Below are 124,584 nucleotides of genomic sequence, written 5' to 3'. Positions count from 1 at the left end.
TGGCCATTCTCCTTATATTGAAATCTCCCTCTGATATGGGGGATGCTTGGCTTGTGACTTATAATTTGTGATTATGCTCAAACTTTTCTATAATTTAGCAGGTAGTGATATAATTTTTCAACTGTTTTCTCTTTTGGAACTAAATATCTAAACTTTAGAAATGCTGTTAATTTTAAATAAATCAGTCCCCAAGTAGTATGGTTAATTTTTTTCTACTGTAGTTTTATGCAGTGTGTGTGTGTGTGTGTGTGTGTGTGTGTGTGTGTGTGTGTGTGTTAAAAGACAGAAAGGAAAGGAAGAGATAATGATAAGATCCCAAGCCAGAGAAGTAGGCCATTGGGGACCTGAGGGCCCTCCCTGCTATAAGGACTTACATAGCATTCTTAAAGCACTGGGGAATAACAGAAAGGTTTTAAAGACTTGGTTCTCAGAAAGATCTCTCCAAGTAGCAGTGATGAATGATGCCAACTTCTGCAGGACACCCTGACCACCAGGGTCAGAACAAACATAGTGTCAGTCTGACCTCATGGAGTTCCAGTTCATACTTGTGAGGTCAGCCTGCTCTCGATCCCCCCACTTCACATTGATCTTCTCTTCCTGAGCACTTGCCCTGTGGACTTCAGGCTACAGGATCAGATAGAGGCAGCCTTACAGAATCCTGTTTATCCAGCTGCCACAATAAGGGGTGTATCATTGCCTAAGCCAATCGCATCTAATACCTCCTCTGATTGACTCCTGATACAGTCCTGAGGGAGGGAGACCTGTTGGAGGTGGTGCAGCTGCAGAGACAGAAGTGACAGAGAGGAAGGGGTGGATCTAAGATGTAGAAAAGAAAGATCTGATGACTCATCAGGAATGGCAGTGAGGAAGAGGGCCAGATCCAGAATATCCCAGGAGGCTTTAGGCTCTATGACTGGGCTGCAGAGCTGAGCTGCTATCAAAGGAATGGAGCCAATTTGGGAAGGGAGGAGATGGAGAACCGAGTTTGGGACTGTTAAATTTGAAAGGTTGACAGATCTGTAAGTGGAAATTTATGCTGGAATTATGGACCTGAAGCTTAAAGGGGATGAGTAGATCAACATCAATACCACATGGAGGCTAAGACCACGACAGTGATGAGCTCACTCTGGGAGGCAGGTAAGGTAATAAGATAACTATCAAGGTAAAACTCTGAAAAAAAATTAATATTTAAGGGACAAGCAGCGGAAAAATGAGCTTAAAAAAAACATTAAAAAAAGGCAGAGATTGAAAGGCTACACAGGAGAAAGTCAGGTTTCATGGATGAGAAAGGATTGAATTAAAAAAGGAAAGGAGTGTTAGATGAACCCAGAACTTGAACAAAGATAAAAAGCTAAACATGTGTCTATTGGCTTCAGCACCCCAGAGGTCCCAGGTGGCCTTTGTTAAAAATAGTTTCGGTGGAGCAGTGGAGATAAAAACCAAATTGCACTTAAAGGAAAAAGGAGACCACTTAGGTTAAGGCCAGGTTGAAAGAGTGCAAAATTTATAGTTTTGAAATTAGAGTGAAATAAACATAATACCATACCAAATGACATGATGTAATGAATCCTAGTATGAATTAAGCCTGATAGTATTTTCCATCCTCATTTCTGAACATGGTAAGGGCTGTGGCTAGTGAGCCCATTCAATAAAAAATAAAAAAAAAATTAACTCCATTGATATAGTTTGTCCTAACTTCTGTAATCTTAGCTGTGTACGTATAAGAAAATAACAAAAAAATAAATATATTTTTATTGATTTCAGAGAGGAAGGGAGAGGGAGAGAGATAGAAACATCTATAATAATAAAAGCATAATATGCTAATTAGACCAGACAGTTGAACAACCTTCCGAACATGGATGTTCTTCTGGACAAAGTCATGACAGGCTGAGGCAGCGGGTACTGAGGCAGAGGTGGTTAAGGGAGATGAAGCAGGCAGGCAGAGTGATTAGGGATTATCAGGCAGGGAGGGAGGCCAGTGGTTAGAAGCCTGCGGTTCTGGATTTTGAGAGGGATGTCTGACTGCCAGTTTAGGTCCGATCCCACAGGAATCGGCAGTCAGACATCCCCTGAGGGGCCCCAGATTGTGATAGGGTGCAGGCCGGCCAGGCTGAGCCTCCTAACCACAACCCCATGCACGAATATTGTGCACTGGGCCTCTATTCAATGATGAGAATCATCCATCAGCTGCCTATTGCATGCCCCCTAGTGGAAGCCATACTAGTTAGGGAAGATGAGTGAGTGGGGTAGGGTGGGGCAACAGCTTGAGAAAAGAGGAAAATATCTAATCTAAGCTAGAGAGAAGGAAGCAACAACTGGCGACTTTGGAGAGTTACTGGAGGAGAGTGGAGGGAAGTTTTACTTGGAAACACTTTATTTGGAAACTGGGAGTTTCAGTCAATTGAGAGTCAAGATGTAAGAGTGTGATCAAGGACTTGAGAAAAGCAAATGTGTGGATAAGCCATTGTATGTAATGGGAAATAAAGTAAAAATGAGGAGTATGAGGGTAGGTAACCTCATGGTCCCATCTAAGGATAGAAAACAACATTTGTCAGGGTATCAATATACTTGCTAAAGGAAGCCCTTCAATTGGACAGGGCAGGCTATAAACAGGAATGGAAAGGTCCACCTGGAGTTGGGCACTGGAAAAGCATGTGGTACAGAGGACAGAGGTAGAGAATGCTTGTGTGATTATCAATGAAATCACTGACTGAGGCCTGGGGCTCACAAATAAGGAGGTGAAACCAGGAGGGGTCTGACAGGTGGACTAATACATAAAAATAGAGAGGATGAAGCTCTGAGTGAGGCCGAACAACCAGTTTAACCTGATCCAGGGTAACTGAGAGGTGGATGAAAAGGTGAATAAGGGCAGAGCAAAGGTGCATTCATCATCAGGATGAAGTCAACTGCTCTGTGAAGGTGTGACAATGGGAACAAGGGGTGGCAGAAACAGTAGAGGAGGCAATGTGGGGGAGAGAGATTGGGAGGGGGACCATGAGGTGTTGAAGTTGGCTGAGGCTAGAGAGGAGAGACACTAAAGCTATTGGTGAATGTGGGGTAGTCCCTGAGGCTGTCAAAGTCTTAATGATAAGATGGAAATGGACGTCCCAATTGAAGAAGAAAATGAACATTTTAGGGATGGTGATAAAATATCTTAAAAGTCAATGCAGAGATAGGAGTTGTGTCAACACTAGCAAAATTTAACAAAAAGGGATTATTTGGGAAATTAATTTTATATTATCCTAATATCCATCAACTATTGGAGGAGGAGGAGGAGGAGGAGGAGGAAAAGGAGAAAAAGGAGGAAAAGGAGGAAAAGGAGGAGAACGGGAAAAAGAATGAGGAGGAGGAGGAGGAGGAGGAGGAGGAGGGGAGGGAAGATATGATATCTTTTGAATCTCTGGATCTAGATGGGCCTTAGGTAGGACTCCTCCATTTGAATTCTCAGTACATATTATCCTTTTTACTAAGCTACTTTGGGTAGAGAATCTATCACTCACTCTTCATGGAAAATATTGTGACTAATACTCCCTTACAGCCAAACCTGTGTGTACAAGGTTGGACAGAAGGTGAGTCCCTTTTAGCACTAGTTGAAATGGGACTCTTCAAGATCTAAGTCAAGCTCCAGTGAAGAATTAGAATTCTTAGCAGAGTTGCTCAAATCTCATTCCAGTTCTTCACTAAATATCTCTCCTGGCATCTTGCCCCATCATTTCCTTTATTTCTTCTCCCACCTATTTCTATATTTTGCCCTAAATAGTCTCAAAACTTTGTTTAAAATAAGTCTTTTTTCCACCCAATTATCCTTTTAAATTAGATCTTATTTCTCCCACCCTTTGCCATCAAACTACTTGAAAGAGAATATATATGCCCCTCCATGTCCTTATCATAGACATACCACCAATCAACCCTCTGCAACTAGACTTTTACACCCATCCTACTAGTAAAACTGCATTTGCCAGTGGTTACCATGACCTCCAAGAAGGTCAACTACCCATGGCCTTTTCTCAGTTCCCATTTCATTGATCTTTTTGCAGCATTTAATCCAGATGACCATTCTGTCCTTGTCTTCCTTGACTGCTAAGATACCTAGTGTTTTTCCCACCTTCCTGGCCATTCCTTCTGGAATATTGGCAACACCTCTAGGCAAGAGTGATAAGGTGAGGGTCAATGTTTGATTCAGTCTTCTTGGTTCAAGTGAAGCTACTAACTGGTTGTTAGTCCTGCCCTTTAAAATTCCATATGAAAGGGCCCATCTTTTAGGTCACTCAGAAAAAAATGAAATTGTCTAGGCACCATTCTATAATGGGAATTGTTTATACCTTTATGTTATCCAACTACTTTAATGGTGCGTACAAATGTCCACTGAATTTATCTGTCCACATACCCCTTATCTAGTCATACTATAAATAAAGCTTTCACTTAAAGCCTTAAAAGAGATTGGTTGGAAAGACCAATCCTGCATCATAACATGAAGTGTGTACGGTACAATCAACAGTAATCTTAAAAGTAAATAATAAGCAGTGTAATTAAATTTCATGCCTGTGTTAATTGTCAATCTCGCCTTACCTGGGTATTGGGGAAAACAATGGTTGGTTTGTCTATACAAAGTTAAGGCACTTGGTCTTTGTTTAGCCATATTTTTTTTACCTTTATGAAATGAAAATAATTATTTTCTCATAAGGAAATGGGAATATCTTATGGTATTTTAGCAGATTCTAGTTTCACTTTTTCCTGTCTTTAGTAATACAGCATATTTTTGTTCTATTTTGTCTCTATTTTTATTTTGCTTTTGCTTAGGGACACTTGTAGAGTGGATGTTGGGAAGACAGCCCACACACATGAGCTTAGAAAAAATAGGCAATAATTATGACTACATTTCTGCTTAGAACCTTCTTTATTCAGGAAGATACTTCTGACACTTTTATTAACAAGCAAATATAAGTTTGGCAAGAGCACCTCTGAAAGTCACTGTTACAATTGTTTTTGTGAGGTCAAAGAAGGCAGAGAACATAATGGTGGTGGCTTAGTATCAGAACAATGATAAGTTGCTAGCCTTATGCCTTTCATCAAACATAACCATCGTACCCTTTGCTTCTGTTTTCTGAAGAAGGAAGAGAATTGGAATTCAAGACTTGATATTAATCTAGACCACATGTAATAGCACTTGCCTTGGTAGCAGACAAGGCCCCTACCCTTACTCAAACTTGGACAAAATGGTAGCTATGTTCTCTCTGCCAGTCTTCTCATCTAGACCTTGAAGTGTCTGTATCTCCCGGGGCAAGGGTGGACCACTGGACCGGCAGCAACAGGCACGCTAGGCTGCACCACACTGGGTGCTTTCCCTGCTTCTCCTGAGGCAGACTCCACTGAGGCTGTACCCATGAGGAAGTAGCGAAGGTCATGGTGTGCCCGGTTCGCCGGCAGGGGTGGCAGGGGTCCCAATGCCTCAGGAGCTGCGAGCAGGGTAGCTGGAGGAGGTGAAGCCACAGGGCTGTTGTCTGGTTGAGTCTGTGGTAATATAGGCAGGAGAGAGAACCATTGCATTGGTTATCTATCTTTCTCCTCCCAGATAAGGCCACCCAGGCTTTTGTGTGGAACCACACCCAATTCTTTCTCAGCAAAAATTTCAATTTACATGGAATATGGCAGAAAAGAACTAGGTGTAAAGGATTATAAGAGATGGGTAATTGGTATATGGTAGCCCCTTCTCACCAATTGTCTTGGGAATAGTGGACTTAGACATGTCCCATGAGCAAAAGCACCCCACCTGATGGCTAATCTTCACCAGCAGTGTCACCCTCTTTGTCATCTACACCTGTAACCACTGGGAGCTGCTGGGAAGATCTAGTCACCTAGTCTCTGCAACTCAGAAAACCTCTCCCACCCCACAAATAAAAAGTGGCCTTGTCAAATGCCTACTAGGACAGTTCTACCCTATAGGTACCAGTTCTTGGGCTGGGAAGGAATGGATAAAATACCCTTCCATTTGGTGATTGTTCCACATACCCCAGTGCTATTTATCAATGTGGGTCAGGGCAGCAAATTCCCTGTAATTACTAACACACTACATAAATGTCAAGGGGACATGATGGCAAATGTAACCATGACTCCCTTACCTGTGGTGGGAACACTGTACAGGTCACTGAAACTTTTTCCTGACGAGGGATCTCAGTGACTGTCCCCTTACAGAAACCATATTGCTGCCACAGAAAGATAGGAGTTATTAGAACTAGTTCAATAGTAGATTTCTCCCCCAGTTTCATTGATAAACATGTCAAAGGAAAGAAAACAAATCCTTGAATTCTTAATTTCTTTTTTAAAAAACACATACAGTTTTCTAAAGTTTACAGTTTCTGCTTACATAAGATATCCTATCTAATAAAAGGGTAATATATAAATTGACCATCACTACAACACACAAGATGACCACCCCACGTAATCAAAGATGGCCACCCCTATGTGGATACAAGATGGCCACCACAAGATGGTCCTAAGGGGTCCAGGTCTGTAGGGGAGGGCAGTTGGGGGGATCAGGCCTGAAGGGAAAGGCAGTTGGGGGGTACTAGGCCTGCAGGGGAGGGCAGTTTGGAGAACCAAGTCTGCAGGGGAGGGCAGTAGTGGGCAACCAGGCCAGCAGGGGAAGGCAGTTAGAGATGACCAGGACTATAGGGGAGGGCAGTCAGCGGTAACCAGGTTGGCAGGGAAGGGCAGTTAGGGATGACTGGGCCAGCAGGGTAAGACAGTTAGAGGTAACCAGGCTGGCAGGGAAAGACAGTTAGGGGCGATCAGGCCATCAGGAGAGGGCAGTTAAGGGAGGCCAGGCTGGCGGCAGGGGAGGGGGGTGCAGTTAGGGGCAATCAGGTTGACAGGGGAGCAGTTAGGGATCAATCAGGCTTGCAGGAGAGTGGTTAGGGGGTGATCAAACTAGCAGACAGAAGCAGTTAGGGGCAATCAGGCAGGCAAGCAGGTAAGCAATTGGGAGCCAGCAGTACTGGATTCTGAGAAGGATTGGGCCTACACATGCAGTCGAACATTCCTTGAGGTGTCTCAGATTGGAGAGGGTGCAGGCTGGCCTGAGGGACATACACCTTGCCTCTCCATGCACGAATTTCATGCACCAGGTCTCTAGTATAACATATAATTCTGTATAAAATGCAAAAAATACAGAAACACTTTGAGTGTAGAAGAAATCCCCCATAACCCCTCAGGAGCATTTTCATTAATGTCTATGTATTTTTCTATTTTAAAATAATGATTGAATATCATTTAAAAATTTGGGTCATTGTAACTATAACATTTGATACTATGTGTTTTCACTTACTATAATATGAGAGCATTTTCTTATGTCATTCATTATTTCTTGAAAACATAATTTTTAGTATCTGTATAATTTTCTATTTACTGATGTGCCATTATTTTACTCAGTCACTCTCCCCTGTTAGACATTTCAAATCTTCTATGGGTCATTATGTATGGATGGTAAATTATCTTTACAGATATATATTAATTATGGAACTAATTTATTTTAATTAATTAATGTATTTTTCAAATTGTATTTTTAATTACAGTTTATATTCAATATTATTTTTTGTATTAGTTTCATGTGTATATAGATATAGTTCTGTCAAACATCTCCAATGTTCTCATTAGGCAAAATTCCTAGAAGTGGACTTTATTGGCCCAATGACTTGAAAGATTTAATACTAGGGGTATGTCTAGAAAAATCTATATTCCACAGTCCCAACAATCAGACATGATTTGGCTTAGTTAGAAACAATCTCTGTCATTTTCCTAACACCAGGGACCTTCAGCAGGTGAAATGATGTGAGGACAGTTCTTAAAGCGAGGAGGTGACACCTCAGAAGAAGGCTGGCAGCACCCAGCCCCACAGGGAGTGGGTATTTTGCACTGTGATCCCCTTTCCACAGCCCTGAGATTAACTTCCTTAGCTTGCTCTAAGGATGCTCTGTTCTACAACCAACTTTTCCATCCCCAGGGCCTGGCCCACTTACCTTTTCTGCCAGTAAGTTACATTTGGTTGGGTCTGTGACCTCTTGAGCAGCACAGTCAGTGGCAGCCATTGCAAACTCCACATAGGTCGTACGTGATAAATACTGATGAGAGAAATGAAAATGCTCATGAGATCACATGACTTGACATGAAAAAGGCAGGGAAAGAGAGGCTGGAGAGAAGTAGCAAGGGCCCTGTCAGTGCACACTCCAGAGAGCACTTTTCACACAAACCACGGTTAGTGGCCAGAAAAGATGGTCCAATGGGGTGTAGAGGGCAGTTATTGTGGCTTCATGTTCTCCAATGTTAAATACAGAGTTTGGGAGCAGGTCTCCCCTGAAAGAGGTTTAAGGATCCACTGCCCATCATTCAGGGCAGAGTGAGTTTGCAAATAGGAAGCAGGAACCCAGTGGCCAACCTTACAATGAGCTGGGTGAGAACCCTGCCTCCCGCACCCCAGCCCTCCCTCTTGGGCTGCACTTTGAGACCCGAGGTTCAGGTAATTCCAAAATAGAGCGGGAAAGTAAAGAAATAGATTGATTCCTCTCCCATCAACTGTAGAGAGCAGGATCAAATGGAAAAAAATAGAAATGAAAGTATAGAAGATACTTATACTTTTCTTTTTTTAATAGTTCTTATGGAACATAGAGACACAATAATAAAATTCCTGATATTTGGTATAGTCTGGGGGTGAGGGTCCCCGCCCCCCCATGAATCACATATTCTGGTAATAGATTTCCAAATATGCCATGGCTGGTATTCAGAAAACCAGTTTCCTTAAATATTAGAATTCTGTTGCATTCAAATGTGCTAAATTATCCACAGTATAATCAGATTTTGTCAGTGATTCAAAAGGCATTTTAGGATCCCAGCATTATACACCTATCTGTGTAAGTAGGTCCACGCCTTTATAAATATCAGTTAGGAGGGTGCTGCAGAGGGTCAGTGAGGATGGGTGATAAAGATGGGAGACCCATGAATTTCCCGTGGGTGCTTCTGAACAAAGTGGGAACTCCCACCCACTGAACCAATAGCCACAGGGTTAACAAGAGTTGAGAAACTGTGGACTGAAAGCGTCTGGCTGTTTTATGTTAGAGAGACACTGAGATCCTGATGACACTCAGGGTCTCCATATTCTCCAGGACTCTTTTCCCCATCCTTCTTGCCTTCCTGTTGCTGCCCCTGCACCTGCTCTGCCCCTCACCATGTGCATTCCCGAAGTGCCACCAAACTGCTCAGTTTATCAAACAGTCTCAGTCTTACCCCAATGTTAGCCCGGGTAAGTTCCACAAGCTGGAAATAGGAGCCATTAGTTTGAGTGTTGAAAGCTTTCAGAGCAGCGTCTGCAGCATGCACCACCTTGGTGTGATTAAGCGGGGCCAGCACGGGGCAGTCTGGGCACATCTTTTTCAAGTCCTCTCTGGAGTCTATGCACAGAGAGAAGGATCAGGGAGGGTTGTTATTCTCCAGGGCATTCACCCCAGCTCTTAGAAAAGGCTAAGACAGGACCCAAGTGGCTTTCGGCGTTTTCTCTGCTTCTTTAGAAAAACAAAAAACAAAAAAATCTTTATTGTTGAAAGTATTACAGATGTCCCATTGATACCTCCCTTCCCTGACTCCCCCCAAGGCCTTCGCTGCACTATTGCCTGTGTCCATGGGTTATGCATATAAGAGCTATGGTTAATCTTCTCCCATCCTCACCCTCACCCCCCAAACCCACCCACCTCCACCTTCCCTCTGAGATTTGACGGTCTGTTCCATGCTTCTATGTCTCTGGACCTATTTTGTTCATCAGTTCATTTTGTTCATTAGATTTCACATATGAGAGACATCATGTGATCCTTGTCTTTGATAATTTATTTCGCTTATTTTACATTATCCCTGCTTCTTACTAAATCTTCAGGTGGCTCCTGCCATGCTGACATTTCTGCAGGAGCCCCTCTCATCAAGGGGCAACTTTCACCTCCAACGAGAATAGCTCCCTAAAACAGTTTTACAAACCCAGAACCCAGGAAGTATGGCTTCTCCTTTTCCTCACCAACAAAGTGGCTAGAACATTGATAACAATGCAGGTTCCTTCCTCGCTCTCTCTACAAGGTCAAAGTAAGAAGAATCATCTCTACCTGGACTGGAATCACATTTTACGGACAATACAGTAAACTGGCCGGCCTGTTTCAGCACACGGAAATCACAGTCTCCTTCCACAGCCTAGAGAAATAAACCCACAGTGAGGGCCTGGGAGGAGGGCTGGCCTTTCACTTCTCATCCAGGGAGGAGTTGGTCCCTCAGGCATGGTTGTCAAAGGTGGGCCTCACAGAATCACCTTTTTTGGTGGGGAGGGGAGAGGATGCATATTGACACATTACACTCTCTGTTTGCAAGGAGGGCTGCAATAAGAAAGTTGAACTGTTGCAAAAATTAGCCCCAGGGAAGGAGGCTTCAAATGGCAATTTTAGAAACTGCACACTGGCTAACCATGAGGGCAGGCTGGGCAGCTGGATAAAGAGGCTTGATCTATACAGAACCATGGTGGAACTGGTTGGGCCACTATCCGAAATCACCCGAAGAGGGCCACTCACGTGCTCCACCAGTGGCCGCACAGAGCAGTTGGCTGCGGGGGTGGGGTCCAGTGCATGGCAGGTGGTTTCCAGCGTGTCTAGTTCCATCTCAAACACCTCTCCAAAGGGCCGCTGTGGAGACACAGATTGAAGAAGTGAGCAACGTATTGCCCTGCTCCTGATGATCAGGCCAAAGGGTGAGCCCCCTTTGGGCTTGAACCCACCACCTGTTGGAGAGGTGAGGAAAGTCATTCCTACTGTGTGCAACTCCATCCAGCGCTGAGCTGCCCGTGGGTGAAACCACATGCGGGCTTCCTGGTTCTCCTCCTCTATTGGCTGGGCAGGTGCTTAAGGGTGTTTACAGGAAGAAGGGGGAGGGGGCATGGGCTTGGACAGGTGATGGAATCACAGGAATCACTTTGAGCTCTGTTTGGAAGCTAAAAGTGAAAGCTGGCACATATTTAATTTTTAAAATTTCGCCCTTCAAACAATGCTTTTAAAAAGTCAGGTTTGGATTTTTCCTCAGTGAAGCAGTAACGTAAGATGCTGGAGGATGATATCTTGCTGTCTCCATCCCTCCCTTTACTTCTTTTTGCCTTTCCTCTCTTTCCTTCCTTCCCCGTTTTCTTTTTCTTCCTAAAGGACAAGTCCTTGGCTTTTGTCTTGGGCTTGTAAATGACAGATGCAAAGTTGCGCCCCTCTATTGCCCCCTGCTGGTGGTGAGGGGGAAGAGGAGCTCCTCTGACAGAGGAGGCAGTGTAGTGTGTAAGTCACTAGCATAAATCAGGAGTTGTGGAGGAGGCAGTGATAGGAGAGCTATAACTCGTTGAAATTGTTCTTGCCAGTTCACCTGTTTCTGTATCCTTTCTTCAAAGCCTGCAAAATCAAGAAAGTATGAATATGCCTTTTTTTTTTTTTTATTTCACCCCAGTTCTTCTTGCCTCTTATTGCCTCTGTTCTCTCTTACTCGCTAGTACCTGAAGCCTCAGAATCTCCTCCATGGGAGAAAACTGTGTTTTATGATAAGCAGATGTGCCCAAGTTAACTTCCTGAAAACATCCAGATGTGCAGGCGGTAGGAGTCGCACACTTCTGGGTTTCTCAAGGAAAATGACTCCCAAGCTCTGCCTTTAAAGAAAACCACAACGTCTATTCATTAACTTTTCCTCACAGATGCATGTTGTGTGCTATTCCCTCTGAATTGATCAGTTTCCTCTGTACATCAGTATGTTTGCAGAGCTCCTAGAATCCATCTGTGACAATCCTGATTTTAGATATTTTGTCCCAGAAGTTAGTCGGTTTAGAAATCTTGATGTTTACCTTCTTTCCCTTTCTAGATTCTAAAACTCTTGTGGGAACTATGTCTTTTCTTACCTTTGTATTGGGTTGAACCATTAAAAAGCCAATATTTGGCCCTAGCCAGTTTGGCTCAGTGGATAGAGCATCAGCCTGTAGACCAAAGGGTCCTGGGTGTGATTCCAGTAAGGAGTAAGGGGCATATACCTCAGTTGCAGGCTCCTCCCTGGCCTGGGCCCTGGTCAGGGTGCATGCAGGAGGCAACCAATTGATCTATTTATCTCACATCACTGTATCTCTCTGTCTTTCCCTCTCTCTTCCACTCTCCCTAAAAGTCAATGGAAAATATCCTTGAGTAAGGATTAACAAAAAAGCCAATATTTGATTGTTCTTAATATACAAAAATGGCAATTTTTGTATGGTTCAACCTAATATAGCACCTGACACTAGTTCTTGCCCACAGAAGAATTGTACTCAACCTTTGCTAAAAGAATTATTCCTCATCAGATAAACAATCTAATTTCAAAATAGTCAAGAGACAGATGCCTCTCCCCACTTCTCCAGTTCTCTCAATTGATGCCCAATCCATGTTTTCTAGCTTTGACCTTTATTGTCGCTGACTGCATTGGTTTCTTGCCCAGCATGTGAGGACGTAATTCTCCTTCATGCCAGCTCCTCTCTGGAATGTGGAATCTGGGAGGTAGCTTGTGTGGATGAAGGAACACAGGTCTGGAAATGAATCCCAGATCAATGCTTACTAATTATATGCCCTTGGGGGGTAGGAGCCCTAATTTGTCAGATCCTTGCTTTCCTCTTATGTAAGACAAAGACAATACCTATCACACCGGACTAGGGGCGAGGGATGGAAGGAGTAAGCAGATAATATATGTGAAAGGGCCTGGCATATAATAGGTAAGTTGTCAAATGCGAGTTTCATTCACCCTGTCTTCATCCAGAAATAACTGAAGCAAAGAACAGTAAGTGATTTCCAGTCAGTGGTAATTTGGCAACTCGAACTCAGTCTCTTGCACCCTGGGTTTTCTAACAAACCACTTTCTACCTTTGAACTTCAAATTATCCTTTTCTTCTCCTATAAATCTCCCCTACCCCCCAACCTTTTCCTTGCCAAGAACCATGACTACAGAAGAGGATGTGTCCTTTCTTGCCCTGCACCTGCCCCCTCCCTCCCTCTGGGGAAGAAATCAGAGTCTACCTCCTCTGCACTTTCCTTTTTGCTGGGAGATGTGATCTTCTGAGACACCCAGTTAAGCTCCACAAACAGGTTCTTTCAGCTCATACGAAGGAGGTTTACTTACCCGAGGCCACACCTTCACTTTTTCAATCCTGTTCAAGGCGTGCTTGTAGCCCCGAAAAAGGTTCTTGTTGAGGTAGTCCATGGCCACCATGGCTGCTTGCTCTGATTCTGGGTCATCACAGTTCACCTCTCTATAAAGCAGACCTATCATAGGCGGCGAGACGGCATGGCAGCCCCAGAGCTGAGCTAAGCAAAAGACCAGGATGAGGGACTTCATGGCTGCTCCAGAGAGGCCCTGGCAGGTGGACAGGTGCTGGAGGCTTCAGAAGAAACCCAGGTGCTCTCTGGGAAAGGTAGACCAGTGGAGGGGCCACGGGCTTTATTTATCTGTCAAAGCCTCCCAGAGGAATTGCATAAGGACGTGGGATGATTTTTGTTGTGGTTCCAAGAAAATTCCTGCAAACATCAGCCCTGGAAAAACAAACAGGTTAGGACATTGCTGGCCCCAAGAAACCTGCCAAATCAATGCTTCTGGGGATGGGGCGGTGGTGGCATGAGAACATGGGAACAACAGCAAAGAGAGGAGGCTGGGGGGATGTGGTGTGCATGGAGGTGAGGGGAGCTGGCACAATCCTGGAGTACTGTGGGTTTGGCAACAGAGGAAGTGTCTTCTATTATGATTTGAGCACACACGGGGGTCTGTGAGGAGGGATGTGCAGCAATTTGATGAAACCCTCTAATGTTAGGGAGTGTTATCTCTTCTAGAAGGATTCTACAGGGAGGACAAGGCCCACAGATATAGCAAGGGGTGCATCTAGAGTAAGAAGGAGGAGCAATGGGAGATGCCAAGATGTTAGGTAAGAACCTTGGAGGCAAGAAGGAAAGAATGAAGATGCTTCTGCCTAAAGTGGGGATTGGGGAGGAGGGGATTTCCATAGCAGAGCAGGAGAGGGCCAGGAGCAGCAGAGCAAGATGGAGTTCCATATTTCCTCATCCTCTTATCTACAGACCTCATTGCCAGGGCCCTGGAGGTGACAGCACATACATCCCTGACCTCCTGGGTGGCTGAGTGTGATTGGCACCAGTGGCCCTGTGTGCCCTGCAACCCAAGGTCCCACAAGTGCATAAATGCAGCAGAGGAAGCTCTGGGCTAGCAGCCACTCACTTGGCAAAGCTCTGGTTTTGAGTCCCCCACTACAGGCTGAGACACTGCAGGGGCCTCCAAAATGTCCTTTGAAGGCTTAGGAGAGTTTAAGTCTTTCTGGGCCACAGTAAGCTTAGGGCCACGCTGTTGGCTCCATTTTAAGAGGCCCTAAACAAAACCAGGTGTAATTTTCAAGGAGGTGAGAAGGATAGCAGGAGCCTTGGAAAATATCGTGAAGACCTGGCATGGTTCAGCCTGGAACATGAAAGCCCTAACACAGAGACCAATGTGTTCTTCAAACAGTTAGAGGTCATCCTTGTGTGTGGGTGGATTTGTTCTGTTGTTTGCTATTGCTTCAGAGAAAAAAACTTGGTTTTGGAAAAAGATGGGGTCGTCTACAGGGAACCTCACTAATATTGATTTGCTGGGGGAGGGAAGCAGACAAGGGGGGAATGTGATGAGGCATAGAAAGTAGCTAGAAGGACGTTGCACATTTACTCACAGTTGCTCCTACACTAACACAGAATCTCAATGACAGAAGTTCAGAGATGTGGTCAGGCCTCCGGGTTCTCTTTGAGAGGGAGATCCTGGCTCTTACAGACACAAAACCAGCTCTGGCCAAGATGATTCTCAAAACCAGGGGTGACTTTCCAATAGCCTTTGCCCCATTTTCTGCAGGGTCTTAACTCATAAGCAACTGTTTGTGGATACGATGTATTTTTTTTTTCTTCTTCTTGTTTTAAAATACAAAATATGGACATTAGTAAAAAAAAATCTGAAAATAACAAAAATATATGCAGTGAGTGAATATTTCATGTCATAAGCTCAGGTGTGTAAAATATAACTTTATTTTTCCACCATACAATTGAGTTTTTGACGCTGATCTCTCTTGTGAAAGTGTAATTGCTTCCATGTAACCTGTTCTCCCAGACACTTGAGTTGAAACCCAGTCCCAAGGATTGCTTGCCTCTCATGCTTCTCTCCCCTATGAGGTTCAAAGCAAGTCTGAAGTGGAGAGGGGACAACTTATACAAATACCACTCTAGCCAAGGGCAGAGAAAGGTGTTCTCTTGCCTAGTTAGGCTGCAAAGGCCTTAGTCATCTGTCCTTAGTCACATCCGCTTGGCATGTCCATTTGTTCTTAGTGCATCTGTCCTTGGTCACACCCACCTGGCATGTCCACCCAGGAGTTCAGGTCCTCTTGCCCCATCTAGTTCCTAGAAAAAAAGTCCTCGTGCATCCCAATCAGGAGTCCCCTTATCTCAGGACCCTTTCTAGACTACAGGCCTTCTCTCATCTACTAGTAAGTGCTACTCCCTCCTTAAACCTTAAACTTGGGAACATTTAGCTGCTGTGCCCACCTACGATGTGGGCATGTCATAAAGCTGCCTTCAAGCCCATCTGTCTAGACACCTCCTGCAGTCATGGCCCACCACTGCTTTGATGCCACCTGCTACTCAGCAAGCTTCTCCCTATGGTGTGATGTCTCCCTGTGCTGAGTGTCCCTTTACCTCCCCCATCCTGTGGTGAGGCCCCAGCCCCCTCTGCTCTGGGATTCCACACTGTTCTTGGGGTGGTTCTATTGCCATCCCAACCTGAGGGTGGGGAGAGGAAGTTAAGTCCTATTTGATCATCCTTTCTGACGACTTATGTATTGTACTAGGATCATTTATTTTGGAATCTTTGCTCTTGGATCGTCCATGAGTGACAATTTCTAAAGCACTAGGTATTGTCCTCTTTTGCTGATGCCATGAAAACAAAAAGCAAGCTATAAATCACCTATTATTCTATCACCTATAAACAGAAAAACAAACTCATCCACAATTTCATCACCAGAGATAAACAGGCTTTATGGTTTGAGGGCATTTTCATTTTTTCTTTTTCCTTTGTGAGGGGTTATTTTAATGGAATTTAAATCATATTGTATTTACAACTTGAGTTTCTCCTTTTTTGTTTAATATTATAACTGTGTTCGACTTGAAAACATGCTTATAATGACTGTCTGTGGTTGTACTGTGTGTATCATTATATATTTAACTAGTCTCTTACTGTTGGACATTTAGTTCGTTATTAAGCAATCACTATCATATTCAAAAGCTTCAATTACAATACTTTCTTTTGCCCCTTTGGGAATCTTTGGCTTTCTAGTTATTCTTTCAGGATAGATTCTTATTAGTGAAATAATTTTTTTCAAATGATTTGAATATTTTAAAGCTCTTAATTTCTCTGGCCAAACTGCCTATCAGAAGGCTATGCTAGTGATAGCCTTGCCATTAAACTGGTGTGCTACGAATATCCAGTCAGATGTTTTCCATTTCCCTCTGCTACTGTTTCCATCCTGACTTTTGTGGGAACTTAGATATAGGGAAGCATCCAAACTCTTTTAAAATGGGATTTGTTAATATCTTTGGATTTATCCCAAATACCACATAGTCTAATTCTTATAAACTGAAATAACTTTGGTGTCAAGCTAAATAAAATGGTCCCTCATTTAAATTTTTTTTCAGTTTCCTTAGAAAGAAATGTTACCATTTACTTACTGACAGTGAAGAAGAGTATCCTATATAATAAAAGGCTAATATGCAAATTGTCCCCTGGACCAGGAGTTGGACTGGGAGTTCAACCAGAAGGTGGGGTCGGCCAGCCAACTGCCCACGGTGACCTCCCTCCCAGCCAGCCCAACCAGATAGGCTCTAATCCGGGTGGGCTGGCCAGATCCCACCCATGCACAAATTTGTGCATCAGGCCTCTAGTAGATAATATTTTGGTATGTTTCCCAAAAGAGCTGTAGCAAAGAGTGCCAGGGGAAGCTAGAGGTACCAATTCCAAACTTGGACAGATTTTTCACCTGCCAAATGCCTAGATAATACACTCATGAGTGCTCCATTCTCTTCTCCTCTCTCTTTCCTCCCCCAGCTCCAGTTCCTTTACATGCCAGTAGCAGATAGGCATTTACTTCTCTTTCTGGTCATTTGTTTCATTATGATAATTACTTATTGGTGCAATTTTCTATATGTTCTACCTCACAGTATTAAAATAATACTCTTCCCAACCATACTAACTGTGTCTGATAGAGTATGGAGGATATCAGGGGCTTTGAGAGCAGGTTGAAGAGAGCAGGCCCAAGGTCTAAAAAGCAGAAAAGAATCAACTGCCTCCAGGAGGGTAGAGCAGAGTGCTGGGTGGCACTTGCTGGGCGGAACCCCAGGTGTGTGCTGATGGTGGAGATCTCAAGATGGCAGCTGTGGTTGCACCAGGTCTCTGAATCTGTCGGTAGAGCTCTTCACTAGGCGAGCAATGCATCCAAACTGTTCCCAGGCAGCATTCAGCATGTGTGCTTGCCAGTCAGGAGGCAGGACAGGAAGGGTCTTGGGAAGCTTGGAGTCAGAGTAGCTGAGGTAGTTTCTGCTGAGGACGTGCCAGTGGAAATGGGTCTCCAGGCATAGAATAGGTCTAGAACAGGGTGAGAATCACTCCAAGCAGCGAGGACTGAGGAGAGAGCTAGAACCTCTACTCTCACAAAACAGGACATGGACAAGTGCATGTCAGCAAAAGCCAGAGGAACAATTGGTTTTTGCAAAGAGGAAGTGGCAGTGGTTGGTATTTAAACCATTGGGACAGATTCCTGGCTCTGCCCGTTCTGGTGTTTAAAGGGCCTAGGTCCTGAGAGGCCAAGGATTAATTCCTGGTAAGTGTGGTATTTCTTCATGTGTATGGGCATTTATAAAACACCTACTATCCGTGATGTTGGGTGCCTGAATGCAGAGAAGACACCTTTCTCTGTGAAAGAACTCATCTTGACTCATCTGGTCGAGTGACATTGAATTAGCCAAGAACTATAAATTATACAAAATTTTAATATTTGTCCTGTGGAGAATGACTGGGATTTATTTCTCCAGTGTAAAGCATCACTTAATGGAATGTAGGTTACCCTTGTCTGAAGACCTGTCAGATTTCCCGAGAAGGTAACTTAGCACCAACTGCGCTGATCTAATTCGGAAGAGCCCTTTGTATTCAATGCCAATGCACTAAAGTTGGGAGATGCAAGCCAAAGCATATTGTGGTAAAAATTATTAAAGCACAGTGACCAGAGGTGACTACTCTCTTTCTCTGGGTGGAGAAAGGGCTCTGCAAGCTTTCCCCCAATCCTGCTCTCATAGCCATGACTTAGCTCTGAAAATCCAAACTCTGAAAAGATATACATTTGAGGGGATAAACTGGGAAAAGTAGGGCCTGGACTAGGGTGGGGCAAGGGAAAGGGTGAAGGAGCTACATGTAAGGAGGTGCTCATTCTCAGGGTAGCACCTCCTTAAATGCTGTGCCTTTGGCCTCGTTTTTGCCGCACCCTAGTCCCAGCCTGGGGAAGAGACATAATCTAAACCCAGAATAGAAACAAGTTTGTACTTTACCAAATCTTTCTACTCTTTCAAGGAAAGTTTTTTTTAACTCATTTGCATTGATCCTATGTGTGAAATTGGCCTCAAGAACACAGCGATCCTTGCGGTAGGCTTTTCATTATCACATAAGAAACTATGGGAAAACTTCCATTGTCTTTTTTTTTTTTTTAACTTCAAACTATATACTGTTTAGTGCAGCTTTGACACCCACTCAAATGTCTCTCAAAAGAAAGAATCCTTTTAGGGTTAAAGAAAATATGGGGAGATTTGAGTTTTTTGGAACTGGAATGGCTTCTCAGGAAAACATCATTATCACAGTTCATGGTGATACCTTATTCTGTAACAGGCATTGCACTTTAATCCTCACAACTCCACAGGAGCTGTACTGTTCTCATTCTCTGTTCTTTGTGGAAGAAGAAGAAGCAGAGGCTGAGAGGTTCTGCAACTTGACCATATCACATTGAGGAAGAGCCTGGATTTAGCCCAATTACTTTATCTCTGTTTGCCCCAAACCAAAGGAATATAGGGCCCAAAGAAAGTTGAGGAGTCTGACTGCTGGACACTGCCTAAAAGGGAACAAATGGTTATTATTAATAATAGGAAAAATAGCTGTATTTGAAGAAAAGTTTGAAAAAAAAGGAAAAAGAAAAATGAATTGCATTTGGTTAACAATTAAAAAAAATTTTTTTTAATTGTTTACTCACATAATTTCAATCAACAGAAAATATCTGGAGATCAATATTGCAGAAGAGACCTTTACCCATTGACTTTAGTGAGAACTCGGCTGATGTTGAAATGATTTCTGCTTTGTGTTTAGAAGGTAAATAAAAGGTAAATGATTACATTATTTCTGGTTAAATGTTTTTCAGAGGAATGCTAGTCAATGAGAAAATCACACCTATCTCTCCGGCTGGTTTCTGCTATTAACTTTTGATACCTTCAAAACCAGGTTAGTGGCACACTTCAGACAAGAAGGAAGATGAGAGTTGTACCCAGCATCTTTTAAGGAGCCCACAGTGTGCGTGCTGGGACCTTGGTCACAGAGATGTTCAGAAGAGCTGTGGCCTTACCATCCAAGGGTTGTCTGGTTATAAATGAGGCCACTGGGGACAAATAATACAATCTTCTCTGCAGTGGCTTCATTGTCTCCAGTGTAACTTCTTGCACCTTAGTAAATTGGACACTTCTTTACCAATCATGTAGATAACTGGGGTTGGAATGGGTCCTTTCATAGTGAGTCAGTATTGTAGATTATGTAGATCCATTTATTGACTTGTATTGATTATTCTCTGGACACACATTAATTAACTTCTTACAATTTTGCTAGGTGCTAAGAATTCCACAGGTGGAAGGTACAACTCTTGTCTTCCAGATGCTCCCTGCTGGGTCTGGCTCCTTAGCACTATGCTTAACTTTTGTATAAACTGAGCACACAAGTATAAACTGTGGTTTCTGCCTGCAGATTGCATTAAATCCAGAGAAACAGAATCCCTGCTTCCTGCCCAGCATAGACTGAGACCCATACACAATCACTGAGGGGCTCTATGCCAGTCCTCTACTCAACTTGGAGCCCCCCTCTAGTGTCTGGTGTCTGCTCGAGGACATTCAGATACAGGAATCTGTCCACCACCTTGGCAATCCATTCTATTGTGAATCACTCTCATAACTAGAAAGTAACTAGTTTCCTCCATATTGAGTCAACATCTGCCCATCTTGTAACCTCACCAATGGAACCAGAGTGTCCAGAAAGGACAACACAGAGTAAATCAATTTACTGCTGTATGTTGGGCTTTAGAGACCTCCGTGTTATATTCTGCTAACCTCTTCCAACCTCCATTAATTCTGTACCTTGAATTACTCTCAGGTGACTTAGTTTTTAGACCACCTCGTCATCTTATTACATAGACCAGTTTGGCACTAGTGGTTTAAAAATAGGATGAATCATCTTGTGATTAGGAATCAAATGAATTGCATAGCTATTGGAGTGTGTGTTCAAGCGAAGGACAATTCAACAATTTTAGGAAAGGAGGTAGGTCTCTAGGACAAGAGACTTTCTCCTGGTTTTTGGAAATTTATCTGGACACTTAAAATTATTAACAATGAAACCAACCAACAGAGAGGCCATTCTTCTCCATAGATTGCCTTGATTGTACTTCTTAAATATTGAGGTGGAACATATATGAGGCAAGACCTGTAAAAAGGCACCATGTCTTCACTCATCTTGAATTCAGCAAGGCTCTCAGCTGGTGGCATTTCTTCCCTTCTTGTTGTCTGACCTGTAGAAAATCCTTAGGGCTGTGAAAAGTCTTTGCTTCTGGTGTTCTTGTTAGGACATTAGAAGGTGGCAAATTGAAATTGAGAAGGTGCTGTTCATAGGGTCAGGGCTGGTAATGTGGGCAACTTTCTGTGCTAAGGTTGCGCAATAAATAGGCAGCCAAATAATTTGGTGCATTAAGCAACAATTGAACCTCCAGGACTCATATTCTAATGGAGACTGAGGCAGTGGAGAATGAAAATGCAGGAAAATAAGAGGAGTAAGATGGAGAAGGGCCAGAGGTTCTGCATTTGGTTAACAATTTTTAAAAAATTGCATTTGGTTAACAATTAAAAAAATTTAAAAAAATGTTTACCCACATAATTTCAATCAGCAGAAAATATCTGGAGATCAATATTGCAGAAGAGACCTTTACCCGTTGACTTTAGTGAGAACTCGGTGGGGGACAAGGGTGTGGGAGCAGCTTAGCTTGTTTAAAAGCCTCACATTTAGATTCATGATAGACCATGGTGCCACTCTTTACTGTGTGACCTAACTAGAGATTTAATCTTGCTAAGCCTTAGTTTCTTCATCTGTTAAATATAGGCGGCAGAACCTGGCTAGTAAAGTGGGAGGATTTAATGAAATAACAGTTGTTTTGCTCAGAATACAGTGAGCATACAGTTAGCCATCAGCAAATAGGAGTTCTTAATATCCCAATAATACATTAGTACTGAAAGCACAAAGAAGTGCCATGGTGAATACACCATGACTAAGATATGGTCTTTGCCTTCAATTAACCTATTTTGACAATATAGCCCAGTAGCTAAGAGTAATGGCTTCTAAACTCTGTCATTTTGTCAAGTTATTTTTTAAAACCTCTCTGAGTTGTTTTACTCATCTGTAGAAGACATAATATTAGCAGTGCTTACTTTAAGAACATTAAATGAGATACTGTGTTTCCCCGAAAATAAGACATCCTCCGAAAATAAGACCTAGCACATGGAAAGATAAGACATCCCCTGAAAATAAGACCTAGCGCAACTTTGGGAGAAAAAATTAATATAAGACACTGTCTTATTTTCGGGGAAATATTTATCCTTAAATTTCCAAAAACAGGGTAGTATACTTAACATTCTTTTTTTAATTTTTTAAAACTTTTATTCTTTATTGATTAAGGTATTACATATGTGTCCTTTCTTACCAGTTCCTCCCCCACCCCCCTCCCACTCGTGCCCTCACACCCTGGTGCCTGTGTCCATTAGTTAGGCTTATATGCATGCATACAAGTCCTTTGGTTGATCTCTCCTCCTTACCCCTATTCCCCTCACCCTCTCTTCCCCCACCCCACCCCCCATCCCTGCCACATTCCCTCTGAGGTTTGACAGTCTGATGGATGCTTTTCTGTTTCTGGATCTGTTTTTGTTCATCAGTTTGTGTTGTTCATTACATTCCACAAATGAGTGCGATCATGTGACATTTATTTTTCTCTGACAGGCTTATTTCACTTAGCATAATGCTTTCCAGTTCCATCCATGCTGTTGCAAATGGTAAGAATTTCTTCTTTTTTACCACAGCATAGTATTCACAGTTTTGGGGTTTTTTTTTTGTTTTGTTTTGTTTTTGTTTGTTTGTTTTTTTAAATGTTTTTAGCCCTAACCAGTTTGGCTCAGTGGATAAAGTGTTGGCCTGTGGACTGAAGGGTCCCGAGTTCAATTCCAGGCAAAGACATGTACCTTGGTTGCGGGCATATCCCCAGTATGAGGTATGCAGGAGGCATCTGATCGATGTTTCTCTCTCATGGTGTTTCTAACTCTCTATCCCTCTCCCTTCCTCTCTGTAAAAAATCAATAAAATATATATTTTAAAGTGTTTTTATTTTTAATGTCTTTGATTAAGGTATTATATATTTATCCTTATCCCCCTATACCCCTCCAACTCCCCTACTCATGTCCTTACCACCCTGTTGTCTGTGTCCATTTGTTAGACTTATATACATGCATACAAGTCCTTTGTACCACAGTTTTTTAATCCACTCTTCTGCTGATGAGCACTTAGGCTGTTTCCAAATCTTAGCTATGGTAAATTGTACTGCTATGAACATAACCTTTCTGAGTAGTGTTTCTAGTGTCATGGGATATATTCCTAGAAGTGGGATCACTGGCTCAAATGGGAGTTCCAATTTTAGTTTTTTGAGGAAACTCCATTGTTTAGTTTCTTTAAGAAACTCCAAGTCTGCATTCCCACCAATAGTGGACAGGGTTCCTTTTTCTCCACATCCTCACCAGCACTTGTCATTTGTTGATTTGTTGATGATGCCATTCTGACAGGTGTTAGAGGGTACTGCTTTGTCATTTTGATTTGCATCTCTTGGATGATTAGTGACTTTGAGCATGTTTTCATATCTCTCTTGGCCTTCCGTATGTCCTCTTTTGAAAAGTATCTAGGTACCTTGCCCATTATTTGATGGGGTTGTTTATCTTACTTTTATTAAGCTGTATGAGTTCCCTGTAAATGTTGGAGATTAAACCCTTATTGGTGATAACATTGGCAAATATGTTCTCCCATGCAGTGGGCTTTCTTGTTTTTTGTTTTGTTTTGTTTTGTTTGAGAGTTTCTTTTGCTGTATAGAAGCTTTATATTTTGGTATAGTCCCATTTGTTTATTTTCCCTTCAGTTTCCATTGTCCTAGGAGCTCTATTGGTAAAAATATTGCTTTGGCATATGTCTGATATTTTGCTGCCTGTGGATTCCTCTAGTATTTTCATGGTTTTCCCATCTTATGTTTAACTCATTGATCCATTTTGAGTTTATTTTTGTGTATAGTGTAAGCTGGTGATCTTGTTTTATTTTTTGCACATATCGATATCTGTCCAATTTTCCTAACACCATTTATTAAAGAGACTGTCTTGACTCCATTGTATGTTCATGCCTCCTTTGTCAAATATTAATCGAGAAGATTGGTTTGGATCAATTTCTTGGTTATCTATTCTATTCCATTGATCTATATGTCTGTTCTTGTGTCAGTACCAGGATGTTTTGAGAACAAGAGTTCCTTTTTTTTTTTATAGCAGCATAGTATTCCATTGTGTAGATGTACCACAGTTTTTTATTCCATTCATCTGCTGATTGGCACTTAGGCTGTCCTTAATGTTTTTATTTTTTATTTTTTCTAAATATTTTATTTTATTTTATTATTTTTATTTATCTTTTTAAATATATTTTATTGATTTTTCACATAGAGGAAGAGAGAGGGATAGAGAGTTAGAAACATTGATGAGAGAGAATCATCAATCAGCTGCCTCTTGCACACCAAGGTACATGCCCCCGACCAGAATCGAACCTGGGACCTTTCAGTCTGCAGGCCGACGCTCTATCCACTGAGCCAAACCGATTTCAGCGGCTGTCCTTAATGTTTTTAAAACAAACACCCCTGCATCTTCATTTTGCATTGAAACCATGAAATCATGCAGCACTCTGTTAGTCATCTGCGGTACACAAGAGGAACCACATGCTACAGGCCTTCATGGAAGAAGGGGAGAAGTATTCCCAGCTGAGGGTGGGCAGGGGAGAGGGAAGAAGGTGTCATAGATGAAGATGCATTTTTAATTTTCCCCTGAAGAATGGCAAGATTTAGACAGGTATACATAAGAGTATAGCTTTCTGGTTGGAAGGGATAATTGGTGAAGAATCATGGACTGTATTCAGGGAATGGGAAGAAATTCTTATAAATGAGGAGCTCTGTTCCTGAGCAACTCACAAGGGCTGTTCCAGGGCAGTGCCAAGCTCAGCTGACCTTTTAGGGACAGTCTTCTCAAGGCCTTTCATAGTCCTTTCCTCCAAGTGCAATTCTCCTAGATGCCTATCCAACTAATAAATTAAATTTAGCCATGTTATTCATAGAAACTGCAAAGTGAGACAAGGGCAGGGGCAGGGAGATGCAGCTTTAACAAAGAATCAAATAGAAAATTTCAATTGAAAAGCATGGATATTTAAATAAAAATGAAAATACTTAAAGAGGTCAAATAATAGATCAAATACTGAACAAGAAAACATTCAATCATGAATCCCATAGTCTAATTTGCTCTCTCTCTCTCTCTTTCTCTCTCTTTACCTCATCTTTTATAATGCTAGTTCCATTGGAGGTATTTGCACAGCAAATCATGGTGGAGGCCAATAAATTTTTTACAATTTAAGAATTGTAGAATGCCAATCAGGATCTATATCCAGTCCTCTGCTTACTACCCCACATTGCCATGGCCCCCACTGCACTACACAGTGGTGGGTTTCCCCCAGCAGGAGTGGTCCATAAAACAGTGCAAGCTTTGGCACTTATAAAATTATCTGTAGTCATACCCTATTGACTCAGATGAGCGACAATAAAAGTAAAAGGCCACTTTTCATCATCTCACAATCTCTGTTCTCAACCTTATTTTCCTAACATTTGTGTTTAAGTTTACTTCTATTAACAACATGGATCGTGAACATTTTGTTTATATTGACTTGCATAAACATGAAACTTGCCACTGGATCAGCATGCTCTGGCTTTTCCAGTGTAAATGCCCCATGGCTTCTTCAAGTTGGAGTTCTCTCACCTGAATCAAATGGGACAGTGGCATAGCTAGCAAGTCCTGTGTCATCTCAGAGCCTCAGCAACTTCCTGGGATGGGTTTCTGCATGTCTGCAGGCTAGTGGGACGGATCACCAGGACAGACCTGCAGGAGTGGTGGGGAGCCTTCTGGGGCAGAATCCACCTTCTTTGGATAGAGCCAGGACCCACAGGCCCGCCTGGTACTAAAGCCTCCTCTGTGGTCGAGGAAACCACAAAACAGTGTCTGTCACTCAGATTTTTCTCCTGGCTTGGCTCTGCCTTGAACTTGTGACCTGAGTCCTGTTGTGAGAACTAAAGAGGGTCTGTCAGGAGGGACCTTAGGAAGTTTCTGTTCTGATGCCATTGACAGCCTCTAACACACAAGAGCAAAGAGACCTTCTCCCAAGATCTGCACAGAACTCAGTATGGCCCTGGGTGTGCCATGGTATCAGCGGGTCAGGAGAGGACAGTGTCCAGCAGTCAGGGTGATGCCAGGCCAAGGCTCAGGCAGCAGTTGCCAGGGCCAGGCAGCCATGCCCAGGAAGCCAGTGGTGCCCACAGAAGATAGTGGTGCTCTCATGGTCCCTGTGCCATTTGATTGCTGTTAGAAAACAATGTCAACTTAGTGTAAATAGGTAAACACAGTGTATTTTTGAGAAGTGATCAGAGATATGACATTTAACCAAAAGAAATGTGGGAACATCACATTTAGAAAGAAATAGGAAATGATAACCCAGGAAAGCTTAAAGCATCAGAGGCCATATATAGTCAGGTTAATGTAGAGAAAGGGAATGGCAGCATTATCTCTTTGTAAAAAATCCAAAACTAACAGTTCAAGGTTTATTTACTTTCTGATGTAATGAAATGTAAGTTCAAAGTCAGTTTGTTAATTCTAAATCTCCTGTCCATGAGCTCACAGATAAGCCTATGGAACCAGAGAGACGCTGACCAGAGAGCCTGAGGCAGGAGGGGCACAGGGTGACCTAGAGTGGATACCTGTGGGGTGTAGGCCCCAATTCCCATTAGCACTTGCCTTTGTGATATGAATGATGAATGTTTCCTCGGACTAACATGAAATGCTGCCTGAACGCCACGTTGTGATGCATCAGCTGCTCTCTCCCCACCCTAGGCAGGTTACCCTGAGCCTCACCGCTGAGTAGGAATCTAACCCACCTCTAAGCCACAGGTCCTCCTCTGCTCTGTCACTCTGATGGCATCGCCTAACTCTGACGCCAGTTTTCCTGCTGTAGTGAGGGGAACAGCTGTAACCCCAGGAGGAGAGCTTTCTCTCCCTCCTCTCTCTCTTTATCTCCTTCACACACACCTCTTTCACTTATTGGGGGTGCAGAAGGGTAAAGCAGAAGGGTGACTCTGGATATAGGGTCACAGTCATGGCTATCAGATCTTAGTTTTTTGGAACTATCTCAACTGCTTAATTTTTTCCGCCATCAGTTAAGATAATTTGCTAAATATTTACATTTCCTATGGTTCTACACTTTCCATTCAGATAAATTCATGAACCAGAAAGAAGTTTCTGCTATGCTGCAGCTCTCCTGCTTTAGCTGGTAACGGCCTAGCGCTGTGCCGTGTATAGGAGAGGGACACAATAACAATCCAAAGAAGGTGTGTGAAGGTGGAGGGAGAAGATGATGGAGGTCATGCGCCAGGAGTGGAGGAAAGGGCTTAACACTGGACCCAGCACATCATTAGGAAGGGTCTTCTCATGACCAAGAAACGTCTTCAGCAAACACTGGACCAGCGATGACATCCCCTCCTTCTTAGATCTCCCAGTTGATTGGAAAGTTCCCCATGAGCTCTGTGATGGGAAGGAGTCAGAGCGTAGGGGTCAGTGGGGAACAAGCCAGGGGCTGAGCTCTGGGTATCCTTGGTCCCCCAGGGCCTCCAAACTTCATGAACATAGCGGCTACTTAAGAAATGTGTAATAAATCAATAAAGTATTTTATTTTCCTCTTCTATTTCCTTTTGAAGAAGTCTGCAGTTGTTCCTAATTGTCTTTATACCAAAATGCAGCTTGTAATGTCTTCCACAGCTGAGCTGAGCTCTCCTCTTGCTGTAATCTTGCCCACTTCCTTTCTGCACCAGAGACTGTGGGCTTTTCCGAGAGTGCAGAGTGCCTGCCTGAATCATGAGGGGAGGGGCAGGCATGAGTGGCCAATCCGTAAGTGGGAGTTAAAATGACTCTAGAACTAACTGGAAACAGGGCAGTGACAGTTCCATACATGACTCTTTAAACAACCACAGGCTCTTCCCCTCCATGGTAAACATCGCCCTCTCATGGAAATAAAGAAACATCCTACAAAAATTTTCCTTGGAGGTGCTCAACTTTCCCTCTGGAATGTTTTTGCAATTGGAGGCTGAAAGCTCAGCTGTGATGGGACTCTGACACCAACCAGCTGGCTGTTGCCTGCCCTCAGTAGTCAGATGGCTGGAATTCTGAAATGGAATAATATCACTGACACAGGAACAATCAATGCATTGTGTTATGGAAAATGAAAACCCTTAATGTTTCTTTTTAATCTTTATTGTTGAAAATATTACATAGGTCCTCCCTCCGCCACCTCCATTAACCTCTTCCAGCCCACTCCCGTCCCCCCCATTCCCCCCCAGGTCCTCACCATCCCACTGTCATATATGCATACAGGTTCATTGGTTGATCTCTTCCCACCCACCCTCCCCTGGTGTTTCTTTAAAAAGATGGCTGGCCGATACCAGTTTGGCTCAGCGGTGGAGCATCGGTCTGCGGACTGAAAGGTCCCAGGTTCGATTCTGGCCAGGGGCATGTACATTGGTTGCGGGCACATCCCCGATAGGGAGTGTGCAAGAGGCAGCTGGTCGATGTTTCTCTCTCCTCTCATCAATGTTTCTGGCTCTCTATCTCTCTCCCTTCCTCTCTGTAAGAAAATCAATAAAATACATTTAAAAAAAAAAAAAAAAGATGGCTGGCTGAAGACTCACAAAACAAATAATCACACAACAAACAAAAACAAAGAGAAATAAAAAGAGATTCAAACAAACAAAGGTAGGAGAATTATGCCAACATACAATCAGAAAAAAAAAAATCATTTAAAAGGTATTTTTAAAAGACTTTAAGCCCAGAACCAGGTAAGTAGCCTATATTCTTAGTATGAGTGGATAGTTATTCATTAAAATAAATAAAATACTGAAATGAAAGATAATTCTATAAGTTTACATTTTACTCATATCATCAGTACATGTAATAATTCCCATAATCTTCTATATAAAAGGTGCATATACAACTTTTACCAAAACACAAATTCTCCCTGTTCACCTACATAAATGTCCAGAAGGAAATGCTGCTTCTAACACATGCCAATCTGTGAACCAGCTTGGAAGGAACACCTGGGCTGACTTGCCCCTGCACACACTCGGCCCATAATAGTTGCACCGAAGCCTTTACCCTCTCATTGTTCATGCATACTTCCCATGGACTCCTCTTCCGTGAAACATTCTCAGAATTAGGCCATCGCTCTGCACTTGCCCTTGACAACTATAAATGACATGAGCTGTAGGGGTTTCCATGCAAGAGGCCTCTTCGATGTGGATCTTAGGGTGACCAACTGTCCTGGTTTCTCTACGGGTTTCCAGGATGTGGGGCTTCCACTACTAACACTGGAAACAAACAAGTCCCAAGCCATCAGGGGTGAGTTGGGACCCCCAGTTCTGGGAGTGTTCATACCAAAACGGGGAGATGGACAATTTTTCTAAAAAGGTAAGAGCATGACAGCCCCATTAGGCATCACTTGTAAGCACCTAAATGTGAAAGTGCTGATTCCTGGAACCTAGTAAGGGCTCAGTAAGACTAAGTTATGTTGACATATTTCATTTCCTAACAGAATATTGTATAACTGGATTTCAGCAAGCACCTCAGCATACATATCTGTGTAGGCACAATAAAGTAATATGGCTAGATTAAAAAAAAAAATAGTTCTTTCCATGGAGGTTGATATGACTTTGCCCTGGAGATAGGCTTTTAGTGGCAAAATCCAAGAGTTGGCTTTCAACTCTTTGACCAGCACTTTTATTCATTGTATTGATGAAAATCTTGATGTCTCAGCCAATTGAGAGGGTAGATCAAATCAAGTGGAGAAGCACAGACAAAATATTGGCTGATTGAGTAGGGATCCCAAAACATCTCAATGGTCTGGACCATTGGACTAAAATGAATGATAGGTAATTGAATAGGGACTTCATCCCAGTCCCAGTCCATCTCTCCCATGTTGAGGAGTGACTTCCAGGTGCTTAGCCACATTTAAAAAAAACAAAAACAAGAACAAAAAAGATTCAGGTGAATTTTAATAATGTACCCTACTATAATACTAGTGTCCTGATGCACTAATTAATGTATATTGAAAGGAAATTAACTAGAAGAAATATTTTAATATCACTATTCAAATCTTGCTAATGAAGAAAAAATAGGAATCTACCCAGTCTATCTACCTACTCCAGGACTTCTGTGAGGATCAAATGAGATAAGGCACGGGAAAATACTTCACAAACATTTGGTAAACTGTAAAATGTTTGCACCTGGCTATAAAGCCAGTAGGGTTCCTGGGCTGAAGAAACTGCAAGAAGGCTAGTCACTAGGGAGAGGAAGCCAGACATTGCTACTTGTCATTACCCAGTGCCCATAGCAACTGTTTCTGGCCTGGGCTGTGGGTTGCATTTTGCGCCATGGGGTCTTGGCAGCATTGGCTGTGATTTGATGGGGTATTGCTTCAGGGTGGTGATGGGGCCTGTGTCCCACTTGGGAGAAGCAGTGTTGGTTTGTCAGTGCCAGGTGCATGGTGCCATTTATTTATTTATTTGTTTATTTATTCATTTATAAATATGTTTTTATTGATTTTCCACAGAGAGGAAGGAAGAGAGATAGAGAGCCAGAAGCATCGATGAGAGAGAAACATTGACCAGCTGCCTCCTGCACATCCCTCACCGGGGATGAGCCCGCAACTTTTCAGTCGGCAGACCATGCTCTATCCACTGAGCCAAACTGGTTTTGGCCCATTTTCATTTCTAATAGCAACCAATGCAACTTTTGAAATTGGTTTTAAGTTTCCATATTGTTTCCTTTTCAAAAAACAGTAATTTCTAAGCACCAACACCCAACCAGGATTTAGGAACCTGGCAATCTAACCAATAGTAAGTCCAACTGAGGACTAGGAAGTAAACAAATCAAATGAGTAGCACAAATGCATTAGAAATGCACAGAAGTTCAGGTTAAAATATATCACCCTTTATTATTCCCATTTCCCAGGTGTCACAGAGATTGAGTCTGATTCCAGGCCAACCCTTCTGCTTAATTACTTCTCTCACTGGAATGACATTTTTCCCTTCAGGACTAAAGATACTATTATCTATTCTCTCACCATCATCATCTAAAATCCTGTTTACACAGAATTTATTTTTTCTAAGTAGAAAAAATAGAAGTCATGAAATCACAACAGTGGAGAGAGTACATTCTATGGAGCAGACTGCCTGGGTTCAAATACTGGCACCACTGTTTGAAAACTATTTCCTCAATTGTAAATTGAGGATAACAGTCCCTCTTCCATAGATATGAGCTCATCCATATAAAGCACTTGAACAGAATTGGCCCAGAGTGAGTGCTCAGTATTTTTTTTTTTTTTAACTGAGAAAAGAACAGGTTTTCACAGTCCTTCACTTGAAAACTGTAACACAGAAGCTTCTGGCTTGAAGAGGACTTTCCTATTGACTGTTCCACCCTCCCGAGCCCAGGAGGCCCTGCTGCAACGTTCCTCAACATTCCTGGACAGGTGGGTATCTGTGGTCTATGTAGTAGGGGGCTTGCTGCCTCAGGGACCACCACTTCATTTTTGACAGCAATAACTTCTGGGGATGTAGTTGTACCACAGTGCAACGAGCTTGGTCTTTGGAGTTTGGTTTTATGATCTTTCCATCATCTCCATCAGCACCATGTTACTATGGTTTTCTTTACTACAAGAAAATCTATGGAACTTCGATACAAATCCTTCCACATTACAATGTGCTTCAGAGAAAGCACTCAGGGTGAACTGAAGCTTGGAGTTAATGAGATATTTTTATAACTCATTAAATCATGGCAGCCTGCAGCATTAATAAACAGGAGTGACAAAGCTTCATTAACATCTTATTTATAGCAAGAGTATTATCTCTATGGGGTCTTTCTAGCAAGACTAGTAACACTAGCTTATTATATGACTGACTTGCAAAAATCCTAGGAAAAAAGGAGATTAGCAAGTGCAAGTAATGGTCAAGAGCTCTCCTGGGCAAAAATATGTATGAGAAATGTAGATGATTATTTCTATGAAATACTCAACTAGGGCTACTCAGTACATAATGAATAGTAAATGTACAAAAATTCCACTAACTTACATATGTATTTATCAGAGGCCTGGTGCACAAAATTTGTGCATTGGTAGGGTTCCTAGGCCTGGGTGGCAATCAGATTTGATCAATCAAGTTCGATAGGGGCCTTCCAGCTGCCAGCCGGGTCCTCCCTTCACTCGGCGCTGCCCCCTGGTGGTCAGCACATGTCAGAGAGAGCGATCAAACTGGTCAAACTCCCAAGGGAAGCACTTTACATATTAGGCTTTTATATAAATGTGGTTTCATATCATTTTTAAGGTAAAATTTTCAGTATTTAAGTAAGCCTTTTAATTTTGATCATTTTCTCCACAAGTGAAAACAGAGTTGAATCAATCAAGTCCAAAGAGTGATTGATGTTAGATGTGTACTGCTTTTTACCTTATTCTTAACTTCTCTAAAGTGATTAAATTCCCTTTTTTTCCCCACCCTTTCCACTCATCTTTGTAAAACAGAGACAAAATGCAATGAAAAGACATTGGCTGCCCCACAGCCAAAGGTGGGAGGCTGCTGGAACTACACTGACGGCTCAAAGGCAGCTCCACTCATTGCAACAGAAATCCTTCAATGGCATTGAAACACCTGAGCCAAGGAGTCACAACAGTAGATGCAAAGTAGAGTATGACATGACTGTGTAATGCAAATAAGTGAAGGGGATCAAGTATCATCTGAAGTAGGTACCGAGGGAGAGGATGGTGCAATTTGCAATTCCCCTTAACATTCATTTTCTAGAGCCGGTGGTAATCCTAGTTCTTAACACAAACCAAAGGCTTTTTAATCCTCAGGTCAACTGAGATCCCATTTTTTTTTCACCCTTTCCATTCACTGTTGTAAAAGAGGCAAAATGTAATGAAAAGGCATTGGCTGCCCCACAGCCAAAGGTGAGAGGCTGCTGGAACTACACTGAGATCAATATATGAAAGTGCCTTCTAAATAGAAAAGTATTCATATCAGATTGTATTATTCCCACATTAAGTGAGGAAGTATACCTTCTCAAGGACAATGAGATCTTTGTGTAACCTTGATTCACCTACCCTAATCTCTAACCTATTATTCAGTTTCTTCAAACTCCTAGAAGATGGGTATTAATCACTGTTTGCAGGTTTATGCACCCAGCTTGCTTGACTGGAGGATAGCCCAACACACAGGCACCAAGAAGGGGAACTGGCAGATGAAGGGAAAATGACCAAAATGGAGATGGAAAAGACAATAGCATAGCCAAACCAACAAGAGACAGGAGTCAAGAAAAATTTACAACAAAATGTATTTAAAAACAGACTTCTCCAGTTGGTATTTTCAATGAAACAGCTACCAATTAACTCCAACCCTTTATATTGTTTCTTTTGCTCCTGGAGTCCTGTTGCAGCTTTAATTCTTGAAACTTGGGTGGCAGCACCAGACATTAAATCCCCAAAGGGAGAGGTATTATTAAACCTTTTGCTGGTCATTCTTTTCTGAACAAAAATAACAGATTCCTAAGCCTTCTTATTCATTTCATGATGATCATTAGAAGACAAAAAATTAAACCAAACTTGCATATTGAAAACAAAAACAAACTCAAAAAAAATCTCGCAGATAATAAATATCGCTGATTCACTTATTTTAAACAAAGTCCAATTTTATTCACATTTAATATCCTTGCAGTCCATTGTATACCTTCTGCACTGATCCCTGTTTCAGTAGCTGTTTGATACCTGAAGAATGAAGAATGAAGAAATAGCTTCATTAATAAAAATGTATCTTCCCTGGAGTATAAAGAGCATGTTTCATGTGGAGGCTCACAACGGGCCTTATGACCACCATGATGTGAATTAAACTAATAACCACAATGTCCAACTTCATCACATGTGGATCCCTGCACACATGCATGTGTACATCAAGATGATTCCTTATCTTTGTCTTTCAAACATATACTAAACACATCCCACAAAACCCTATAAGAAAAGGCAAATAAAATAGAATATCTCTTCAGTTATCTTCCATTCCTTCATTTTTGTCCTCCTTCAGTTTTGATCTTTCACCTTCTTCCTTTTATTTAGGACCCACCAACAAGGCCCTCTTCTCAACCAGTCATCACATACATCACCCCTAAGCCTCTAATCCACATCTCTTTTAACAGTTTGGTCCTGCTCACTTGTTTTAAGGGATTCTATTTCACAACCCCACATCCAAACAACCTATCACTCCCCAGGTTTCAAAGCCCAGCTTACATGGCCTTTGGTAACCCTGATACAGAAGAATCTATACTAATAAAAGGATAATATGCAAGGTCAGGTACAACCTCCTGTGTAACAACACATCAGCAGGAGGCTGCATGTACAGCAGGCGCAGGTGGGCGGGGACTAGCAGCAATGGGGATGGGGGTGGGGCCTGGCTGAAGTCTCCTTGTGGACCAGCCCAGTGTGGGCCAGTAGAAGCTTCCACTGCGAGGCCTGGGGGTCCCTCAGCTCCACGCCGCAAGGCCTGGGGATCTTGCGGCTCCATGCATGGCGCAGATTTGGGACCCCTGGCTCCGGCCTATCTTTTTGGGGCAATCCATTGAGGAGCCCCAGATGGGTGGGTGGGGCCTACCTCTTTGGGGTGATGGATTGCAGGGCTCCCACACTGTGACAGGGCTCAGGCCAGCTGGGAGAGGCCCAACCCCCGAGTGCACAAATTTTGTGCATGGGGCCATTAATTATTAATATTGCTTTTACAGAAAGGCATATTCATTCCTAGTCTTGTGTTCTCTAGTATTAATGGTTGATGTCTGATGTCACTGGAGATTTTTGTCTTATTGACTATCTTCTTTAACCATCTTATTCTCATACCCTTTACCACATACAAACACAGTCTTACACATTACACCCCTCACCTTCTCTTGCTTCCTCTGTTAACTGTTCTTTAGGAAAATCCACATCAAAAGTGATTATCAAAGAGCCCTTGATGTTGTTGTTGTCAAAGTTGGGGAGCCCTTCCCCTTTCTTCCATAACTTGGCTCCTGGTCTGGTGATCTTATCCCGGGAAATGTGTACCTGGAAATCAAAAGCTAATGAACCAGAGTAGGACTGGTAGTCCTGAAGTACAGCATTACTTCTCATGATCACAAGTGCTCAAAGCTCATGTCACACCTCAGAAGAGGCAGAAAGGATGAGGGGTCAGGGAAACTCATTAGGACACTAGAAGCCAAAGAAAGAGAAAGCTTTCCAAAGAAAAAGAAAAACCAAACACAAACAACAAAGTAATAAGGCTCTGCCCATAGACAATATAAGGATAAGACTAACATAGTTGTGCAATCAACTGAGGAGCTGAAATGTCCAAATGTTGGGCAGTAGAGTGAGGACAGGATGGGGCACAAGGACTAAAAAGTCCCCGTGGTCTTAAATGATCAAAGTGGCTGACAAATCTCAAAACCACCTACATGAAAGCTTTAAGAGGACAGGCAGGAAGTAGGAAAATTGGTTTGTTTACCTTGTGACCATCCAAGTGAGTAATATCCATATCAAAGCCCACCAGAGACTCAACTAGTGAGATTGTCACATTTGTATATAAATCATCTCCTCTCCTTTCAAATATTGGGTGCCTAGAAACAAAATAAGGTAAAAATCACTGACTTTAATCTTTCTTTGGGAAGAATTCAAAAAGTTTCTAGAGCATTTTGAAAAATGATGAATATCACTCATTTATTTATTTTTTATTTTATTTTATTTTTTTAAATATATATTTTATTAATTTTTCACAGAGAGGAAGAGAGAGGGATAGAATTAGAAACATCGATGAAAGCAAATCATCGATCAGCTGCCTCTTGCACACCCCCTACTGGGGATGTGCCCACAACCAAGGTACATGCCCTTGACCGTAATCGAGCCCGGGACCCTTCAGTCCCCAAGCCGATGCTCTATCCACTGAGCCAAACCGGTTTCGGCTGAATATCACTCATTTAAACAATAAGCCTTTATTAGATACTCTTTTGTGTGTAGTATTAATCTATGAAGGTATGTAAAATTTATTGAACCCTACTCTCTTTTTTAAAATTTTTATTTTATTGATTTTTTACAGAGAGGAAGAGAGAGTTAGAAACATCGATGAGAGAGAGTCACCAATCAGCTGCCTCTTGCATACCCCCTACTGGGGATGTGCCCGCAACCAAGGCACATGCCCTTTGACCGGAATCGAACCTGGGACCTTTCAGTCCGCAGGCCGACGCTCTATCCACTAAGCTGAACCCTACTCTTAAGGAGCTTACAATCAGTAGAAGCCAATGGATGTAAATAAAAGTATAAGTAGAGTATGGAAAAGGAGAGAAAGACAATTTCTAGCAGTGGGGGCAGGGAGTTGGGCATCAGGAATGAGTCTGGAGAGGTTTCCAGAGCTGGGCTCCCAAGGCCAGGTCAGCCCTAGGAATGCAGAGAAGGTGGGCAAGAGGGAGGGTGAGGATAGGGCAAGAGGGAATTTTGGGAAATATAAGGACTTGACACCAGGTTTATTTCGGGAAAAGTACATGTTCCAATTTCTCTGGGAAGTGATGAGAAAAACGGAGAGAGGGAGAGGTCTTAGCTGGTTTGACTCAGTGGATAGTGTCAGCCTGTGGACTGAAGGTTGGGGGTTTTATTCCAGTCAAGGGCATATGCCTGGGGTTGTGAGCTCAATACCTAGTAGAGGGTGTGCAGGAGGCAGCCAATCAATGATTCTCTCTCATCATTGATGTTTCTATCTCTCTTTCCTTCACCCTTCCTCTCTGAAATCAATATGTGTGTGTATACATACATATGTATATGTATACACACACACACACACACACACACACACACATAAAGACAAGGGGAGAAAAGAAGCTGGGAAAAAGATCGAGGAGATTCAAGAGTGCTGTGGCCTTGCCAGTATGGCTCAATGGTTGAGCACTGATCCAGGAATCAAGAGCTCCTAGTGTGATTCCAGGTAGGGGCACATGCCTGGGTTGTGGTCTCAATCCCCAGTAAGGGGTGTGCAGAGGCAGCGAATCCATAATGTTCCTCTCTTATTGATGTTTCTCTCTATCCCTTTCCCTTCCTCTAAAAATCAGTAAAAAAATAAAAATTAAAAAAAATAAAAAAATTTTTTAAAGGGTGCTATGAGGGAAAAGCCCTAGGAGGTGGGTGCCCATTTCTCCATATTTGTGGGAACCTTGTTTCAAAGAATCGTTAGAAGCAAAGGAATCACTGTTTTCCAAAATGGTAACAGGAGAGAAATAATAAGATTATGTAAAGGAAGAGCTTTTGGATGGGGCCTTTGATCAGTTACACCTCGAGTCTCCTCCACTTCCCATTCTAGTCTGCTTCTCTTTAACAACTCCTTACTTGTCTTATTAATAATTTTCTTCTAACACCTTCTGAATTTGTAGGCTCTGAGTAAATATATAACAAGGTCAAATCCTAGGCCTCAACCCAAAATCTTCGGTATTGTTGTAGAGTCACAAGTAATCATTGAGGGTGTAACAGACATTTAACAGAGGAAAAAGTCTGGAAGTGCCCTGGCAACTACCCATATTTCTGTAATCTGATGCACCTGAAAAGCAGGCACTGAACGGAAAGCCTCTAAAATTAGACTACTTACTTGACAACTTTGATTCTGAACCGTAAGTCTCCTGGTTCTCCGTCCACATGAGGCTCACCTGGTCAGAAAAGATTGGAGCCAAATGTGAGCGGCACAGGTCTGACACTGCAAATCTATTTAAAACCTCTACCTAGGTGTCGACTATCAAATCTATCTGTGAGAGCAGTGTCTCAACCTGGTTATACCAAGTTTCAAATAATTAGTCAAGATCACTTGGACCTCAGGCACAGCAATACTAGTAGATAACGACCTATTTCCTAAACAGCCAATGATTCATTGATTTCTTGAACTTGGAAGTCTTAAAGTTTTTTTTCCTTTTAGAGTTTTAAATTTAACCCCAAAGGTAAGGTCTCCGAGTACCTTAATGCCAACTAAAGTTACGTATCTTCTTTTGTTGCTGAGTTAAAATTAATCCGTTAAGATCTGAGCACCCTAAAGTTTGATATAATTTAGGCTACTTGATAGTAACTTTTGCATACGATATTCAAAGGGTAAACAATAATGCTAAGACTTACAGTGTCCAACCATGATGGTCACAACAGGCTTTCTGTACCCTAAACTCACTGAAGAGTGGGAGAAATAATATGTGCATTTACTATGTGGCCATTAAGAATATGGAGTGAGGTGAGAATGGGAGACACAAGCAAATAGAGCATAAAGTCATGATAATAAAGCACCAACACGAATATTTTACCTTCTCCAATAAAGGGATACTCCATGGCGTCTCTCACTCCAGGCTCTATTTCTACCTCCAGTGTTCGTTCTTCATTCACTAGTCTGAAACAAAAAGAATTTAAAATGAAAGAAAGAAAATAAAATACAAGTCAAACCCACAGTACAAATAATGAAAGTTTTATCTATTCTAGCTTTTTCTTGGAAGACTATCCTGTATCTCTAATTGAGAAGGCCAGCTGACATCTATTTTTATCCACTTGCCAAAACAGGAAAAAGCTACCACTCTATAGTAGACAATCCCTGCAACTGCAGTGGACTGATTACTCTGAACTGCGTGATCCATCACAGAGAAAACTACTCCCACTTACATACATTTGAATCTGGAAGGGTAGGGTCATGCTATTAGGAATCCAGCAGGAGAGTTTATCCTGTCTGAGTTTTTTCCTGATCCCACAAACAGCTGACCTAGTTCTGATATACCCAATTTAAGGTTCTATTAAATAGTTGTATTTATAACACAATCAGCAAATAGCACTTCTCTAATCTGAAATGTCTGCTAGACAAATAATATTGCTCTAATATTCCAAGTAGGAAAAAAACGAAACATCAAACATTTATCAGGCATATTCAGAAATGCAGGCCACTGCTCATTAGTTCCGAAACATAAAGGAAGATATTTAAAAGAAACACTTTTGGGAAAAATTAAAATGTACAATTTCTTTGTTCTACCCACTGGCAGAACACAAGAGAGAGAAGAGTGAAGGCAGGGAGAGAAAAAAAATCTAGGAATGGACCATTAGCATTTTATTAGACAAGATGATTAAAGTGTCTCTTGGTAGAACAAATGTCACTTACTTGACATTAGGGCACTCATCGCAGACCACCTCTTGGGTCATCTGGAAGCGCCCTGGGCCCAGCTGGGTGGTCCGCATCTCTTGCCGACAGTTGCATTTTCGCTTGCCAGGAGCCTGTCTTGCCACAGGTTTGTTTCTAACTACCTAAGAAGTGCATAAACAATATTAGCTTCTCTCTCACATGGAACAGACTTTGCAGAGAGAGCCCTGGCCAGTTCAGGAACCTGATTTACATGGAAAAGACTTTGGTTTCCTGAACTGGTCAGGGCTCTCTCTGCACATGTGCCAAAGCTGGAACTTCCCCTTCTCCGGTAGCTATCCCTCAGGGAGGCCTGAGCTGAGAGAAGTATATTTCAGGAGTTACAAATGAACAAACAGTAATGAAACATTCAGATATTTAAATGACTCACATTCTAAAGTTGGAGAAGAGGCCCTAGCCGGTTTGGCTCAGTGGATAGAGCATCGGACTGCGGACTCAAGGGTCCCAGGTTCGTTCTGGTCAAGGGCATGTACCATGGTTGCGGTCACAACCCCAGTGGGAGGTGTGCAGGAGGCAGCTGATCAATGTTTCTCTCTCATCGATGTTTCTGACTATCTCTCTCCCTTCCTCTCTGTAAAAAAAAAAAAAAAAAAAAAAAAAAAAAATCAATAAAATATAAATAAAAAATAAAATAAAATAAAGTATGCCAAAACCGGTTTGGCTCAATGGATAGAGCATCGGCTTGGGGACTGAAGGGTTCCGGGTTCGATTCTGGTCAAGAGCATGTACCTTGGTTGCGGGCATATCCCCGGTAGGGGGTGTGCAGGAGGCAGCTGATCGATGACTCTCTCATCGATGTTTCTAACTCTCTATCTCTCTCTCTTCCGCTATGTACAAAATCAATAAAATATAAAAATAAAAATAAAAAAATAAAGTTGGAGAAAAGGAAGTAAGTAAGAACAGCCCTGGCTGATTTGGATCAATGGTTAGAGCATTGGCCTGAGGACTAAAGGGTCTCAGGTCTGATTTCCAAAGGCAGGTACAGTGGTTGTGGTTCAGCCCTATCCTTGGTTAAGAGTGCATGCAATCAATTGATGTGTTCTCACATCGATGTTTCTCTTTCTCTCCTCCCTCACCACAACCCCCAACCCCTGCTTCTTCCTCCCTCTCTTCCATTCTCTTTAAAAATCAATGAATAAAAGATACTCTGGTGAGGAGAAAGAAAGGAAAAGAAAGAAAAGAAAAGAAAGAAAAGAAAAGAAAGAAAAGAAAGAAAGAAGGGAGGGAGGGAGGGTAAAGAAAGAAAGGAGGGAGGGAGAGAGGGAGAGAGGGAGGGAGGGAGGGAGGGAGGAGAGGAGAGAGAGAGAGAGAGAGAGAGAGAAAGAAAGAGAACAGAAAAATAATGTGTAACATATCAGCATTTATAAGCCACAATTAAATACTGCTGAGTTAAAATAGTTCACAGAATTACTATCTCATAGAAATCTGAGCTGTGTAAAGCATACCCCTGAAGAACAGCCATAGCCTTGAAGAACTGGTACATGGCTACCACCAGAGGATTAGCTCTGATTAACTTAATGAAAACAATTCCTTATTTCAGGCAACTCAGTCTAGGGCTGCTTCCAGTGCTATTTCAATTCAGATACTTTAACACAAAAGATACAATAATCACCTCTTTGTACTTGATTGCAATCAAACATTCTGATCCTCTAAATTACATGGAACCTAATTTAAATGGAAAAATGTACTCTTGCTTTTACCTATTTAGTCAAACACCTAATCACAAAGCACATGCTCACGCAGCAGGTGACACAAATGCTTGGAGGAAAATCCCTGAAAGTCCGGGTCAACAGAATAAATAACAGTAATAGTAATTAGAGCAAATACTTTACAGCACTTACTATATGTGAAGCAATGCTCTAACTGCTTTTACATAGAGGAACTCATTTAATCCTCACAACAGCCTCCTGAGTAGGTATTATTATTATTTCTATTTTACAAAGGAAGTGATGAAAGAACACAAAGGTTCAGTAACATAACCAAGGTCACATAACTAACTCATGGCAGAGTTAAGATTCTAAACCAGGCAACCTAGCTCCAAAGCTAGGTTTTGGAGGATTTTTAATCTCCATGTTTTTAACCACTATGTTCTCTCAAAATAATTTCTTGCCGGGATCAGTTTGGCTCAGTGGTAGAGCGTCGGCCTGCGGACTGAAAGGTCCCGGGTTCGATTCCGGTCAAGGGCATGTACCTTGGTTGCGGGCACATCCCCAGTGGGGGGGTGTGCAAGAGGCAGCTGGTCGATGTTTCTCTCTCATCGACGTTTCTAACTCTCTCTCACTCTCAATTCCTCTCTGGGTAAAATCAATAAAATATATTTAAAAAAATAAAAAAATAAAAAATAATTTCTTTTAAAAAAAAAATTCACACCCTAGCTGGTTTGGCTCAGTGGATACATAGCATCAGCCCATGAACTGAAGGATCCCAGGTTTGATTCTGGTCAAGGGCACATGCCTGGCTTGTGGGCTCGATCCCCCGTGTGGGGGGTGCTGGAGGCAGCAGATCAATGACTCTCTCTCATCATTCATGTTTGCCTCTCCCTTCCTCTCTGAAATCAATTAAAAAATATTTTTTAAAGTATTATAAAAAAAAAAAGAATTCACTATTGGGTCATTTATTTTTTATTTATTTATTTTTAGAGAATTTTCACTTTCTTTTTTATTTTATTTTATTGATTTTTTACAGAGAGGAAGGAAGATAAGAGAGCTAGAAACGTCGATGAGAGAGAAACATCAACCAGCTGCCTCTTGCACAACCCCTACTAGGGATTTGCTCGCAACCAATGTACATGCCCTTGACCGGAATCGAACCTGGGACCTTTCAGTCCCCAGACCGATGCTCTACCACTGAGCCAAACCGGTTTGGACACTATTGGGTCATTTAAATAGGATGGCCACTTACATTCTTCATAGTAATTACATTACCAAGAATTACTTTAAAATACACTAACTGCAAAAAGTGATGTACTCTGTATTAGCTATGACTAGACAACAGGACTGGAAGGGAACATAGGAGTTAACTAGGCTCACTTCTTTTCTCCCACCTGAACAAACCATCCTGTTTCAGAAGGAGAGATGACCCACATATTTTAATTCCCTTTTCTCCCATTCTTCAGACTGAACAACAGTACTACAAGCCAGTTGCATCTTCTGTAATGCTTAGTCCTCTTCTTTCAACTATTCAGAGCAAAACCCACAACTAAGAACATGCTTCCTGTCAAGATGGCACATATGCATAAATACTGCTATCTCCTCCAAAATCACCATGTGAAACTATAATAAAACATGAATTCCAGTCTTGGCTGGTGACTCAATAGGTTAGAGTGCTGTCCCATGCATTGAAGGGCTGCAGGTTCAATTCCTGGTCAGGGGCATATACCCAGGTTGTGGGTTCAATCCCAGGTCGGGGCACATTGTATCGAAGGTAATCAATCGATGCCTCTGTCTCTGTCTTTGTCTCTGTCTCTCTCTCTTGCAAAACAAACAGAAAACCCAACAAATATATGAATTTCAGGAAACAATAATAATACAAAATATGTGAGAAAACTCCAGAGATAGAATGCTTCTATGAACTGGTATGTATAAGGATAACAGGAGCTATCAGGGCATTTAGAGACTGTTGAAGTTCTTCCTTCTTGACCTGCCTTAGGACAGGCCCTCTCCTCCCCAGGAAACAGGAGAACCCAGACATCAAACAAAAACTCCAAGAAAACAAAACACAGGTAAAATCACTAGATAAGTGCTTGCCCTAATATGCTATATAAGGGAAAAGAGGTATTGATACCCATAGGGGGCATATGAGCTCAAAAGCTAAAACAACTAGAGACCTGAGGACTCCAACTATCTACCACACCCCCCAAAAAAATAACAAACTGGATAGCACATGTACTTTAAACAAATCTATTAGAGAAGACAGCCTAAGAAGCTAATACAAGCATAATAATACTTGAGATGAAGAAAGACATTATAAAAATGAAAGAGTAAGAAAAAAGTGTAAGCATCTATCTATAGTAATAAAAACGTAATATGCTAATTAAACCAGATAGCCAAACAAACTTCCATGTCATTCTGGACAAAGTTGTGGCAGCAGGGGCCAAGGCAGAGGCTGTTAGGGGCGATCAGGCAGGCAGAAGTGTTGGGGGCGGTCAGGCAGGCATGCAGTGATTAGGGTCGATCAGGCAGGCAGGCTGGCGAGCAGTTAGGAGACAGTGGTCCCAGATTGCAAGAAGGATGTTCGACTGCTGGTTTAGGCACGATCCCTGTGGGGTTGGGCCTAAACTGGCAGTCGGACACACCCTGAGGGGTCCTGGATTTCAAGAGGGTACAGGCCATGCTGAGGGACTCGGCCCCCCCCATGTACAAATTTCGTGCACCGGGTTCTAGTAATATATAATAAAAAGGTGATATGCAAATTGACTCTCATGCCCTCACAAAGATGGCTGCCTATGACCAGGCCTGCAGGGAGGTTAATGAGGGACGACCAAATGACTGAACAAACAGGCTGTGTGGAGTGACCAGGTTGGCAGTGAGGTGAGGGATGACCAAACGATTGAACAGCAGACTGCATGGGGTGATCAGGCCGTCAAGGGGGCTGTGAAGTGCGACCAGGCCAGCAGAGGGGGAAGTAAGAGGCAATGATTATGATTAATGCAACTCTACATATCTAGTCACTCTCCCATCCCCTAAAAGACAGAGAAGGTGCCCAGAAACCCTTTGGTTTTAGTCAAAAGAATATGTTTTGTGAGTCAATGTGAATACCCATATTATTTGAACTTACTTCCACAAAATTTCCTGCATATACTTCTTCCAAAGTGACTTCTAGATCTACAATAATATCACTTCCCCTGGGAATATTTCTGTCTTGCTGACGAGGGGTTCCTCCAAACATGAAACCAAAATCTCCAAAGAAGCTGTAGATAAGTGTAAAGTTAACAGAAAAAGAAATCAGAGTTCATGTCTTACAATGATTCAGTTTTCTTCATATTCATAAAATATTGTGTCCTATCAACATATTGTATAAAACTAAAAGGTGTTTTAAATACTGGTACTTTGGAGTCACACATTATATACAATTTTTAATTTATACAATATCAACTATATTGCCCACCACAAAAAAAATTACTTTTTAATATAGTATTGTCCAGACATATAGTATAATGCAAATATATAGTTATACAAATGAATTCAGTTGGGCTTAATCAATGAAATAATGTTTCAATATTGAAGAATATCAAGATATAATGGGCTTATTGAGAAAGGGTATACAATATATATAAACCAGGTACTAATGAACTTAATGGCAATTCTGCACATTTGTAATGTTCACTTTATATGCTTTTTAGAAACTAACTTTTGTGAAAGCAACTGATCTGTACAAATATCTTGAGTATATAATGAAATAAACAGAAAAACCATCAGCCTTATGGAAGTTCTGATCTCTATAAGACCAACATCAGTTTTTGTAACAGAAGATCACTTGGAGATCAATACAAACAATGACCTTCAACTGTGTAGGTGTGCTCATCTTAATGTTAATTTCTGGTATTATTAAGCCTCAGATGTTAGCACTGTGACGATGACAACTATGTAACTCCCCCCTGCCAACCAGTCTTGGTGAATGGATTATTGAATCTTAAATAAAAGATGAGAGGGTTTGGGAAGTGGGGATGGAGAGGTACAAACAAACTTTTTCTGCCTTGGTATCCCTAGGGATCACTTCTAACAGCCAAGAGGAATGGGACATTTCCCCTAGCAGACTAAACCCACGTCAACCCCTGGGGAAGAAAAGGATTTCCTAACCACATTACTCACACATTTTCACAAGTCCTAAAAATCTACTGTCACCCCAAACACTACTGTATAAGATAATGACTTTTACTTATTTTTGAGAAGGGTTCACAAAACCCTTTGAGAATCTGAAGGAAACAATAAACCCTCTCCCCATAGAAATGCATATTCAAACATTTTTTGTTCATAACTTGACTTGAAATCCTAGGTTAACATCATCAACAAAGAGGGGTTCAGCTATTGGGAAGGAAAGGTGTTTACTATTCCAACCACTTAGCATTTCCAGAAAGCCACCTCACAGCAGGAGATAAAGAGCCTCTACCCGGATTCCTTCCCTAAATGCTGGATATTGTCACTCATGTTGACAGGGTGAAAGAGAAGTAACTGTAGGTATGGAATTTCTCTCTCTCTCTCTTCCTCTCTGTTACAATAATAACGTTGCCAGTTAAATGATTTGCAAATGACAGCAAGGAGATGAGGACAAACTGGTTTCCAACGTTTATGTGTCCCTCCAACACTGTCAGGGTTGATTTGACAGATACAGTTGGCTAGATGGACAGCCCTTTCAGTGCCACCTATCTTTTCTGGAGCTTTGTGAAAATGCAAGAGGACATTCTCACAGGGAGATGATGTTTGACCTTTTGGTCAAGGATCAGTTGAGTTAAACTCTTCATTAAAAGCTTCTAAACAAGGTAGGAAGGATAATTCTTTCATAATCACTAAGTGATCCGTTCTCTGACACTACTACTTTGCATATGGATAAATTACATACTGTGAAAAAATGTCTCCATGGGAGCTCTGATGACCCTCTTTTAATCCCTCTTCTCCGTAAGTATCATACTGTTTCCGTTTCTCACTATCTGACAGAACCTGGGAACAAAAAAGATCATGAGTTGGTAATGTTCAGATAAGGTGCATTCATATTTATGGTTTTTCAAAACTCTAATACTGTATCTAAGATTTTAGTGAATGTAGTTTTTAATCATATATAGTATTAAGGCATGTTTATAAAGTTTTCTTCAGTAGACTAAATTATATGATGCATCGCTCATTTTGTAACTTCCAGATTGCTAAATTCATGTTTGTTTTTTGTTGTTGTTTTACAGGATTGTTGAGTGAATGCCTGAGGAGGGGGCATGTGTCTAAAAAAAGTGCTGAAAGAGTGGCTCAGAGGCAAAGAATTTGGAAGTGGGGTGGCTGAGGGAAGTAAGCTGGGTTGTTTCAACCATCTCTGACTCTCATTAGTGCCAAAAACAGTAAATTAGGACAACCTTAAAACTTGCTAAGCCCTACATGTCTATAGCAAATCTCTCCCCTGACCACACACATTAAGAGATTGGCAAATCAAGGGAATAAAATGATAGACTCTCCCAAAAGGCCTAAACTGCTATATTTTCACATTTACTTTCCATTTTGGGGGGTATATCGAAATCCATTTATGGAAGAATGCTGTCTGCTATGTATACATTTAAGTTCATAACTTCCTTTCTGCAGAGTAAAAAAGGGCACTGCTCTGTGAAGGTTGCTCAAGGTCAATTTCACAGCTTGAAAAGACTCTCCATAGAGTTTCAAAGTTTTTAAAAAACTACATGCACGGTTAAAGGTATATGCTTTCTCATTGGGTCCACTCCACACATGATACCAAGGAAAGTAAAAACAAAATAAGCTTCTGTACTCTTCAGAATTTTTATTCCAAAATAAGCTTCCTATCTATTTAGAGCAATCTGAAGTACCTGTACACATGCACCTTTGAAAATTAAATAAGTGAATACCCTTTCTCTGATATTTTAAACTCATACTTAAACAGCAAGTGAAGGAGAAAATTATTGCAAACTCATACTTGTGTTGACTCAGAAGAGGTTTGGAGTACATGGGAAAATTGACTCAGCAAAAGAAAAGGAATCTGATTTCCATATGTAAACAGGACACACCTTTGGCTCAAAGCCTAAATGATGTGCAAGAGGCCCAGCAAACATCTACTAACATTTAAGATATATTTAGAAGAGTGAAAAGAATTTGAATGTATGTGAAAGTGAGCATTCTTAAAAGTAAAGACAAATGGGTTAGTCCAGGGCAGAGATCCTCAAACTTTTTAAAGTGGGGGCCAGATCACGGTCCCTCAGAGAGCTGGAGGGCTGGACTATATGAACTACTAATTCCTACTGTAACACCTCGGCTGCGCTCACTGCCCAAAAAACCTGGCGGGCCGGATCAGACTCCTCTGCGGGGCCGTAGTTTGAAGACGCCTGGTCCAGGGTGACTAGAGTATTTGACTAAAGTCATTATGATAGACCAGGTGAGGGGAAGGGATGTTTTGGTAAATATCAAAAAAAAAAAAAGTAGCTACATTGGAGAAGAAATTGGCAGAGTTAACTTAAAAACACACACCAAAAACCCAAATCTATTATTATTATGCAATTTGGATTTATACTTTCAAGTCTACTTTTCTGATGTCTTGAAAAAGAAATGAGCACTACAATTGGATCTATAAGAAACAGCATTTCAAACACCCCAAAGACTGTATTTTAATCAGTTTCTTTTTGGACATCAAAGGCTTCTGAAATAACTCCCTAAAAACTACTCTTAAAGTTACCTATTACCATTACTTACTGTTTTATGTCTAAGAAATGCAATTTAATTCTATGATCTTGGAAACTATCTTATTTCTAACAGAAATAAAAAAGGTTAGTTGATTGGCCAATCAAACCACAAAGTGTCAACCAATTCAAATGTAGTAGTCCTAGCTCAGTGAAGACAGATTTGTGTTACAAAAGACTCTTTAACCTTACAACTCTAATTTATTTAAGAAACAAAAGCAATCAAGTAAATGAGACAAAAAAAAAAAAATGAACTTGTGATTTATAAAGGCTCTTAAGAGTTAAATGAACTGCAATCTCATGAATGGACCTGCCCAGATTATGGCTAAAGAACATGGAAGATTCTTTAAAGAGCATGGTAAGTTCATTTTTGAGTATTGGGTTCCTAGCAAACAATGGGAATATTCATGGGAAATATAGTGTAAAAATATGGACTTCACATTTTTGACAAGAGACAAAATGTTACACCAACCCTCTCAAGTTTATTTGAGAGCCTGAAGTTAGAGATTTCAGTCCCATAGAATCCCTGAAGGTTCCTAGAGAAGAATGGGGGAACCCCTTAGTTCTAGGCTTTACCTGGGTATAAGTCTCTATTTTAGTTCAATCACTTCTTTAATCTAGGAAGCCTTGGGATCCCTTCCTTTTGGTTTTTCCACTACTAACATACTTTTCATATTTGTTTTTAGTCTTCTAACCATTCAGAGATGCAACTTGAATTCAAAATTTTTAGCTCCTTGATGTTTGGAGTTAAATTTTTTTTTCCTGTGCCCTTTTAGAAATGAAAATTGTGACTATGACTAGAGTTGATAACACTCTATTGTATAATTGAAATATGCTAAGAAAGCAGAACTGAAATATTTTCACAAAAAACGATAAATATGTGAGGTGATGGATGTGTTAACTAGATGGGTGGAATCTTTTCACAATGTATACATATATCAAATCATTATGATGGCCCTAGCCAGTTTGGCTCGGTGGATAGTGTTGGCCTGCATACTGAAGGGTCCTGGGTTCAATTCTGGTCAAGGGCACATACCTTGTACCTTGGTTGCACATTCCTCCCTGGTCTGGACCTTGGTCAGGGCATGTACAGGAAGCAACCAATTTATGTGTTTCTCTCACATCGATATTTCAATCTGTCTTTCCCTCTCTTCCCACTCTCTCTAAAAATCAATTAAATTATCCTCGGGTGAGGATTAGAAACAAAATCATTATGATGAACACTGTAAATATATTACAATTTTACTTGTCAATTACATCTCAATAAAGCTGGGGGAAAAAGTAAAACCACAGATCGATTATTCTATTTTTAGAGGAAAGATGAATTGCAACACATACAAAATACCTAACTCCTATATTAACAGACTAGAGGCCCAAAGATTTGTGCAAGAATGGGCCTTCTTTCCCCTGGCTGCCAGCAGTGCCTTCACTCAAGACAGAGTCACCTTTCTGCCTTCCCACACTGCCCCCAGCCACTGAGCCTGTGTATGCAAATTAAGCCACCATCTTTGTTGGGTTAATTTGCAAACTCACTCCTGATTGGCTGGTGGGCATCTCGAAAGTATAGAAATTTGCATCTTTCTCTTTCATTAGTGTAAATGAAAGATTATCTGTAAATTTTTTTCACCATAGTGTTGAAAGGTTCTGTATATAAGTTTTTTAAAATAGTAAATGATTTATTATACATTCGGTAAATATTCCTCACTATTGTTAAAAATGAAAATAGGAATAAGAATGTGTCCAGTTCTACTATATTTTCATAGTGTCCTAGTGAAGGGTGAATAAGATAGGACACTGAAAGTGTCTTGACTTCTAGATTAGAGGTTGCAAATTCAAACCATAGATGTTTTGTTTGAAACGTATGAATAAAATTTTTTAAATTGAATTAATTACCAACATTTTACAATCAGGAGAATTTACTTTATACATCTGGATTTCCACTTTTCTTAAAACATGAAATTATGTGGTAGCAGTGTTTGCATTTATAAATGGCAAAAACTGAATAGGACTGAATATTAGCTGGTCCCTTGAAATGCAGCAAGGCAGCTTCAGTTTGTCACAGTTCTGCTCAATCCCTATAGATTTCTAATTTTGGAGGCAGAATACCCACTGTGATGCTTTATCTTATAACTGCTCTGTATACTACTTATCTAGTCCATATAGGCATGTGGATTTGTGATCTTCATTTAGATTGTTTGTTTCTAGCTCCAGCTCCCAAACTGATTCATTGGTTGCTTGGTGATTAATCTATTCATTCACTCATCAATCTAACTTTTATTTCAATCATCAATCATCTTTTTCAACATTACTCTCCTTACTAAAACAAATATTAATATAAAAAGGGCAGGAAGTGACACTTATAAACATTAAAGTACAACATAACATCAAATACTACTTTTACTTTTATTTATAGCTTATTTTTAAAAAGAAATGGCTTGAAGAAGAGTATTTCCTGTATTTATACAGTTTTTTCTGTATCTTAAGTATAGAATGTTGCTAATGTCCATATGCAAGGTTTTATTAATACATTACCCTTTTTCCTGACTCACCTCATAAGCAGCACCCAGATCCTGGAATTTCTCCTGAGCTCGTGGGTCATCAGGGTTCCGGTCAGGATGAAGCTGCAGGGCCAGTTTCCTGTAGGCCTTTTTAATATCCTTTATAGAGGCACTGCGAGGCACCCCCAAGATCTTATAGAAATCTCTCCTGGGGAGTGGGTAGAGGATACTTCATTACAGAGTTATGTAGTACATTTTTAAAAGTGACATGTGATACATACACACACAAAATAATAACTAAAAAGAGAACACACCAGAATTTGTAATGAGTTTTATATATTGAAGTAATCACAGCGAGAGGCTATCTACTTTTGAGCATTGCTATAATTATTCAAACTATCTGTGGCATTCTTCTCTTAGAACTACTGTCAGTCAAGAAAACCATGTTTTTACTTTATATTTACATGTTATTGTCAACCAATAACCTTTTCCTGTTATTGACTTCAAAAGACATTTGACTGTTTCTGAAGATCAAATAACAATCTCAATGGATGATCTTCTTTACTCAAAATTACTGCATCACATAAATGCTCCAACTAACAATAGAACTGTAAGAATGCTAAAGATGAAGTGACTGAAGTTAACTTCAGAGGTTAATATACAGGTTAAGCCAAAGCCCAAATAAGAAAAGAAAATAACACCCGTTTAGATGTACGAGTTGTGGTGCTTTTTGCTGAAAGAGAAAATAACAATCTTGCAGTCATTGCTAAAAGTTATATTAGTTAGTCTAAATCAAGTCTTAATTATAGACAGTTTCTAAACCTCATATGCAGGATATTATAAGTCACAGCAGCTGAAAAATATGCATGGCATGAGCTGGGTATCAAGATAAGGTAGAGATCCAAAGGAGATATATGTACTACTATATGTAGTACTTTAAACAATAAAGAAAATTTTTTTTAAAGGTAAGTTAGAGATCCACAGACCTCTTTGCAAGATACTATGCTGGAACCAACTAATTACAAAGAAAATCTTTGCAAGAAGGGCCAATGGGAAGATAGATAAAACTATAATAAACTTTCAGAGCAGGGAATGTAGCCAGCCCATAGAAGACATCAATAAATATCCACTGAATGAGCTTGGTCGGCTTGGCTCAGTGGTTGAGCATCAACTTATGAACCAGGAGGTTACGGTTTGGTTCCCGGTCAGGGGAAACCCCAGTATGGGGGCTGATGAGTGAGTCTCTCTTATTGTTACTGTTTCTATCTCTCTCTCCTTCTCTCTTCTTCTCTGAAATCAAAAAAATAAATTTTTTTTTTATTCACTGAATGAAATGAATAAATAAGCATGCTCACAAAAATCAATTTGTTTAGCCAGACTCACTTTAGCCACCAGAGGTTATTCTGAAAATGCATTCTGTCAGCAAAGCAGATGAGAAAGTGGTTCACAATGGACACACTAATGTAGCAGTGATGGTATATTTTATAATGTAGTGGGGGGAAACATGCATTGGGGTACCAAGATTCAGGTGCTCTATAACAGAAGATCTGACTTAGGGTGGTGGGCACACAATGCAATATACAGATGATGTGCCATTGAGTTGTATACTTGAAACTTATGTAACCTTAATAACCAACGTCACCCCAATAACTTTAATTTAAAAATAAAAACGATTTCATAAGCTTTTAGTCACACTTCAGGAAAATCATTTAACATCGTTTTGAAAATGATCACCCATAAAGGGTTCCGTGAGGATTAATTAGGTGCTTTATCTTTGGCCCCAAAAATCTGCAAAAACTTTATATATCTTGAGATAAGAACTAACTAAATAAAAAGAAAGGTTCACTAAAATTAATAACAAAAGAGTTAACTGGATAAAGAATAAAACTTAGCATATACTTAATATAAAAACGGTTAAATAACAGCTCAGGAAAATATAGGGAAAAGAGAGCCAGCATAATTCAGCACCAGTATCACAGTGCCCAAGAGACTCCTTTATGAAAGCCTGAAGTAGAAAGCTACAGTATTAAGTATTTATACTGATTCCTTGTTTAAATACCTTAGTATACTTTAGTGCTTTACTAGTAAATATAAAAAGTACTAACAAAAACAATAAAGTATTTCCTAGGAATTAAATTCTTTTAAAATTTAAGATGTTTTATAAGAAAAAAAATGACAAAGTTTAAGTATATATGCACGGGGCAGAAGCCTTTAAGAGAATAACAAGCACTTACATTTTAAAGCTTTGCTAGGTAGGACTTGCTCCATTTAGAGCAACCTATTAATTGACAGAATCTAAGGCCTTTCTATTCCCCACATTCTAAAATATAAGCCTGGCATATAGTATCCTGTGGTCAGCAGGCATATAGGATCACGGATCTTAAAGGCTGGAAGGATCCTCAAGAGTTTAGGTGGTCCTACTCCCTTCCTACAGGAGGCACATTAGTTCCTCAACTTACGAATGTGAATTCAGGTGGTGGTTCCTTCAAGGTCACATAGTTTCTACGTGGGGTGTGGGTGGGGAGGCTAGGATCCTGGTCTACTACCTGCGGTAGTAGCGGGAAATATTCTTCCCATCCATAATACCATTCAACTTCTCAAAGATGTACCATGGAGAGAGACAATGAGGCCAGACGACAGCTGAGGCTCAACATCTCAAGAAGCGGTACAAGGACTTCCCAAAGGGTCTGCAACTCAACTGAACTTCCTTCAGTCCCAGCATGGCTTCCTTAACTGTTCGGCGAACTTCCTCACTCAGCCTGGCACTGACCCACCGCCCACCTGAATGTCTGCTCCCCCAGTGGCTCACGGCAGGCTCCTCTTCTCCAGCTCAACAGCCCCCGGGGCCCCGTGTCGTGTTTGGCATCCAACTCCCACCCCTCCGAACAAGTCCGGTTCTCCAGGGCCTTGGGATCTCAGCCCCTCTCACTCGTGTCATCCATGGCTCTCCTCTCCACCCTTACCAGCCTTACCAGCCTGGTCCACACGAGCCATTCCTCCGCCCCACTGTCTCGCCACAGCAATGCCCTCCCTCCTCGTCCTTCCAGCTTGGTCCCAGCCAAGACTGACTGACCCAGGGGCCCCCATGCCACGCGGGTTACCCGTTCCTCACCCGGCGATCACGGTCCCGATGAGGTACAGCAGCAACAGGCAGAAGGTGCCCAGGTTTTGCGGGGCCATGGTTTCTCCGTGCCGGCCTCGGTGCCGGCCCCTGTCCAACACGCTCCTCACTGCCTCCTCCTCCTCCTCCGGCGCCGCGTCGGCGGCTCGCCAGCCCACCGGGCCCTGAAAGGCCGCCTCACGCCGGGGTCTCGTGCGGGGGCCCGGAGCGACGCAAGCAAGCCGGCCCCCCTCTCTCCGGCCAGTCCACTTCCAGGGAGTCCCGTGTCCGGGGCGAGAGAAGCCCCCCAGCAGAGGAGAGCCAATCGCTGCCCCGGACATCACACGCGGCCGGCTCGGCGCAGCCAATCAGCGCGGTACACTTCACCTCCGAGGCGGCGCGGGCGGCCAATTGGAAGAGGAGACGTCAGAGAGTCGCGCCGCCGCCGGAATCCGCACTGCCCCGACTCCCTGCGAGTCGTGGAAAACTACGTAAAAGGGCGGTAGAGAAATGCATGCCAAAACAGCATTTCTAAGGTATAAGGCGTTCCCCCGCCCGCCTCCTCTGACTTTCTACCAATCACGAGTGTTTTCCTCCAGCTCTGACCAATGGCGGGAGGAAAGTTTGAGTCGGTGACCAGTCCTGGAATTTCATTCATATGGAACTACTCGCTGGATGCAGGGGCGGGGGGGACCTGTGCGTTGTGGGCGGTTGTGGGCGGGGAACAATCACTCCAAGCCCGTGGTCCTGCAAACGTCTAGTTTAGCAGATCTTGTTTATTTTTTTAAAATATATTTTATTGATTTTTTACAGAGAGGAAGGGAGAGAGATAAAGAGCTAGAAATGTCCATGAGAGAGAAACATCGACCAGCTGCCTCTTGCACACCCCCTACCAGGGATGTGCCCGCAACCAACGTACATGCCCTTGACCGGAATCAAATCTGGGACCTTTCAGTCCGCAGACCGACGCTCTACCACTGAGCCAAACCGGTTTTGGCTATTTTATTGATTTTTTACAGAAAGGAAGAGAGAGGGATAGAGAGTTAGAAACATCAATGAGAGAGAAACATCAATCAGCTGCCTCCTGCACCACTACCTCCACCCTACCCCCACTGGGGATGTGCCCGCAACCAATGTACATGCCCTTGACCGGAATCTAACCTGGGACCCTTCAGTCTGCAGGCCTGCACTTTACCCACTGAGCCAAACCGGTTTCGGCAGGATATCTTATTTTGCCTTCTCCTGACAGCCCAGGAGAAAATGGTCTTGGTTTCACTGAGAAGTGGCCGTGCAGGCAGACAGACTGAACTTAGGATTCAACGTCCACTACAATTTAGCGGTGAGAAACGCACACCCCTCACCCGCCAGTCTGAGCTGAAGCTTGATTATTGACATCTCTTTACCAACAGTATTGTGACATTTTAATAGTAGAGAATCTTTAACCCATCTAGCACAACGTCTGGCACATAGTAACCAGGCACTCAGTGAATAACAATTATTTGTTATCATAACTGATCCCACCTACCCATACTCCTGCCTACTTCTCACTCCTCTCAGTAAATGCAGCACCTAATTGTTCAGTACAAAACTCTGTGTTCCTTTATTCCTGTGTTGTATTCCCTATACAGATGTTTACCTTTAAACTATAACTCAAATCTCTCCACTGCCTCTCTGGGCTAAGTCACATCATCCCTCACCTGGCCAGTGCCTCCTAATTAGTCTGGGGCGTCCACTCTTAATATTTCTTTTCCCTCCTGCCCACTCCACTGCTCCGATTTCTTACAAACATACCAGATCAGATCATTCCCCTGTTCAGAGGTCCCAAATCGCTTTTCATTGCACTTAGAATACAATTCCAACTCGTTATGGTAAATTATGAAACCTTATATGTCTCAATAATGCTGGAAAAATTTTTTTCAAAAAAAAACCAAAACCCTATTATGATCTGTGTACCCTCACTCTATACTCCTTATCATGTTCCAGCAAAACTGGTTTCCTTTCCCTTTTTTGAATACACCAAGCTCATTCCTGTTCTTTATGCCTGAAACCCTCTTTCCTAAGATCCTAATATGGGTGACTCCCTTTTAAACACAGATTTTCTTAATATGTATTATCTATTATCCCTATTAAAGTATGCACTCCAAGAAAACAAGGACCTTAACTGTTTTGTTCACTACTATAATCCCAATGCCTAGCACTGTGCCAGACACACAGTGATGCTCAACAAATAATTGCTGTTGCAGAAAACAAAGGCCTAGAGAGAATTGCTCAAGGCACTGAGCTACTAGTGGTGCAACCTGCTCTTTACTCCTGAATCACACAGAGTTTAGAGAAAGATAAGGTTATGCCTTCAGGAAGATGCCTTCTAGGGGAGAAAAGCTACACAAAAGAGGAACTAAATGCATTTTTTTTAACCATTGTATCTTCCACACCTAGAGAGACCATAAAAGAACTACGAAAGTAGAAAATGGCTAAAAATCATGAAATGGAGGTTTAAAAGGAGGAGTGATGTCTACTGCTGGGTGGAGTCCCAAAAAGCTTCATGAAGGCCTGGGTTTGTATCTTGGCTCGAGTCTTGTGTGATCTTAGGGATGTATTACTGTCACTCCTCTACTCCCTAGTTTTCTCGTCAATAAAACAAATGTACTTAACCAAAGAATTCTATGGGGAAATCTAGATAATACACATAAAGGTGCTTTACACAGTGGCCACCTAGAGTAAGCACTCTAACATGTAAGCTGTCATTCTCGTTGTTGTTATTACTGATCAAAGTGTGTCCTTCTCGTTGTTATTATTATTGATCTATAGATTTCCAGCAGCTATTGCCTGCCCACAGTTCTGTGAAGCAACAGAAAACTTCCTAGTCCCCTGAGTGGAAAGACTCGATCACACGAAGCGGCCGCGTAGGGCTCCAGGCCCCAGCATCCAGGAGGCTCACTAGCCTCCGCCAAATTGTCCTGACCGCTGAGAAGTGGTCGGCCGCTCTAGCCATACGGTCCTCCAGTTCTCGGTGGTGAGAGGCCTCGCGCGTGCGCGGTGTGTGCGACGGCGCTGGCGGCGCGGGCGAGGGGCGGGCCGGTCGGCGAGCGGGCGCGGCGGCGGCGGCGCACCGAGGTGCGGCGGGGCGGAGCAGAACCCGCCAGTGCAGGTAACGGCGGCTGGATCGGCGCCGGGGAGGGAGTGGGGGTCTGTTAGGCTTCAGGCCCCAAATAGGGGGACTGCCTTCGCACTCACCAGGTCTCGGTCGCCTGCGGACCCGATCCACAGGGTCTTCTCTGCCCTAAAGTGAGGTTAGAGCGCTCGGGCGGCCCGCGCAGCTTCCAACCCCGGACGGCATCCGAGGTGACTGGGAAGCCTCTGGAGGACCGCCCGGGACCACCCTCTGATCCCCCTCCCAACCCCCACCCTCGAAAAAAACCCTAATCCCAACTACCCCGGGGGCAATTTAGGTTTGTCGGCGGCTCTTACACGCCGAGATGCTGGGACCTGGGGTCAGACCCGCCGCTTTCTGGTACCGAGAAACCTTTCCACTCGGGACGAGGACGTTCGCTGTTGCCCACGGAGCTGAGGGCAGGTCATAGCTGCTGGAAAAGTCAGCACGCTCTGATCAGTCATAACAATGATAATGACAGTTTTATGTTTATGAATGTAGCCCTCTCGAATCCCGGACTTCTATAGAAGAAGGTTCATCTGCAGGATCTGCACACTTGAGACACAGGAGTCAGAACCTCACCGAGCAGCTTTGTCTCCATTCTGAGGTGGGGGAGGGCGACTATCTTCCTCATGTAACTTTAATGGTCTGGTTTTGTTCAGAACTACGCCAGACCATTCTCATCTTGGAAAACAGCTGCCATTTACCCTCTCACGCCCGCCCTTTGGGTCCAGCTCCTATGTTCCTGCACTTGGAACATGGCTTTCTCTGGCCTCACATCTAAAGCCATTCATTCCGGTATTTTCTCTTCTGGCTCCGTTTCTATTCGTCAGAGCTTTCCTCAAAACTAGGTTCTTAAAGTACAACTGTAAGCAACACAGTTCTCCGGTCAGACAGACTTGAGTTGTAATCAGGACTGTGCCAGTTTAAGTATGTGACTTTGGATAAATCCCGTAACTTTGCTAAGCCTTTTTTTTTTTTTTTTTTTTTTTTGTTATCTAAAAATGGGATAACCATACGAATCTTCAAATGGTTGTGAAGATGAAAACAGGTGAAGTGGGAAAATATTTAGCATGCTAGCTGGCACGTACGGTAGTAAGCAATCAATTGATGTCAATTATTTTTGAACAGGTAATTTCCCAAAGAAGCACAATTTTCTTAGAATCAAATGCAAGTTATAATAATAACAAAACTTTTTTCATCAGTTACATAAGGAAGGTTTTTTGATGTTACTTAGTGCAAAGACTACTCTGAAGGGAATACCGCGGGCCAAGAGAGGGTCCAACTTGATATAATCATTTAGGAAAGCAATGAAACTACATGTCAGGAGCCTCAGAAATGTCAGTTACTTCGTTTCACAAATGCACATGGGAAAATTTGGGGGGGGGGAACTAATTCTAATGCAGAAAGGTAGTATTGTAGCATTATTTATGGTAGTGAACATATTTAAACTTTTTATAATGGGGTTTTTTAACATTACAATAGGTTAGGAAATGGCCCCCTTGTGCTCATGACCCATCTTTAACAGAGATCAATATTTTGTTTATCTTGTTTTTGTGAAAAGTTTTAAATGTCTAAAAACAGAAGAATAAGCTGGGGTACATTTATGTAGAGTGTTATGAAGCTTTTAAAATAATCGGGAATTAGGTAGATGGTGTTATCACAACTATAAAAATTCAAAATTAACATCCAGTCTAGAAAAACAGAAAAGTGAGTACAGAAAAATATTAACTAGTTTCTGTTTGGTGGTGGGACTGTGGTTATTTTCTCCTTTTCTATTTTTAGAGACTTTATAAATAGTTTATAAAAGTCATATATTGTTATAACAAAGAAACAACAAACAAAATCTAAAAATATTGCACCTGAACATGTTAGGTTATGCCTTATACCGAGAATAGCTTTAACTCTCCTTGATCTATTTTAGCAACCTACATTTACATGAGCATTCTTGTGTGCCATCATGTATTGGTGCTTTATATTGAGCTTATATACGGGCAGCTAACACATTCACATCTTTAAACAACCATCCTTATGTATAAGTGAAGTTTTTTGTTTTGTTTTTTTAATATATTTTATTGATTTTGTACAGAGAGGAAGGGAGAGAGATAGAGAGCCAGAAACATCGATGAGAGAGAGAGTCATCGATCAGCTGCCTCTTGCACATCCCCTACTGGGGATATGCCCGCAACCAAGGTACATGCCCTTGACTTGAATCGAACCCGGGTCCCTTCAGTCCCCAAGCCAACGCTCTATCCATTGAGCCAAACCGGTCTCGGCTGACTCTGAAGTTTTATTCCCTTAATTTTAACTAATGTTCCTCTTCAGGTAGAGCAAGATTTCTTGTGATAGGATGACTCTTTTTCTCATTCCTTCTTTTCTTCCAACTCATACCTTATGCATTTATACAGTCTTCCTAAAACAACCACTTGGAACAATTCAAATAAAACAATTTTGTTTTATCACAAAATTTTTCTTGTTAAAATAGGTTGTAATGAGAACTGAAATAAATCCATTCTGTTCTTGATCTAGATCTGCTTTTTAAAATGATAGAGTACATTTGAAAACAGTTCAGGAGAGGGGTCACCTTAGAAAAAAAAAATGTATATGGAGTTTTGTTTCAAGTCAATTTGTGAAGAAATTTTGTTTCCTAGGTATGCAAAGAAGACTTGTTACACAAATGTCCTTAGAGATAATATGGATCAGTCCAGAATTCTCCTCTGGGTGAAAGCAGAACCCTTTATAGTGGGTGCCTTACAGGTCCCCCCTCCATCCAAGTTCAGTCTTCACTACCTCAGGAAGATATCAACCTATGTGCGAACCCGGGCCACAGAGGGAGCGTACCCACGCCTGTACTGGTCAACCTGGAGGCACATTGCATGTGGGAAGCTGCAGTTGGCTAAGGATCTGGCGTGGCTTTACTTTGAAATATTTGATAGTCTTGCAGTGAAGACAGCGGAAGAGCGCCTGGAATGGTCTGAGATTCTGTCCAACTGCACATCTGAGGATGAAGTCGAAAGGCAGAGAAATCAGGTATGGCTTTATATGTATGTGTAATTACTTTGGAAAATAAACTTTTTAACTTTTAAAGTATCTTATTTTAAAATGTTTAATGTATATACTAGCTGTATAGCATGTGGGGTTTTTTTTTAGGTCAATGACCATTATAATCCCTTTGTGTTTTTGAAGTTTTTAAAAACCAATTTGGCAGTACTTAATGAATTAGTCATTAGTTAGCCATCCTTATTTACCTGCTTCCAAAGCAATGTTACAGGAACTCTGTAATTGAAGGAGGGAAATATTTTTATTGACTTGAAAAGGTGGCCCGGTTGGTGTGGCTCAGTGACTGAGCATCAGTCAGCCCATGAACCAGGAGGTCATAGTTCGATTCCCGGTCACAGCCTGGGTGGAGGCTCTATCCCCAGCGTGGAGTGTGCAGGAGGAGGCAGCTGATCAGTGATTCTCTGTCATCATTGATGTTTCTATCTCTCTTCACCCCTCCTCTCTGAAATCAATAGAAACATCTTTAAAAAAAAAACAAAACACAACTATTTTGAGGTTAATGAGTGCTTATGAACCACTGATATGAACCACTTGACTTTTAAAGTGATCATCTGCTATGTGCTGGAATTCAGTGATTAGAACAGCATCTATGCTTTCATGGCTTCATGGAGCTCATGGACTTAGTAGGGAAAGCTGGTATGTAAAAAGGTGCTATTTAATGGTGTAAAATGTACAATAATTAAAAGCATACATAACATACAGAAATAGAATAGAGAAGAGAATGATTGATTCTGATGATCAGGAAGGGCTTCACAGAGAAAGTATATTAATCAGAATGGACTAGTTACAGTAGCAAGCAATCCAGCGTTTCAGTGGCTTGCACAATAACAGTTTATCATTTATGCAACACAGCATCTCTAGGCTTTCGTTGTCCAAGCAATGACTCAGGGACCCAGGCTGCTTCTGTCTTTTGGAGCCATTATTTTATTAGTCAGCTTTGGTGTAGTTAAAAACAAACAAGCAAAAATGGCATTCTAGTGGCTTACAGTAACAAAGGGTGTTTTTTTGTTTTTTTTTTCCTTGCTTATTTTACATGTAGACTACATCTTAGGTATGGCTCTCTTCCAGGCTGTGGCTTGGCTCTCTGTTCTTATTGAGGACCCACACTAAAAAAATAGCTTCTGGATAGCTCTTTTATTGTGACAGAGGGAAGAGCAACAAAGGAGGGAACTCATGTGTAACATACACTATGACCACTTTCATTCCATTGGCTAAAGTTTTGTCTTATGTCCATTCCTAAAATCAACAAAGGGGCAAAGTAAACTACTTCACCGGAAGGAAAATCCCATGGTTATAAACCTCGAGAAGGATAGGGTAGTGAACAGTTGCAAACATAATGCAATTTGCCACATCCTTCCCCAGTGGGACATCACAGTCTTTCTCTTCTATTTTTACTTTTTTTGGGGGGGAGAGTTTTAGGGGTGCTTGAAAGTAGACTGGAAAATGCCATCTAATTATGTGCCCAAGAAGAAAAGAAAAAGTATTTATTTAGCATCTAGCCAGTCTTTGTCACATAGGATAATATATAAGCAAGGTTTTGAGGATTGAAAAAAAGTTTGGCAAGCAACCAAGAGGGAAAGGGCATTACGATTATTAATTAATCAAACATTTACTGAGTGCCTACTATATGCTAGCCCTGTTAGAGGATACTGTAGAGAGAGAGATGAACAAAAACTCCAATTATTTTGAGTGTTTACTATGTGCAACGTTCTATTCTTATAGCAATATAAAAATGAGAAAGAGAAGGTTCTTGTAGTCCTCCTCAGGTATATGAAAGAATAATGACAATATAATAAATAGTTAATGGAAGTATATATAAAGTTAGGGAATTATGCTGATTTTAAAAAGCCAGTCCCTCGTGTGTACATACTATATGATTCTGTTTTTATAATATTCTTGAAATGACAATATTATAGAGATAGAGAACAAATAAGTGGTTGTTAGGGATTAAGGAAGTGGGGGTGAGAGTGGGAGAGTAGTGAGTATTGCTATAAAAGAACAACATGTGGGATTCTGCATTGGTGGAAATATTCTGTATCTTGACTATCAATGTTAATATCCTAGTTGTAATAATTTTTCTGTAGTTTTGCAAGATGGGAAACTGGGAGAAGTGTACATGGGATTTATCTTTGAGTTCTTACAACTGTATGTGAATCTACAGATATCTCATATAATTTAATTAGGAAAATAAAAACTGTTTGCCCTGGCCGGTGGTGCAAAGTGGTTAGTGTCACCATGCACCTAAGGGGCTCCGTCAGGGGCACATACGTGGGTTGCAGGTTTGCTTCTGGGTCCAGGTTTGTGTGGGAGGCAACCAGTCAATGTGTCTCTCTCACATCAATTTTTCTTCAGTTCCTTAGCAATAGCAGTTTTTAGCCAGGTTGGAATCAGGGTAAACATAAGTATTTTTAGCCAGGTGTATTACTGTATTTTTTTGCCTCTCCTGCATGTGTATGGAAATGCATATATGAGGATAATCATGAGCTTCAAAAGCTGAGTTTCAAACCACATTCTTCAAATAAGAAATCACTTATAAACATCTATCAGACCAGCTCTGGTTGCTTTTTTAAGTCAAGCAAACATCCCTTTAAGAATTTGATGAAACACCTGAGGCCTGCTACCTACAATACGTACATGCACAAAAAGATTACATACAATTCTAGTTATTGCACTGATATCCTAAACTTTCTTAATAAGTCTGTATGTGAGACTTAGGTTAACTAACCTCTGTGTCTTCCTTTGTTTTATCTGTCAATCTATTTATTCATTTTTGCTAAGGTGCTTTTTAACTTTTTAACTGTAATTTTAAACTTCTGCAATAATATGCTTTTTAAAAGTATCTACTTCATTCTTCTTCATAAGTTTTGGGAGAGAATATCTGGCCATAGATGCTACACAGCTTTCCAAGGTGACTCCAGTTTAATTAGATTAAGAAACTGCACATCTGTATATGAGAGACATACATAGCAAATGCTAGCAATGTTTCTACATTTGTCTTCCTAGGATCAGCAAACTGTTGTGGATTTTTTTTTACTATGTCTGTTTAGTTGTAAACCTAGTAATTGATACAGTTTTAGGACCTGTGCTAATCATTTATTTTTTTTCTTGGACAGCTCTCAGTGGACACCCTACAATTTCTGCTCTTCTTATACATACAACAGTTAAATAAAGTCTCCCTAAGGACATCTTTGATTGGAGAAGAATGGCCTAGTTCCAGAAACAGATCTCAATCTCCTGACCTGACTGAAAAATCCAGTTGTCATAATAAGGTACTATTTAATTTTGGTGTCTTTCTCTGTAAGAGAAATTGTTTGCTTTCATTAAAAATTATGTTGTGATTACTTATAAAAACCATTGATTTTCTGGTTTGTTTTGTTTTGCTTTGCTTTTCACTTTTTTTCCAAATAATAAAACAAAATCAAGGTGTGCAATCTTAAAATAGACAAGTGACTTCAGTTCCTTCATTGACACAAAATCACGTTTTTCAGACATATCATTCATCGTACTCTTATTAGCATTCCCATTTTTGAAAATGTTAATGAATTTGAATTTGCTCATTTGACTAAGAATAAATAAAAAGATGGAGTGTTTACATAGTCTTTTGAAATCTGAAAAATTTTCTAAAAATGTTTAGGTAACATGCTTAAGTATACTTAAGCTCAGCATGCTTAAGTAATTATTTGTGATGTGATATTCTAGAAGTTAAATTTAACCAATTAACTTCCAGGATATTTTGAATTTAATTAAAAAAAGATCTGCCACTTGCATTTTTAGACACTTGTGGCGTACAAATGGTTAACTGTCTCACATTGTGAATTTTAGAAAATCTTATTTCTTCTTTCTGTTTTTATTAAAAAAAATTTTTATCTGTTTATGTAAAAGTATTTTTTAAAACCTTAAGTGAAACCCTAACCGGTTTGGCTCAGTGGATAGAACGTCAGCTTGTAGACTGAAAGGTCCCAGGTTCAATTCCAGTCAAGGGCATGTACCTTGGTTGCAGGCACATTCCCATTAGGGGGTGTGCAGGAGGCAACTGATCAATGTTTCTCTCTCATCAATGTTTCTAACTCTCTATCCCTCTCCCTTCCTCTGGCACAAAAAAAAGTCAATAAAATATATTAAAAAACAAACAAACAAAAAGACCAACTTTAAGTGTAGATCTCAATATTTTTATCGTGTGCAAGCTCATTAATCTCCTTTTTCAAAGAAATCTGTTCACCCTTATATTTCATGATGGTATTGCCTCCTAGTTCTGCTTCTGCTTCTTCTCACTTTTTCATGAGCTGCTTTCCCTCTGGCCCTTACAAGCCATTGTTGCTTAGGATTCTGCAAATTTTGTCTTCTCATTTGACACAATTATTCAGCATAATTCTTTTTCTTCCCATGACTTCCTATATCTCAGTGGTCCTAAGTTTTTCTCCATTCTAGACTTCTCTCTTGACATAAGATGCCCTATTTCTACTTTAAACTTAGATTGTGCAAGTCCAGACGCATTAGAGATGCCAGCCATTGCCTGCTATTTCCACACCAGGCAGATCATAGTTCCTGCTGAATGAGCACTATTTAGAGGTGGTGTTTTGAACTAAGTAGCCTCCATTACTAGTAAAATCTGGTTCTGCCAATTAATATCACATGATTTTAGGCAATTCAGTTAATTTTTCTAGGCTTCTCTTTTCCAAGTGGGGATGATAAAGCCTATTTCTTAAAGGCTGTGAGAATTCAGTAATATATTAGCTTGAGACTTATTGTGCACCAGTAAGTGGTGGTTCTAGTTTGTGCTATAGTGTGACCTCTCCCAACAATTGATTAGACCAGGTATGGACACCTGACTAGAGTAGCCAATTCATTGGTATGTATTTAAAATTGGTCTGATTTGAAATGATGACCTGGCCTAATCAGTATTCCCAGGAACCAAAGAAAACAAGTTGGTGATGGGTGCTTCAGTTGACAGCTCATGTGGCATTGGGACCAGAATAGTCATTAAATTCATGCTTGTCCTGAAGTTATGAGGGATTAGAAACTCTGAGGTAATCAGAAGAAAAGAAGAGAATAGAACAGACATGCAGAGTGACGCTGGCCCCTGAGAAAGAACCAGATTCAAGATGGCTTTCCAGTTACAGTTTGGATGAGAACTAGCTGTATGTAGTTTTGGAGATGATTGTGTGTCCCTACAGTACAATCACCCTTTACATGAATTAATTTGTATTCCCCATGCAGGTGAAAGTCCACCCATGTTCTCTCTCTCATCACCCATACCTCGTTAGTTATCGTCTTACTGATTGTGCCTCCAAATAACTGTTTAAAAGTCTGTCCCTTTTCTTCCTTTTATATAGGCCTTAATGCTCTTTTGCTGGAGGGCCTTAATTTCTATAATAAGTTCCTACTTTGTCACCTTGCTGTTAGTCTATAGTCCACCCACTATACTGGAATTTCTCAAATGCAGAAGGATTATATCTCACTTCTATACAAATTTCATCAGTGAATTCTCATTATCATTGGCATTTCATATTGTACTCTATGGAACCACCACTGTGCCTGCTATCGGGGAGGGGAATGCAACAAAAGGGAGGAAGAACAGGTGAGGCTGTGGATAGCCCTGCTTAGATATTTCCTTTGGCATCCAAATGAGAGTTTATGAAAAAGAAAAAAGAAAAAAAGGTATAGCTATTGAGACAATAGGTTTAAGTCCCTGGCACACAAAATAAAGCCCAGATATCTTAATGTTTTATACAACGCTTTTCATGATTGGTCTTGGCTAGTATTTTAATTTTTTTTTTTAACCTGTCACTTCCCAGCATGCTTTCTTCACCCAGAATTTCCAGTTCTTTGAACACAGCAGGTAATTTTACTTCTATAGGCCTTGGCATATGCTGTTTCCTGTGCTCCAGTGCCTTTTTTCCTTGTCTGTTTGCCTAACAACATCAATCAAGAAGCAATTCACATTGCAACCACTATGATTTTTTATCCCCAAGTGGAATTCATTTTTCTCATACTCATAGAATATCTTTACAGATCTTTGCTACAGGTCTTATCTCATTGTGTTACGATTATTTTTTATATTGTCTTTTCACTCATAGACTCTTGAGTTCCTTGAGAGTAGGAACTATGTCTTATTTAGTTTTTATAATTCATCACTTAACACTACTTGTATCACACACAAAAAAAATTTGTCAAATGAGTAAGCCACCTCATTGGGACATCTGCTAACTCAAAGCTTATTCCTGAAGTTATAGCCTCTCAATTTAGTTATTGTAAGATTATTGCCTTGTTTCATCCAGTGGAATTTAAAATATTTTATAATTTGAGTAGGTAACTGAAGAAATCCAATGCTTCATTAAATGGATGTTCAAGGAGGTTATTTTTATGTTTGATCTGAAACTTATTTGCTAGCTGTGTGACCTTGGGTGAGTTTTTTAACATTTAAAAAAATTTTTCATTGGTCTTAGAAAGAGGAAGGGAGGGAGAGAAACATTGATGTGAGAGAGAAACATGGATTGCTTGCCTCTCACATGTGCCTAAACTGGAGATAGAACTTTTTTTTTAATATATTTTATTGATTTTGCACAGAGAGGAAGGGAAAAAGATAGTTAGAAACCGATGAGAGTCATCGACCAGCTGCCTCTTGCACACCCCCTAGTGGGGATATCCGGCAATCAAGGTACATGCCCTTGACCGGAATCGAACCCGGGACCTTTCAGTCTCCAAGCCGATGCTCTATCCATTGAGCCAAACCGGTTTTGGCTGGAGATAGAACTCTTAACCTAGGTATAAGCCTGACTGGAATTGAACTTCCCACCTTTTGGTATATGGGGTATATGGCTCCAGCCAACTGAGCCATACCAGCCAGGAATTTTTAACTTTTCTATATCTCTATTTCCTCATCTGTAAAATGAGCTTTTTTAAGATTGTTGTTAGGATTAAATATGTTAAATTTTGTGTGACACTTAGTGCTTGGCACACACTAAAGATTAACTATTAGTATTTTGAATTGGATAAGGTAGAGAAAGAATCTATATACCTATCACATACACACACAAAGTCTTATAAGGTTTATTTGGCACCTTAAATTCTTTGTTGGGGATGAGGCAAAGTATAAATATGAAATAACTAAAGTATAAAAGTTTCAGGTCTTAATAGAATCTCTTTATTCTGTTAAGTGTTGTTGTTTTTTTAATGTTTTTTAGAACTGGAATGATTATAGTCACCAAACGTTTGTCTATGATCATCTGTCAGATCTCCTTGAGCTGCTTTTAGATCCAGAACAACTCACTGCATCGTCTCATTCGACTAATACTAGTCTAGTCTCTAGAGAAGCTGTGGTGGCACTCAGCTTTCTTATTGAAGGTGCAGTGAGGAGAACCAGGAAGATATACCCACTTCATGAGCTTGCACTGTGGCAACCACTACATGCAGAAAGTGGCTTCTCAAAGATTTCTAAGACCTTTTCTTTTCATAAGTTGGAAGCCTGGTTGAGAGCCTGTTTGACTGGGAATCCATTTGGTACCTCTGCTTGCCTCAAGTCTGGAAAGAAATTGGCTTGGGCTCACCAAGGTATTTAATACTTTATATTAAATTTGAATGACAACTTAGAGGACTTAGGATTTTCTGATGTATTAATGATCACACATCTGTAGAAAACCTAAAAAATATTGCTACTATAAAAGTGAAAAGAAGAACATTTTTCTTCTCAATATATGTCTTTTTCTCTCAAGGCAGCAATAGTCTCACAGGTTTTATTAGTCCAGGTCATTTTGACTTCAGTTAACAGAAACTCCAACTTCAGTTAGTCCTCTTTTTGCTCTGCTTTTCTCTTTTCGATTCTTTCTTCCTCTCATTCTCATAGGCTTATTTGCTTCAGGTCTTCCTATTATGGCAGAATTTGGCCATTCTGCAGTTATACAACCTCAGATCCTTTTTAGCTCTACAAACACAAGCAGACTAGATATCTCTAAATAGGAAATTTAAATTTATCATAGAGAGAATCTAGCTTTGGTTGCATCCATTATCTATTTTCAATAGTCCAGCTATGGTTAAAGGAATAGGTTCAGGTGCCCTGTGACTTCTTGGGGCCCAGGTATAAGTTTTAAGAGAAGAAAGTGGCTATATTCAGGCAAATGTCAGACAAAATAATTGGGGGGGAAAACCACCTAGAATATCCTTTCATAATCTCTGAATTTTAAAGATAAAGAGAAAATAGGTTCTGTGCAAGAAAATGTAAGAAAAAAATCAGTTTTGTTTCAAATTTTTATAATGCAAGAAATGGTTGATCAACAACTACAGAACCTGGAGCAAAAACAGTGATCTAAGAATTCTATATTCAACTGAGCTATTGCTTTAGTATGAGATCAAAGTCTCTCAGATATGTAAGTTTCCCATAAATACATAGGAGATATTACATAATTCTTAATGTTGATGAAAGAATATAGGTACAAATAAATTTTTAAATGTTATAGTAGGGGCTAGTAGAAAAAAAGGATATCTAACCTCTTAGGATTATACTAAAACTAGAGGCCTAGCGCACAAAATTCGTGCACTGGGGGTGGGGGTCCCTCAGCCCAGCCTGCACCCTCTTGCAGTCCAGGATCCCTCCCTCCTTACTGCTCCTTACCACTCAGCTCACTGCTCCTTAGTGTTGCTGCGGAGGCAGGAAAGGCTCCTGCCACTGCCACTGCACTCAGTGCTGACTGAGCAGCACTCCCCTTATGGGAGCACACTGACCACCAGGGAGCAGCTCCTGCATTGAGTGTCAACCCCCTGGTGGTCAGTGTGCATCATAGCAACCAGTTGTTCTGGCTGTTGCACCATATGGCCACTTAGGCTTTTATTATAGAGACTAGTGGCCCGGTGCATGAAATTCGTGTACAGGAGGGATGTCCCTCAGCTTGGCCTGCACCCTCTCCAATCTGGGACCCCTCAAAGGAGGTCCTACTGTTGGTTTACAGGGATTGGGCCTAAATCAGCAGTCAGACAACCCTCTCACAATCCAGGACTGCTGACTCCAGCCATGCACCTGCCTGCCTGCCTGTCTGCCTGCCTGATTGCCCCAATCACTCTGCCTGCTGGCCTGCTCACCCCAAATGCCCCCCTGACAGCCTGATCACCCTCAGTCGCCCCCCCTGCTGGCCTTTTTTGCCCTCAACTTCCCTCCCCACTGGCCTGCTCACCCCCAACTCCCCCCCTGCTGGCCTCCTCACTCCAAACTGCCCCCCACAGCTGTTCTGATCACTTCCAACTGACCCCCACTGATGGCCTACTCACCCCCAACTTGCCCCCCTGCTTGTCTGTTTACCCCCAATGGCCCTGCTGTCCCATCCTGGCCTGATCACCCCCCAGCGACCCAAGGTCCCAGCCCCTCCTGGTTTTCTTTTCTTTTTTCTTTTTTTTTTTTCAGCACCTCCTTGAGTGGAGGCTAGGGCCAGCAGGAAGCAAGTATCTAGGATTTATTTATCTTCTGTAATTGAAACTTTGTAGACTTGAGTGGAGGTCAGGGGCAGCCAGGGTGTATGGAAAGCTTGGCTTCCTCCATCGCAGGGGGCAACCCAAGCCTCCTGCTGGCTCCAGCTCCATGGCTGCTGCCATTTTTGTTGGGATTTATTTATCTCCTATAATTGAAACTTTGTAGTCTTGAGCAGAGGCCAGAGCTGGCCAGGGTGGGTGGCAAACTTGGCTTCCTTCATTGCTGGGACAACCCAAGCCTCCTACTTGCTCCAGCTCCATGGCCAGCTGCCATCTTGATTGGGTTAATTTGCATACTCACTCCAGATTGGCTGGTGGGTGTGGCTTGGTGTAGCGGAGTGATGGTTAATTTTGCATGTTCCTCCTTTATTAGTGTAAATATTAACAATGGTACATGTAGATTAACAAGTAATTTTTATCTTTTTTTGCCACTTGTACTTAAAATTTTTCTACAACCATGTATTTTTTTTTTAATTTAATATAAGGTAATAAGAATTATTTTAAAAGACAAAGAATAATATACTTCACATTTAGTCAATATTCTTTACAAGGGTGTCCTGATGGCTTTCAGGGAAGTGCTGTCTAAAAAGTCAATCCCATAATAGGAGGACAACCTGCACAGATTTTTTTGAGTGTCAGTTTGTTCAAGGCACTGTGTTTGAGAGGAAGATATGTTTTCAGTATGATTTTGGGAGTAAAGATATAAACCAAAAAAGAATTCATGGAATGATATGGTAAATAACTTGGGAGAGGTTCAGTATTAGTGTTATGGCAATTGAAAGAGATTATTTAAGGGTAGGGATGATAAATTAAGTTCTTTTAAAGAAGAAGATATTTGAGTTGGCTCAGCTCTCCAAAGCTACTTACTAGTATATGACCTTAGACACATTACTTAATTTGAAAGGTAGACATGAAAAATATCTTAGCTCTATCCAGGCAATCTTGAATGGATTATAAGTTTTAAAATTCCTTATAAAAATTTAAATACTGAAAACATACAGAAAAGTGCCGAGAATAGTACAGCTAACACCTTTTTACCCAATACTCAGATGTAACATTTTAAAAATCTTATATGTATCTAATTTTAGACATATACACATGTAGAAATGTGTGACAACATATGGTTGATACTTTTCTTTCATTTGAAACTATCTCATTTATATTTTTCTTAAATAGTTGAAGGGGCGACCAAAAGAGCCAAGATTGCTTGTAATACTCATGTAGCCCCTAGGATGCATCGCATGGTGGTGATGAGCCAGGTTTATAAGCAGACACTGGCCAAGAGCTCAGATACTCTGGTGGAGGCACACGTAAAGATTCATCGTTGCAACGAATCTTTTATATATCTGCTCTCTCCCTTACGGTAAGCACAGTCTTGATAGTATTTTGATATTTTGACATTTTCTTTGGACTAGAATTGAACTCTTGTTTTACCATCAGAGAATAATTTTGTATTCAAATATTTTTTTATCTTATTCCCATTCACAGGAATTTACCTCGGTTGTTTTGTTTTGTTTTGTTTTTTCAGGTCTGTGACAATTGAGAAATGCAGAAATAGTACCTTTGTCCTCGGCCCTGTACAGACTGCTCTTCACCTCCACAGCTGTGACAACATTAAAGTCATTGCTGTTTGTCATCGTTTGTCCATGTCTTCCACAACAGGCTGCATCTTTCACATTTTGACACCTACACGCCCACTTATTCTCTCTGGGAACCACAAAGTAACTTTTGCCCCTTTTCACACCCATTACCCAATGCTGGAGGACCATATGGCCAAAACTGGCCTTGCTACAGTGCCTAACTATTGGGACAATCCAATGATTGTGTGCAAAGAGAACAGAGACACAAGTGTCTTCCGACTCTTACCACCTTGTGAATTCTATGTATTTATTATTCCCTTTGAAATGGAAGGGGACACAACAGAGATACCTGGGGGTCTTCCATCTTCATATCAGAAAGCACTGGTCCATAGAGAACAGAAAATACATATCTGGCAGAAAACTGTGAAGGAGGCTCGTCTGACAAAGTAAGTATTTTCTAGAAGTAATAATTTGTCTTTTATGTAAAATTCCATGGAAAGCAAATTAATCTGCATGTATTTATAGCTGTGCTAAAATAATAAAAATATTAAATATGTCTTTAGTTAAAGCTTGTATTTTCAAGTCAGTATTTCAGGTACAGTTTGGAGAGATGAGAGTGAATGGATACTCAAGTATTAGACTTCCCTTTTCAAAGAAGCTTAAGTATAATTGGCAGATATAAAACTTAAATGAATGAAAGATCATATATAGCATATGCCACATAATCCTATACTTAAATGGATTAGTTTTAGTTTTTAATTTACTCTTTTGCCCTATGATGGTGGTTCTCAAGCTTGGACATGCATCAGAATCATTCAAGGGCTTGTTAAAAATGCATATTTCCTGGTTCCACCATACTGCAGACTTATTCCTTATATAGTCCATGGACTAATGCCAGTTTTTAAAATTTTTTTCCCTAATCCATGCTTTCTCTCTCTCCCTTTCTCTCCCTCTAGAATCAATAAAAAACAAACATATCCTCAGGTGAGGATTGGAAAAAAAAGTTTTGATCCAGTCACAGGATTTTCTGGATTCATTCTTATGGCTTTGTTCTCATCATGTGGATTAGGGAAAGAAATACAGGGTGGAGCAAAAGTAGGTTTACAGTTTTTATGGAATATAATACAATAATGAATAAATAATAATACAAGAATAAATTGTTTTGCATACTCACAACTGTAACCCTACTTTGCCCCACCCTGAATTTATCTATACAAAGTTGCTACACGCCAAAAAATATAAAGATCACTAATAGAACTCATGCTTTACCTGGGAATTCATTGTGATAATGCTGCTATCTTTTGCAAACATTCCATCTGGTTTGCATCATAAATTGAGCCACCAAGATAATATTACAAACTAGGCAGTCTCATATCATAGAATAATGATGGCCATAATAGCAGGTTATATGTATAGAGCACTTACTGTGTAACAAGTGCTATTTTAAGCACCTTCTATGTATTAACTCATTTATTCTTTATAACAATACTTTATTGCAGAAAAAGAAACTGAGAAACAAAGATTTAGTAATTTACCCAAATAGCATTCTCAGTACTCTCCATTCCCTTACTCTTCTGTATATTTATTGAAGGCATTTACAACTAAGTTCATAATCATATATTTATTTTATATATTACCTGTCTTCCCTAGTAAAATATACATCCATAAAGCACATAGACTACACAGATCACATTGTGAATGGCGCCCTCTGGAGTCGTGTAGTACAGCAGCCTTGTCTCCTCTCCTTTGCACATTTATCCCCATGAGTCAGAACACTACACAGCATTACTTGGTCCTCAGTAAATATCTGAGTAAATAACCATAGTAGGACAAAGTATGTAATTATTGATAACTTTTTAAAAAATATATTTTATTGATTTTGTACAGAGAGGAAGGGAGAGGGATATAGAGCTAGAAACATTGATGAGAGAGAAACATTGACCAGCTGCATCTTGCACACACACACACCACCACCACCACCCCCCCACCACTTTCCACTGGGGATGTGCCCGCAACTAAGGTACATGCCCTTGACCTGAATCAAACCTGGGACCTTTCAGTCCACAGGCCGACTCTATCCAATGAGCCAAACGGTTTTGGCTATTGATAACACTTTATAAGGAGGGCATTGTATTTGACTAAATTTATTTTGTGGGGTCGTGGTCTAATATACAGAACTGAACAGAACATTTATTTGGAGAGAACAAATGGGTAACCAGAAATAATTTACAATTTATTCCATTAATGTGTTTTCTAATCACTTGGAGTAAAATTAATGTGACTTAGTGTTTTTACATTCTTTTTGTTCTCAACTTCAATTTTAGGGATCAAAGGAAACAGTTCCAGGTGCTTGTGGAGAATAAGTTTTATGAGTGGTTGATTAATACAGGACATCTCCAACAGCTGGACAGCCTTGTGCCCCCTGCAGCAGGTTCCAAACAAGCAGCAGGATAAGACTCCTACATCAAAACACTGGTAGGCATTTATAATACAGACCACTTAAAACAAATTACTTTGGGAAAATATTGTAAGCACACACCAAAAAACAAACAAACAAAAAAACTGCACAAAATATTGCTACCAACTGTTGCCAAAATTTTCCCACTACTCCTTTACATACCCATGTTTGCCACAGTTTATAGTGAGAAGACCAACAAAATATTTAGGTGGAGCCTATTGAATTATGGGCAAAGATAACAGCCAAGTTTTATCTTTTTTTGCCTCTTGCCTGATAAAATTTGTGTTGTACAAAGATATTGCTTTCCCCATACATAGCTTTAGGAATTTTATTCCACCTTCATAATATATCTTTCCTCTTCTCATCACTCCACACACAAACTGATTAATTAGGTGGCTTTTGTTCATTGCACATGAGCTTTAGTAAGTTACCAGAATTAATCCAAATAAGATTTGAATTCTGAACTCTAGGATTCAGTGGAGGAGAAGATGGATAGAAACAAATTTAATGGAAATTATTTAATTCAAATTTGTAGTATTCTTTTTATAGACATTGGTATACTTTGCCATTTTAAAGATTGACAATAGAAAAACAAAGGACATAAATAGGTAGAAAAAATACAAAACACAAAGGTGCTCATTTTCACTTAAAATTAAAGAAATATAGGATACTATTTTTCATCTATCAAATTGGCAAAGATAAAAAACTGATGGTATGCAACACTGGGGAGACATTTCACTTACCACTGGGAAAGTATAAATTTGTGCAACCTCTTTGGAGGATAGTTTGGCAAAATCAAAATAAAAAATCCGCGTATTTTTGACTTAGTAATTTCACTTTTTAGATTTATCTTATAAATACACATGTATGGAAAGATCTCTGTAAAAAACATGTTCACTGCAGCATTGTTTAAAATAGCTATAGACTGGAAACAATCCACATGCTTCTCAATAGAGGACTGATGCCTAATGAACTGGTACATTCATGTCATGGAGTGCTCTTTGAAAAGGATTAGGAATATCTGAATATACTGATTTTGAATGATCACTGAGCCAGGAATGGGAGGTGTAGGATGAATGTGTGTGTAAAATGTTTTCTTGTGTGTTTGAAAAAAGGAAAAGATTATCACACGTATTTATATGCTAATTATATGCCTTCAAATTTCTAAAAGATAATAAATTATTAACAGTAGTTGTCTGAGAAATAAGACTGGGTGTCTAGAGTGGGAAAACATTTAAAATTTTTTATTAAACTATAATTCACTTACGTAAAAATTACCTTTTTTTTAAATTGAAGCATCGGAGTCCAATTTTATTTTATTATTTTTTAAAAATATATATTTTATTGATTTTTTTACAGAGAGGAAGAGAGAGGGACAGAGAGTTAGAAACATTGATGAGAGAGAGAGAATCATCGATCAGCTGCCTGTTGCACACTCCCTACTGGGGATGTGCCCACAACCAAGGTACATGCCCTTGACCGGAATCAAACCCGGGACCCTTCAATCCGCAGGCTGACGCTCTATCCACTGAGCCAAACCGGTTTCGGCAAAATCACCTTTCTAAAGTGAAAAATTCAGCAGCTTTTATTATATTCACAAGTTTGTACAACCATCACCTTTAACAAATCCAGAACATTTCCATCACCCTAAAAATAAATCCCATACACATAGACAAGTTACTCCTTATTCCTCCAACTGTGGATATCTTCTCTTCCCCCAGTATTTGACAGCCATTAGTATTTCTTAATTTGTCAACTTTGGACATTTGTTATAAATGAAATCATATAACATGTGGCCTTTATAACTGGTGTTTTTCACTTAGCATAACGTTTTCAAGGTTTATCCATATAGCATGTCATTCCTTTTTATGACTGGATAATACTCCATTATATGGATTATACCACACTTTGTTTATCTGTTCATCAGTCGATGGACATTTGAGTTGTTTCACTTTTTAGCTGTTATGAATAATGCTGCTGTGAACTGTGTATAAGTTTTAGTACAGAAATATTTTTATTTTTCTTGGTAGTATATACCTAGGAGTGGAAGGTCATATGTTTAACTTTTGACTTACTGCTCAACTGTTTTCTAAAACTGTGCTAATTCTTTATTGTTTACTTTATATATTGTTTGCATTTTTAAAAGTTATTTTTATTAAAAAGGAATTTTATAATATTTAGTTAGTAAATGCTAAGATTGAGAATTGGAAATCTGCCTGGCTGGTGTGGCTCAGTGGTTAAGCATTAGTCCATGAAACAAGAGGTCACTGGTTCGATTCCCAGTCAGGGTACATGTCCTGGTTGTGGGCTCCATCCCCTGTAGGGAGCTTGCAGGAGGCCAATCAATGAAGTTTCTCTCTATTCCTAAAAATTAAACACACACACACACATACACACACAAAGAATTGGAAATCTGATGGGATCCCAAGGGGTCCTTAGTGCTGCCACGGAAGCAAGAGAGTCTCCCACCATCACTACTGCGCTTGTCAGCCTTGAGCCTGGCTTCTGGCTGATTGGCACTTCCACAGGGGACGCTCCTGTGTTGAGCGTTTGCCCCCTGGTGGTCAGTGCATTTCATAGTGACCCATTGTTCTGCAGTTTGGTCAATTAGCATATTAGCTTTTATTATATAGGACGAGAAATATAACAGGGTATAATTTCAGTTTAAACTAATCCCCATAACTTGCTAGTAATTTTTAATGTTTATATATGCATTTTTTTTATTATGAACTAATGTGTTCCTTAGAGAAAAAGGAATATAATTATCTTTAAACTTTATGTATTTTATTACTCCTAATTAACCTCAGACTTTGAAAATATATGTGATTTTATAATTACAAGATTTTTTTTTTCCTAATCATTTTCAGAAAGGCAATAGAAAATGCAGTTAATTTTAATTTTTCTTTTATCTTCAGGGCCCTGGAAACATGAATGGAAGCTATTCATTGGAAAGGTGCTCTTGCTACTTGAAATGACTTTGGGGCATTCTCTCCCTTGATTTCTATTCTTTATTCATTTATTACCATTTCAGTTGAATTTTAGGTAAAATGACTACATATATTATAAATGTACTGTTTATAGACCATCAGTAGATTCATCATTGTGATGCCAAAATGAAAAGTTGATGAAGTCAGTCCATTGTATGTATGTTCATATTACAGTGATTGAATGTAGATTTAAAAGTTAATTTCACATTTTAATTTGTCTGATAAAAGGGTTTCATCCTTTCTGGTTGAAGAGTTCTATAGTTCTTTGTAACTATTTAAGAGGAAATAGCTACTTTCTTAAAAAATAATTGGAAAGAAAGTATGATTGTTGGTATATAAATATAGCAGAGATAGTTTTATACAAAACCATTTTAGTCCTTAAAGTATGAAACTTAATGAAACTGTAAAGCCTTTATTTTTCATTTTTTGCTTCAGATTTTCAATAAACAAAGCTCTAAAAAGTAATTTTCTCCTTTTGATAAAAAGTTAAGCTTTACTTTTAACTCTTGAAAAGGTTCCCATTGTTATTCTATGATGTTATATCAAAATAAAGTTTACATTTGACTGGGAAAGCTGTGTTCTTTAAGATAATGTAAAACAATTATCAAATTAGTAAAATGAATCTAGTTGCTGATAAATGTTGTTTTATCTGCTCATTGACTATTTAATTAGTAATTATATCAAAAAAGGGCTTTATCTTTTATTTCTAAAATTAAAATTAAAACTCAGACTATTAATTCTAATTGAAGTTTTCATAGTTTTTATTTTAAGGTAAAATGTAAGCAAGCAGAGTGTTATCAAATAAACACTGGAGTAATAGAAGTGTGTTTTGTAAATTGCTATGGTTAATAAAATTAATGGTATTAATTTCTTTAAAGTTTATAAAAGTCTCAAAACTACACATATAATTTAATATTTTGTTTCTCATATCAAGGCACATCTATCATTTTCTGAATTGACTATAATGTATCTTGGGGCATCTCATTTATAAAAATATTTGTTGGATACTTGATTAGTAGAAAAATGAGGAAGTTGGACTTTTGAGAAAAATATACTTGACCAGGAAAAGTAAAATTGAGGTGGTTTTTTTTTTTGTGTGGTGTGCTCTTTTTTAGCATATATAAGATGTAATCTCATTCTTAAAGTCAGAGGTATATTAAATGCTAACATGTTCTCTAAACAAGTCCCAGTATGATATTGCAGAGAAATGCCACCTGGCTTAGCTAAACCTTTGCAAATTTAAGAGTCCCTGTAGTAGCTTTATGTGTCAGGCTATGTATGTAGCACCCTTTCTTATGGATTAGAATTTTGTGTGTGTGTGTGTGTGTGTGTGTGTGTGTGTACACGTATGTGGTTAAAAGATTTCCAACTTAACAGTTGTAAGAATTTGAATTCCTACATATTTTTTTGTCTAGATTTACCAAGTGTTAACATTTTGCAACATTCACTTTACTACTCTTTATATAGTATTACTAGAGGCCTAGGGCACGAAATTCGTACACAGGTGGGATCCTAAGGCCTGGCCAGCAATCAGGGCCATTCGGGGCTTTTCTTTATTCTGCACCATCCCTTGGTGGATAGCGCACATTATAGTGAGTGATAGAATTTCCAATCTCCCAGTCGAACTCCCACAGGGACATTTTGCATATTAGTCTTTTATGTATATAGATTACTTTGTTTTGCTCAATGATTTGAGAGTAGATTGCAGACATTTTGGGCCTTTATGCCTAAATACATTAGCATCTACTTAATAAAAAAAAACAGACATTCTCTTACCTAGCTAGTCATAGTACAATGATTAAATTTCAGAAGTTTAACATTAGTACTATCTAATTTACAGTTTATATTAAAATTTATCTAATTTACAGTTTATATTAAAATTTTTGCTAATTGTTACAAAGATGTCCTTTGTTGTGATTTTTTTATTCAAACACAAGATCATGCATTGCTTTTAAGCTATGTAAATTTTGTTGTTTTGCAACATACCACTTCTGTTCAGAAATAGAGTTTATCCTTCTGACTCATCTCCTGCAAGTTCTACTGAAGAAAAAAAAAATATTTAGGATTTCAAGATGGCTGCTTTTAGAAAACCAAATTTACCGAGTAAGAGGACCATTTTTATTTTTTATTCTAAAAACTTTGGCTGAGTTTTGGTGTCTTGACTCAGCAAAGTCTGTTTTTCATCAAGGCTTGGTAAGCATGAAAGTGGGTACTGAAGCTTTCCTTTATTTCATAATCCCAATTGTTTTTCTAGAAACCATCAATAGTTTCTGAATGACTGACTCAATTTTTGGATTCTATTCTCATGACCAAGCAAATGTTTGACTTGAAACCAACCTAGTATAAATGTCTCTGTGCCTCTAATTCTGAATCTATTCCTGGATTTCTGCGCTAGAGAAACACATCAAAAAATGTCTAAAACTGGAACAAAGGTAAGTAAATGGTTGTGCTGATTTTTAGCCTAACTGCTTTCTTTTTACCTAATGATACATTGAAAAAAAAACATGTAGAAAACTTTAGCTACTTTCCCTGCAGGTGAGTATGATAGTGTTTAGAAGGTTGGGATAGGAAGAGAAGATTAAGAAATACTATATTTTCTACTCTAGCAGAATTATCAGTTTGTTAAGGGGTTATCAGTATGTGTGGTGCTATGTTGAATACTGTACAAGTATACGATATGTGATTACTATCTTCCAGCAACTAATATTCCATGAACTTCCACAGGAATAGGAATGCTGATCAGAGGATTATGTGAAGTAGAAAACTTTTGGTATTTAATGGAAATTTTGTTTTTTGAAATTTAGGCTCAACCATTAATATTTTAGAAGGTCAAGGTGGATGAAACAATCAAGAGAATTAAATCCTACATATCCTCTTCATTCAAGCAGTTACTCTTACCCTTTGCCCCAAATAAAGAGGTTATTAACTTAAGAAATTGCCTTTAAATATGTGATTTACAATTGTTGAACTGGCTATTTGATCCCGAGGTAGGGCTTAGGGAATGAGGGAATGTTCCTTCATTCTCTTTTTAGCTCTTCCACTACCAGCGTCTAAAGCAAAGCCATTGGTTCCTGATTTGTTCTCCTTCCCTCTGATTTTTTACTTGGAAAATTTTCAAACCCATTGCATCATTTTAGAGAACACCTATTAATGTGTTCTAGAACTGGTTAGTGCCTGATAATTTTCCTTTTGGAAAACAGAATAATCATACTTGTTATTCAGAAGGAGAAAAATGAGAGAGTGTCTCTAGTTCTCTGAATTTCTTGATAATATGCCAAGCACATCCCACTGAGAATGTGCAGTCCTAGAGAGATATCCATGTACCTTAAAACCATCTTAGATGAAAATATCCCTGCTTTCAGAGATTTCCGAAGTAGTAATGGTGTGCTCTCTCATTTCTAGTGTCTTGGCTTTTGCTTAAGTTAAATAACCTTTGTTTGCTAGACCAAAGAAAACAGCATCTCTTTCTCTTATTCTCCCTTTCCCACTGTCTTGCTAGTAGTTTAATGAGAGGAGTTAAGGGCTTGGCAAATTCTTGCCTCTGGAATACTTGAGACACTTTTCTTTCTGCTGCCACATTGGATTAGTAGGCTATTTTTCAAAAAGTCAACTTGAAAACAAGAGGAATTTTGAAATTTTAGGCAAATCTTCTGCACAAATCTTAGCCTTTTCTGCAGAATTTCCTCCCACCCCCAAGAGTTAAAACCTTCTATTAGCTGACCATAGAGTAGACTTCATAGACCTACAAATGGAAAGTGAGTAGATTTGCAACATTCTCTGGGCCCTGAGAGTTAGAAGGCCTCCCTGAAAGGTGAGCTTGGTCCTGGAGCTCATTAATAGTTCCATGGCAACATCAGTGCCTTGTTTCAATCTTGGGATGGTTAGCTGCTCTGCTGGGAGGTTGGACAGCAAGGTGACCTTGTAGAATATAACATATTTAACTTCTCAGATATTGATGTTAGTCAGGCACATTTGCAGAGGGCAGTAAATGTGAGAAACAATGAAGGAAAAACATTATACTAACTTTATTTCCCATAACATATCCCTTGCAAAGCCTCTTTTCTTGTGATTAGTTGGCTGAAAACCAAATTAAATTAAGGACTTTGGGTCTATCTACTTATAGAAATGTTACCTTGATTTTACTAAAGATCTTCCCACAGGTTTTGGGGAAAAACCCTCAGACTCAGGATCAGTCTTGTTCTGTATCTAAAAGAGTAAATGCTGTTTGTCAAACAGGTTAGCTGTGCAGGTAGGAAGACAGCAAAAGGGAAAGTAAAGTAAAATAAAATAAAATGAACCACAGATCACTAACCGGAATTTGCACTGCAGTCCACTCACTTGCCTGCAACTAACTGATCATTGGATAGTGACCTTAAGCAAGTTAATTAACTTATTTTCCTGTAACATCTATAGGAAAAGCTTATTGGCAATTTTAAACTAGGTATTAAACTAATTGCTTTATCTACATTATCCCATTGGACCCTCAGAGCAATCCTGTGCAGTAGATATGATGATCCAGTTTTACAAATGAAGAGACTGAGCCTCAAAGAGATTCAATGGCTTGTTCAAGTCACAGAGCCAGTGACTAGTGGTGCTGCTATTTTATTTTGTTTTGGTTTATTTTTTTGTTTTGTGTGTTTTTTAAATCTGTAAACAGGAGCACCATGTATCTTTAAATACTAGTATGTGCTGTGCTAAAATGGGAAAGGGAGCTGGAAGAGATGAATTTGGGAAGGGGTGAAAGGAGATAAAGTAAATAATTAGGGGTGGGAAGGAAGCTTTTAGGGAACAGGAAATAAAAGAGTTGAAAGAAATGGGAAAGGCAAAGAGGGGAGATAAAGATGGAAGGAAATAATTATTAGTAGGGAACCATCTAGAAAGAACTACATGGGGTGGAAGAGAATGAGGTTTTATGTCCATTTGTGAGCCATTCTTGGTTTCTTCTCGCCTTTATTCTCTACATCTAATTAGTCACCAAACCCTAAATTTCTTTTGCATGTTTTATCATCATTCACATTGCCATTGCTTTTCCATTGGCCCTCATCACTTACCTTGCCCATAATAAACAGGTACATCTCCCACATTATTGCCAAAGGGATTCTAGCATGGTTCCTGTTTTTCTTTTCTGCCTTTATTTCCTAATACTTCACAAATACTCAATATAATGGTCCCTACAATGGCTCATAATCTCTCACTCCTTTATTCCTTTGAACAGGCTATCCTTTTTCCTTTGCCTATGGAAAAAACCCCTACTTAATCCTTCAAGCCTCACCTTGGAGATCCTCCAGACAATTTGGCTCTGCTCCTCCTGGTTTTCTCCTTTTAAACTGATAGAGCAAATAGTCACAAGGTGGCGGCCTAATGCCAGGGAATTAACTTTGAATCAATGAGCCTGTGATTTCAGTTTTAAATGATAACCTAGCATAGATCTTGGATTGAGGAATTATAGCCTATTTGGTCTAGTAGTTGTTGGACACTGTTTTGTGAAGCTCTGGGTTATTTCTTGTAACTCTATCCCCTATTTTAACCAGCAAAGCTCCGAGTTTTATTTCACATCCAGGGCGTCCAATGTAGTCTATCCCTTTCATTTGACAAATGGGAACTTGGAGCCCAGAGACAGCTTGACTAATGTAGTGGGGCTGATTACGGAGATGCAGCTCGAGAGCCCAGGTTTATTACTTCCAGTTTTGCAGGGCTGCATGTTTTCCAAGGCCATCACAGATCCAAGGGGGTACCCCAAGCATTCTGTTAGAAACTGGGGAAGAGCTTGAAACAGAACATTTTGTTATTTTGCAACAATTTTCTTGGCAATAAAATAATACAGAAAATAATATGGTATATATCCATGCTCTGTATCCATCTAAAATAAGTTCTCTCAAGTTAAGGTCTATGTGTATTTTTCCTATGTCTCTTCCATTTCACCTAGAGTGAATGTCTGCATTTACACTCATTCGCCTTCACCAAACATTTATTGAGGGTCTGTTAAGTGCCAGGCACAGCAGTTTTTAGTTCAAATGAGGTTTGGTTTTCACCCTTGAAAGAAGTCCACTAGAAGGTCCGGTGGGAGAGATAGACATATTAGTAGATAATTTATTATGTAATGTGATAAGTACAGTGAGCTGTGGGAACAAAAAGTGAGCTTGAGTCTGAAATTGCCGGCTTATATTAGAGCACTTTTTGTTTTTTTTTATGTTAAGCCCTCAGAGAGTACTCATTCCTATTGTTGACAACCAAAATTGTCTGTCAGAAGGTAAATGTTATAAGGAGAGGTAGAGCAAAAATAGAGAAGGAAGGAATTTCTGAAGTGGGGAGTGTGCTCTTAATTTTTATCTTATGTATGAATGATGCCATCCAACTCCTCAGTTCTCTTGGTTTGCCCTGTACTTCAGATTACTTTCTATGAAGATAAAAAATTTCAAGGCCGCCACTATGACTGTGACTGCGACTGTACAGATTTCCGCATGTACCTGAATCGCTGCAACTCCATTCGAGTGGAAGGAGGCACCTGGGCTATCTATGAAAGGCCCAACTTCGCCGGGTACATGTACATCCTACCTCGGGGCGAGTACCCAGAGTACCAGCATTGGATGGGCCTCAGCGATCGCCTGGGCTCCTGCAGGGCTGTCCATCTGGTGAGCCTGGTGGCGCTCTCCCTGTCCCTCCCTCACCTGCACTTGTGGCTGGCCCTCTTTTTGATGCTGGACATCCTAGTACACAGACATCTCATTGCAGTTTTTATTTGCATTTCCATGGGAAGGTGTCCAGCCAATTTGTCCACTATTGTGGATAGGAGAACAGGCCTGGGAGCCAGCCAGATGTGGGGTCAACTTCTGGCCTGGCCTCAAGCTTCTGTTTCCTGACCCAGAATCACCTCAGACCTGCTGGGAGCCCTTACTTGGTCCCCCGGTGCTCCTGAATGAGGGCAGTGCCTGTCTAACCTCCCTTCTCCTGTCCAACCCCTTCCCTGAACCTTTCCCTCTGCCCAGCACACCTTCACCCAAATGTCAGAGACAGCCCCTGGGGAGGCCTCCCTGACCCCCTAACCTACTTCGTGTTATGTGAAAGTTTATTTTGAGGTTTTTCTACATCTTAAAGGGAAGCTGTCTTTTTTTGGCTGTGGAGGCTTAAATAAAATCTTAGGTCAGTTCATCTTAAGACTGAATACCCTAATTATTTCCATAGCACTTATGTTACCTCTTGAGGATTTTAAGGAATTAAGTTTTTAAGTCAGCTGCTTCAGTCAGTGCACAGTGGGAATGGGAGTTCGGATCATCTAGATTTCAAGATGGTGGGTTCTGAACCATCCTGTTCTCTCAGTCTCTGACCTGCTGGTGATTTCCATATGGTTACTGTTTGTTTCCTTCTGTGTTTTTTTTTTAGTCTAGTGGAGGCCAGTATAAGATTCAGATCTTTGAGAAAGGTGATTTTAATGGTCAGATGTATGAAACTACTGAAGACTGTCCTTCCATCATGGAGCAGTTCCACATGCGAGAAATCCACTCCTGTAAGGTGCTGGAGGGTGCCTGGATTTTCTACGAGCTACCCAACTATCGCGGCAGGCAGTACCTTCTGGACAAGAAGGAGTACCGGAAGCCCATCGAATGGGGTGCAGCTTCCCCAGCTGTCCAGTCTTTCCGCCGCGTTGTAGAGTAATCACATAGGTGGGCCATAAGTTCCTTCCTGGGTTGTCATCAAATAGGCATCATAAATAAAACAATTGGCATGCACTCCACTGTTGGCTATTGTCTCTCCTTAAACACTCTTAGAGATCAAATAGTATCCACCAGAGTGGGCAGTTACACAAAGCAACTAACTCAAAATGGGTCTGCATGAAAAAGACTACAAAATCATAGTGCCACAATGTTACTAAGTTTTGTGTTAATTCACAGGTACAATAATAATAGCTGCCACTCATTGACTGCTTTTATTATGCCATTTTCTCTTCACAACAATCCTGAAAAAGTGTGGTTCATCTGCATCTTATGAATAAGGAACTGGAAGTTTAGAGAAATTAAAAACTTGCCCAAGTTCACCAACTAGTGAATGACGGGACCAGGATCCTTACGTTTCCAAAGCCCTGTTTTTTTCTCTTTATTTTTTATTCACTCAACACATATTGGCTGGGGATCTGTGTACATCATGTAAGTACACACCCTAGGATAGTGTACCTATCAAATGGAGCTATTACTTGAAAATAGTGCCAAAAGTCTCTTGAAGTCCTTTACAATCCAGAGATTCCTGGGCCCGTTACCTCTCAACCCTCAGTTCAGTTTATCTATAAAAAGAAAGGACATAGTGAAACAGTTTATGCCTACTTTAGAATGGTTGGGATGGAGTTTTATTGAATTCCTTCTTTGAGATTTCACTAGTATTTATTCTTGGAGGAACTGGGGCATCACTAGTAATATTTAGTGAGTATCCCACTGAACTGGGGTACTCTGGATGCACCTGTCTTTAGAGAGATGGCAAAGCTCGTGTCTCCTAGGAGTTTTTCCAGAAAAGGACGAACAGCCGAGGACCCTCCCTTTGTGTACACTTCAGTCTGTACTCCAGTGTGCAGTGCATGCTCTCCCTGAATGCTTTTATTCATTTTGTTAACTTCAGCCCTGCCTTCTGTCATTTCTGTCATTTTGAGGGGAGAACTTTGAGAAATTTTAGTGAAAGTGAGTGAGAAAGACACGGTACACTGAGGAGGAGGAATGGAAGGCCACTTCTGGACCTTGTCACCTACCATGAAGTTAACTTTCCTTATCTCCACACTGAGGGAGGTGAGCTAAATGCTCAAGTCCCATTGAACATAAACTAATTCACTGAAGGCCAGGAGGATGCTGAAAGACTAGTTGATGTCTAAAGACCACTAAGACTTGTTTTTAGAAGCACAATCTCTGGGAATGACCTTGGAGGTCCTGCCTCTCCTTTTCTGCAGAGGATGCTGAGGGTGGGGTAACAGTCAGTGACTGCAAGTCTCTCCTCTCAGACCAACTGCTGCCGTGTTCCAATCCTTGGTGAACTGGTCACAGTCTGTTCAAAACAAGCAGAAAAGCAGTTCCGGCGGCAGCATAGGAAAACAGGCATCAGGATGACTAACCACGGTCTCAGAGAAGTACAAGATGGGTTTTGACAGATAAAACAATTATTTGGGAATGTTGTATGCCTCTTGGTTCATGCCCTGGTGCAGAAAGAGATTGCCACCGTTCTCCCCAGGCATGGACATATTAATTAATCAACTTGCATGAAAAAGGAATTTCACTAGCAATCAACATTATAGTAAAAACAACAACAACAACAAAAAACCAACACTATATGTCTATCAATCAGCCCCAGGTCTGATAAAACATTCTGCCATTAGAGCCAAAAGCACCTGTCATGGACACCCGTGGTTGTTATAAGTAGTATCTCTCTATAGTTTTGCTGATCTAAAATGGAGGAGGAGGTGTCTTAAGAAAATAGGGCAATCACTTACTTAGACCATTATAGTCCCGTTTCCATCCTACGCATTCCTCGGACACAAGTCGTTGAATATTTCCCAAACATAGAGCCCACTTCCTCAAAATGTAATGCCAGGGGCTCTTTAAAGCCTTTATAGTAGTGGAATCTAAAAACAAAACAAATAAACCCATAGATATAGAGAATAGCTGATGGTTAACAAAGGGGAAGAAATTTGGGAGGCAGTATAGGGGGGTTAAATGTGACCAGTTATTTATTCCTTTATTCAAGGAAAATAAAATTTAAAAATAAAAAAAATAAAGCCTCCAGGTAGCGTTGCCAGATTAAGTAGAGGACAGAATTAGTAAATCCCAAGTCAGAGAAGTCAGATATAAACATAGTATAGGTATATCCCAAATTTTGGATGGAATGTACTTACACTAAAACATTATTTGTCATTTGTCTGAAATATAAATTTAACTGCATTCTGTATTTTAATTTGCTAAATATGTCAACCCTATGTTTAAAGGGCAAAGCAAAGAGGTCACATGGTGCTGAAAGGGAGTCAAAATCTTTCATTGAGTCAAAATCTCCCTGTAAGTTTCAACCTCTATTCTAGTTCTGCTTTTCATTTAATTCTTCATTTCCTTTAGGCAAGCATGTCAAACTCAAAGGCTAACATGGGCCAAATAAACAAGGTTTAAGTTTATATGGGGGAGAAACCACGATGGTGGCATAGGGTAGACACCCGAATGCAGCCTACCACAACAAATTTGAATTTAGAACTGAAAAACAGGGGAAACATCACCCTGAAGCGCCGTAAGTCTGGCTGAGAGGAGGCTCTACCATCTGGGAAGGAGAGAGAAGGCATGCTGAACCTCAGGAACTGTGAAGGTACAGAGAACTCTGCGCGTGAAAAGGCAGCTGCCCTACTTCGCTGCCTGCTTGCTTGCGGAGCACGGAGAGGGTGAACTGAGTTCGCTACTAGCTTACTCCCTGCACACGGAAAGGGCGGACAACTAATGCATGGCGGCAAGCTTTCTTGTTTGGGAGGAAAACAGAACCACCCTATTGCACTGATAGACGTCCTCAGACAAGGAGAGGCCAGACTGTCAGGCAGTGGGCAGAGATCTCTCGGAGGTGTGTGAAGCCAGCAGCCATTACTGCGGGACTCAGAAACCAGACCCTCGTAGGGAGGAGCTGAATAAAGCTTGTCTGCACTACCTGACACTCTGCCCCATCCAAGTGGAACACAGAAGCTCTTCCAGTGGCTAGCTTTCTCGTTTGCAGTGAATGGGACTCTCCTAGGGAGTGACATTCAGGAATCTAAAGCTTGTCTGCGCCTATACCAAAGAGGTGCTCGTGCCTGCAACCAATTGTGCAGGATTCAACAAAGCTTGTCTGTGCCACCCTGAGACTCCGCCCCATTCAAGCGGAATACAGAAACCCTCCCAGCTGAGACACTTCTAATCCTCAAAGCCAATTGGCTTGGAGATCAATGCTTCCCAGTGATACCAACAACAAGCAAGGCTTAACAACAAGACTGCAAACACAGCCCACAAAGGGCTATACCAAGACTGTCCACATCAGGTAACTGGGAGGCTGACTCACTAAACCATATAGGACACCTTAGCACAGAAAGCCACCCTACCAATTCAGGGAAGCTGTGAAAATGCTGAGACAAGAAAACAGATCACAAACAAAAGAAATGGAGGGAAAGAAGCAACTGGATATAGAGTTCAAAACCACGCTTATAAGGTTTTTTCAAGAATTTCCTAGAAAAGGCTGATAAAATAAACGAGACCTATGAGGATATGAAAAGGGAACAACTAGAAATAAAGAATACATTGTCTGAAATAAAAAATATTATACAGAGTCCTAAAAACAGAATGGAAGATCGTAAGAATCAAGTCAAAGATTTGGAACACAAAGAGCCAGAGGACACTCCTCCACAGAAGCAAGAAGATAAAAGAATCCAGAAAGTTGAAGATAGTGTAAGAAACCTCTGGGACAATTTCAAACAAGCCAACATCAGAATTATGGGGGTCCCAGAAGAAGAGAGAGAGCAAGACACCGAAAACATACTGGAAGAAATAGTGACAGAAAACTTCCCCCACCTGGGGAAAGAAATAGACTTACAAGTCCAGGAAGTGCACAGAACCCCAAACAAAAGGAATCCAAAGAGGACCACACCAAGACACATCATAATTAAAATTCCAAGAGCAAAAGACAAAGAGAGAATATTAAAAGCAGCAAGAGAAAAGCAGGTAGTTACCTATAAAGGAGCACCCATATGATTGTCAGCTGATTTCTCAACAGAAACCATGCAGGCCAGATGGGAATGGCAAGAAATATTCAAGGTGATGAATAAAAAGAACCTACAGCCAAAAATACTCTACCCAGCAAAGCTATCACTCAGAATGAAAGGCCAGATAAAGAGCTGCACAAATAAAAAAAAGCTAAAGGAGTTCATCACCGCCAAACCAGAATTATATGAATTGCTGAAAGGGGTTCTTTAGGAAGAGGAAGAAGATATAGATAAAAATTATGATCAACAAATACGTAACTATCAACAAGTGAAACTAAAATCCAAGGGAATTAAAAAACCTGATGAACAATATTAACTGTTGAATATAATAGAATCAGAGGTATGGAAGGGGAGTGAACTAACTATTTTGGGGGAAAAGGGGTCTGGGGGGATGTGTGGGAAGAGCCTGAACAAAAACTGTGCACCTATGGATGAGTACAATGTGGGGGGGGGGGTTGAGGAAAAGGCAGAGGGTGGGGTGGGAACCTGGTGGAGGGGAGCAATGGAGGGAGAAAAATGAGGAACATTTGTAATAATATGAACAATAAAGATATATTAAAAAAAAGTTTATGTGGGTTGCAAAAAAACAAAAGCTTCAATTTTCATAGAAACATAGGTTTATTTCAATGGATACATGAATACAAAGGACTGAAATAAATGAGTAATTGTTAACATAAAATAATAGAACATTTTAATAAAAATTAACATTTTTTCTTAAACATTAACTTACCAAACTCTGAGTAACTGCATACACATTAATAAACAAATAAACCTACTTTTCTTGTTCTCCGAAAGCAAAATATTTCCTATTGCGCACCCCAAACAAGTCAGTACAAGACTAATGTCATGGCAGTCGGCTGCTAAAATATTCACTGTTAGTATTAGTGAAGAGAAATGGTACATCTGCAAGTAAGGCACATAAGGGAAATAAATGCAACACGATTATAGTAATATGTCATTAGTGAACATTGTAGTTCATTATTAATAATTTTGTATAACAGGATGTTATAAAAATCTAAGTTATGAAATTTTTATTAAAACGTTTCTTACATACCATTATATTGGCTCGGCCACAAAAATATAACGGTATTTTTGTGGGCCGTGTGCATGCGGCCAGGAGTTTGACATGCTTGCCCTTAGGTATTTAAAGATGCCTCCTGTTCGCCTCCCCACTCTCATTTCCAAGTGGAACAATGCCTATTCCTTCCACTGTTTCTTGATGTGTTGCCTCTCCAGATTCCTCTCCTTCTTGTGATGATTGCAGATGATCTTTCCCACTGTTTCAGCTAAAGTCTGAACAGAGCAGAGGATCTGGAGATTGTGTTCAGTTCTTCCACTTTCCTTTCTTAGATATATACTGCTCTTTTCTTTTTAAAAAATTAAATTTATTGGGGTGACATTGGTTAATAAAATTATATAGATGACATTGGTTAATAAAATTATTTGGTGATCAGGCCGTCAGGGGATGCACCATTTCTCTCCACTAATTCTATAGTATATACTATTCTTGGCTAAACTCAGTTCTCCTTGAACCTGCTCACCAGCCCTGTTAATGGGCCTAGCCACTCCTCCCAGAAACTGGCATTCCAGTTCAAAGAGAAAGTTCCCGTCCCCTTTGCAAAGTTAGAGAGAAATGGATTCAAATCCTGCCACTTCCACATGTTAGCTTTAAACCACACAATCTAATATGTATAACCTTGATTTCCTTATCTGTAAAACAAATACAGATATTTGCTCTGTGGGCATTAAAGTAATGAATGAAAAATACATAAATATATGGTCAGTTCTTATTTGCAGTAATTATATTCTTTTTAAAAATATATATTCTTATTGATTTCAGAGAGGAAGGGAGAGAGAGAAATATGAACGATGAGAGAGAATAATTAATTGACTGCCTCCTGTACACTCCCTACTAGAGATCAAGCCCACAATCTGGGCATGTGCCCTGACTGGAAATAGAACCACGGTCTCCTGATTCATAGGCTGATGCTCAACCAGTGAGCCATACCGTTCGGGCTGCAGTAGTTATCTATACTAATAAAAGGGTAATATGCTAATTAGGGTGGATGTTTTCCAGATGACCACCCGGACAAAGCCGCAGCAGCTGCCTGAGGCTCAGGTAAGCTGCAGATGGCGGCTCCCACTGCTCAGGGCCAGCCCAGGGCTCAGGCATCCATGCCCAGCTATGAGGGCCTGGACTGAGGCAGCCATGGTCGCCGCCAGTGGAAGCAGCAGTGGGGTGATGGGGGCAGTGCCTTCCCCTGATGGGCCAGGTCACCTCTGGCAGAGGGAGGCCAGACAGCGGCTTATGCTAGGGGCCGAGGCAGAGGTGGTTAGGGGTGATCAAGCCGGCAAGGGGCTAGATAGGGGCAATAAGGCTGGCGGGGGGGCAATCATGTCAGCAGGCAGGCAGAGTGTAGTTAGGGGTGATCAGGCAGGCAAGCAGGCAGGCAGTGGTTAGGAGTAAGCAGTCCGGGATTATAAGGAAATGTCCAACTGCCAGTTTAGGCCTGATCCCTGTGGTATTACAGATTGGAGAGGGTGCAGGCCAGGCTGAGAGAACCCCTCTCCCATACACAAATTTCATCCACTGGGCCTCTAGTATTCTATAAAAATGGTAAACATGAATAGTGCATACTAAACTACTATTCTTAGCGGAAATATAGGGTTAGGTGCCTGTGAGCCCCTGGTCACAACATTTTTTACAACCAATCAATACGTAACCTTTTAAATTTTTTAAAATTTCCAAAATATTATTTATGAAAGCCTAGCTATTAGTCAAATTTTTACGTAGGTGCTAGGAATAAAAGGATGAATAATATATTGTTTTTACCATATTATATTGGTATGTCTCTTTAACAATGAATTCAAAAATAGATCCCATACAGATTACACATAACCTTTTTTAATGTGTGCTTTTATTTAAAGATATGTTAATATATATTATTGACTCATTGAACTCACGGCCAACTCCTAACTGAATGAAATCTTTCTAACACCTATTTTCTCATTAAGGCACACTGCAGCCGTCTGGTGCTAAGGAACACTAGACAGCACTGCAGCACTACATTGAGGGTCTTTTCATATGGCAGTTTCTCCTACCAAAGGAAAGCAATGCAAAACACATAACACAAAAGGTACTTGTTTACAATATGAAAGCTGAAACCAGAGGCAGAGAGCATTTGTTTGACCTTAACTGGGAGCACATACATCGGGAGACTCAAATTTTTTGCTGTTCTGCTTATGTTTGTGAATCACCTTGAAAGCACTGTGAGCAGTGGTTTGGGAATTGCAAACACATTTTAGTGAGCGGGCGAATCCAAAGTATAAAAATCTGTAAAGGATGAAGGTTGAGCTGAAACCGGTTTGGCTCAGTGGCAGAGCGTCGGTCCATGTACTGAAAGGTCCCAGGTTCAATTCCGGTCAGGGGCATGTATGTTGGTTGTGGGTACATCCCCAGTAGGGGGTGTGCAAGAGGCAGCTGGTCGATGTTTCTCTCTCATCGACGTTTCTAGCTCTCTCTCTCTCTCCCTTCCTCTCTGTAAAAAATCAATAAAATATATTTTTTTAAAAAAAGAATGAAGGTTGACTGTACTTTACCACCATGACTAACATGCTAATACCATTTCCTAATATTTAAGTACCTCTGCTATCAAGTTGTTTTTTGTTTTGTTTACTTGTTTAGCTTTTACATACCATATTTTTCTGTGTATAAGATGCTATTTAAAAAAAATTAGATTGAAAATTGAAGGGATCTTATACACAGAAGCCAGCCTAGGAGGGAGCTCTGCGGCTGTATACCTGCCCATACCTTGTCAAACAGGCTTCCTCCAACCACTAGCCTTATTGTTACTGATGTCAGCTGATGCGGTAATTGGAGGTGGAAGTGGAGAGTGCGCAGGTGCAACAGGGACCAAAATGTTCTGAGCCCATAAAGATGCCCAAAAAATAAAAAGATATATATCGGTAAGCGATTGTTTTACTCTGCAAAATTCAAACTGAATGTAATCAGCTATGCTCTATAGAGCTGCAAAGAGACAATTTGGACCTCCTCCTATTAAGTGTATGATCAAACAGTGGAGAAAACAGGAAGAACAGCTCCTTAAGATGTTGAAAAAGAAGAAGGCCTTTAAGAAGAAAACCAACAAAATGTTTAAAATATTGATTTCTTAATTTGGGGTTGGAAATTGAGGGGTGGGGGAGGTTATACACAGAAAAATACAGTACATCTTTCTATTCTCCAGTTGTTTTCAGAAAAGCATCTCTGTATTTTGGCAGATACTTCATAGTTGGAAAGAAATACATCAGAGTCATCCAACCCATCCCACTGCCTTAACAACAGCCACATTAAAAAAAAAAAATTTTTTTTTTATTGATTTCAGAAAGGAAGGAAAAGGGAGATAGAAATATTAATGATGAGAAGGAATCATCAGTCAGCTGCCTCCTGCACTACTGACATTGGGGATCGAGCCTGCAACCTGGGCATGCATTCTAAGCAGGAATCAAACTGTGACTTCCTGATTCATAAGTTGATGCTCAACCACAGAGCCACACTGGCCAGGCAACAGCCACATTTTTATAGGAGCCTGGCCTTCTCTTAGCTCTCTCATTCACCTCTCCCCTGGTTCTGGTTGCCACTAACTTCCAAAGTTAGCAGGATTGTCCCTCGTGTTCCACACAACCCCGCCTCGTGTTGTGGCTTCTACCTAGTCTCTTCACTTGGGGTCTATCAGGTGACAGAGGACAATAAATTGCCATCCAGCCCTTTGTCTTGGCCAGCCTTTGGTACTCACAGGAAAGGATGATTCCTGTGGGTGTGATTCCAAAGCAATGGAAACCCCTCTGTCTATAGACACCTCCCACCTCTACCACTTCACTCAAGCCTCAAACTTCAAAATCAGGGAATTTTAGAACTGGAGGGGCTGGGGGCTTCCCATATACCATAACAACACAGTGAGATGAGCTTACTAGCCCCAGTTTACAAATGAGCTAGGGCTCCAATAAATAAACAAATTGTCCAGGGCCACTGCTTCCAAACCTCTTGCTCTTTCCCTGCACTGTGCAGCTTCTGCTTCTCAACCTTCATGAGACAGAGCCAAGGAACCTGTCAGTCATAGCACCAGTGATACCTTTAAAATAGCCTTATTGAGATGTCATTTGCTTACCACACAATTCACCTATTTACAGTGTACAACTCAATGGTTAGTATGTTCACAGATGTGTGCAGCCATCACCTCAGTCAATTTTAGGATATTTCCATCACCTCAAAAAGAAATCCTATACCATTTAGGAATCTCTGCCTTATCTCCCACCCCTCCTCCAGTCCCGAGCAATCACTAATCTACTTTCTGTATCTATATATTTGCTATTCTTGACAATTCATGTAAATGAAGTCATATATTAGGTCTAGTAATAATTAATGTCGTTTTCTAATACTTTTTAAAATCGAATTTATTTAAACAATACAACAAAATTTAATCAACAATATAGTTGCCGTTGTTTTCTACTACTTGTGCCCAATGCTCAGGAAGCATTTTAATCCCTCTGTTGTAAAATTCTTGTGATTTTGATGCAAAAAATTCGGTCAATGCATTTTTGAGGCATTCTTCATTATTAAATTTTTTCCCAAGAAGAAAGTTTTGCAAAGAACGAAACAAATGGTAATCGGAAGGGGCAATATCAGGAGAATATGCAGGTTGAGGGAGAACTTCCCATTCCAACTGGCGCAGCTTTTCAGCAGTGATTCTTGCAGTATGCGGTCGTGCGTTATCGTGGTGAAGAATTACGCCCTTCCGATTAATCAGCGCGGGTTCTTTTTCTCTTAAAGCTTGGGCTAACCTTTCCAATTGGGCACTATACACTGCACTTGTAATGGTTTGGTTAGATGGTAAAAGTTCGTAATGAAGAATTCCTTTAAAATTCCACCAAACACACAACATCACTTTTTTCGCATGCAAGTCAGGTTTTGGCGTGGGCTGCGGGGCCTCATTTTTGTCCAACCATTGAGGCCGCCTTTTCAAATTAACATACAGCACCCACTGTTCATCTCCGGTAACAATTTGCTCTACAAACGGCAAATGGTTTTGACGAGAGAGGAGCGAACTGCAAATTGTGACTCTTTGATTACGGTTGTTGTCGGTCAACTCATGAGGAACCCATTTTCCAAACTTTTGGACTTTGCCAAGTGCATGCAATTGATTGGAAATTGTTGTTGTTGTTTTTTTTAAAATATATTTTATTGATTTTACACAGAGAGGAATTGAGAGGGACAGAGAGCTAGAAACATCGATGAGAGAGAATCATCCATCAGCTGCCTCTTGCACACCCCCTACTGGGGATGTGCACGCAACCAAGGTACATGCCCTTGACCGGAATCGAACCATGGACCTTTCAGTCCGCAGGCCGACGCTCTATCCACTGAGCCAAACCGGTCTCAGCTGGAAATTGTTTTTTGTGAACAATTTAAAGTTGTCACAAGCTCTTGTTGGGTAATTTGAGGATTTTGCACCAAAAGAGCTTGAAGAGCTTCTTGATCAAAATTGGACACACGGCCTCGACCACTCTTGTCATCTAACGAAAAATTTCCCTCGCGAAATTTCTCAAACCAACGCTGGCATTTTCTGGCGCTAACTGCATCTTGACCAAGAGCACTACAGATGTTTTTTGCAGCCTCACTTGCTTTTCTTCCTAATTGGAACTCGTAAAGCATGCAGTGCCGAATATGCTCTTCATCTGCCATCTTCTTAGCCCTAGTTTTGCAACAAAAACCAAACCAAACACAAACTTTTTCAAGCAAAACTTGTTAATTGCACTTCACACGTTCTGTAGATACCACGTATTTGAAGGTTATGTCAATACAAGTCAACGCCAAGCAAGATTTTAAACGAATGTTAAAAAACGACATTAAATATTACTAGATCCTGGCGCCGGCGCGTCGAGTGGGAGAGGCAGCTGCTGCGATGGACGTTTTCCTTATGATCCGGCGCCACAAGACCACCATCTTCACGGACGCCAAGGAGTCGAGCACCGTGTTGGAGCTGAAGCGCATCGTCGAGGGCATTCTCAAGCGGCCGCCCGACGAGCAGCGGCTGTACAAGGATGACCAACTTCTGGATGACAGCAAGACCCTGGGCGAGTGTGGCTTCACCAGTCAAACAGCGAGGCCACAGGCTCCAGCCACCGTGGGGCTGGCCTTCCGGGCAGATGATGCATTTGAAGCTCTGCGCATTGAGCCCTTCTCCAGCCCTCCAGAGCTGCCTGACGTGATGAAGCCACAGGACTCAGGAAGCAGTGCCAATGAACAAGCCGTGCAGTGAAAGGGCCTGGGGCCCGCTCCTCCCCAGGGCTCCAACCTCCCCCCCTCCCCAAATAAAAGAGATTTGGGTGTCAAAAAAAAACAACAAAAAAAAAATAAATATTACTAGATCCTTATTATGTGATCTTTTGTGACTGGCTTCTTTCACTTAGCAAAACATTTTCAAAGTTCATCCATGTTGTAGCAGATATCCCACTAGCTTCATTCTTTTTCATGGCCAAATAATATTCCATCGTATGAATATTCCACATTTTGTTTATTCATTCATCAGTTGATGGACATGTGAGCTGTTTCCACCTCTTGACTATTATGAACATTTCTTTAAAAAAGGTTTTGTGTGGACATATGTTTTCATTTCTCTTGAGACATATATAAGTGCAATTTCTGGGGGCATGAGCTATTTCTTCTTATATGCATTTGGTTTCTTAAAGCCACACAGACCCAGGTTCAATTCTAACTTTCTAGTTGTAAGATTTCAGGCAAACACACCTCTCTTACTCTAAGCCTTCTCATATGTAAAAAAGAATTATATCTATTACTTCTCAGTGGTTTTGTTGCCATTACATGAAATAATAAGGGAAAATTCTTAGCCCAGTGCCCTATCCAAAGGAGCAGATATTCCATACTGACAGCTATTCTGAAATCTCCCACATGGGGGACGGGGGGGTTGGGAGTGGGGGGAAAAAGCAGTCATTGGAGCTGAAAAGGTTGGAAACCAGTGGGCTGGTCTCTCCAACCCCTCCTGCTTTGATGATCAGTACCTAAGATTTCTGGCGAGTAGGTGAGGGGGTGGGGAATGGAGGCCAGGCTTTGGTAGGGGTAAGGACTATGAGAGAGCCAGAGAGCTCTGTGCAGCAGAGGGGAATAGCTATTGCACAGAAAGGGGAATTTAACCTTTCTCTTCATTTCTGCCAGACCTGTGCTGCCCCCTTGGTCTTCTCTTCTCTCTGCTAAATGATCTCATTTCCTTTCACTTTAGTGAAAACGGTTTCCCATGTACTCAGCACCAGTATGGCCCTTTGTGAGTCAGCAACTAAGGGGCTCAAAACCCTGGTTGAATGATTCTGGAATTGATTAGCTCTAGGGGAAATCCTGCCAGCAATTTGTCCTTTGGGAGCACAGAGGGCAAAGATTTGTCTCCATTGTTCACGCCCCACCTCCCTGAATAGGCCTCATTAGCCTGTCCACTGAACCAATGAGGACAGACAATGGTGGGGCTGGCTGTGATGCTGACCTCCACAGTTTCCCAGTACACACTGGACCGTTAGCCCCGGCTCACCGCCAACCTCCTAACCCTGCCTAGGCTGGCATTCCAGCATCCAGCGTTCAAATGGAAAGAGAAATCCTTAGACTATTCCTATGAGAAGGAGGAGGGGGCAGGGGACTCTGCAGGTTGCTTACAAACTAGAAATAAAACATATCCCAAACTTTCTTTGATGCAAGGGCTGGGGATGCAGCTGCCCTCAGCCCAGCGCCCAGCCAGAAGCGACCACAGACAGAGCCTTTCGGAGTCCCTCTGCCCCCACCTCACCCGGACCCGGAGCCTCCGCCCTCCTCGCCGCCGCTCTCCTCGTTGCCATGGAGTGTCCGCACCGCAGCTCCAGCGTCTGCATGCTGCGGACTCAGCCAAGTTTCCCAATGGCTCCCCGCCGTTTCGGTGCTGCTCCGTGTGCCCATCCCACTGAAGCCTCTGGTTCTGTTTGACTCGGTCAAGTGTCCACTGTGGAAGCTGTGTGAATGGCCATGCCAAGAAGCATTCTGAAGATGCACAAGTACCCTTTACCGACCATAGGAAATCAGAAAAACAAGCTACAGCTCAGCATGGATTACAGCAGCTACAGTGCACGCTGTCAATACAAAAATGCTACATAGACCTGTATGTAGCATGCATTATTGTATCAAACAGAGCCCATCCCCTGCTCCCCTGGACACGTGTAGGCTGGTCTCCGCACGTTTGGAGACCAGGAAGCTGATAAATCGCGAGGCCAGCCCGGCCGCTGAAAGACGGCGGCGGCTGCGGCGGCCCGGGATGGGGGAGCGTGAGGATGAAGCGGGTGTCGGGGCTGCTCTCCGGGACGCTGAGCCGGGCCTGTGGCTCTCGGGCCTCTTTGAGCCGGGCGCGGCCCCCCAGCCCCAAACGCGAGAGAGAAAGCGCCGGAGGCTTACTATTTGACTAGTGGCCCCTCGCGGGAAATCGCGCGAGACCTGGACCCGCGCGAGACCTTGGGACCGCCCCCAGCCCCGGAGCCCAGCCCCGCGCGGCGGGCGGGCGGCGAAAGGACCCTGAGTCCCGCAGGGCCGCTCGGTGCCCCCGCCCCCCCGCGCCCCGCTCTGCGGAAACCCGGCAGAAATCTTGAGAAGCGAAGCGGCCGCCGGCCCCGCCCCCACCATGTGCGTGCCGCCATCTTGTGAGGACGTTTCGCAGGGAGGGTGAATTTGTCTATTACCTCTTTATTATGTAGGATTGCAACTATGGGGGGACCCAGAGAAGCCCAGTACTTTGGAAGAACCGGAAGCGGTAAGGGGAAGTCGTGTGGAGTAAGTTGTCTTTAGGAAGTAAATGAAGAGGACTATTGAGTCATGGCCAGGTTCACGCCAGCAGTACCTCAGTGCTCTTTGGCAGCTCTCCCTGGGCCGCGCTGAGAAGCCAAACTCCAGCCGTGTTTCCATTGAAACATAAGGTCTCCTGTAGGCGAGGGCGCCTTCTCCAGGCCGGACCTCGGCTGGCCACCACCGGGCGGGCGCATGGCGGACCCGGGCCTGTTTATGGAGTGTGAGGAGGGGGAGCTGGAGCCATGGCAGAAAATCAGTGACGTCATCGAGGAGTCTGCAGTTGAGGATTATAATGCAGCGGATAAAGCTGCTTTTACTGCAGATTCTGGGAGCCAGCAGCAGCCAGTCGCAGCCCCGGTGCCCATCGCTCTTTATGCTTCTGTGACCGGGCACCTCTCCCCAGCCACCTCCGTGGGCAGCAGTGGGGCCCCGGACGGCGACAGTGCCAAGGGCACTCATGTCAGAATCGTCCCCGGCGACGAGGCCCAGAGGAAGTGGTGCGGACAGAATATGTATAAACAGCTCCTGGCACAGCGTGCCTCCGCCGCCGAAAGGAGCCGGCGTTATCGACAGAATATGTCCGAGGAGCAACGATTGGCACAACGCGAACGGCGACGCTGTCGCCGACAGAACATGTCCGAAGAGCAGCTGTTGGCACAACGTGCCTCTGCGGCCGAGAGAAGCCGGCGTTACCGGAAGAATATGTCTGAGAAACGACGGCAGGCACAACCGGAAAGGAGGTGGTGTCGTGGGCGGACTGTGGCTGAGGAGCTGCGATTACAGCGATTACAACGCGCCTCTGAAGCTGAAAGAAGCCGGTCCACGAAAAGTACTACCAGTCCTGGTAGGAACTGCCTTCCTGGCGACAATGAGGTAAAGGAGGACGCAGTTGTCAAGCACAGTTGTGGTGGAATGTAACGCGGGTGCTGTCACATGTCAATGTTGCCTATCCCTAAGTTTCTCTGATGAAATGGAGTTGTTTGTTGCTCTCTCTCGAGTTCAAAGAGCGTGTGATGTTAAAGTTGTAAATACTTCATCACAAGGGAAATGAGTCAAGCGCTCTGAAAATGTTTTTATTTTTTGTTTTTTTAAAATATATTTTATTGATTTTTTTACAGAGAGGAAGAGAGAGGGATAGAGAGAAACATCGATGAGAGAGAATCATCGATCAGCTACCCACTGCATACCTCCCACTGGGAACGTGCCTGCAACCAAGGTACATGCCCTTGACCAGAATCAAACCTGGGACCTTTCAATCCGCAGGCCGATGCTCGACGCTCTATCCACTGAGCCAAACCTGTTTCGGCTGAAAATGTTTTTTATTTAATGTGGTATACAGGGAGATATTAGAATAAATGTAATCGACTTATCAGTCATTTTTATCTCATGTTTTTGTTGTTTTTACATCATCTTTTTGTTGTTTTCATATGTCTTTGTTGTTATATCATGTTATGGTTTATTTGTTAATGAATTTATATATTATTTTCATGTACATTTTACTAATTTTCTTTCATCGCTAACACTTCTATTATAGAGAAAGGATGAATAGCAATATTAAAATATTTCTTCTAATTAATTTCTTTTTAATGTGTACAAATCCGTGCACCAGGCCACTAGTATTGAGATATTTATAAGTGAAATGATATGAGCTAGAACTTGTTTCAGAATACTATGGGTAGAAGGTATTGATGAAACATGATTGGCTAATTATTGAATCCCATGTACCAATCTGTGATCGTACATGGGATTCATTATAGTGTTCTATTTTTATATATATTTTAACTTTCCCATAATCAAACATTTAAGTAAATATATATAGTCAGTAAGCTGCCAGTATAGTAATCGTAGATAAAACTTGTTGGAATTTTTTATGTGTCAACCTCTATAATTACTACTCCGCTGGCCTAGTAACTGTCAGGGTCTAGTCCACTACTGGGCTCTCAGTTTCTCAGAGACTGTGGGACAAACCACTGTTGGCTCATAAATAGCCACCTGTATACCCACTCTGCTGGTTTTGCTTTGTAGCTAACTGCAGTGACTCCATTTGCCAAGTTGAACATACAGTTCAGAGGAGTCCATCTTATTCTGGTGATTTGAGGTCAAATATTTGAGGCAATATTTGCTTTTATCATATCTTTGATTTAGGTATATTGGCTCCCCCAAATTTTCTATCTGGTTTTAGAATATTTGTAAGTTAGAAACGATAGTATTGAGATTTTTTTTTAGCCAAATGTAGTATATGGAGGACTTAAAAACATTTACAAACTTGTTTTTCTCACAAATGAGAAAGAATGTAAAAATATTTCAATAACAATTAGCCATGTTTATTAATATTTATTCGTGAACTAGAGGCCTAGTGCACCAGTAGGGTCCCTAGGCCTGGCCGGCGATCAGGGCCAATCAGGTTCCCCACCTCCCTGCCTCCTCTTTCCCTTGCCACCCGTGTGCTACCGCTGTGCAGTTCCCTACCACCCCACCTCCATGCCTCATCCTTTCTCGGCTCCCTCAGAGTCCCACCACTGCCACTGATCACCTGCCATGTTCCGTGCCACCCCCCTGGTGGTCAGCACATGTCATAGTGAACAATTGAACTCCTGGTCTCCTGATCAAACTCCTGAGGGGACACTTCGCATATTAGCCATATTTATATATCATTACCTTATGAAATCTTCATTTTTACTTAATGCTGTTGACCAAGTCTTTTCTTTATCAGTCTTGATGACATAAAGAGAAAGAAGGCAGCCTATCAATCTCTGTGTTTTCATACCTAAGACCATGGTTGGTTAGAGAGTCTTTTGCATTTCTGAGATTTGACTCACTAGAAAGAGATGCCATTCTTTTTTTGAAATATATTTTTATTGATTTCAGAGAGGAGGGGAGAGGAGAAGGAGAGGGAGGGCGGGAGAGAAGCATTGATGATGGGAGAGAGTCATTCATTGTTTGGCTGCCTCCTGTGTGCCCCACATTGTGGGTTGGGCCCCCAAAATGGGCATGATCGGAGAATTGAACCATGACTTCTTGGTTCAGAGGTCAATCAATGCTCAACCCCTGAGCCATGCCAGCCGGGTGAGATGCCATTCTTTAAAGTCTCTGTACTTGCTGAGTTAATGCTTATTGATGAATATTCCTCTTATTTAAAAAAATTAGGTGGTGGGGGCAGGCTAGAAAGGATCAATGGGGTGAAAGGAGGAATATATGTAATACTTTCAACAATTAAGATTTTTCTTAAGTAAGGTGGGTTAGTAACAAATTACATTCTGACAAATAGGTGTACTTAGTTAAAATATGATGTTCTTGTTTTTTGTTTTAAGAAAAACATGTTATTTTATTTGTAAGAAAGATAAACATGTTATTTTGTTTTGCTGGAAAAAAAAATAAATAAAGCTTTCAAGTTAAAAAAAAATATATATCCTAAACTAACAAAGCTTTGGGGGCCTCCTCTACAGGCGGGGACATCTGTGGTTTTCAAGGAGTTGTGTTTTCATGCCACATTGGCTGTGTCTTACAGCCACTCAGTAGGAGCTCACATTTACCAGAGCAAACTATTTAGATGTTTATAAAGCTCTTTCACATACAATATTTCATTTGACCTCACCATGGTTATGTGAGAAAAGAAAAATAGTTACTGTTACCCCATTTTTAATAATAAAAGTGTAATATGCTAATTAAACTGGACCTCCTTCCGAATTACCTTCCATATGAAGCCGGGCTGCTAGGGAAGCCCAGGACACACATGCCTGCCGGTGGCCAGAAGGAAACCTGGGTGCCAGGTGCCAGAGGGAAGCTGATGCCAGCAGCAGGGGGAAAGAAGGCCTACTCTTGCACAAATTTCATGCATTGGGCCTCTAGTTTTAATTTATTTATATTTATTTATTTATTTATTTTTAATATATTTTAATGATTTTTTACAGAAAGGAAGGGAGAGATATAGAGAGCTAGAAACATCTATGAGAGAGAAACATCGACCAGCTGCCTCTTGCACACCCCCTACTGGGGATGTGCCCGCAACCCAGGTACATGCCCTTGACTGGAATCAAACCTGGGACCTCTCAGTGGCAGACCGACGCTCTACCACTGAGCCAAACTGGTCTCAGCTGGGCCTCTAGTTTTTATATAAGACCTGTGAGATTGGGCCCAAAGCGGCTCTCTGACATCCCCCAAGGGGTTCTGGTTTGTGAGAAGGTACAGGCCAGGTCGAGAACCCCCACCACTGCACACTCAGGGCCAGAGAGAGATGCAAGAGGTTTGCTAGCTGGAGAGGGACTGTAGGAGGGCTCTAGGGTGTGTCTGGCCCGTATTGCTCAGTCCTGATCAGCCAGACCCCAGCAGCAAGCTTACCTACTGGCCAGATTGTCTGACCCCTGGTGGTTAGTGCACATCATAGCAACTTGTCAACCAGTTGACTGTCTGCCCCCTCGTGGTCAGTGCACGTCATAGTGAGTGGTTAAGAGGCCGTAGCGTATATGCTTTGATTGGTCTGGTCAACCAGACACTTAGCATATTAGGCTTTTATTATATACTAGAGGCCCGGTGCATGACATTCGTGCATGGAGGGTGGGTTCCCTCAGCCGAGCCTGCACCCTCTCCAGTTGGGGATCCCTCTCATAATCTGGGACCACTGGCTCCTAACTGCTCACCTGCCTGCCTGCCCGCCCCTAACTTCCTCTGTCTGCCAACCTGATCATCCCTAACTGCCCTCCTCTGCTGGCCAATTTGGTTCTGATTGATCAATTTCTATGCCAGCGTCAAAAGCTCCACAGCCACTGGCTCCCTACAGCACCCAGATTTGGTTGGTTTCTGTGCCAGTGAGCATCAGAAGCTCTGCCTCCTAGACAGCCATTGGTTCTTCACAGCACCCATATTTGGTTCTGATTGGTAGGTTCCTATGCCTGTCAGCATCTCCAGGCCTATGTCTGAGCCTGATCAGAGAGGCAGGGCTGAACAGCAGCCCAGGTGAAGGCTGGAAGAGAAAGAAAAGCCCAGCTGCTGGCAAAGCTCAGAAAGAAAGAGGAAGAGAAAGAGAGAAGCAAGTACTAATCAATAGCTGCCACTGAGGCTGCATATCAGACCCTGCCACTCTCTGGGTCTCAGCCCCCTGGGCAGTCAGGGCTAGGTTACCATGGCAACCCAGTGCCGACTGAAGGACTTCCATGTTGGTCAGCCTTGGTTGTGTTAGGTTGTTACAACCCTGGGTTTTTATATATTAGAATAGGATGAAGTGAGTCACAGAAAGGCCTGGTGACTTTACTGGCATTACACACTTCTAGACATCCATAATTAAGAGCAGCACTTTGATGTAGCAGGTGTTCATGCCAAAAGTCTTTTTTCCATGATATGACAATTTATAAAAGCCATTTCCTTTATTTGTATCACAAGTCTAAAGCATACATTCAAAGTAAGTGGCTCCTAAGCTAGGGTGCTGGACTGGAGAGGAATGTGTGAGTACCTGTGAGGATGCATCAGAAAGACAAAAAGAAATGCGTTTTGTTTATCCATTGTTTTGTATTATCTTCTACCCTCCTGCCCTCTGTTTTTCTAGTTTCCACTGGGCCCTGCCATAATGAAAAGATGAATATGAAAGATCTATCAAACAAATGGTATACACTCCCTTATAAGCGAATCCAATTCATGAAAAAATTCAAATTTGCAAAACAGGTAGATTCACTTTACAGTTACTATCTATGGAATTCTTTAAAACCACATTTAAAATTTTAACAAAAATGAGATACTCATAAAAGGTTTACTCTCAAAGAGCTCTCTCTGGTTTGGTAATCAGTTGAGTGAAGAGCATTTACAAGAGGGAATCATTTAGGCTGAAATGACCCCTTAGACCAGGGAAGAGGGAGAAAAGCACAGTCTCTGCCTAGTTAACCAGAAAAAGAGGGTCTGATGGATTTACCTCTTTATTTACTCGGGGTAAACTTTATTGAGGTTAAATTTACAAACTATAAAATTCACCCTTTCTGAAGTGTTTGGTTTGATGAATTTTGACAAACGTATACAGCTGTATTAACATCAGCACAATCAAGATATAGAACATTTTCATCACCCAAATTCCCTTTTGTCTCTGTTGTTCATCACCTCCCCTCTTCCTGTTCTGGCCACCTCTGACCTGTCTTCTCCCTACAGCTCCCCTTTTCCAGAATGTCATCAGGTAGAATCATGCAGTACATAGCCTTCTGTGCCTGGCTTCTTTCACTTGGTGTAATGTTTTTGAGTTACTTTTTAATATGTTATTACATGTATTATTCTTTTTTATTAGTGACTAGTATTCATTTGTATGGATAAAGCAAAATGTGCAACATCCATACAAATGAATACTAGTCACTAATAAAAAAGAAACCAATAACAAAAAAGAAGACCTTTGTTTTAATAGTTTTTTCAAATTACCCAACACCAGATCTAGCCAGAGAAGTTTCCACAAGAGAATTAAGCTCTTTCCATTTTCTCTACATGGGTAATGAGTTTTGCTTAGAACTGCCTGGAAATCCAGAGATGGTAAAATAACATACAGGGATGGGGACCAGCCTGCCTGCCTTGGCTTTCTGGGGACCTTGATTGTGTCAGTCCCTGACCTTGGTTCAGAGGGTCTAGTTACAGCCAGTGTGGCTCTGGGCCCCAATTCAGCCTGTGTCCCATCCTGTGCCAGCTGATCTGGCCACCCCTTATGCCCATGGGTGCAGTCCTGAGCCACGGAAAAAAGGGTGACCCCTGGGGATGGGTTGGGAGGCCCTGGCCGAGAATGCAGGCCTGCTATGACAATTGCTTAATATATAGTTTCTAAGTGTTGAGACATCTGGTATGGAGGCCTCCATGTCAACACCTCACACATGCAAATGTTGTGAGGGCCTCTCTTGGCTGTAACTGAGGCACCTGGGAGCTGCATCCTACACTTCCAGAAGCAAAGGATTACACTGGCGCCTGAGGCCCTCTAGTGGTTCAGAGGAAAAAAGTCAAGTCTGGACCTGCTCTGCTCCAGGGTAGCTTCTGTGGTGGAAGAACTCACCTCATTATTCCATCTGGTCCCCTGACTGACGGCAGCTGTCAAGCCAGGAGAAAACAATCTGTGCTTGGCAGTCCTTCTAATGTCCCCAGTCAACTCCTCACCCACTCCCCACAGCAGCTGTTCCTTTCTCACTCCCCTTCTCCTCCTCGCCGCCCCCCAGCCCCCAGACCCACACACTACAGACTGGTTTCTACAGATATCTCCACCCCCTATTTAGTGGAAAAAAGAAAGACTAAGACTAGAGGGCCAGCATGATCTCAGCCACCTCTCACCCCCACCCCACCTCAGAACATTTTTTTTCCTGTCTCTAAAATAATCAGGTTTCCTTGACATTTTGTTCTAGGTCTTCTTCCCAATATACTCATGAATGGATTCGACTTCTTTCTCCATGTATATGACTCCCAAATCCTGTCTCCAGAGCTACACTCTCTCCTGAGCTTCAGAACCCAGCCATCCTCCTGGCTTCGTCCTCTCTTCTTCTGTATTCACTTGGTTACAAAGTCCTGTCCTGTCCATGCTCCAAGCACTTCTCAAAGCCTTTGTTTTTGCTCCAGGTCCCTGCCTTGCACCTCTGCTTATGTCTTCTGCCCTCATGAATCCCCGGCCCAAGTCTCCCAGCCTTCTCTCACTCCTCACCAATCCATCAGCCTTTCTGCTTTCAGCGTATTCTCCTTAATACATAGTGGGGATTGTGTCCCTTCTTAATGTAAACCCTTCTAATTAATCTTTCACGTTCTGAGTGTTTTCTGAACAAAATCCAGATTTCCCAGATTGTGACATTTCCCCCCTGATGTCGTCCATTGTGCTGAGGGCCTCCAGGAGGGCTGTGCAGTGCGCCCAGAGCCATCCAGCCAGTGGGAGATGCTCTGCAGAGGGGCCCCTTCTTTCGACTCCCCAGTTCCCACCTCTACCTCCACCCCCCTACTCCCAGTTTACTGCATGCTCAGTGAATTGCTGGTAGCCCTTCAAAGGTGTCATTCTGCTTCCTGCGTGGAATGGCCCTGCCCATCCTTTTGCATGTGAGTTTTCTCATCCTCCATACCAGCTCAGCTGACACCTGCAGGGGAAGGTCTTTTCTGACAGCATCTCCCCTCCACATAGGGCTACATATCTCTCTTTCATGCTCCCATTGCACACCACCCTCACTTCTATCACAGTCCTTAGTATCCTGAGTTGTTGTCTGTCCATGTTTCTCTTCCTCTTTAGTCTGTGAACTCCTTGAGGTCAAGCACTGTGTCTTATCCATATATCACCAGATAGATGTTTGTTGCTACATTGCTATTTACAGCAATGTGTGCCAGGTGCTTTGTACTGTTGCTAGTACTGGTGGGCTAGAATTCAAGAGAAAGATTTCTCTTGAAGATCTAAACTTGAGCATAACTTGTCAGAAATCACAGCAGAGATCTTCAGTCATCTTAAGGAGACAGAAAGCTCCTCATCCATGGCAGTTTACTGTGCTATGATCAAAAGGAAGAAGTTTCTTATGTGTGGGCACAAATTATCTAAGAAAAGTCAAGCCCTAAGACAAATGTTGGCTGAGTAGGTGGGAAGAGGAAGCCTGGGCAGGTGCCTTCAGATTTCACAGCCCTGAGGGCAGGAGCAAGTAGGCGGCATGTCTACACTGACTGGACAGCTGCCAAACATACGTTCAGTAACTCCTTATTCTTCTTAAAATGTTTTTAATTTTTTCAATTACAGTTCATATACCATGGTATATTAGTTTTAGGTGTACAACAGTGATAGATATTTATATAACCTGCAAAGTGATCCCCCTCATAAGTCTGGTACCCATCTGACACCATACATAGTTATTGCAGTATTATTGACTATATTCCTATGCTGTACTTCACATCTCTGTGACTGTTCTTATAACTGGCAATTTGCACTTCTTAATCCCTTCACCTTTTTCACCCACCTCTTCACCTCCCCATCCATTTGACAACCATTAATTTGTTCTGTGTATATATAATTTAATTTCTGTTATGGTAGATTTTTATTTTGTGTTTTAAATTTCACATATAAGTGAAATTGTATGGTATTTGTCTGTTTGTCTGACTTATTTCTTTTAGCACAATACCCTCTAGTCCATTCATGTTGTAATAGATGACATGATTTCATTCTTTTTTATGGCTGAGTAATATTCCATTGCATATATGTATCACATCTTCTTTATTCAGTTGTCTATCAGTGGACACTTAGGTTGCTTCCATATCTTGGCTATCATGGTTTTCAGATAAATTTTTGATTCTGGCTTGTCTTCTAAGCAACATGACTACTGTTGGTCATATGGTTCAGGGGTTCTGGTTCTAGTAGTTATTCCTCATTATGAATTACCAGCTTGGATAAGCCCATATTTATTGTGCTGACAGAAGCTGATTTCTGGGCTTATAAGTCTGAGACCCAGATCTTGGACCTGGACAACTTTACCAAAGCAATTAATAATATTCTGTGAAAAACCTTGGGACATAAACAGCATCCCCAGGAGGTGGCACATACATGGAACTGTGTAGCTACAAATGAGAACTTTCATTTATTTATTTTTTATTTTTTTAATATATTTTATTAATTTTTTTACACAGAGGAGGAGAGAGGGACAGAGAGTTAGAAATATCGATGAGAAAGAAACATTGATCAGCTGCCTTCTGCACACCCCCTACTGGGGATGTGCCCGCAACCAAGGTACATGCCCTTGATTGGAATCGAACCCGAGACCCTTCAGTCCACAGGCCGACGTTCTATCCACTGAACCAAACCATTTTCGGCCAAATGAGAACTTTTAAAATGTAGACAGACAGCCTAGGGTAATGGCTACCATGCAGGCTCTCAGGCTAGATAACACAGGTTCAAATCTTGGTACATTATTTAATCTTTCTGTGCCTCAATTTCCTCATCTACTAAATGGGAAGAGTAAAACTACCTGCCTGTCATCATGTTCTCCACAACTTAAGCCCTGTCAATCCTTGTAGTAATCCTCAGACAGAAATGAGGAAATGAAAGCTCTGAGAGATGAAGTAACTGGCCCAGGATCATAAAAGCCACAAATTTAAACCCAGCCTGCCCATTCTCTTTCCACTTAACCCATCATGCAAGAAAGGGCTTCCACCCATGCTGGTTCCAGTTGCTTTTTTAACTCAGCACTCATCTGCCCACGTGGCTGTAATGCCTTCGAGCAAAGGAAGCCACCCCCACCCTTGCCACGGGCAGCTAGGCAGAGCTGAGTTCTTCACATGTTTCTGTCACTTCCGTGAAGTGGGTACACATGTGGGCTGGCTTGTTTCTGGTGACCTGAGTCTTTTATATTTTTTTCTGCCCTTGTATAAACATTGGCAGAGACTTTCCTGTTTCTAAACAAACAAACAAACAAATGGTTGATATTTTAATAAACATAAATAGGCTAAAAATGAGAGCATAAGGTAGGAAGCCCAGGAGTACTATTAGCAGCGATAGCTTCCCAGAAACGTGTCGTTATGACTAAGACATGGTTATGAGTGAGGTCAGGTGATAGTTACCTTTCTCTGACTGGCCTATTTTGCTTAGCATAATACTCCTCAAGTCCCTCCATGTAAAATCTAAGGAACAAAATAAACTGATGAGCAAAATAGATCCAGAGTTATAAAAGCTTGGAACAGACTGACGAATCTCAGAGAGAAAGCAGGAGTTGGGGGAGGAAAGAGGGAGAGATTAACCGGGGAATTTATATGCATATATGCATAGCCGATGGACACAGATAATTGTGTGATGGAGGCCTGGGAGGGGCGGGTGTGGGTGTGGGAAAACAAAAAAAAAAAGAGGACATCTGCAATACTTTCAACAATAAAGATAAACTGATCAAACAAACAAAAAAACATCATAACTGTAGAAATTCAGGCGTGTAGTTTGGCACAGGAACAGATGTAAATATCCCACCAAACCAGATATGGATGTACAAAGTTGATGTTGGCTCCCACTTAGCAACTAAAGCTCTAATTTTATTAAGAGGAACACCCAGAGGTTTCCTAGAATCGCAGACCATTTGAGCTGCTAAGAACAGGAGACCATCAAGCCCATTGCTCTCTCTGCCTTGCGGGTGCAGTAACTGTGGGCCAGAGAGGATGTCTGACTGGCCTGTGGTCCCAGCAGTTCACTGGAGCAAAGTCAGAAATAGGAACAGGTCTTTTTCCTCCCACACCTCTCTGTGCTCATCTTTGTGCTTCAGTTTTCCCCTCTTAACATGGTGTCTTCACCCGTTTGAGCTGCTCTAACTGCTTACTATGGACTAGGGAGTTTAAACAATAACACATACTTCTCAAAGTTCTGGAGGCTGGGAAGACCAAGATCAAGGTGCTGCAGACCCAGGGTCTGGTGAGAGCTGCATCCTGATTTTTGGATGGCAAGGAGCAGAGGAAGAGTAAATCTCTAATCCTGTTCATGGAGGCACCACATTCATGACCTAATTATTTCCCCAAAAGCCTCACCTCCAAATGCCATCACATTGAGAATTAAGCTTCAACACATGAATTTTGGGGAAAGCACAAATACTCAATCCGTAGCAAATGGGAATTAAAAATTATTCCTGGATTTCAGGGTTGTAAGGATTAAATGGGATAGTTTATGTGAATGCTTTATAAACTGTAGGTATCATGCAACTAGGGGGAGGCAGTAGAGTAGAAAGAACATGTTTTTTTAGAGGCAGGCCATTATTAAGTAAACTAAGTACCCTTAGTTTACTTAATAATGGCCCCAAAGCACAGGTTAGTGATGCTGGCAATTCAGACATTCAAAAAAAAAGCCATAAGATGCTTCTTTTAAGTGAAAAGTTACAGTACAATAAAATATTTTGAGAAAGAGGGCGAGACAGGGACCACATTCATATAACTTTTATTATAGTATATTATTATAATTTTTCTCTATTATTATTGTTATTAATCTCTTACTGTGCCTAATTTATAAATTAAACTACATGTATGACAGCTATGCACATATAGGAAAAACATCTATACTAATAATAGAGGAATATGCAAATTGTCCAGGATGCTGTCACAGTAACGACTGAATAGCAGGTTGTGTGGGGTGACTAGGCCAGTAGCGGGTTAGTGAGGGACAACCAAACAACTGACCAGCAAGCTGCATGGGGCAACCAGGCCGAGGGGGTGGGGAAGAGGAAGGGCATTTGGGGATGACCAGGCTGGTGGGGTATGGGGGGGGGGCAGTTGGGGGCAAACAGACCGGCATGGGGGCAGTTAGGGGCAATCAAGGAGGCAGGCAGGTGAGTAGTTAAGAGCCAGCATTCCCAGATTGTGAGAGGGATGTCTGACTGTCAGTTTAGGTTTGATCTTTGGGATTGAGCCTAAACTGGCAGTTGGACGTCCCCTGAGGTGTCCCGGATTGGAGAAAGTACAGGCTGGGCTGAGGGGACCGCCCCGCTCCCCTCCCCGCCAAGCACAAATTTCACGCACGGGGCCTCTAGTAACATATATTAGGTTTGGAACTATCCATGATTTCAGGCATCCACTGGGGGTTTTGAATATATTCCCTGTGGATGAAGGGGGATTACTGTTCTAATCCTCTGTCATATGTTCTCCACTTTTTGAAGGGATAACTGAAATTGGATATTTGGAAAAATTAATAGAAATAGAAAATATTTGTTGAAACAGGAATTGGCCCAAATTAAACACATTAGGTCTTTTCATTTCCTAAGAGTGCCTACCATTTCCAGAGGTGTCGGTGAAATCAGCTGAATGGAGAGCAGGCAGAAATGACTTTCCATGAGATTGACAAGATGTCAAGGGCTGGCTGTCAAAATGAAAGCCTGCTGCTTTAGTATTCTGAGCAAGTCAGCTGTGCTATTTATGGGAGCCTTATTTGCATATTTAAGGAAACACACTCAGGGTTGCTGTATTTACAAGAAGGAGCAGATTCCTCCTGCAGGGACACCAGGCAAGGGGAGCAGGCACTGCTAATCCTCTTGGTAGCCCTTTTCTTCTCCCTGCAAGAGTATGATATCAGTCAGACTCTTGACCAGATTTTACATTTTTTTCCAACCTGTTTTTTAAACCCCAGGTAACCTGCTTTTCTAGTCTAGTCTTACTCCTTTTTATTTTTATTTTTAAGGTAGCACTTACCTTAAATGCACACAGAATGGTGTTCAGTCTCCTTCATTTGTCTTCACCCCTGACACACACCTTATTACCTCCCCAGTAGGTAGCCATCAAAGCTATCTTCTCATGTATCTCTTCAGGAACATTCTTTTCATTCTGTTTTATTTCCTCACTTAATAAATACTTATTCAGTGCCTGTTCTAGGTTTTGGGGATAGAGCAGGGATAAAAAGCGATACATTCTTACACTCAAGGAGCTTACATTCAATGGCACTTCCATTCTTCCCTGTTGTATATATATTCTGTGATTTTATAACATCTCCTTCACTACATCAATCATGCATTATACACACTCTTATGTACCTTGCTTTTTTCACATAATACTGAAGCTAGGAGTATAAGGGCCATGTTTAAACTTAGCACAAAGGCTTTTTTGTTTGGGTCACCTGGGCCCCAGACATCCACTTCGGCCAAAAGGAAGGTAAGATCCATCAATGACTCCTGACCAGACAGAGATAGAAAGAAAGGGCTGGCATTCCAAAGCTGTCTCTCTGGGGATAGCTTTGGTAATCAGGCCCAGATTCCTGTAGGAAGTTCAATGTGGAATTGGTTAGGGCTCTTCCTGTTCCCAGTGTTAGAAAGCCAAGTCAAACTAGCTAAAACATGGAGAATCTATTGATTGCCAGAGCCAGTGAAGACATGGGGACAGCTCTCTCATCTGTGTCTCCTCCCTGCATGTCTGGTTTGGTGGGCCTGCCGGCTTTCTTGTGTCCCAGGCCTTTTGCATTTTGTGGGGAAGCATTGGTGCTAAGGTCAGGCAAGAACCCTTATTGGCCAGGACAGGGTCACATGTTCATCCTTTTGTCCAGGGGGATGGTATCTATTCCAGGAGACAGGTGATGGAAAAGTTCTCTCAACTAATAGCGACAGTGACTAAGCCTTGTATACTAGGCTCCTGCAGTCACTTTTCAGAGCAGTGTCCCCACCAGTCTCATGTCTCTTAGACCAAATGTCATGCTTAAAACTCAAGTAAGAATGAAATTTCCAGAGCTACCTTAGGCCTTATGCAAATTGTTTATGCTTTGCCACACTGGCAATTTACTCTTTCATTGATTTATTATTCATTGATCCAACATTGGTAAGTACTTATCATAGGTAAGGCACTGTTCTTGGATTCTGAAAACACCTTCTGAATGAACGATACCTTGTCCCTGGTCAGGAAGAGATTCAGCCTCTGCCCCATACACTTTTGTCAGGGGCTACCTACCAAAGGTGTATGGAAAGACAATGGGCAAATGGCCACTTAGATCATTACCACACATGGACTGGGTACAGAACTGTGCACAAGGTGCCATGGGAAGAGGGGTGGGGCAACTAACTCTGCTGGCAGAAACTTCAGAGAGGAGAGATACACACAGCAGGGTCCTAGACTGGTGGGGTGTGGTGGTTTGAGATGTTTATTATGACTCTTTTGGGGACAAGACATAGAAAGCAAATTTAGCTTACTCAAGGGAAAAAAAGAAAAGGATTATATGATTATAGCTTCATTCTGGAAATCTCAGAATCAGGACCTGTAGGACCAAAGGCAACCGGGCAGCAGTGTTATCTGTCCATCACTTGTCTTTACTTCTCTCTATCTCTGTCTCCATTCATCTTTCTTTCCAGTCACTTCTGTCCCAGAGCAGCTTTCTCTACCCTCCAGTCTACACTCAGGGGCATGTTCTGGTAGAAGGTGGAGGGGAGAGGGGATACTGAATGGGAGAATAGAATGACAAGTTAGACAGTGGCTCATGGAGGAGTCCAGAGCTGTCAGCTGAGAACTCTTGCATGCAGACTGGAACTTCATGGCAGCCAGTCCATGCAAGCCTTCCCAGCACGGAAAACAGGGTGGACTGGCCACAGTGCAGCCTGTCATGGCAAAGCGAGGACCAGTTATTTCCAAAGGAGCAGGAAGCAAAAAGTGCTTGATATTGCCAAAACCGGTTTGGCTCAATGGATAGAGTACTGGCCTATGGACTTAAGGGTCCCGGGTTCGATTCTGGTCAAGGGCATGCACCTTGGTTGTGGGTACATTCCCAGTGGGAGGTGTGCAGGAGGCAGCTGATCGATGTTCCTCTCTAATCGATGTTTCTAACTTTCTATCCTTCTCCCTTCCTCTCTGTAAAAAATCAATAAAATATATTTTTTAAAAAGTGCCTGATATTGAAGAGGGGAGAGGATCCCCATTGGAGGGGCTACCTGACAGAAATGTCCCCAGAGCTAAGGGAGGGAGGACGACCTTACACCAAAAAAGAGCAGAAGCATGCATCCCCTTTGAGCTCCTGCTCATCTCAGTCAGTGAATCTTGCTCAGCGTGAATTGCAACAGAAAGGAGAAGAAAGTCCTTTCAGTTTGAGTCTTACACGTACACGTACACCCACATCTCTTTTTCCCAGAAGTCCAGGCCCATGAGTCTGGAGTCAAAGGTGCATGGAAGAGAGTCCTCAGAGGTCCTATGGGGCTGCCCATGTGGGAGTGAGCTCACCACAGTCACGGCCCAGCTTCCAGCTGGCCACACAGCATGCAGCAAGGCTTAATAACAAATAAATGAACTTACCTCTTTCCTGGATTCAACAAGCCAGGGGCCTGGAGAAGGATATGATGGGCAGGTACACCTCTGAGGTCTTTTTGATGGGGATGTCAAGTTGTGGGCTGGATTCTGAAATGACTAATCTCTCTCTTCCTCTCTCTCTCTCTCTCTCTCTCTCTCTCTCTCTCTCTCTCTCTCTCACACACACACACACACACACACATGCATGCGCACTTCCTCCCTTACTGTATGATTTTCTGAAACTGGGCAGAACTAATTCACATGTTCACGATGTCACCATATTAGGGATGCTCCCAGTGGCCACTAGATGAATGTGGCGGCAGGAAAAAATGCTTATCCACCCTCAGTCTCAGAGGCAGAAGGGTCAACTGGGTATTTACAACTAATTTTATTATCCAGGTTTTATATTTGCTTTGCAAGAATTCTTCCCATCTATGTTTTGACTGGAGCAAGGATTGGGTAACATGGGTCAAGGGAGGTGGATTGTAAGACCACCTGTTTCAAGAGGCTCTGAAACTATCCCACTCTCCTTTGGGGTGAGTCTCTGGGTGGGTGGTCTCATTTCGTTTTCTTCTAAATACATCACTCACTTCCCTCGTCTCGTCTCGTCTCGTCTCATCTCATCTCATCTCATCTCATCTCATCTCATCTCATCTCATCCCATCCCTTTGAGGTGGGGCAGCCAAGTTTCTGTTAATATAAGCCAGAAAAGAAGACTGTAGGGTTTCTGTGCTTTACAATGAGAGGTGTTCAGGGTGTGTGTTTCATTATTCCTTTCTTCAAGCCTGGGCTTTTGAATGTAAGCCTAGCTCATAGCATCCAGCACCCCAGAGCCCATGTGAATGGACAAACTAGATACACTCAGTACTCACAGAGAGTCATCTGTGAGACCGGAAGATGGATCTGGGTTCAGATCCAGTTAAAAACAAGAGCTAGTATTTATTGAGCCCAGACCTGTGCTAAGCATTTTTCATGGATGATGTCATCCAACCCTTCCACATCCATCCTCATAAATAGGGATTGCTATCCCCATTTAACAGAAGAGCAGGCTAATGTTCAGAGAGATTAATAATTAAGTCACAGGCCTTTTAAGTGACGGAACCAGAATTCCAATCCAAGCAGTTTGAATTCAGAGCCAATACTTCACAATCTCACCACTTAGCTGGGTGTTTCGGGGAATTACCTAACTTGTCTTGGTCCATCAGTAAAAGCATGGTTATAATAGTACCTACATTCAGGGTTGCTCGCTGCTGCAGATAGGATAGAGTCTGCAGCAGCCAGCACACAAGAAGCAATGGCAGCAATTACTATGTGATGCTTTGTCAAGGACAAGCATCCCAGACCCACCCCAGATGAAATTTCCTTGAACCCTGTGCAGGCATCCAAGGCTGTGTGGTCCTCAGCCCTGAGATCTCTCCAGGGGATGGACCTTTACCTGGAATGTCTCCGAAAGTGAGAAGGAGGTTCCTAGTAGATGCAGTAGGGGGCCTTTAGTCCTGCCAGGTGATCAACACACCTGCTTCATGCTCTCTCTGGCCAAGCCCTGCTGGGCTGGGAGGGAACCCCCTGCCCAGCACTCAGAGAGATCCACTTGGAATGGCCTGTGTTGCTGGTAGTGGGTGGTCCTTCTAGCTGGAATGTTCCCGAGAACAGATGGGGCTCTCAGAGCTGTTCGAAGGTGGCAGCTTGATGTATATTAACTGGCAAACTGCTCATCGTGTAGGGGCGGCCCGGAAGAAAGCCTGCAGCTGTGAGTGGGAGAAGGGGACCACAGAGGGAAGTTGGCATGTGGGAAGGCACAGTGTAGGAGGAGGCAAGGGCAGAGCTGTGGGTGGGCTGTGCTCAGGAGGTGAATAGGTGAACCCGGCTCAGCTCAGAGCCCTCTTGGCCCAGACTCTTCCAAGGGAAGCATATTGGATAACATTGGCTTAATTGATCTCATAGAAACAGCATCATGGGAGCCTGGAATTAGAGTGAGATGCTGTGCAAGGCCTTGCAACTCCTACGGTTCTACCTGCAGATGGACACTGAGGCCAAGAGAAGGGGAGAGGCTAGTCTGTGTGGCACAGAATGTCTTTGTCCTAATGGTTGGTTATAGGCAGTCTCTCTATAAATAAATCCAAGTATTCAGACTTAGTTTTTAACTTTTAAAAGTATGATGATTGACTCAAAATAAGTTTAGAAAGAAAAGAAAAACATCATCCTATACCCCACTTATTATTATTATTTTTTTTACAGAGAGGAAGGGAGAGAGATAGAGAGCTAGAAAAGTCGATGAGAGAGAAACATCGACCAGTTGTCTCTTGCACACCCCCTACAGGGGATGTGCCCGCAAACAAGGTACATGCCCTTTACCGGAATCGAACCCGGGACCTTTCAGTCCGCAGGCCGACGCTCTACCACTGAGCCAAATCGGTTTCGGCCTATAGCCCACTTATGATCATTTTGTGGTTTTGTTTTCAGCCTTAAAAGTATTTTTATGGATCTGCAATCTTTAAAGAGAAAATTCTGCTTTCTCATCTAAGAGTGTGATATTTTCTCACTCTAACTGTCAGAGCTGTTACAAACCCCCCCACAAACCTCATACTTTATAGTTGGACAGTAAATCAATGTTCAAAATGACACAGACTTGAAATCATGAAATGTGACCAGCCTGAACTTAGTTAAGGCTTTCTTGATGACAGCTTCATGTCTGTCTAGTGTCCCTCTTGTCCTATTGTGAAGGACTGTGCTTTGCCAAAAGATAATTTGAAGCCAAAATGAGAAGCAGGACTGGGTAGGAAACTGCCCGGGCTTGCTTAGAACCCCAAATATTACTGATGTTTATGATCTGCAAGAACAGTGGTTGTCATGTGTGGTGCACTTTGAAATCACTCGGGTACTTTAAAAATATTATGCCTAGACCCAGGCCCTGAGGACCTGATTTCATTATTCCAGGATGGGACCCTGGCATAGGCATTTTCCCAAAAAAACTTTCCAGGATTCTAATATGCAGCCAAGATGGGGAACACTGATGTAACAAGCCAAATCCTAGAAAGATCCTCACCACATGTCACATAGAGGATTTAGAACTCTATCCAATAGCAGAGTAGAGACTTCCGTCATTTGCATAGTGTGACAGCCACAATTTGCATAGAACATGCTATTAACATTGTTTGGCAAAATGGGGCTCAGAATAATGCTTGTTTGATGGGAAGGAAATGAAGGTGAGCAGAAGGAGGTCTGGCAGTGTTTTGAAGGGGAGGGTGGTGACATGGATGTATTCCTGACCCACAAGAGGGCTTTGATGGCTCTCTGATCCTGAAGCTCATCAGTAGTTAAAAGACCTGGGTTGGCTTTGCCAAGTGAATTATTTCCACAGTGTCCATCTCAGCTGGACCAGTCGTGGATGCCTGGGCATGTCCCTCATGTCCCTCGTGAACTAGACTCCTCCCGCCCAGAATCAGCAGAACTTTCCAGGGAGCTGGAGAAGTGTGCTGTGGGGACCATACTCAGTCCCACAGTGTCTGTCTGTGGTCAGTGAGAAAGGAATGACAGTCACCTCTGGCTTCTTTCATCTCTCTTCAGTTCAGCTTTTAAAATTGTCTCAAAGGTTTTCCTTCTCTCTGGTTTGGAAAGCTTTGCCATGACTGATTGGGCATATTCAACTTGCTAATCAATACTGACTGCTCTGGGCTTCTTAGATTTTGTTTCTTTAGGCTGCCTGCCTGCCTGCCTTGAGGGACCCAAGAAGGAAAAGGAAATCAATTCAGTTCAGCAAATGTTGACTGGAGCAAGGATTGGGTAGTATGGGTCATGAACAGTGGTTGGCAGCAGAGCCTCATAGACGAGTGAGGCCCAATCTTTGCCCTCCCTAATTAAGTCGTGTGTCAGACTGTGGTAAGTTCCATCTCTGATAGACACGGAGGCAATTTATTCATTCCAAGGGCTCAGGAGCCTCTGCACTGAGGAGTGGGTGTTTGAGCTGCACTTACAAGGAAGTTGCTCCAGAAATCTACTATTGTATTATACAATAAGCCACTCCAAACTTAGTGGCTTAAAACAACAATGGATCGTTTCTCTCAGTTCTGTGGGATGACTAGACCCTCCAGGAAGTTCTCAGTTGGGGTTTCCTATGGGATTGCAGTTAGGTTGCAGCTGGGGCTGGGGTCATCCAAAAGGTCAGCTGGGCTCGGCATCCAAGCTTCCTCACTCCCCTGCGGTACCTGGTCTGGGATGGTGGGAACAGCCTGAGCTGACAGAGTATCTCTTTTTTTATTGTTGCTGGAATATTTTACAACAAACTCGAGATCTCTTATCACTTCATTCACCCTTTTACATCTAACACACTTTGTATTTAAAATATTTTTTACATCCTCTCAGTGTAATTACGAATCCAATGGAATTAAGAGACTTCACTCTTTGGATTCCAGTCCACACTCGAGTTTTCCCAGTTGTATAAAAGCTGACTTGTCCAATCCAGGATTCAGAGTGCATTCATGCATTGCATTGGGTGGTTATGTCTTCAAAGTCTCTTAATCTGAAACAGTTCCTTCTCCCTCTTTTCAAAGCCACTGAATTACTGAAAAAAGTGAAATGAGTTAGTTGCTCAGCAGAATGAGTCACATTCTGAATTTGGCTGCTTCCTCAGAGTGTTACTGAACTTGTTTCTCTAGCCCTTGAAATTTCTTTAACTGGAGATTAATTTGAAAGGCCTGATTAGGATCAATCTTGTGGGGCCAAGCACAGTTCATAGGGTGTACTTTGAGCTCTGGGTAAAGCTTTGTGCTTCAGGTGGCCATAGTTGCAAACTGAATGCTTATTAGAATCAGCTGTGGCTCTTAAAAAAAAAAAAAAAAATCTCTGATGAGACTGAACCCCAGACCTTTCAAATCTTAATTGTGAGGTTGGGTCCCAGGCACATTTATTGTTAAGGCTCCCCAGGTGAGTCCCATGTGCATGTGAGGTGCCATCCAAGGGTCCATACATTGGTAATCCCATTCTTAGTGATCTCCCAATTCTTAGTGATCTCATTAATGGAACAGTGGTGGTCAGGTGGTGGCTGCCTTGTCTCTCCATGTGAAGTTTCCCATTAACATACCGTCTGATCTCTTCCACCACAGGTGAATTCACCTGAACCACAGGGGATTGCAAAAAGGGGATTTCTAATTCTATATTCCATTCACATTTTTTAAAACTAGTATTATCTATAAAAAAGACATTTCCCGTATCCCCCTGGGCTATGTGGTTACCTCAAAATACAATCCAACTAAAGCAAGATACATGATTATCTTAATCAGGAAGAATGGTCACATCTTTTTCTGAGACCATTTGAAGGAGATGAGGGCTGAAGATGTAAGCATCCTTTGAGGTGAAGGTCAGAAGAGAGGGAATTCACTATTGAGAGAGGCAGGAAGAGAACAGAAGTCTGGAGTATGTGCTGCTGGGAGTGTGGCAAGAAGTTCATTATCAAGGATTGGAATGCCCAGTAGCCAAGGGATTAGAGTGTGGATTTGAGTTGGAACCAGTGGTGGCAAATTCTTACCGCCAAGTTCAGCAGCAAAAAGGGATTCACCCTGTCTGGCCAGCATTGGAGTTGGCAAGAGGGATCCTGAAGGACAAAGGGTGAGGGAATCAGGGTACAGGCAAGACCATCACTACAGGAACATCATAATTTGTGTGTATGTATTGCTTCCCCTGCCTAGACCTCACATTTCCTGGCCAACTCCTGGTTATCCTTCAGGCCTCATGCCATATGCTACCTCATCCAGAGCCACCCCTGTCTTTCCAGCTGGTAAAGCCCCTGTCTGACTGAGGAACCTTTTTTCCTGCTCCCACAGCTCCCTACGCTGTGCCATCACAGCTCGTATCAGCAGCACTGCAAGTGTTTATTTATTAATAGTTGTGTCCCTTGTTTGACTGTAAGTCTAGCTGTAGTCTGCAGAGATGTGATATGGGCCGTCCAGAGGGCACTGTAGAGAAGTGGCAGTGGTACCAGGAAAACTTGTAAACCCCAGACATCATTATTGATCTTGTATCTGAGGGTGACATCACACATGTAAACCTATGCTTTCACACTTTAAAACAGGGGTAGGGTTGTATAGCCTCTTCTGGAGTTTCCAACATCCAGGGAATAAAACCCTGTTGTGGTCTGAATGGTTGCGTTCCCCATTCCCCATTCATATGTTGACATCTCAGGGCCTGGTAAAATGGTATTGGGAAGTGGGGCCTTTGGAAGGTGCTTAGGTGGATCCCCCCAAATATGATCAATGTCCTTATAAAAGAGACCTCACAACAAAAGGTCTGAATCCAGAAGAAGACACTCACTCAGCCATATTGGCACCTCATCTTAGACTTCCAGCCTCCAGAACTGTAAGAGGTAAACTTCTATTGTTTATAAGCTACCATTCCATGGTATTTCATTAAAGTCCTTACTAAGACCCAGGAGGATCTATGATCTGCTCCCTCTGTTACCCTCATTCACCCTGCTCCAGCCTCAATGGCTCCTTGCTTTCTCTCCAGCACTCCACACATAGATCTTGGCACCTGCTGCTCCTTCAGCTTGGAGCCTCCTTCCCACAGATATCAGCTTATCCCCACTTCATCAAGTCTCTTCTCCAATGCTATATTCCCTTTCCTGACCCAGCCTCTCTCCTTCACAGCACCTACCACCACTATATCACATCCTTAGTTTCTCTTTGCTTACATTCTGTCTCCCTACTAGAATGTAGCCGTTGTGATGGTGGGACTTGTTCTTCTCACCACTGGCTTCTCAGCACTGAGAACATTGCCTGATTTGAAGTAGATGTCCAACATTTATTTTATGTTATTTTTTGCATATTCCTAGGCACTTGGGAATGGGTTGTGTGCTTGTCTGCATCTGCTGCACCACTGCCCTTCACAGGGTGAGGCCCTAAGCCCCAAACAGAGAGGCAAGGCCAGGGCTGGAAGCAGCACCAACCATCCTCTGCGCAGAGAAGAGTCCGGGGCTTGTCATGGGTGAACTGCAAAAAACAAACAAACAAACAAACAAACAAACACAGGAGGCATGAGATACCTGTGAGCTTCGGGAAGTGCTATTGCCCAAGCGCAGTGGACGAGATGCATTCTCTCAGCCAGCACATGGAGCCCTGCTGTGGTCTAGATCCTGAGCTGAACCTGAGCAGAGACTCACCTGGAGGAAGACATAACCCTCTCCTCAAGGAAACCACAGAATAGAGGGGGCTCTGAGGAATTAGCAAACAAAAGGAGGGGTGACTGGTGTTAGGGCTTGAGGGTACAGTGGTTAGGATGAGACATTTGAAGCCTGACTGAGAGACTCAGATTCTCGCTCTGCTGCACACAAGCAAATTACTTCTTTATGTCTTGGTTTCCCCATCTGTGAAATGGAGATAATGATAGTGCCTATTGTTACGCTCAGACTTCATGATCCCCAAGGACCACCAGGGAGCCGAGTCCGATGCAATAAACAAAAGAGTCTTTTCCATGCTAGCATGGGCTCTGTCCCACTCACGCCGGCAGCATGGCAGAAGAGAGTGAATTTCGCCCAGTCCAGGGGTTTTACTCCGGTCGGTGGTGATGTCACTGCCTTGGCTAACCCTGATTGGTTGGGTGAGGGCTAGGAATAACTCCGCCCTGCAGGGCGGAGTTGGGAGCTCATCCTCGCCCTGCCCTGCCCTCTCACCTATCTCGCCCTGGCTGGTGTGGCCCAGTTGGTTGGAGTATCATCCCATATACCCAAAAGTTGTGGGTTTGATTCCAGGTCAGGGCATATACCTAGGTGTGAGCTTGATCCACGGTCAGGGCACATACTGAAGGCAACCTGCATCAATGTTTCTCTCTCTCTCTCTTCCTTTTTCTTTCTCTCCCTCTCTAAAATTAATAAACATATCCTCAGGTGAGGATTAAAAATAATAATAATGCCTATCTCATAGAATTGTGAAGATTAAATGAGTGTGGATATATATCACACACATATATCTTACCTAATAATAGACAAGCATGTAAATTGATCATACCTCCACTACACCCACAGCCAATCAGAGTGAGTATGCAAATTAGAAGGCAAAGATGGTGGCCATCCAGCTGCTCCAGGCGTGTAGTGGCCAGGTGGGGCAGGATGCCTGCTATGAGAGGGAGAGTGGGGGGCAAAGGGATCTACAGGAGTGGAGTGCCGCAGAGAAGACAGGACTACAGACTCTGGAGTCTGCAGTGAAGACAAAGATGGCAGACTCTGGCTGGAGCGAAAGCCTGGGTCCTGAATGCTGGAGGAAAACCGGTGCTGAAAGCCAAGGGAAGGAAGACCTATTGCACGAATCTCTTTGTGTAACGGGCCTCTAGTATATTTATATACACATATACAATAGTCCTCCTTTATCTACGGAGAGAAATGTTCCAAGACCCTCAGTGGGTACCTGAAACCACAGACAGTACCAAACCCTACCACATACATTCTGTTTTTTTCCTATACATTAGTAACCTTGACAAAATTTTATTTATAAAATAGGCACAGTAAGCAATTAATAAAACTAATAAACATAGAGCAATCATAACAATATACTATATTGATAATTAAAATTAAATTAAGGTGGTGTCTCAAAATACCTTATTGTACTGTAATCACATTTTCATTTACGGAAAGCACTTTAAGGTTTCTCTTTGGCATATCCGAATTGCCAGCATCAGTGCTCTTGCACTTTGGGGCCATTATTGAGTAAAATAGGGGTACCTGAACACAGCACTGCAATACCGTGGCAGGCGATCTGACAACCGAGACAGCTGCTACATGACTCCAGTCGATATGCTGAACAGAGGGATGACTCATGTTCTGAGTGGATGGTGGGAGATTTCATCACACTACTCAGAACAGCGTGCAACTTAAAACTTGTGAATTGTTTATTTCTGGAATTTTCTATTTAATATTACAGACCACCGTTGGCTAATGGTAACAAACCACAGAAAGTGAAACTGCAGGTTAGGTGGGCTACTATATATCTTGCTGGTTGAGGCACAGCAAATACAATATAAATGTCAGCTGTCACTTATTATTATTGTGAGAGACCTGTATATGGAGAAAATGAGATCACAAAGTGAAGAGGGCTAATGGTCCCTGAGATGTGGGAAGAGGCAGAAAAGGCTCAGAGAGTGGGCTGTGGAGATGCAGCAGGAGAGGTGAGTGAACTGGCCACCTGGGGGCTGGGGGGCTGTGAGGGAGTAGGGCTTTAAGAGCACTTGCTGGAACGGGGAACATCAGTTCTGAGATAAAATTTACTGGCAGGAGCAGAAGGTCTGGCTTAGTGGATAGAGCATAGGCCTGTGGACTGAAGGGTCCTTGCCTCAATTCCAGTCAAGGGCACGTACCTTGGTTGCAGGCTGGACCCGTGGCTCTGATCAGGCCTGTGCGGAGGCAACTAATCAATGTGTCTCTTTCACATGGATGTTTCTCTCTCTCTCCTCCTCCCTTCCACTCCCTCTAAAAATCAGTGGAAAAATATCTTCTGGTGAGGACTGACCAAAAGAAGAAGGAGGAGGAAGAGGAGGGAAAAGAGAAGGAGAAGGAAGAAGAGGTCTAATGGGATGCAAGAGTGCAGGACTCAGCGACAGCCTCAAGGAGGCCTCCCTTTGGGATCCTGCTTGCAGCTTTCAGCCTGTCCAGGGAAGTGGCCACAGGATGGCTCCATGTCTCCATAATAAGCCAGGACCATGTACAGGCTGATTGTGTTTTTTTTAAAGAAGGAAATATGATTTGCTGGTGCTGGAGAAGACATTAATTTTCTTATGTGGGCAGCATGAGTCATCCAGGAATAAAGCAAGAAACGTAAGTGCACTTTGCACAGTCTTTGTGTGTCACTCTGGGCCTGCCCTGGGATGGTCATCACTTCAGGCAGCTCAGATCCCCTGCCCCATGGAAGGTCCGGTGTTGGTCTGGCCCCTTTGAGCTGCAGAAACCCAGTCCTAGATCTTCTGGGTCCATAACAAATGTAAGCCTGTTGGCAAGCCCAAAAAGAGATCGGGAAAAACACCTGCCTCCTCCTGCTATGGGTTGGGGTTCTTCTCACATGACTTTGAGTATGTCCTACGGTTCCTCAGCTCATTAGGCTTATCATCTGAAAATGGGGTGCAGGGCCCCCATGTCAGATGAGGATAAATGTGACAGCACCATCAGGACATATACCTAAAGGATGGGCTCTATACACCTTAGTTCTGCCCCTCCCAGCAGGTGGAGAGCTCAAAGATAGTGTCTCTTCTGCTGTTCTTCCCTGAAGCTCCAGCCCAGCCCCTTCCCCTCTGAATCTCAGTAAAGGAGCTGTAAGAAGAGGCACTTGACTCAGTTATTATCTTCCAGCACCGATAGTTTAAAATTCTGCGACTGAGGCAAGAACACATTTGCCTCGAGGTAACATAAGGGGTGTGTTTGGGCCTGACTAGTTAGAGAGTTGAATGGGTCATTAATGGTGCATAATGGAGTAATAGCAACCAGCAGGTGCCAAATCAATCTGGTGTTGGTTCCAATGGACAGGCTGTACTGTTTGGATCCACAGTGTGGTTCCTTATTTAGGGTTGAATCTCGGGGGTAGGGGGTGGGAGAGCTGAAGACAGAAACGGGAAGGGCCCTTCCCAATGCTTGGCTGAGGCTTCCTCAGCCCCTGTGGGAAGAAGAGGGGAGGATAGCAGCTGGGACGGAGAGCAGGCTGTTTGTACTCAGTTAGAAGCAGGGAGGCAGGAGGAATGCCCTACCCTGAGAGCTGCCTAAAATACCAGCCTTCTGTCAGGCCCTGGTCAAACCCAGCCTCCTCTAAGAAGTACACGGCCTGGCGTTTTGGAACAAACAAGGGTTTTGAACTAAGAGTCTGGTCCTGATTCCATTTCTCGCTGGCTGTGTAACCTTGGTCAAGTTACTGCTCCTTTCACTTGTAAAATCGGGGTAATAGCAATTCCATTCCTCAGAGTTGTGTATACTAATTGAGATAAGGGAAGTACCTTGCACATAGTAGCTACTCAACAAATGGCAACTGAATACAGTCTCTCTAGAATCCCTCTGGTTTGAGAATTTCTTCTCAACTTACATTGCTCTGTGCCAATCGAGAAGTTCAGGACTGTTCACTGATCTGCCTTCTCCTAGTGACTTCTGAACTTCTCCGGAGTGAAGACAGCTTCAAATCCATATCTGATTCCCAGTGTGCCTGGCACAGAGTAGGTGTTCAATGCAAGCATCTGGACTCAAATGGAAGACGAACTCCAAAAGAAGAAATCGCATTTCTCTCCTTGCCAGCCTTCCTCGTCAGCCTAGCTTCCTGGCTCCTACTGGCCAGCCAGGTGCCAGTAAGCACCTGAGTGTTCAAGCTACTGGCCCTTGGCACTGATTGCCTATATTTTCAAAACCAGGAACAAAACCTGGGCAGTGGGAGAGAGGTGGCCTAGGCACGACATGCCCGGGGGCCCATCTTCTGTCTATTTGGCAGTATAGCCCGAGGTAAAACAATCTACCAGCCAGACCCTGTTCAGGCCACCGTGGCTGTTCTCATCATTTGTAATAGAAGCCTCCAGCAGAACATCACAGTTAATTGCAAAGAAGGGTGAGTCACGCCTAGCTGCCTGAGAGAAAGGGC

At 41.9% G+C, this 124,584-nt stretch overlaps 6 protein-coding genes and 2 long non-coding RNA genes across 13 annotated transcripts; 5 read left to right on the top strand and 3 right to left on the bottom strand.

The window, feature by feature from the left end:
- Nucleotides 1-4,878: 4,878 nt before the first annotated feature.
- On the bottom strand, nt 4,879-13,490 carry AHSG (alpha 2-HS glycoprotein). The gene is made up of 7 exons (XM_045583774.1): nt 13,183-13,490; nt 10,593-10,703; nt 10,137-10,221; nt 9,277-9,440; nt 8,016-8,117; nt 6,120-6,203; nt 4,879-5,511 (listed from the first exon to the last, which is right to left on the bottom strand). Exons 1-7 carry the CDS (start codon nt 13,396-13,398, stop codon nt 5,251-5,253), a joined length of 1,023 nt encoding a protein of 340 aa, XP_045439730.1. The 5' UTR covers nt 13,399-13,490; the 3' UTR covers nt 4,879-5,250.
- A 447-nt stretch (nt 13,491-13,937) lies between these two features.
- On the top strand, nt 13,938-28,024 carry LOC123652614. Its single transcript, XR_006742061.1, has 2 exons — nt 13,938-13,978; nt 27,843-28,024. It is a non-coding gene; the product is annotated as an uncharacterized LOC123652614 (long non-coding RNA).
- A 5,125-nt stretch (nt 28,025-33,149) lies between these two features.
- Nucleotides 33,150-53,430, bottom strand: DNAJB11 (DnaJ heat shock protein family (Hsp40) member B11). Its single transcript, XM_036443942.1, has 10 exons — nt 53,043-53,430; nt 49,982-50,138; nt 45,608-45,705; nt 43,826-43,958; nt 39,011-39,153; nt 38,175-38,257; nt 37,481-37,538; nt 35,360-35,471; nt 34,764-34,923; nt 33,150-33,603 (listed from the first exon to the last, which is right to left on the bottom strand). The coding sequence occupies exons 1-10, from the start codon at nt 53,369-53,371 to the stop codon at nt 33,539-33,541; spliced, it is 1,338 nt and encodes a 445-aa protein (XP_036299835.1). The 5' UTR covers nt 53,372-53,430; the 3' UTR covers nt 33,150-33,538.
- On the bottom strand, nt 49,095-49,965 carry LOC118722478. The gene is made up of 2 exons (XR_004989015.2): nt 49,243-49,965; nt 49,095-49,199 (listed from the first exon to the last, which is right to left on the bottom strand). It is a non-coding gene; the product is annotated as an uncharacterized LOC118722478 (long non-coding RNA).
- Nucleotides 53,431-56,086: 2,656 nt separating the features above from the next.
- Nucleotides 56,087-76,594, top strand: TBCCD1 (TBCC domain containing 1). Of its 6 annotated transcripts, XR_004989011.2 has the most exons (9): nt 56,087-56,178; nt 58,833-59,211; nt 62,355-62,510; nt 66,426-66,792; nt 69,874-70,060; nt 70,226-70,723; nt 71,234-71,372; nt 72,602-72,752; nt 75,651-76,594. XR_004989011.2 is itself a non-coding variant. In XM_036443939.2 (7 exons), exons 1-6 carry the CDS (start codon nt 58,876-58,878, stop codon nt 72,729-72,731), a joined length of 1,674 nt encoding a protein of 557 aa, XP_036299832.1. In that variant the 5' UTR covers nt 58,833-58,875; the 3' UTR covers nt 72,732-72,752; nt 76,158-76,594. The 6 variants fall into 6 exon arrangements, 4 of the variants coding, with proteins under 4 accessions (XP_036299832.1, XP_045439728.1, XP_036299833.1 ...); XR_004989014.2 differs by lacking the exon at nt 56,087-56,178 and having other exon boundaries at nt 76,158-76,594; XM_036443939.2 differs by lacking the exons at nt 56,087-56,178; nt 71,234-71,372 and having other exon boundaries at nt 76,158-76,594.
- Nucleotides 76,595-77,992: 1,398 nt separating this feature from the next.
- CRYGS (crystallin gamma S) lies at nt 77,993-83,449 on the top strand. The gene is made up of 3 exons (XM_036443943.2): nt 77,993-78,154; nt 82,112-82,354; nt 83,103-83,449. Exons 1-3 carry the CDS (start codon nt 78,134-78,136, stop codon nt 83,373-83,375), a joined length of 537 nt encoding a protein of 178 aa, XP_036299836.1. The 5' UTR covers nt 77,993-78,133; the 3' UTR covers nt 83,376-83,449.
- A 10,929-nt stretch (nt 83,450-94,378) lies between these two features.
- LOC118722476 (elongin-B) lies at nt 94,379-94,853 on the top strand. Its single transcript, XM_036443948.2, has one exon. The coding sequence runs from the start codon at nt 94,416-94,418 to the stop codon at nt 94,770-94,772; it is 357 nt and encodes a 118-aa protein (XP_036299841.1). The 5' UTR covers nt 94,379-94,415; the 3' UTR covers nt 94,773-94,853.
- Nucleotides 94,854-96,739: 1,886 nt separating this feature from the next.
- Nucleotides 96,740-98,491, top strand: LOC123652768 (ensconsin-like). The gene is made up of 2 exons (XM_045585193.1): nt 96,740-98,197; nt 98,443-98,491. The coding sequence occupies exons 1-2, from the start codon at nt 97,517-97,519 to the stop codon at nt 98,476-98,478; spliced, it is 717 nt and encodes a 238-aa protein (XP_045441149.1). The 5' UTR covers nt 96,740-97,516; the 3' UTR covers nt 98,479-98,491.
- Nucleotides 98,492-124,584: the final 26,093 nt, after the last annotated feature.

The sequence above is a fragment of the Pipistrellus kuhlii genome, unplaced genomic scaffold (genome assembly GCF_014108245.1).
Source record: "Pipistrellus kuhlii isolate mPipKuh1 unplaced genomic scaffold, mPipKuh1.p scaffold_m20_p_2, whole genome shotgun sequence".
In the NCBI taxonomy this organism is placed as follows: Eukaryota; Metazoa; Chordata; class Mammalia; order Chiroptera; family Vespertilionidae; genus Pipistrellus; species Pipistrellus kuhlii.
This window is presented reverse-complemented; position numbering and strand designations above follow the sequence as displayed.

Bases quoted from the DNA above. Each gene is read 5' to 3' on its own strand.
- CRYGS (XM_036443943.2), top strand. From the start codon at position 78,134: ATGTCTAAAACTGGAACAAAG. The intron at 78,155-82,111 runs GTAAGTAAATGG...CCTGTACTTCAG, and splicing joins TGTCTAAAACTGGAACAAAG to ATTACTTTCTATGAAGATAA. The intron at 82,355-83,102 runs GTGAGCCTGGTG...TTTTTTTTTTAG, and splicing joins CCTGCAGGGCTGTCCATCTG to TCTAGTGGAGGCCAGTATAA.
- LOC123652768 (XM_045585193.1), top strand. From the start codon at position 97,517: ATGGCGGACCCGGGCCTGTTTATGGAGTGTGAGGAGGGGGAGCTGGAG. The intron at 98,198-98,442 runs GTAAAGGAGGAC...ATTTTTTTACAG, and splicing joins GCCTTCCTGGCGACAATGAG to AGAGGAAGAGAGAGGGATAG.
- AHSG (XM_045583774.1), bottom strand. From the start codon at position 13,398: ATGAAGTCCCTCATCCTGGTCTTTTGCTTAGCTCAGCTCTGGGGCTGC. The intron at 9,441-10,136 runs GTAGAGATGATT...CTCTGTGCATAG, and splicing joins AAAATGTGATTCCAGTCCAG to ACTCCAGAGAGGACTTGAAA. The intron at 8,118-9,276 runs GTAAGACTGAGA...TTCTCTCATCAG, and splicing joins TTACCCGGGCTAACATTGGG to TATTTATCACGTACGACCTA.
- DNAJB11 (XM_036443942.1), bottom strand. From the start codon at position 53,371: ATGTCCGGGGCAGCGATTGGCTCTCCTCTGCTGGGGGGCTTCTCTCGC. The intron at 50,139-53,042 runs GTGAGGAACGGG...CCCACTCCCCAG, and splicing joins ATCGGGACCGTGATCGCCGG to GAGAGATTTCTATAAGATCT. The intron at 37,539-38,174 runs GTAAAATATTCG...TTTTCTGACCAG, and splicing joins GTATCCCTTTATTGGAGAAG to GTGAGCCTCATGTGGACGGA.
- LOC118722476 (XM_036443948.2), top strand. From the start codon at position 94,416: ATGGACGTTTTCCTTATGATCCGGCGCCACAAGACCACCATCTTCACG.
- TBCCD1 (XM_036443939.2), top strand. From the start codon at position 58,876: ATGGATCAGTCCAGAATTCTCCTCTGGGTGAAAGCAGAACCCTTTATA. The intron at 66,793-69,873 runs GTATTTAATACT...TTTCTTAAATAG, and splicing joins ATTGGCTTGGGCTCACCAAG to TTGAAGGGGCGACCAAAAGA. The intron at 70,724-72,601 runs GTAAGTATTTTC...CTTCAATTTTAG, and splicing joins AAGGAGGCTCGTCTGACAAA to GGATCAAAGGAAACAGTTCC.